We start from the raw sequence: 144,179 nt of genomic DNA on the forward strand, positions 1-144,179 counted from the left end.
CAACCAAGGAATTTAGCTCTAAGGTAATTGGTCGATCTTATAGCGTCAAGCATTTTTGTTCTTGTGCCTCAACCCATGTGGTATATTTACTGACTTGCCCTTGCGGGAAGCAATATGTCAGTAGAACTATACGAACATTTTATGGCTAGAGTTACTGAACATATCAATCTAATAAAACTTGGTAGTACTAAACATACAGTTCCTCGCCACTACCGACAACACCATGCACTTGACCCTAAAGGGACTCAATTTCTTATTATTGACAGATACATTGCCCCATGGAGGGGTGGAGCTAGGACGAGAGAGGTATCCTGATTAGAAACCTTCTGGATCTATGAATTACAGACCCACCATCCACAGGGAATGAACGTAGAGTGGGACATTAACTCCTTTTTAACCACTTTCAGACCGGACCATTTTGCTGGTAAATGACCAGAGGTCTTTTTACACTTTGGCACTGCGCTGCTTTAACTGGTAATTGCGCGGTCATGCAATGTTGTACCCAAACAAAATTTGCGTCCTTTTCTTCCCACAAATAGAGCTTTCTTTTGATGGTATTTGATTGCCTCTGCGATTTTTATTTTTTGCGATATAAACGTAAAAAGACCGCAAATTTTGAAAAAAAATGATATTTTCTACTTTTTGTTATTAGAAAAATCCAATAAACTCAATTTTAGTCATACATTTAGGACAAAATGTATTCAGCCACATGTCTTTGGTAAAAAAAAAGTCAATAATTGTATATTTATTGGTTTGCGCAAAAGTTGTCACATCTACAAACTAAGGTACGTTTTCTGGAATTTACGCAGCTTTTAGTTTACGACTGCCTATCTCATTTCTTGAGGTGCTAAAATGACAGGGCAGTACAAAACCCCCCCAAATGACCCCATTTTGGAAAGTAGACCCCCTAAGGAAATTGATAAGAGGCATGTTGAGCCCATTGAATATTTTATTTTTTTGCCTCAAGCGATTGAATAATGACAAAAAAAAAATTTTTTTTTTTTTTTTACACAAAGTTGTCACTAAATGATATATTGCTCACACATGCTATGGGCGTATGTGAAATGACACCCCAAAATAAATTCTGCTGCTTCTCCTGAGTACGGGGATACCACATATGTGGGACTTTTTGGGAGCCTAGCCGCGTACAGGGCCCCGAAAACCAAGCACCGCCTTCAGGCTTTCTAAGGGCGTAAATTTTTGATTTCACGCCTCACTACCTATTACAGTTTTGAAGGCCATAAAATGCCAAGATGGCACAAAACCCCCACAAATGACCCCATTTTAGAAAGTAGACACCCCAAGCTATTTGCTGAGAGGCATGTTGAGTCCATGGAATATTTTATATTTTGCCACAAGTTGCGGGAAAATTACAAACTTTTTTTTTTTTTTTTTTTTTTTTCACAAAGTTGTCACTAAATGATATATTGCTCATGCATGCCATGGGCATATGTGAAATGACACCCCAAAATAAATTCTGCTGCTTCTCCTGAGTACGGGGATACCACATATGTGGGACTTTTTGGGAGCCTAGCCGCGTACGGGGCCCCGAAAACCAAGCACCGCCTTCAGGCTTTCTAAGGGCGTAATTTTTTGAGTTCACTTCTCACTACCTATTACAGTTTTGAAGGCCATAAAATGCCAAGATGGCACAAAACCCCCACAAATGACCCCATTTTAGAAAGTAGACACCCCAAGCTATTTGCTGAGAGGCATGTTGAGTCCATGGAATATTTTATATTTTGCCACAAGTTGCGGGAAAATTACAAACTTTTTTTTTTTTTCACAAAGTTGTCACTAAATGATATATTGCTCACGCATGCCATGGGCATATGTGAAATGACACCCCAAAATAAATTCTGCTGCTTCTCCTGAGTACGGGGATACCACATATGTGGGACTTTTTGGGAGCCTAGCCGCGTACGGGGCCCCAAAAACCAAGCACCGCCTTCAGGCTTTCTAAGGGCGTTACAGTTTTGAAGGCCATAAAATGCCAAGATGGCACAAACCCCCCCCCCCAAATGACCCCATTTTAGAAAGTAGACACCCCTAAATTTAGGGGTACACTAGTGAGACTAGGTAATAAATGGCGGGTGCCCTGAAACTATAAAAAAATAACTAACCAACCAGCGTCACCTGTAACAGTTATATGGTGATCACTGGTGAAAGGGTTAACTAGGGGGCAATCAGGGGGCTTTATGCGGTAGTATATGGGGGTCCCTGGCGCTATAAAAAGCTGCGGCGAACCTAAATACCTACCTGCCTAACTAGCGTCACCTGTGACACTAATACAGCGATCAGAAAAACGATCGCTTATTAGGCTGGGTTCACACTGGAGCGATGCGGGAACGCCACGAATGCGCGGCGGGTTCCCGCATCGCATGCCTCCCGGCGGCAGTTCACACTGCCCTATGCGAACTGCTGGGAGTGTCAGTGAAATGTTAATGACACCCCCAGATCAGTTCGCATATCGCAGTGCGATCTGCAAACTTGGATCGCATGGTGTGAACACCCATGCGATCCGATTCTGCTGCGGACCAAAAAAAGGGTCCCGTGCGAGTTTGCGGCGGGTGCGGCGGGTGCGACACGAATTCAGCCATACTATCTGTATAGCTGAACTCGAATCGCACAGAGATCGGATGTGATTTGCACTGCAGTGCGGTGCGAATCACATCCGTTCTCATAAACCGCTGCAATGTGAACCCAGCCTTAGTGACACTGGCGACGGGGGGTGATCACGGGGTTAAACCTTTATTGGGGGGGTTAGGGGGGTACCTTAGAACTAAAGGGGGCTAACCCTAACTGCCCTAACAGTTATTAGTCACAAATGACACCTGCCGGGTGATCAGGGGGTTAAACCTTTATTAGGTAATAAATGGCGGGTGCCCTGAAACTATAAAAAAATAACTAACCAACCAGCGTCACCTGTAACAGTTATATGGTGATCACTGGTGAAAGGGTTAACTAGGGGGCAATCAGGGGGCTTTATGCGGTAGTATATGGGGGTCCCTAGCGCTATAAAAAGCTGCGGCGAACCTAAATACCTACCTGCCTAACTAGCGTCACCTGTGACACTAATACGGCGATCAGAAAAATGATCGCTTATTAGGCTGGGTTCACACTGGAGCGATGCGGAAACGCCGCGAATCCGCGGCGGGTTCCCGCATCGCATGCCTCCCGGCGGCAGTTCACACTGCCCTATGCGAACTGCTGGGAGTGTCAGTGAAATGTTACTGACACCCCCAGATCAGTTCGCATATCGCAGTGCGATCTGCAAACTCGGATCGCATGGTGTGAACACCCATGCGATCCGATTCTGCTGCGGGCCAAAAAAAGGGTCCCGTGCGAATTTGCGGCGGGTGCGGCGGGTGTGGCGGGTGCGGCGGGTGCGGCGAATGGCTGAACTCGAATCGCACAGAGATCGGATGTGATTTGCACTGCAGTGCGGTGCGAATCACATTCGTTCTCATAAACCGCTGCAATGTGAACCCAGCCTTAGTGACACTGGCGACGGGGGGTGATCACGGGGTTAAACCTTTATTGGGGGGGTTAGGGGGGTACATTAGAACTAAAGGGGGCTAACCCTAACTGCCCTAACAGTTATTACAGTCACAAATGACACCAATGCAAAAAAAAAAAAAAAAAATGACATTGGTGTCACTGTGACTGGGGGGCAGGGGTAATTGGGGGGGTGATCGGGGGGTAAAGGGGGGGTGTGAGTGTGCCTGGCATGTTCTACTGTGTGTGGGATGTGTTGGTGCAACTCACTGATCCGCTCTCCTCCGTGTCGGAACGAAAAATACCGACACGGAGGAGAGAATACATCACTTCCTCTCCTGTGTTTACATTACAGGAGAGGAAGTGATGTCACCGGGGATTTCCATTCGTCGGGAGCGATCGCGAGGGGGTGGCCATGAATGAATGGCCGTCCCCTCGTCCGGGATCGCTCCCGAACGAAAACCGACCGCCGCAGGCACCGGGCGGGGGCCCGATCGGGCCCCCGACCCGCGGGAGGCAAATCACGTACATGTACGTGCTTATGCCTGCCCGTGCCATTCTGCCGACGTACATCGGCGTGAGGCGGTCGGCAAGTGGTTAAATAGAGCTTAAGTGCCTACTTTTACTCTGAGATCACCTGGAAGCCCCCCCCTTATGAATCATATATATATATATATATATATATATATATATATTTTTTATTATTATTATTTGTGTATATGGGCTATTTCTAACACACTCTTTATTGTTGTCAACAATGTTATTTTTAAGTTTTTCATTTAATTCTTGGGGTAGGGTCTTTTTTGTCTATATTTGGTTTATATTTAGTTATCTGCATTTATTTTATTTGATTTGTGACCGCTGACCTGACATTGCTGCAGCTGCTGTTGAACTTCTATCCAATAGAACACCTTGATCCTCTAAGTTGGCTTTAGTATCAATAACTTAATCATGTGCACTTTCTTCATTCTGTGGGATGGGTGGACATTTTTTCTGTTATTGTGATTTACTGCTGATTGGCTTGGAATGGCATGCGATCGGTCCCTCTGTGTACACGGCGAGGCTTGGTTACTATGCTACCATGTTTATCTCACAAGTCACACGGAGGTTACTATACCAAGCCTCATTTTCACGACGAGGCTTGGTTTTCCATATTAAATGGACACCATCTAACCAAGCCTCGTTTTCATAGCTAGGCTTGTCTAGACTATTCGATGGCCATTACACATATTCTTAGCTCTAAAACCTTGTTTTCATAATGAGGCTTTGTCATATTGCATGACAGACATCACTAAACTAAGACTCGTTTTCATTACAAGGAAGTGTTGGTTTGACATAAGGACATGTTGTAATTGCAGGGCTGGGCACTGTACTTTATCCGCCTTTTATTTTATGTCATGTACATCATATACTATGGAGACATGCACATAATGTTGCCCTGAAATATCTAGGTATCCATTTCCTTCCGGGATCGCGACACAGGAACCGGAAATGATGTCATGTGGAGCCATTTCCGGCGTTTAGCAGGTTCTGGGGTCATTTTCACTTTATAAGTGATCTAGATCTGTATCAATCAATCAACCTTGGATTGTCACTGAATAGTGACTTGAAGGCTCCAATCATCGTGAGGAGGGTGGAAGGTAAATGCCAGGAGGGAAATATCATGCAATAAAAAGATGGGATACCGTATAAAAAGGCAATTTATTAAAAAAATTTAATAAAACACTCACATTTGGAAGAGTAGAAAAAAGCATGTATATAACAAAGAGCAATGATCCACCGACACGTTTCGACTTCACGGTCATCATCTGGGGTGTGGACCCCCTGCAACAATGTGCCGTAAATCAGGGGAGATCTGGGCATGCTCAGTGACTTCATTCTACAGAACAACAAGGATTACAATACTAAGCAAGTAAGGAGATATCTACAAGCAGTGTTCATTAGGGTTTTTTATGCTGATTTACATGGGACAAAGTTGTGGGGGAGGGTTTACAACCTCTTTAAGTCACATTTATATCATTTATTTATGCAAATTTGCTTTTTGCAACCTTAGCACTGCACTTATTTATTCACAGTATTTTCTTTTTGTCTACAAGCTGTGCTGGCTGCTAGGTTGCAGGTTCACAGCGCAGTATTCCTTAAAAAATGTTTTGTTCCACTACGCTGATCGCTGGCTTCTTGACTTTCTGGCTTGTCTGACTGTCCGTTCTGGTTAGCGATCTTTGGCTATGTTTTGACATTTGTTCTATTTACTTTTATTATTAAACAAGCGTGATTTAACTGTATACTTCTGTCTCAGTCTGACTGATGGTTTCTGACAAACTGCAGCTGTAGTCAAAGCCTTCCATGGGGCTGTCGTCCACTGTCCATGGGCACACTTGGGCTACATTCCAGTGTAGGGCTCTGTATCTCTCGTCCAACCGCATCTCTGCCCGGATCAGCCTGCTTAACTCAGCTGCCCACTCCTGGTTTGGTTGTTCCCCCCCAACAGCACTCGCACGTCATACTGTGACCAGTACCTTATGTGGATGCAGGAGAGAATTTTTCCCTGGTGGCGCTGCTCACGAGCTAGTGCTTCCTTCCAGAGTCCCCAGCTGACCGAATCATACCATCCCAGCAGGACCTGCTCTGATACTGTTCCCGTGCTGTATCTGCATCTCTCGCAACCTGCTTTCAAATTCCTCTTCCATGGTGGCTGGTATCTGTAGCTCTCCTATTCTCCTATCTGGACCTTGGATCCCGGTGATGGTTTGGATGTGATCACAGCAAGGAAGCACAATTCCACTGCTTGCCACCAAGAGTAGTATGTCCGCCATATAAGCTTCCCTTGCCCGGTACCAGCATGATCCAAGATCCCTTAGTCCACCCAGTCACTTGTCGAGACATCAGTGTAGAGTGGTAAAAAACATAAGACTGTTTATTCAAACACAGGCACTAAGAGATATACACTCAGGGGATAATTCCCCCTTCTTTGCACAATGACACAGGGTGGGGTAAACTACATTTAGTAACAAGAGACACACAGAGCCTTTAGGACGGGCTGCAGGAGAAATTCCCCCTCCCCTCTAGCAGTTAATCCACATACACATATACATCCAATAATAGGTTGCTCCCAAGGCAAACAAAATAAAACAATGGGATACAGCCACTTAACAAACCCCCACCCACTTAAAACTATCTAGTAAAAGGTATACAACAGTCTATGAGACCAAGCTCATAAAATATTCTAGCAGTCTGAAAGGTGGAATTCATTTATCTTCATATATTTCTTGAGGGAAATTGTCCCAAGTGAAAGAACCTTTTCATTCTTTTAACGCAAACCAGACATATACAACCCAAGATAACGGGTAAAACAAAATGCTGAGTCCGGAGTGGTTGTACTGGGAGTCTGGTGCAGACTCGACTTGGGTTCTCGGTCACCCTGTGCCCCTAATAGATATAGGATTACTTACATATACAGTGGGGCAGAAAAGTATTTAGTCAGCCACCAATTGTGCAAGTTCTCCCACTTAAAAAGATGAGAGAGGCCTGTAATTGTCATCATAGGTATACCTCAACTATGAGAGACAAAACGTGGAAACAAATCCAGACAATCACATTGTCTGATTTTTTTTAAAAATTTTAAATAATTTATTTGCAAATTATGGAGGTCACCTACAAACAAGCAAGATTTCTGACTCTCACAGTCCTGTATCTTCTTCAAGAGGCTCCTCTGTTCTCCACTCATTACCTGTATTAACGGCACCTGTTTGAACTTGTTATCAGTATAAAAGACACCTGTCCACAACCTCAGTCACACTCCAAACTCCACTATGGTGAAGACCAAAGAGCCGTCAATGGACACCAGAAACAAAATCGTAGACCTGCACCAGGCTGGGAAGACTGAATCTGCAATAGGCAAGCAGCTTGGAGTGAAGAAATCAACTGTGGGAGCAATAATTTAAAAAAATGGAACACATACAAGACCACTGATAATCTCCCTCGATCTGGGGCTCCACGCAAGATTTCACCCCGTGGAGTCAAAATGATCACAAGAATAGTGAGCAAAATCTCAGAACCACACGAGTGGACCTAGTGAATGACCTGCAGAGAGCTGGGACCAACATAACAAAGGCTACCATCAGTAACACACTACGCTGCCAGGGACTCAGATCCTGCAGTTCCATACGTGTCCCCCTGCTTAAGCCAGTACATGTCCGGGCCCATCTGAGGTTTGCTAGAAAGCATTCGGATGATCCAGAAGAGGATTGGGAGAATGTCATATGGTCAGATGAAACCAAAGTAGAATTGATTGGTAGAAACACAACTTGTCGTGTCTGGAGGAGAGAGAATGCGGAGTTGCAACCAAAGAACACCATACCTACTGTGAAGCATGGGGGTGGCAACATCATGCTTTGTGGCTGTTTCTCTGCAAAGGGAACAGGATGAGTGATCCGTGTACGTGAAAGAATGAATGGGGCCATGTATCGTGAGATTTTGAGTGCAAACCTCCTCCCATCAGCCAGGGCATTGAAGATGAAACGTGGCTGGGTATTTCAGCATGACAATGATCCCAAACACACCGCCCTGGCAATGAAGGAGTGGCTTCGTAAGAAGCATTTCAAGGTCCTGGAGTGGCCGAGCCAGTCTCCAGATCTCAACCCCATAGAAAACCTTTGGAGGGAGTTGAAAGTCTGTGTTGCCCAGCAACAGCCCCAAAACATCACTGCTCTAGAGGAGATATGCATGGAGGAATGGGCCAACATACCAGCAACAGTGTGTGAAAACCTTGTGAAGACTTACAGAAAACGTTTGACATCTGTCATTGCCAACAAAGGATATATAACAAAGTATTGAAATTAACTTTTGATATTGACAAAATACTTAGTTTCCACCATAATTTGCAAATAAATTATTTCCAAATCAGACAATGTGATTGTCTGGATTTGTTTCCACATTTTGTCTCTCATAGTTGAGGTATAGCTATGATGACAAAGACAGGCCTCTCTCATCTATTTAAGTGGGAGAATTGGTGGCTGACTAAATTCTTTTTTGCCCCACTGTAAGAGGTTTTGGGGGAGTTGGAAAGTGGGTTTCTGGGTTAAAGTAAGCTGGGTTACACAAGCCCCCCCCCCCCCCCCCCCCCCCACCCAAAGTGACTCCTGTCACAGTGTGTATGTAACATGAACATTTCTGGTGAGATATACTCTATTTAAATAAAGATTTTACTCAAATTTTGAAATGTGAAACATTTTTTCTTTGTATGTAATCTCTACTTAACAACACCTGCTTTGGATTTGTGGAGTGGAGTAAAGGTTGAACGAGGTTGTATGAAGTGCATAGTGCTTGTCTGTGAAATGACAAGCAATACCGTTTGGTAAGTGTTCTACCTTCACTGAGATAAGGAATTTTCACAGAGCTATCAATAAACACAAATATGTTCACGTATATGAATTTATATATTTCTAGAGTGTAAACACAGGACTGCCAGTAACTTATTTTCATTGGTTACTTTTTGTTTTTTGTATTAGGGATTATAAATCCCTCGGCGGTGGCAGTGGTGTAATCTCACTTTAACACATTTAATATTTTATTCTATTTTTTAAAACATTTTCTTTTGGTAACCTTACCACGGAGTAGGGGTTGTTGTTTTTTTTCAGTAATATATGTAACATATACAGTGCCTTGTGAAAGTATTCGGCCCCCTTGAACTTTTCAACCTTTTGCCACATTTCAGGCTTCAAACTAAGATATACATTTTTTTTTTTTTGTGAAGAATCACCAACAAGTGATACACACTTGTGAAAAAGGAACAAAATCTATTGGATAATTTAAACTTTTTAGCAAATAAAAAACTGAAAAGTGGTGCGTGCAAAATTATTCGGCCCCTTTACTTTCAGTGTAGCAAACTCACTCCAGAAGTTCAGCGAGGATCTCTGAATGATCCAATGTTGTCCTAAATGACTGATGGTGATAAATAGAATCCACCTGTAATCAAGTCTCTGTATAAATGTACCTGCTCTGTGATAGTCTCAGGGTTCTGTTGAAAGCGCAGAGAGCATCATGAAGACCAAGGAACACACCAGGCAGGTCTGTAATACTGTTGTGGAGAAGTTTAAAGCCGGATTTGGATACAAAAAGATTTCCCAGGCTTTAAACATCCCAAGGAGCCCTGTGCAAGTGATCATTTTGAAATGGAAGGAGTATCAGACCACTGCAAATCTACCAAGACCTGGCCGTCCCTCTAAACTTTCAGCTCAGACAAGGAGAAGACTGATCAGAGATGCAGCCAAGAGGTCAATGATCACACTGGATGAACTGCAGAGAACTACAGCTGAGGTGGGAGAGTCTGTCCATAGGACAACAATCAGTCCTACACTGCACAAATCTGGCCATTATGGAAGAGTGGCAAGAAGAAAGCCATTTCTCAAAGATATCCATAAAAAGTCTTGTCTAAAGGTTGCCACAAGCCACCTGGGAGACACACCAAACATGTGGAAGAAGGTGCTCTGGTCAGATGAAACCAAAATCTAACTTTTTGCCCACAATGCAAAATTATATGTTTGGCGTAAAAGCAACACAGCTCATCACTCTCAACACACCATCCCCACTGTCAAACATGGTGGTGGCAGCATCAGGGTTTGGGCCTGCAAGATGGTTAAAATTGAGGGGGAAGATGGATGCAGCCAAATACAGGACCATTTTGGATGAAAACCTGTTGGAGTCTGCAAAAGACCTGAAACTGGGACGGAGATTTATCTTCCAACAAGACAATGATCCCAAACATACAGCAAAATCTACAAAGGAATGGTTCACAAATAATCCAGGTGTTAGAATGGCCAAGTCAAAGTCCAGACCTGAATCCAATCGAGAATCGGTGGAAAGAGCTGAAAACTGCTGTTCACAAACGCTCTCCATCCAACCTCACTGAGCTCGAGCTGTTTTGCAAGGAAGAATGGGCAAGAATTTCAGTCTCTCGATGTGCAAAACTGATAGAGACATACCCCAAGCGACTTGCAGCTGTAATCGCAGCAAAAGGTGGCTCTACAAAGTATTAACGCAAGGGGGCCGAATAATTTTGCACGCCCCACTTTTCATTTTTTTATTAGTTAAAAAAGTTTCAAAAATCCAATAGATTTCATTCCACTTCACAATTGTGTCCCACTTGTTGGCGATTCTTCACAAAAAATAAAAATGTTATATCTTTATGTTTGAAGCCTGAAATGTGGCAAAAGGTTGAAAAGTTCAAGGGGGCCAAATACTTTCGCAAGGCACTGTACCTCCAGACTGACGTTGCAGCAAAGTTCAGTTGCAAGGGCCCCTGAGGATGATCACGATGTGGCATTCGATGATGTAATAATCTTTGCTTCTGGTCTGGATTAAACTTTTCCATAGCGCCTCCCTTTTTTTCTTCCTCCCTCTGGTGTTTTTGACTCAGCCACACAGAGACAGAAAGTAATGTACATAAATAACTCATTAAAGCAGAATTTCAACTCAAGTTCCCCTTAATTCCCCCCCCCCCCAACTTCTGTTCAGTTTGCATAGGTGATACAAGCGGAAGTTCACACCCCCCCCCCCCCCCACACTTCCTGACCGCTACCTCCTGATACGCATGACAAGGGTCCCAGAATGCTGCGAGTCCAGACACAAAGCACAATGCGACTCGCGTATACACAGTAGGGAGCTGGTGTGAAGCCGCAAGGAGTCACAGCCAGCAGTAAACGTGGTGGCGCCGGGGACTTGAAAACTGGGGAAGAACCAGCTCAGGTGAAGAAAGCCATAGATCCCTGGACACGTAAACACCTTTTTATTAAAAGTGAGCAGCTACAGTATTTAATTTATTTAATTTTTTAAACAGGCTGAAGCCAAAAACCACTTGCGACTGCAGACAGAAGGCAAATTCCTACAGATACTTAAATCTAGCTTGACAATATTATGGTCTCCTGCATTACACTGCACAGCAGCACTCAGGTGGGGCAGGATCCCAAACTAGCACTGATTTAGCACAAGTGTCTTTATCAAATGTGCTAATGCACTTTTACTATCTAGCAAAGGCAGTTCCGACACAAGATTATCCAGTAACCAGGGTGAAAACGCCAGACTGTGCCCCCTCCTTATTGTGAATTAGGCAGTGTCTTTTTAAGAAAGGAACATATTTCAAACATTATAAATGAAATAAAGTTTAATACATTCAAAACAGAATTTACTCACATATTTTAACAGTATTAAACTTAACAGTTCTAGTTATCCCAGTTTTCTCTTAAGCCTATTTTACTTGTGCAGATGCATAATACACTGTAAAATGTAATTCCTGCTGTAGTTTTCACCTAAAGGCACACTGAAGAGAAAGCAAGAGTAAAATAAGCCCATTGTTGCAGTAATAGTAACCCACAGCATTGATGCCAGTGGATACAATAATAACCCCCAGCATTGTGTCAGTAGCAGCAAAAATCCCAGTATTGGTGTCAGTTTTTGCAATAATAACCCCTAGGATTGGTACCAGTTTCCACAGTAATATTTCCTAGCATTGGTGCCAGTTTACACAATAACCCACAGCATTGGTGCCAGTTTACGCATTTATAAGCCCCAGCATTGGTGCCAGTGAATGCAATAATCACATCTTTATTGGTGGTCAGTGGTGTTCTACTATTTAACCACTTGCCTACCAGGCATGAACACCCCCTTCCTGCCCAAGCCATCTTTCAGCGCTGTCGCACTTTGAATGACAATTGCGAGGTCATACTATACTGTACCCAAACAAGTTTTTTATCATTTTCTTCACACAAATAAAGTTTTCTTTTGCTGGTATGTAATCGATGCTGGGTTTTTTATTTTTTACAAAAAAAAAAGTCCAAAAATTTTGAAAAAAAACGTTTTACTTTTTTTCTATCAGTAATTTTGTAACTAAGTAATTTTTCACCTTCACTGATTTGCGCTGATGAGGCAGCACTGTTGGGCACTGATAGGCTGACTTGGTGGGCACTGATGAGGTGACACTTCTGGGCACTGATGAGGTGGGACTGATGAGGAGGCACTAATATGCTGCACTTATGGGCACTGATAGGTGGCACTGATGGGTACTGTTAGGTGGCACTGGCGGGCACTGATGGGCATTGAAGGACAGCAGTGATGAGCGGCACTAATTGCTAGCACTGACTAGCATGGCTAATGGGCACTGATTTGTGGCACTTGTGGGCACTGATTGCTGCCACTGTTGGGCTCTGATCACTGGCACTGGTGGGCATGGTATTTTTACACTTTATATATTGTAATCAGTGCCCTGATTACTTCCCTAGCTGTCCCCCTGTGAGGAGATGCCGCTGATCAGCTCTCCTCTCCTCACACTCTGTCAGTGTGAGGCGAGGAGAGCCGACCAACGGCATTTCCGTGTTTACACGTGACCGGCTGTGATTGGACACAGCCGATTACATGGTTAAAGAGCCGTAGACATGGCTCTTTACACAGATCGGGGTCGCACCGCGTTCTAGCAACGCAGTGCAGCCGCGATCGCTTCGGGCACGTGAGAGCGGCCGTTCTGTGCCACCACCAACAAGATCTGCACCGCCCCACCATCATTTGATGGTGGGTGGACAGCAAGCGGTTAAAGTGTCAGTAAACCCAGACTATGGAAAACTCAATTAGATGCTATATAACAGAATGTTCATACTCTCAAAGCCACTAAACCATTAGTTTTGTGTAGAGTGGAATACACATCCTGCCTTCAACTGTCTCCCCCATCTTCTCTGTGCCCCCACTGCAGCCTGAGAATGTGTAGACCATCTGGTGTCCCCTACAGAGCATGCTCAAATTTCAGTTCCATTCTAAACTATTCCTGTTCTCCTTTTTCTTATCTGTGCAGCCCAAATGACTATAGAGTCACATATGTAGGCAGGCATATATACAGTGGTAAATGACAATCCTCCCTCCTCCTCCATGTCCTCCTATTGCTAAACACTATGGGGCGGGATATAGTATACTGATTTATAACATTCAAGAAACTCACCAAAACGTTTAGATTTAATATAAGTCAGTATTAAATATAATTTACTGTAATTGCTAATACCTGTAAAGTAAAAAAAGAACCCAGAGAGAAGCTCAGCTTCAAATAGCATTCTCAAAAGACACCTTTTTGCCTTATACGACCAAACTCTAGTCAAAGTCATAATATTCTGCGCATATGCACAGGACATTCTAAAGATTTGACTAATCACATTCTACATGGAGTCTATGCAGAACAGTAGGGCTGAGGGAAAGAGTTGTAATCTTACACAAAGAGCATTATTACCAGGAGAAAGTTCACTGTAGAGTTCAGCTTGACATAGTCTGGGGAACGGATAGGGAAGCAATAGCTGGATGCAAGGCTGGACCTGCAAGAGAAAGGGAAGATTTCAAAAGATCCTCCAAATGCCTATAAACTAAATCCTTAACGGGTTTGTGAACCCATTTGTATAAGTCTATGCCAGACCCTCCATTAGAGGCTTGCATAGCACACTGTGTAAAGCATTTTTAAAAATGAGCACTGTAAATACAGATTTTCAGCTGTCTTCAGGCCAGTTACGTGACTCACGGCCGCTTTCCAGCTCCGATGGATTGCTTCTGTGGGAGGGGGCCTGAGCTCCATCTGACGTCAGCTGACATTGCCGCTTGGCTCCACCTGCAGAAGCTCTGTTTCATAGCTGTAAAGCGGCCTCGAGTCACGTGACCGGCTTGAATACAGTTGAAAAAATCTGTATTTACAGAGCTCACGTTTAAAAATGCTTTATACTGTGTACTATGCCAGCCTCTAAATAGAGGGGCTGGCAGTAACAGCTATAGTTTTTTTTTTTTCCAATAATATCGGCGCGGGGGGGGGGGGGGTTGCAGGGCTTAGAGAGGGTATAGAGGAAGTGCATATTCGGGGTTTTTTTTTTTTTACAGTTTAGAGGGGGCAGATTACACAGCACAAGCACGGTGTTGTTTAATGTGCTTTAAGGGACCAGGATATGAATATTTTTGGGGGTTAAACGCTTTACGTGAGGGAATGCCCTCAATAGGCACAGTAGACTAATTATTTTTATTTAGTGTCAAAATAGTCAGGTTCATAGTGGGAATATTTAATCTCTTCATTAATTCCTCTTCCATAGAGTACCATGTAACAAACATGAAAGCTGTGCAGTACTGTGTGTATCTAGCCAGAGACTAGTACGCACTGCCTCAATGAGTCCACAGTAGTCAGTATATGGTAAGAAGCTGAAGAATTTTTTGTGATGGTGAATCTTCAGCATCCCCTTTACAAATGTACATGAACCAAACAATTCAGGTTCTAATGCTTGAATATAATCAGGTGGAAGAACTTTTTTTGGCTGTTGGCACTCAGCATCTCCAGAATGGGTGATAACCTCTGGAATAGATCATATATAAAGGCAGCGAATTCTGCTTTATTCAAAGTCTGCATGTTGCACATCTGTGAGGAAGCCTGATTCAGGGTGATGGAGGGTGTGTCCCCTGCTCTTCTAGGTGGAAGATGTGCATCATCGCCCAGGAGGCATCAGGAGCACTGCCCATCATTACATTCAGTAAATGAGGAGGGGTGGGGCCTAGCAGTGTGTCAGAGGCTGTGTCTAAATCCCAGAACATGAAAGCAAACATTACAGGCTGGCCCCACTGCTCAGATACAGTTCCAAAGGTATGCACTGAGGGTAACCAATCTGGAACCCTCTTATGAGCAATAAGCAGTCAAATCTTGAAAGAATTCACACAAAGAGGTTAAAAAAACAAAAATAAAAGCAAACATTTACAAACACTGCAGCATATCGATTCTTAGGTGTATCGGTTGCATTATTTTTCTTTTTTAGGCTCTTTCCTTTATTTTCTTGGGGTTGAGACAAACCATTTTGCCATTGACAGGGCTGTTTACAATGGTCAGACTTTATTTATATAAAACCTTTCTCCCAAAAGGAAAAAACTAAGCAGTTACAGCAACAAAGGATTAGCTGGAGTATGGCTTAATTTTGTTAGTGTATCTAAACCTGCTAATACATCTAACACTTTCCTCCTCCCAGATTAAACAATGCTGCTGTCCAAAAGTGTCTCTGTTGCTCCTTCATCCAGAGTGGGGGCAGATCCCCAAATGAAAAGGAGGACCGCTTTGAGGACACTAGCAATAAAAAAAACTGGAGCATTATGCAGGCTGATTCACATGTTGAAAAAACTTCAATTCACTTTTAAATGTACAATTCTCTTATATTCACCGACTGACACAGCTTCTCTCTTTAGACCATTGGGTTGTTATGCCACCTTCAGGAGAAGACTAGGCATTACATGTTAACATGTGATAAAACTAGAACTTTCTAGTTCGGCCCAAGGGGCGGTCCCTTAGGTAACAACCCCTCAGCATGCTACTGCAGCCTCAGTTTTATTTTGTCTAGTGAAGGAGAAGGACCTAGGAACCCTGACGGGCCCATCGGTCCATCTTTTTTTTCTGCAGAAGATTGGCTTTTTGCGCAAGATGATAGATTCTGTGATCTGCCCTTATCCTTGTAGTCACCCCAGCCTGGCCATTGAGCGCGTGCAGGTTGCAGCTCCGTGCTAGGCCGGCCATGATGAAACCTCAGCTCCAGAGATGGTCATGAGCTTTTATGCTCCGGGACACACATATGACCGGGCTACTGATGTCTGCGTCAGTGTGCCAAGGCCAGCAGCCACCCCGTACTGATCAGAGAGTGGGTCTGTAATGGAATGTCTCCAAGCTCTTCAGGACTGGTAAGTACAACTCTACCTGCCTCAGTGGGGCTGAGCAGCTGGTCATGCCCTGGGAGGTCGATTCGGGGGTCCCTTACCTCCCTCTCTTCTCTGCCCGTCCTTATCTTCCCTCCCCCTCCCTGTGGGGGATGCTGCATGTGGCTGCTGAGCAGTGTGTGTGTGTGTCTGTACAGGGGCTCTCACCTGTGGGGGGGGCTGCACTGGCTGGCTGTGTCCCAAGTCCTGTTTCTCACGTCCCTGGAGGTGTCTGTGTCCCTTGCAGCACTGATTAACGCCATCTGTTCAGCTCTGTCCCTCATGGTTTCAGGATCAGCGGCAAGGGAAAGCATGCTCTCCTGAGCTTCAGCGGCCATTTTCCCTGTGATTTGTCCTTATACTGCATGCCGGCGGACATTTTTTAGAAGCCTGAACACGTTTTTCAGCTTTCTCTAGCAGACAAATAAGAAAAAAAAGAGACTGCACTACGGTAAATATATGCACTATAAATGCAACATTAACTAAAACAGGCCTTCTATAAAGCCCTTTTGGAAGCTGCAACTTTGCTGTATAACAACTACAGTAAAAAATAAAAACGGTGAAAAAAAGAATTGCACTAAACCAGTAACACAAATTAATTGAATTAGGTGTAAATACCCAGAAACACACTAACCAGATAAAAAAGGCAGTGCGGCTTTGTGCAACAACAAATGTGTTAAAATATTAAACCACACACCTATGTATGTATATACTCTACAAATCATAAAAATGACAATTTAACAGTGACCTTGAAATTCCTCTAGCGGCAACAAGTGTCCCTGTGCTCTGGTGGCCATTTTCCCACTGTTTTATGTCCTTATACTGGACGCTGGGCGGCCATTTCCTTTGAGCCTGAGCACATTGCAGAGCGGTTTCAGCACCATTAGTAGCAGCTTCCACTGACACAGAGCGGATTCCTCTGCACTTGGGAGCCAGAGACCACAGGCACTACCTGCTGGATAGCGCAGAACCTTTCAGGGTGGTGAGTCTTGCAGGCCCCTCAGCCAGCAGCAGTAAGGAGGGTGGGACTGTCACTGTCCTAAGTTCCCTTCGGGTGGCAGACAGGGTAGGGTCAACATGGCTTCAGAAACTGGCGTTTCTTCCCCCGAAGTCCAGGCAATTGCAACTGGTTCGCCTGCAGAATGCGCAGTGCCCTTGGACACCTTGTCCTCAATTAGTTCATTGCCAGGATGGAGGTGGGCGCGAGGTGCTAAAAAGCGGACCCTGCCCCTATCCTCTGGGGAGAGCTCTGACGAAGACTCGGGCCCTGCTGAGGCTGGTGACCCCTGCACTGTAGTTTCAGATGACGCTGACCAGGACCGTTCGGAGGCAGAGGCAGTGGCTCATTCCTTGTTTAAAGTTGTGGGGTCAACCATGCGACCAGTACTGGCATACGCACTGTTGCACCGCGAGTTGGGAGAACAGCAGGCTTCTCCTGTCTGCGTGGAACTAGCAGATCAACTAGTGCATGTCCTTAAGTACGTTTGTGACGTGGCCCTGGATACCCTCCCCCTGTTATCCAGGGCTTCAGTGTCAGCAGTGGTGCTGAGGCGCCTGGTTTGGTTGAAATGCTGGTCTGCTGACCAGGCATCCAAAAAAGCCCTGATGGATCTTCCCTTCCTTGGCAACCGGCTCTTTGGATGACATTATTAAGAATGCCACAGGTGGTAAGAGTACACTACTCTCACAGGCCAGGAAGGCTAAAGGAGCCAGGCCATAGGCAAGGGCCCTCTTTTTCGGCTCACTACCGGCTTTTTCGTCCGCCCGGAGTTTTGGCTAATCATCCCCAGCCCGACAGGACGACCACAGAAGGGCAGAAACGTCCCTGGAACTGCAAGCCTAACAAGCCTGTGAACAAAAGTGCTACCGCATGAAGGTTTGCCCCCACCCATGACTCGGGTGGTGGTGGGGGGGGGGGGTCGCTTCGGGAGTTTGCAGCCAGGTGGTCCTCTCGACTGTCCGATCAATGGGTCTGTGATCTGATTTCCTACAGCTAAAAGATAGATTTCTTCCCTTGGCCGCAAAACAGATTCTTCCCCTCCAGCATACCCGTTCTCCCGGCTCGCCGGGAGAACCCTCTTGGGGGCAGTAGGGGACCTGCTGAATCGCAGGGTGATTGTACCTGTTCCGGAATTGGAACGTTTCCAGGGGTTCTACTCAAACCTGTTTGTAGTTCCCAAGAAGGAAAGGGGTACGTCCAATTTTGGATCTAAAAGCCCTCAATCATTTTGTGAAAAGTGCAGAGATTCAGAACGGAATCAGTTCGCTCAGTAGCTGCACTCCATCAAGGGGACTCCCCTGGCGTCCTTAGACATCCGGGATGCATCAATCATTTTGTGAAAAGTGCAGAGATTCAGAACGGAATCAGTTCGCTCAGTAGCTGCACTCCATCAAGGGGACTCCCCTGGCGTCCTTAGACATCCGGGATGCATACCTGCACATACCCATATGCCTCCGGCATCAAAAGTTTCTGCAATTACAGTTGGGGAAGCCCACTACCAGTTTGTGGCTCTCCCTTTTGGTTTGGTATCAGCCCCCCGAGTCTTTACCAAGGTATTGGCTCCTGTGTTGGCGTTGCTACGGCAATGCGGGGTCGTGTTCGTGGGTTACCTAGACAATCTCCTCCTGAAAGCTTCTTCCACCTCAGAGTTAGAAGAGGATGTGGCGATCACCATGCAGACCATGCAAGAATTTGGGGGGCTGTTAAAACTAGAAAAGTCGGTGATAGTACCGTCTGTGGAGTACCTAGGCTTGCTGCTGGACTCCAGGGAAGCGAGAGTTTCTCTCCCTTCAGACAAGCTGCAGGCTTTCAGAGCCGCAGTAAAACTGCTGATGAACCGCAAGTGGCCATTGCTGTGCATCTGCATGCGAGTCCTGGGACTCATGGTGGCCTCCTTTGAGGCAGTACCATATGCCTAGTTCCACACCAAAGTCCTGCAGAAGGTGATCTTGACAAAGTGGGACAGATCTCCATTGTCCCTGGATCAACAGATCCAGGTGAGCCAGTTAGTCAGGGGTTCCCTGATCTGGTGGCTGAGGTCCCTGGTGATTCAGTCCAAGAAGTAGTTCCTACCTCTGAAATGGCCGGTGATTGCAACAGACGCCAGCCTATTGGGCTGGGGTGGAGTGATGTGAGTTCAGTCGACTCAGGGCCTCTGGTCAACAGAGGAATCAAAGTTGCCAATCAATCTGCTCGAACTGAGAGCGATCAGGTTATGCCTCCCCACATGGTCAATGAGACTGCAAGGGCACCCGATCAGGATCCAGTCAAACAACGCCACTGCTGTGGCATACGTCAATCACCAAGGAGGAACAAGAAGCTCGGCCGCCGCACGGGAGGTCGCTCACATACTACGGTGGGCAGAGCGACATGTACCGGCCCTGTCGGTCATTTGCCGGACAACTGGCAGGCGGACTAAGTCATCGGATGCTGGACCCAGGAGCATGGGCGTTGCATCCGGAGGTGTTCAGGCTACTGTGCCTGTGGTGGGGCACACCAGACATGGATCTTCAGGCCTCACGTCTCAATCGGAAAGTGCCAAGATTTGTGTCCAAGACAAGAGATCCATGGGCAGACTCGCCAGAAAGGCTGGTGGCTCCATGGGATCAGTACCAGCTGATCTAGGCCTTTCCTCCACTGAAACCATTACCACGTCTGCTTTGCAGAGTGGAAGCCGAGGGGATCCCAGTAATACTGGTTGCCCCAGATTGACATCAGTGTCCTTGGTACGCAGACCTAGTGTGCCTGGTGGCAGACGCTCCCTGGCAACAGCCGTTGTGAGAGGACCTTCTGTCTCAAGGTCCGAATCTCCATTCTGCATTACCGTTGCTGGCTTTAACGGCATGGCTATTAAGAGTCAGGTGTTGAGGAACCGGGGTCTGGCGGACTCGGTGATCCCAACTATGTTAAGAGCACAGAAATCTTCTTCTCAGAAGATATATCTTCGTACCTGGAAGGCCTGCATGTGTGAGGAGAAAGGATGGCATCCGCGCTCCTTTTCTATATCCAGGATCCTGCTGTTTCTTCAGCAAGGGGTGGACCAGAAATTGGCATTAAGCACCATTTAAGGACAAATATCAGCTTTGGCTGTCCCTTTTCAGTGACCCCCGGCGTCTCACTCTATAGTGAGTACTTTTGCTCAAGGAGTGCGACATGTAGTCCCTCCGGCGCGTCCGCCGCTACCCCCGTGGGATCTAAACCTGGTATTATCGGCGCTTCAGAAACCGCCATTGGAAAATATCAGTTTCCCCTGTTGACTCTTTCTAGTGGCCATAACATCGGCCAGGAAGGTAGTCTCGGTGTTTCACATCATCAATGAGGACATTGTGTTACCATCTCTGTGTTTTAAGCAGACACATCCTAAGGAGGTGGCCCTTCATGATCTGGACGTGATTCGGGCTCTGAAGGTGTATTTGTCTGCCATGGTTCCCTTCCGGTAGTCAGACTCACTGTTTGTTTCGGTGGCTGGTCCAAAGAAAGGCATGGCGGTCCCGTCGGCCACCATTTCCAGGTGGATCAGATAGATTGTAGTACAAGCCTACGCCTTGAACATGCAGGTGCCCCCCTTTCCGGTCACGGCCCACTCCACGAGGGCAATCAGAGCGTCTTGGACCTTCCAACAGCAAGCGTCTATCGTCCACGCGTTTACAAAGTTCTACACGGTAGATGTCAGTGCTTCGGGTGATGCCTGTTTTGGCCGCGAAGTGTTGCAGGCGGCTGTACAGTTGCAATTGCATATGCAATTTTTTTCCTGGTTTTTTTGGGCAAAAACACAGTTTTTGGTGCGGTTTGAGGGTAGTGCTTCTCTGTTGAGGAGCACCCTGTTTTTTGTGGGTAAAGTTTGTACTGGCTCCCACATTCCAAGGTGGATGAAGTTTTATGCTGTTTTCCCACCCCTCGTTTTGGCACTGTTTGGAGACATCCCAATGGTCTAAAGAGAGAAGCTGTGTCAGTCGGTGAATATAAGAGGAAATAGGATTTTTGTACTCACCGTACACCCGCCCATCATATTTTTCTTTACGTTATACTGCTTGTTGACGTACTGAGGCTGCAGTAGCATGCAGAGGGGTTGTTACCCAAGGGACTGCCCCTTGGGCGGAACTAGAAAATGACCAGTTACACTTACCGGTAACAGCTTTTCTAGGAAATCTTCCAGGACGGCACACCTGAGAGAGAGATGACTGGTCCACCTGACAGGAAACACAATCAACAACAAGTTTAAAAGTTCCCACCCCTCCCTCAGACCCTCAGTTATGGTAAAGAAAAGCCCACACCGGTGTCAGAGGGAACATTCTGTGAGGAATACATATACCACACCAATAAAACAAGGGTAGGGAAGTAGGCCTGCCGTCCTGGAAGATTTCCTAGAAAAGCCGTTACCGGTAAGTGTAACTGGTCATTTTCTCCAGTCATCTTCCAGGACGGCACACCTGAGACGATAAGCAAGAAGTTCAGGCCTACCTTTAGGGCGGGACAACCGCTTGTAGGACCTTCCTGCCAAATGCCAAATCCTGAGGGGACAACAGCTCCACTCTGTAGTGCCTCAGAAATGTTCTATGGCTCGTCCATGTTGCTGCTGTGCAGATCTGGTCGATTGAGGCGCCTGCCCTTTCTGCCCAGGAGGTCGCCAGGGATCTGGTTGAATGCGCCTTAAGGCGGGTTGGCACTGGTTTACCTGCCTGCCTATAAGCAATAGATACGGTTTGTCTGACCCATCTAGCTATCGTTGTCTTAGAAGCTTGTAGACCCTTTCTCTTCCCTGAGAAGGTGATCAATAAGTGACTGGATCTCCTAAAGTCTTTTACTCTTTCCAAATAGACTAGGAGACAGCGCCTGACATCTAAGAAATGGAATCTTTCCTCTTCCTTATTCTTGGGATTCTGGCAAAAGGACGGGAGAATAATCTCCTGTGAAATAGTGAAGCCACCTTTGGCAAATAAAGAGGATCCTGAGTGAGGATTACCCTATCCTCTAGGATACGCAAAAACGGCTCTTTAATCGAAAGGGCCTGTATATCACCCACCCTTCTGGCTGTAGTGATAGCCAGAAGGAAGGCCAACTTAAATGATAAAAGTTTAACAGAAATTTGAGCCACCGGCTCAAAAGGCCCCCTTGTTAGGGCATCTAATACCAGGGACAGGTCCCATGGAGGGCAACTGACCGTCCTGACTGGAACTACCCTTTCCCTGGCCAACAAAAATCTTTTTATCAGTGGCTCCTGTCCTAGCTTCCTATCAAAAAACACGGACAGGGCTGCCACCTGGACTTTGAGGGTGCTGACTGCCAAACCCTGGTCCACCCCCTCTTGAAGAAAGTCTAGGATGTTAGGTATCATCTGGAGAGCCCCCTCCCTAGACTGCAGCCAATGGGAGAAAACTTTCCAGACTTTTGCATAAATTTTTCTGGTGACGCCTTTCCTACTGAGGAGAAGTGTCTATCACTCTCTCCGAACAGCCCCTGTCACGGAGTATTTCCCTCTCAATAGCCATGCTGTCAGAGAGAGACGTCCCGGGTCGGGGTGAAAGACTGGACCCTGACTGAGCAGGTCTCGTTGCACCGGCAGATGCAGCGGGGGAGCTACCGAGAGACTCTGAATGGTGGGAAACCAAACCCTCTTGGGCCACCAGGGTTCTATCAGCACCAGGTCTGTCCTTGAGTAGGTTAACTTCTGTAGGACTCTGGGAAGGAGTACCAGTGGGGGAAAGGCATAAGCCAGCCTGAAATCCCACACCTGTACAAGAGCGTCTATCCCTTCTGCTTCTTGATCCTTGTAAAGGGAGAAAAACCTGAGGACCTTCGCATTCCTCCAGGAAACGAACAAATCTATTTCTGGCTTGCCAAAATGTCTGCACACCGGGAAGAAGATTTCTTTGCTCAATCCCCATTCCCCCTGAAGGATGGGCTGTCTGCTTAGAAAATCTGCCTGCAGATTGAGTGAGCCTTTTATATGAATCGCTGACAGTGAAAGGACCTTCCTTTCTGCTTCCCCAAGGATTTGCTGTGCTAACTTGCCTTAGTTTGCCTGACCTTGTCCCCCCTTGGTGGTTTAGGTATGCAACCGTGACCAGGTTGTCTGAGAGGACCTGAACCTCTCTGTCCTGCAGCTGCTCTTGGAAATAGTCTAGGGCTCTGCCTACTGCCAGAAGCTCCCTGAAATTGGAAGATTCCCTGGCTTGGCTGCGGTTCCAGGACCCCTGGGTATATCGGTCTCCCAGATGAGCCCCCCAACCCCAAGCGCTGGCGTCCGTGGTCAAGACCAATGGGTTTACCTGGGACCAGGGGCGACCTTTCAACAAATTGTGTGGGTCGAGCCACCACCGCAGAGAGAGAGGTATAGTTTGGACTGAGATGGTGTCAGTGAGGACTTCTCCCGACTGACCATCCAGCCCAAAGTCTCCAGAGTCTCTAACACGATGTCTCTGTCTATCACTGCTTGCCTCTGATCCACACTGTAGATCAGTAAGTCGTCCAGGTAGGGTATTAACCCTATCCTCTGCAGGAGTAGGTATGCTACGACTTCGGCCATCACCTTTGTGAATACCCTTGGGCTTGCCGCCAGCCCAAAGGGAAGAGCTCTGAACTGCCAGTGTTGTACCTTCTGCTGTATGCAAACTGCGAAGCGTAGGTACTTCTGGTGTTCGGGAGCAATGGGTACGTGTAGATATGCGTCTTTTAGGTTCAGAGTGACCATAAAAACTCCTGCCTGAAGATGTTTTCTTACTGAGTAAATACTCTCCATCCTGAACCTCTTGTGAAGTAATGGTTGAGTCCTCTCAAATTTATGATTAACCGAAACTTGCCCGAGGGTTTTGGAACCACAAATACGTGTGAGTAAAAACCCTGGGCTAACTGACTGGCTGGTACTGGAGCAATAACCTCTTGCTCTGCCAGCTCCTTTAAACTTCTCAGTAACCCCTCTGCCTTGGCTGGGTCCCTGGGAGGAAAGGTAATCAGAAATTTCTGTGGGGGAAGACTTTGAAATTCCAGTCTGTACCCCACTTCTAAGAGATTTAAAATATATGGACTCTGCGTAATCCTTTCCCACTGGGGAAGGAAGTCACCGAGTCTTGCGCCTACCTTTACGGTGGCGTAATTTGCCTTCTTTCTGAGAGGCTCCGGAACTGGAGAAAAGAATTGCACTTTTTTCTTTTCCAAGGTTCCACTTCTTCCTCTGTTCAACTTTCCCTTTATGATGAGTCTTTGAGTAGGGGCCTCGAAAAAATTTCTTACCCCTTTCCCTCTTGGGCCTCACCGGGAACTTCTTTCCCTTTTCAGTAGATCGGGACAAAACCTGATCTAGGCCTGACCCAAACAGCAGGGAACCCTCAAAGGGAATGCCGCATAAGCGAGACTTGGAAGTGAAATCTCCATCCCAGGTTTTTACCCATAGGGCCCTCCTGGCAGAGTTTAAAAGTGCTGCTGCCTTATCTGTGGTCCTAACAGTCTCCACCGCTGCATCTGCCACATATGCTACCGCTCGACTGATTACCTCCAGTGAGTCTACAATTTCTTTAGTCTCCCTACCCCGGGAGACGTGATCTATTAATTTGCCAAGCCAGGTGTCTGCATTCCTGGCTACACAGGCGGAAGCTAGAGCCGGCGCCATTGCCGCCGCATTCGCCTCCCAGGCCCTTTTGAGTAATGTCTCAGACTTTCTATCCATCTGATCCTGGATATTTCCAGAATCTTCGAAGGATAAATCGGACCTCTTAGACACCTGCGCTAGGGCTGCATCCAAACGAGGAGTTTTAAAAAATGTCTCCTCCTCCTTATCCTTAAAGGGACACCTTCTCTTCCAAGCTTTCAGTTTGAGGAGCTTACGTTCAGGTTCTTTCCATTCTCTGAGGACTATATCCTTCAGAGATTGGTGGATGGGAAAGGTTCTGGCCTGCAACCTTCCTAGGCCCCTATACACTCTGTCCTGTGCTGAAACCTGAGCAGAGGGGACCTGGATATCTTCCGAGGTGTAAATGGCCTTTAATAGGCCTTCCATGTCCTCACTCGAGAACAGAAAACCCCCAAGTTTAACCTCCCCCTGGCTATCCTGGTCTGAATCCTCCTCCCCAGAACTAAATTCTGGGACCTGACCTTCCTCCATCTCAGGTAACAGGGAGACCTGGCCCTGGGAACTCTCCGCATAAGATGTGGAAAAAATTAGAGTTACGCTTACCGGTAACGTCTTTTCCAGTAGTCTTTCAGGACAGCCACTATGAGAGATAGACTCCTCCTCTTCCTCTGGAAACACTGCGCCAGCCCATAAATTCTTACTTCCCCTGCCGGACCTCAGTTATATCGAGAATACCTCCGGCCAGCTGGGGAGACACAAGAACACGTTAATAACATATTTATCAAATACTATTATCTTGCTGCGCTCTGGTCTTTGTAAGACTCCCCCCAATTTTCGGGTGGGAACTAGGGCTGTCCTGAAAGACTACTGGAAAAGACGTTACCGGTAAGCGTAACTCTAATTTTCCCTAATCGTCTTTCAGGACAGCCACTATGAGAGGATAAGCGAGCACTTACCAGTTAGGGTGGGACTACAGCTTGCAAAACCTTTCGCCCAAAGGTTTGCTCACCTGCCGATACCAGATCCACTCTGTAGTGTTTAACGAAAGTGGAATAGCTGGACCAAGTTGCTGCTTTGCAAATCTGTTCTGGCGTAGCTCCTGCTTTTTCTGCTTGGGAGGCTGCCATAGCTCTAGTGGAGTGTGCTTTAATACCCACTGGGATTTCTTTCCCTGCTGCTGAATAAGCCTGCTCAATGGCTACTCTGAGCCACCTAGCAATAGTGCGCCGGGACGCTTTACAACCTTTCCTGGCCCCGGAAAACAAAACAAATAAAGAATCTGACCTTCTGAATGCCTTGGTCAGTTCCAGATAGTGTAGGATACATCTCCTAACATCTAAATAATGAAATCTTAATTCCTTCTCACCGGAGGGATTGGGACAAAAAGAGGGCAAAACTATTTCCTGGCTTCTATGAAAGCTGGATGCCACTTTCGGCAAAAAGGCTGGATCGGTCTTTAAAACTATCCGATCCGGAAAAATAACACAAAAGGGAGCCCTGACTGAGAAGGCCTCCATCTCACTGACCCTCCTGGCAGTTGTTACTGCTACCAGGAACACTGTCTTCAGAGTAAGCTCTCTCAGAGAACACTCCTTCAAAGGTTCGAAGGGGGTTCCAGTTAAACTCTGCAAAACTAAAGATAAATCCCATCTGGGAAATGATAGACCCTGGACCGGTCTCTGTCTGGACAGGGCCCTAAAGAATCTGACTACCCACGGGTTGGTAGCCAAATGATCCTCCAAAAAAACACTAAGGGCTGATACTTGACCTCTAAGGGTACTGATGGATAACCCCTTATCTGCCCCACGTTGTAAAAATTCCAATACTGCGGAGGAGCTTCGTACAGAGAAAGAGCTCTCTGCGCACCACTTGTTGAAACGCAACCAGACCCTTTCATAGATCTGGCGAGTTTCCTTCTTCCTACTATCCAGAAGGGTAGAAACTAGCCTCTCTGAGAAACCTTTAGATTTTAACAAACCCTCCTCAGTAGCCAGGCCGCTAACTTCCACTGGTGTACCTGTGGGCATAGGACTGGCCCCTGAGAGAGGAGATCGTCCTGAAGGGGCAAGAGCAAGGGAGGTTCTATCGCCAACCGTTTTAGTACCGAGAACCATGCTCTCTTTGGCCAATGTGGAGCCACCAGAATCAGAGAAGTGTTTTCCATCTGAAACTTCCTCAGAACTGCTGGCAACAACACTGGAGGTGGGAAGGCATAGCAAGTTCCGAAATTCCAATCCTGGCTCAAGGCATCCACCCCTAGAGCTCCCTCTCCCCTTTTTAGGGAGAAAAAACAGGGGGTTTTTGCATTGTTTTTGGACGCGAACAGGTCCACCTCCGGAGACCCCCATCTCTTTACTATGAGATTGAAGACCTCCTGGTTGAGAACCCAATCGCCCTCCCCCAGCTTCTTTCGGCTGAGAAAATCTGCTACTACGTTTTTCTCTCCTCTCAGGAAAACGGCTGAGAGCGAAAGGGTGTGGGTCTCGGCCCAGGACAGAATCTCTGTTGCTAAGGACAATAGGGTTCCGCTTCTGGTGCCACCTTGTTTGTTCAGGTAGGCCACTACGGACGAGTTGTCCGACCGCACCTGAATATGGTGACCCTGAAGCTCCTTTTTGAAGAATCTGAGGGCTAGTCCCACTGCCCTCAATTCTTTCCAATTGGACGATCGAGTCAACTCGTCGTCTTCCCAAGTGCCCTGGGCTAGAAGGGAACCCAGATGTGCCCCCCAACCTTTTCCACTTGCATCTGTGGTTACTACCCGAGAAACCGGGATGAGCCACAGACGACCCTGCGACAGATTTGTCACTTTCCTCCACCACCAGAGGGATCTTTTTACCTGGAGGGGAATATGTACCAGGGTGTCTAGCGCCTCCTGACTGTGGTCCCACACCCCTAGGATGAAGGTCTGTAGGGGACGAAAGTGTAGCCCTGCCCACTGTACTGCTGGAAGGGTGGATGTAAGGAGACCTAGTACTGACATCAGAACCCTTATGGAAACCAGCTGGTTGCTTTGAAGAGAGGCCACCGCACTGTCCAGTTTTTGTACCTTTTCTTTTGGCAGAAAAACTCTCAACAGTGTTGAGTCCAACAGAAAACCTAGATAGGAGATCTGTTGTGAGGGGATCAGGCTGGATTTTTCCAAGTTCAGAAGCCACCCCAGGTCTGTAAGGACCCTTTTGGTTAGATTGAGATCCTTGACCAACTGAGTTGGGGATGCTGCAAACAGAAGCAGGTCGTCCAGGTAGGCAATTACACATACCCCCTGGAGCCGAAGAAAGGCCATGGCTTCTGCCAGGACCTTGGTAAAAATGCGGGGTGCAGAGGATAGCCCGAATGGCAGGGCCTGAAACTGAAAGTGTATTGTTTCTCCGCCCAGATCTATGGCAAGGCGTAGAAACTTCTGCGAGGCCTCCGCTATGGGGATGTGCAGATACGCGTCCCTTAGGTCCAGAGACACCATGAAACAGTTGTGGGGCAGGAGCGCTTTTACTGAAAAGATCGATTCCATGCGGAATCTCTTGTATGTCACTGAAGCGTTTAGAGGCTTTAGGTTCAGAATCAGCCTGAACTTCCCTGAGGGTTTTTTTACTATGAAGACGTGGGAATAAAACCCCCTTCCCTCTTCTGCTCTCGGGACCTTGCGAATAACGTCCTGATTCTCTAACTCCCTCAGAGCTTCTAGCAAGGCCTCGGCCTTTACCCTGCACCTGGGTAGATGCGTGACAAGGAGCCTTTGAGGGGGTGGTCTTAGGAATTCCAAGAGGTACCCCCTTCTTATTACCCCTAAAATAAATTGATTGGGGGATATTGCTTCCCACTGTGGAAGAAAGGCCCCCAGTCTTCCTCCCACTGTAGTTGGACTGTCACTGGGTTTTACTGGGCTGGATAGGAGGGCGAAAAATCGCCCCTCCTCTGCCCCTGCCTTTTTGGGGCCAGGTTTTCTTTTTTGACTCTGGTTTAGGGGTTTCCCTACGCCCCTGCGGACGAAATCCCTTCTTTGTTGGTACAGGGATTTTCCGTTTGAGAGGAAAGGACTTTTTCCTGTCCGCTGTCCGGTCTAGAACCGTCTCTAGCCCTGGGCCAAAAAGGAGGTCCCCCGTGAGGGGAATCCCACAAAGTTTTATTTTGGAGGCATTATCCCCTGGCCATGTTTTTAGCCAGAGGGCCCTTCTGGCCGAGTTGGCTAGAGCCGCCGTTCTGCCTGACATGCGGACGGACTCAGCAGAGGCATCTGCTATATAAGAGATTCCTCGCAGCATAGTAGGGAAGGATGACAGAATGGTTTCCTTATCTGTGCCTGCCTCAATATGTTGCTGGATCTGAGAGAGCCAGTGCTCTAAATTGCGAGCCACAACTGTGACTGCCATTTCAGGCTTAAGATTGCCAATGGCCGAGTCCCACGTCTTTTTAAGCAGGGAGTCAATCCTTTTATCCATGACATCTGCCAAGGCCCCCATGTCTTCAAATGCCAAGTCTGTGTGTCTGGAGACCTGGGAGAAAGCGGCATCCAACTTGGGACTTTTATTCCAAAGGCATGCCGGGTCCTCTGAAAATGGGAACCTTCTTTTGAGGGATCTGGATAAAAAGGGTTTTCTCTCCGGATCCTGCCACTCCTTTTTAACTGTTTCCATTAACACATCGTGTACTGGAAACACCCTTCTTTTTGGCTCGCCCAACCCAGAATACATTTGGTCATGCAGGGTAAGGGGCTTTTTATCCGTCTGGATACCGAGGGTTGTATAAATTGCCTTTAAGAGGTCCTCTACCTCATCAAGGGATAACTTATATCTAGAGGCTTTCCTGGACCCATCCTGGTCCTCCCCCTCTGAACCCTCCTCAGAATCAGAAGAGGAACTGTCTGGAAGTTCCCTATCTGTCCCTGAAGGGCCTGCAACCTCCGCCCCCCCTGTACTAGGGGGTTGGACTGGAGCAGAACTCTGTGCTAGAGGTGGGGTTGTATCCTGGGGAGATGGACCCGTGGGAAGCTGGAATTTTTCAAAAAGGGACCTAAAAGAGGAGAAGGTGGACGAGAGCTCTTTAACTGAAGCTGCTAGTCCTGACTCCTGTTCAGATTCCCTTTCCCTAACAAGGGAGTCAATACAGCTTTTGCACAACACCTTGGTCCAAGAATCCCCTAAAATGTCCCTACAGGAGGCACACTTCCTTCTAGAGCTATGCGTAGACCTAGTTTTTTCCGCCGCTTTCTAAAAGAAAGGAAAAAAGAAAAAACAGAAAAAACAGAGTCAAACGAACGCTCGGGATACAACCCTGGGAGTGCACTAGACCCTTATTATAAACGAAGGGATCTGAGCCTCCCCACCCCCCCTGGCCACCCAGGGGGGTCTGCCCCCCCACCCATGATAGAACCATACATTGGGGTGGGGGGATCCTAGATAGAGAGAACCCCTCCCCAGGGCGCTCTTACCTTAGGAATGCTGGAGATAGAGTCGGTCGTTTGAGCCTCGGCTTCCGACATGACTGCAGGTGGCTGCTTAACACCGAGTTCCACGCTGCCTGTGCGCGTTCTGAACTCATCTCCCGCCTGTGCCCGGCCCTCCTATCAGCTCCACGACCCGGAACCGGAAGTCGATCGAGGTCAAGCCTTCGTTTTCCGCCGGATACGACGTCGCCCGTCGTTCGGCCCACTCGGTTCAAGAAAAAAAGGAGGCGGACTGTACCCCCGTACAGGGAAATCATCCGAACGGCTTGCCAGCTGCGTCCCTGTAGACGCGATAGGAGTCCCCCACGACCTGAAGCCGCGCTCGACTTGGAAGGGGTGGCAGTACCTGGTGAAGGTAAGTAAACCGTTCGACCCGTCCGACACACGTTGGGTGCGAACGGTTTGAACCCGGCTTTCAAAACGAAGCCCCTGCTTCTATCCACCGGGCTCTTCAACGTCAAAAAATGGCCACAGCCTCCCCGACTGAACGGCCTGGTTCCTTGCACAGTGTCTCCCCGCCGGAGGAAACACTAATAACTGAGGTCCGGCAGGGGAAGTAAGAATTTATGGGCTGGCGCAGTGTTTCCAGAGGAAGAGGAGGAGTCTATCTCTCATAGTGGCTGTCCTGAAAGACGATTAGGGAAATTCTCTTGTGGATGAGGAGTCTCTCTCACAGAAGGACCCTCATCCAGACTCTTCACTAGAGTAGTTTGAAAAGATTGAAGGGTGGCTAACATTTCTGACTGTAAAGCCCTACATTCCTTCACGACCTGGGCGGTCTCCTTGCCTGCGAGCTTAAAGAAACATCTATCGCAGAAAGGCTTGCTGTGGTCTTGTGCTAACTTAGAATTACAATAACCACGACGCCTGGACTTTGAAGTAGCCTTTCCTTTAGACCTACAGGCTGACCCCTGGGCAGAGCCTTCAGTCCCTGGAAATAGTAACAAAATAGACAATTAGCTACTCATGTCCTAAAAGGGCAAAGGGGGGTCTGCCTCAGAGTACCCTGCCCCTAAAACACAGCTGGATCACTCACCCCCTGTGGCGACCTCAATGGCTGTCTGCTCAGACGGAGCTTCCAGTTCCATGGCGATTTAGCTGCCCTGCAGGATCGCTGGATCAAGGTGTAGTCTTGAGCGTTCCCCTGGAGATGCTGCAAGTACAAAGCGCTTCACCAGAAGTAGCCTGGGTGCTTTCCACCGCACCCTCTGCTGTTTAAATATACCGCCGATCGGCACCATCTTTGAGAGGTCCGTCGCCCGGAAATGACGTACGCCCCTTTTCCGGTCCTGCGCCGTGATGCTGGAACGCACGCCGGTGCGTCCAGACATCACAGTACCAACAAGGTCTCCACCTGGAAACTCGATGCCCGGAAGTGACGCCTCCGAACTTCCGGACATGCGCCATAGTGCTGGAACGCAAGCCATCCGCGTTCAGCACTCCTGGAAGGATGCAGCTCACCTCACTCCACCAACGAACCAAGTTCAAGGTAGGCACCAGTACAAATGGGGAGCAGCACTTCTAGGACAACTCCCCTGTCCCACGAGGCTGAGAACAAGGCTCTCTAAATGAGAGACCTTGAGTGAGGACTATCTCCCCCAGGTGTCTCTGGGGGATACAAGAGGCTATCGCAGACCCTGCCTGCTAAGCCCCAGGGAAAGATAATCCTCTCCAGGAAAAAACGAGGTCCCAGACCCCTCAACAAAAATAAAAAAGGAGAAACTTGGTTTCGCTGCCATCCTGTGGGAAACACAATCAAGAACTGAGGGTCTGAGGGAGGGGTGGGAACTTTTAAACTTGTTGTTGATTGATTGTGTTTCCTGTCAGGTGGACCAGTCATCTCTCTCTCAGGTGTGCCGTCCTGGAAGATGACTGGAGAAAGTTCTAGTTTTATTATCACATGTTAACATGTAATGCCTAGTCCTCTCCTTAAGGTGGCATAACAACCTAATGGTCTAAAGAGAGAAGCTGTGTCAGTCGGTGAATTGCAGAGAAAAGGATTTTACGGTGGGTACAAAAAAATCCTATTTTTTCAGTTGTTAATCACTTCAGCCAAAGTGTGGTTTTAAAACAAAGATGTAGTAGTAGCGGTCAGTCATTTTTTTGTTTAGGCAATGTATAGACTTTTCAATGTATTTGTTTTTTTCCTGTGTAAAAACCATAAAAATTTGCCTGATGTAAATATCATCAATGTGGTTACATTTTTTGAAAACCTTGTTCTGCATAGTATATTATATATGCACAAACCATACTTTCCAATAACAATGCAGATTCTGTTTTTTAAAATGTTTTAAACCCACGATCTATGTGTTTTGGCATGTTTGGCATTATGCCTTGCTGCATAAACTTTCCTTAAGAGCCGGTTCACACAAGGGCAACACGACTTCCAACGTGACTTTCGGAGGCAACTTGGACACGACTTGTCAACACAACTTGGGGCGACTTACAACACGACTTTAAGTCGCCCCAGGCCAGGCGACTTTAGCCGTGGCCAATCAGAAAATTAGCTCTTAGGTCTGGTATGGATTTTAAGGGGAACCCCCCCTACGCCGAAAAAAACAGTCCAAACCAGACCCTTATCCGAGCACGAAGCCTGGCCGGTCAGGAAGGGGGTGGGGACGAGCGAGTGCCCCCCCCCCCCCCCCCCCCCAAGACCGTACCAGGCCGCATGCCCTCAACATGTGGGGGTTGGTGCTTTGGGGAGGGGGGGCGCCCTGCGGCCCCCCACCCCAAAGCACCTTTTTCCCATGTTGAGGACAAGGGCCTCTTCCCAACAACCCTGGCCGTTGGTTGTCGGGTCTGCGGGCGGGGGGCTTATCGGAATCCAGGAGCACCCTTTAATAAGGGGGCCCCCACCCTATGTGAATGAGTAAGGGGTACATCGTACCCCTACCCATTCACCTGGGGAAAAAAAGTGTTAATACAAAACACAACACAAGTTTTAAAAGTAATTTATCAGCTTCGGGGGTCTTCTTCCGACTTCTACCGGTGTCCGGCCTCTTCTACCGCTCTCTGGCGTCTTCTCCCAGGCTCCTCCGCTGTCTTCTTGGAGCTCTTTTACTAGCAGAGGAGCCCGGTCAGAAGAAGACCCCCGGAGCCGATTAATAAATTACTTTTAAAACTTGTGTTTTTTTTTTGACACTTATTAAAAGGTGGCTCCCGGATTCCAATAAGCCCCCCACCCGCAGACCCTGACAACCAACGGCCAGGGTTGCCGGGAAGAGGCCCTTATCAACATGGGGACAAGGTGCTTTGAGGTGGGGGGGGCCGCAGGGTGCCCCCCTTCCCCAAAGCACCAACCCCCATGTTGAGGGCACGCAGCCTGGTACGGTCGGGGGGGTGGTGGTCGCTCGTCCCCACCCCCTTCCTGACCGACCAGGCTTCGTGTTCGGATAAGGGTGTGGTATGGACCTTGGGGGGGACCTCCACACCATTTTTTCAGCGTAGGGGGGTTCCCCTAAAAATCCATACCAGACCTAAGGGCCTGGTATGTTCCCGGAGAGGGAACCCACGCCAGATTTTTTTTTTTTTATAAATTTGGCAGAGAGTTCCCTCTCGAGAGCTGATTATTCTGTGAGAGGCGACATTGTCGCCTCAATATAGATGGAGACCTGACTTGCAGGCGACTTCCATTGAAATCAATGGGTACCAGTCGCCTAGAAGTCAGATAGAAGTAGTACAGGAACCTTTTCTGAAGTCGGAGCGACTTCAGTAGTGTGCATTAAGACAGCTCTCATTCACTTACATTGATTTTTACATGTAGCGCGACTTGAGGCGACTAGGGGCTCTAAGGCTGCTTTCACACAGGCGCTTTGCAGGCACTAAAGTGCTAAAAATAGCGCCTGCAAAGCGCCCTGAAACAGCCACTGCTGTGTCTCCAGTGTGAAAGCCCCGAGGGCTTTCACACTGGAGCGGTGCGCTTGCAGGGCGGTCAAAAAAGTCCTGCAAGCCGAATCTTTGGAGCGCTGTAAGAACGGTGTATGTACCGCTCCAAAAGCACCCCTTCGCCGTTGAAAATAGAGCAGTGCTGCAAAACTGCCTGCAGCGGCACTTTGCAGGTGGTTTTAACCCTTTTTCACCCACTAGCGGTGGTTAAAACTGCCCCGCTAGCGGCCGAATAGCGCCGCTTTACCGCCAGCGGCCAAATAGCGCCGCTAAATATAGCGCCGCTTGACCGCCAGCACCCGCAACACCCTAGTGTGAAAGTAGCCTAAAGCCAAGCTGGCCCAAACAAACTAGTTCCATTACTAAATACAAAAAGAAGAACAAACATATATGAGACTAGACAGACACACACACACACACACACACACACACACACACACACTAAAACCTTAGTTTGAGAACGTTTTTGCAAGACGAGCAACATTTTTTTTTTTTTTTATAAATTTTGATTTGATATACAAATAGCATGTCACAACCGAGTATAAAAGAGAAGAGACTCACCTCTAAGTGTAGCAATATGGTTACATTTAACCTCTTCAGCCCCAGAAGATTTTAACCCCTTCCTGACCAGAGCACTTTTTGCGATTCTGGCATTGTGTCACTTTAACTGACAATTGCACGGTTATGCAACGTTGCAAACAAAAACAAAACTGATGGCCTTTTTTTCCCCACAAATAGAGCTTTCTTTTGGTGGTATTTGATCATCTCTGCGGTTTTTATTTTTTGCGCTATAAAAAAAATAAAAATAAAAAGAAACGCATTTTTTTTTTACTTTTTGCTATAATAAATATCCCCCAAAAATATATATATTTTTTTCCTCAGTTTAGGCCGATATGTATTCTTCTACATATTTTTTTAATGACATTGAATTGATGAGCAAGTTTGGGATGGAGGAACTTGACTGGCCTGCGCAGAGTCCGGACCTCAACTCGATAGAACATCTTTAGGATGGATTAGAGCAAAGCCTTCGAGCCAGGCTCTCTCATCCACATCAGTGCCTGATGTCACAAATGCGCTTCTGGAAGAATGGTAAAACATTCACATAGACACTCCTAAACCTTGTGAACAGCCTTCCCAGAAGAGTTGAAGCTGTTATAGCTGCAAAGGGTGGGCTAACCTAATATTGAACCCTACAGACTAAGACTGGGATGCCATTAAAGTGTGTGTGTGTGTGTGTGTGTGTGTATATATATATATATATATATATATATATATATATAGATATAAAAAGGCAGGTGCTCCAATAATTTTGGTAATTTAGTGCATATATTCTCATCCAGCTGATTCCATTGAGCCACTGAGATCACCCTCTAGTGAATAATCTAAAAAAAATAAAAGAAATACCAATCATCTAAAATGAAGAGGGGACATTAAACATTTTTGACGGAAGCACTGATTGATGTGTAGTTAATACTGAAGGGCATATATAAAGTCTGATATGTATTCACAGAAAGCCTTTTGTTTTTATTTAACCATTTAAGGACCAGCCGCAGTTATACTTGGTTCCCCTAGGTGAATTGCCATAACTGTACGTCGGCCGCTGTAAAAGCTGTAGGGGGCGCATGTCCCACTAAAAATCACAGATTACTGCCATTACTAGTAAAATAAATGGCATAAATCTATCCCCTATTTTGTAGATGCAATAACTTTTGCGCAAACCAATCAATATACCCTTTTTTGCGATTTTTTTTTTTACCAAAAATATGTAGACGAAGAATATAGATTGGCCTAAACTGAGGAAGAAATTAGCTTTTTTATAAAAAAAAATTTGGGGGGGGGGGGATATAGCAAAAAAACAAAAAATAAAAAAATGCAGGAGGTGATCAAATACCACCAATAGAAAGCTCACAACACAACACAATTTTGTTTGGGTACAGCGTTGCACGACCGCGCAGTTGTCAGTTAAAGCAAAAAAATGGCCTGGTCTTTAAGGGGGCAAATCCTTCTGGTCTTTAAGTGGTTACTAGATTCAAAAGGAGAAGAAAAAATAAGAAGGAAGAAGAAACATTAAAGAAATAGGAGAATATGTTTGACCAGAATAATGCAGATCACAATAAGTATAGAATAAAAATATATGAACTGGAATGGGGGAAAAAAAAAAAAAGGAAGGAAGGACGGACTAATGTATGAGCTGCTTTAATGTGAGTGGAACCATTGTTTTACAATTAAAACAAAGGTTTTTTTTTTTTTGGTCTGAGCAGTGACTTCTAGAACGATTGATGCCATTTCCTAGATTTCCAACTATTGTGGGAGAATCTTTGAGTGCAATCATCATGATCATGTATTTAATTTCTTTGTCACACATAATGCACTAGGGTCTGCCTGACATCGTTCATTTTTGTCTCCTATGCTGTGCAGTGTATCCCTACTATCATAAAATTGGTGCTGTCAAACTGGTGATTTATACCAAATAATTTGATATCCCCTTTTATTACTGAAAACACTATAGCTTTAACGCAGAAAGGGAAGAAAAGAAAATGACATACAGAGGACACACATTCCAAGTGATGAGAACAAAGAAACACAACCACAATAGCCTTATCATACGATCATATATTTATATCTGAATACTTTGGTTTGTTTATTACTGTAAGATAACATATTAGACCACATGGTCATGTAACACCAATACCTAGTGCTTACAAATACAAGATATGTTATATACTGTAACATGGGGAAAAAAAGCTGCTGCTTTTTGTTTTCTGTGTTTGTTCTCTAATTGTGTTAAATTATCTGATAAAAAAAATAAAAGGAAACACTATACCTGGTATCTTAACTAAATCGATCTTAAAACAGAAATTTTTTACATTAAAACTGTTTAAATCAAACACACCATTGGGAAAATGTATTTATAATACTCACCATTGGTGACTATGTTGCATTCCATCTTGCAAAGCAAAAATTGATTGCAACTGAGGCACTAACTGCTTACTGAAATTTAATTTTTCAATAATGCGTTTAATAAGTTTTAGTCAAAGTAATGACAGTGTCTCTTAGAGGCAGGGAGATTCCATTTAGAGCTCCCTCTAGTGATTAATCTAAAAAATAACAAAGAAAGAAAAAAAAAAAAAAAGGAACAATCAGGTAAAATGAAGAGAAACATTTTGAAGGAAGCAATGCATCATGGACTCAAATTTGCGCTTACTGAAAATACAAATTTTTTAAGGCTACGTTCTAGATTGGTCAGATGGCTGTTGGTGATAATCTGCATTCAGCACTATATAGTACTGCAGACCAGTCTATAAGAGTTCCCTGTAGTACAAATGTAACTATAATGCATCTATAATGTCAGTTGTATTTCTTAACACCGACAGTTAGCCTTTCCTTTTCTCAGGCACAAGAGTAGTTGAGGTTCTAAAGAATTTCTACAAGTTATTCGATTTCAATAGGTTTTATTTTATTCAACAATTCCTTACAAAGGAAAAAAAAAAAAAGAAAAAAAGGAAATCAGGTTCACTAAATCCCTTGCAACGTTCCACGGAACCAAATTAATGCTCTATACATCCAGTCAAAGTCAATAAATTAAAATAATTTACAGGAGCAAGACACAGGCCTTTCACAGTGACGGGCAGAACAGAAGATAATAGTCCAAGACAAAGCATTTGTGGCATACAGCAGGACTGTGCATTGATTGGTCCTGTCCACTTACAGCATTTTGAGAGACTTCCCTTAGAGGGAAAAAATAAAAATTTAAAATAAGTAAACTGAGGTTGGTAGTTAATGCACTTCACACCCGAACCTCTATGAACTCCAGTTTGGCAAGGCCCTCTTCTCTGGCACAAATTCCCTCCTGTTGTGCACACATGCGAGGTGGAGGGCTTTCATGGCGTTGTTCAGGGGGAGATGGTGGGAGAAGGTGGGGAGAATCGTACTCCTCTGATGCCAGGTCTGGTACATCATCAGACTGGGCGTCGGAGCTTTCCAGATCACTGCGGATGCTCTCTGGCTGTGCCAATGTGATGTCACAAGCAGTTACTTGACCTCTGCAAGCATCATCTTCCTCTCCCTCCACAAGAGGGGCAGAGGCATGTAAAGATTCCTCAGTGCTGCTCTCACTCATCAGCTGGTATCGAGAAGGTTTGGCCTCAATGTGAACTTGAATCTCCAAGTTATTGACCTCCCTGCACAGAAAATATTGATGCAATATGTCATTAAACAACTTCATTATACATTGCATTAAGGGCTTGTTCACACTAGTTTGTAAGCTAAAACAATCAGTCCGTTTTGTACGGGCAATTGGGGACAGTGCCCTGTGTTTTTACAATGCAGGACAAGGTTTAGGCTGGGTTCACATATGTGCGAACTGGATGCGAAATTCGCATGAGATGTGAGTGTGACCGGCTCTTAACCACTTCGCGCCCAGGCCAATTCTGACATTTCTCTCCTACATGTAAAATTCCTAATTTTTTTGCTAGAAAATTACATAGAACCCCCAAACATTATATATGTTTTTTTAGCAAAGACCCTAGAGAATACAATGGCGGTCGTTGCAACTTTTTTTTATCTCGCACGATATTTGCGCAGCAATTTTTCGAACACGTTTTTTTTTCTAAAAAGTTTCATGCTAAAAAAAAACAAAAAAAAAAAAAACCAGTAAAGTTATCCCAATTTTTCTGCATAATGTGAAAGAGGAGGATATGCCGAGTAAATAGATACCCAACATGTCATGCTTCAAAATTGCACACGCTCGTGGAATGGCGCCAAACTTTGGTATTTAAAAATCCCTTTAGGCGACGCTTTAAATTATTTTACTGGTTACATGTTTTGGGTTACAGAGGAGGTCTAGAGCTAGAATTATTGCTCTCGCTCTAACGTTCGCGGCGATACCTCACATGTGTGGTTTCAACACAGTTTTCATATGTGGGCGGGACTTACGTATGCGTTCGCTTCTGTGTACGAGCTCACGGGGACAGGGGCGCTTTACATTTTTTTTTTTATTGTTAATTTAAATTTAAATTTTTTTAGTTTGACACTTAAAATAAATAAATAAAAAATTGATGACTTTTATTCCTATTACAAGGAATGTAAACATCCCTTGTAATAGGAATATGGCACGATCAGACATATTTACAGTGATATATGGGGTCAATAAGACCCCCATATATCACCTCTAGGCTGGGAAGAATAAAATAATAAAAAAAAAAAAAAAAAACGATCCTGGCTTCCTAGCCAAATCGGCGCCATTAATTTGAATACCGAGGCCGGCCGTGACGTCATAACATCGCACCGGCCTCCGAACGATCATAGAGACTCCGGGGACGATCTGGTCCGCCGGAAATCTCTATGGTAACTTGTGGGGGCCGGCGGATCCTGTGACCGACTCACCGATGGAAGTGGTGAGTCGGTACAAGCACTGGAGGGCGGCAGGAGGGGGGCGTCCCCTCCTGCCGCCCGTAAGAATGATCAAGCTGCGGAACAGCCGCTATGATCGTTCTCATGGTGCAGGGAATCGCCGGCTGAAAACGCCGATATCTGAATGATGTCTGTGGCCTCAGGCATCATTCAGATATAACCACCGAAAGCCCATGACGTCAATAGACGTAGTATGGGCGCCAAGTGGTTAATGGTGCTGGTTCACACATGTCTGGAGCGGCTGCGGTGCGAATTCCAAAAGGGTCCTGTGCGTTTTTGGGTCGGTGTCAGGTGCAAATTCAGGCAAAATTTTTTGGACCTGAATCGCACCTGAACTGGTGCACCAGACCCTATGCTGGGACCTGCAGCCGCACATATGTGACCCCGGGCTAATGTTTTGTTTTTTTTCTCCTAATTTCATTAAAATGTCACAAATCATCATTTCATTCTTTTCTTAGAATTGCAGACAAGCTGTGGTGCATAGAAATGGATGAACAGATGAAGACTTCAGGTGGGATCATGCTCTTAGCCCTAAAAGCCCTTTCCGTAAGACAGAATGATCTCTTTAGCAAGACAGGCAAGATTCATCTATACATGTAGCAGAAAACATAGAAAACAACTCTTTCTCAGTTCTAAAACATAAAATGCAAAGTGCTCCAACCTTCACTCTTCAAAACGTTTAGGCCCCTTTCACACATGCAGACAGTATGTCCATATTTCATCCATCCATTTGCGGATGAAATACGGACATACATGCATCCCTATGGGATAGTGGGTGTCTGCGGATGAACATCTGCAGACACCCGCTATTGTCCGCCTCCGCTACTGTCCGATTCTGCAGACGGAGGAAAATCCTATTTTTCTATCCGTCTGCAGAGCGGATCGGATGAACACGGACAGATGGGCCGTGTTCATCCTATCCCCATAGAGAATGGAGAGCTGACAGGGCGGTCCCTGCACAGTGTGCGGAGACCGCCCTGTCCGCCGCCGGCTCAGCGGGGACAACGGAGCGATCCCCGCTGAGCAAGCGGATCATCACGGGGAAGATCATTACTGATCCGCCCCGTGTGAAAGGGGTCTTACTATGAATACTACGAATAATCGAATGCCTTACACATTCATCATAAGTACGTAGGCTTATCTCACAGCGAGAAGCAATGTGATAGATACTCTTTAAAAGCACAACACCGGGTCCAGGTGCAACTATTTTTATTTTGAGGATTGCGGCAGATAAAAATTAAAGAGTCCAATGTTTTTCTTAACTATTTTTTGGCATCTTTTTTCCACACGCATGACATTGGCATTTTTGGCCTAAAGATGACTTAAAATGCAGAAAGCCTTATATATTTTCCAAGAGTAGAGAATATGAAAAATAAAGATTTTTTTTGTTGTTGCACAATATTTACAATCATTTATCAGACCAATATTTTCAGTAAAATATGCATCATTTTAGTGCACAAAAACGCAGTAGGGGGGTGGAACATGTAACCTGTCTCAGTGCTGCTGGCACCGCCCGCTGCCCCCTCCCTGTGGAAACAGTATGGGGAGAAGTTCCCTGTACTAGCTGCCAAAGTTTGAAAGACAGCACGGCCCCCGTGGAGCTCCGCCCACACCGTTGCGTCATTCAGACACACAGCTTTAGGTATCTGAATGAACAAAAAGCCTTGACATCCTTAGCAGCTATTGGCTTGTAGGTCTCAATAGTTCATTAAGTCTTCCTGTCAGTGTGCACGAGACCTGCATGGCATCAGTGATCTGCAAATCGCTGGTGCAATGTTTTTCAGGCACTTGCAACAAAAATAAAATGCACTTTTTTTTACCTGAAAGAAACACGCACTTATTTTTATTTTATTTTTTTAAAGTAAATTTATGCTTTAATGATCAGATACCTACAAAATTCTCGAATAAGACGCTTGCAAAACCCTATACATGTCTAACAGCAGAGGGAAGGTGGAATTCTGCAGTCACTCTGGGTTAGGCGGTAGAACCAGGCAATTATTGCTAATGGCTATAACAGCCGCTAGCTATAATCGCATGAAAAATCTGAGAGGCTGGTTGTACCCGAGTTGATCGATCAGCAGGATTTGAACAGTCTATGGCCAGCTTAAAAGAAGTGGTGTTTTCTGCAGCACTGGAATGGGTATGGTTGCTTTCAGGTGGTTATAACTGGGAATCAATTGGGGTTGGGGACAGCTAACTATCAAAAGTAAGGACGTACCTCTCCTGTGGGTTATATGAACTGATAATGGAACCAGCCATTGCTCTCGTGCTGGCGCTGTCACTCACAGCTCCCAAGCTTACAGAATCTTTCTGACACGTGTCTTTCTGCACATCAGCCTGAACTTCCAGTCTGTATATTGGAAATATTAGTAATATAAATATGATTAGGTACCTTTAACTAGGCATTAAAAATGCAAACAGGTTGTTCACAAACAACTCCAAAACCTACTGTCTATACATTATTTATCTCTAGTGTACACAAATACAGATCAGTACATATATAAGGCTGGCAAAAATAATTTTCTTTTAAAAATCTGATTAAATAATTACTGTACCTGTATACATTGTCATGTTATATTGCCATATTACAAACCCTGCATTTCATGCAGCATCATATTAAAAGAGCCACTTGTTGCCAATTTGGATAAACAACATTTTTTTATATTAAAAAATGCTAACATAGTACTGAGTAGCAGCTGATCGCAATACCAGGTAATCGTTTCAAGGATGTGTAGGACATAGATCAGTCATAAATAACCTAACAGTAATGACTAATTATAGATCAAATAGAGACAATACCTGCAGTACTTGGCTCTCCCTCCACTTAGCATACCACCAGTTAATGTGCCTCCAGTTAAGGTTCCTCCAGAAAGAGCAGCAAAGCTGGCCGTTTCACTGTAGTTTCCCTGTAAAACGCTTAACCCATCTGTGGGGCTCCCACTTGTACTTAGCACACTGGTAAGACCCTCCATGCTGCTCTCCCCAATACTTGGGTTTTTCAGTGCACGCCATGCATCTGCCACTAAATGTGGAACAAATTAAAGTGCAAAAATTATAGCTTTGAAAAATATCTAGCATGGAAGCACTTCAGGTTTTCTATACAAAATTTTGGCAGCTCATATGCCGACTTTCCACAATACATTTAACACGTCATTACCTGTAATTGGTCCATCCTCTTCAAAGTCAATTTTTACTCCTTTGCCATTTGCTGTGCTCACACCACAACCACCTCCACGGCATAGAGACACTGGCACAACTCCATACACATAAGCTAGCATGATAGGAACGCCAATGCCTGATATAAAAAAAAAAAGATAGGAAAGGAAAAGAAATAAATGAAAAGAAAAAAAAAAAAAAAAAACATCAGAACAAAGAAGGCAGTGACAATAACCTGTTTGAATATATTTTAACACGTACCAACACTGACTGCTGCCACAACAGGAGATGCAATTACAGACAAAATAACCCCTCCTGTCACAGCCAAATTCTTCTTGTGTTTAGAAGTTTTTTTGTTCTCCAAACGGCCATGAATCTGCAGACAAAAACCTAATATTGTAAACTATCCTAACACTAATCAGTGTATACGGATAATATAAATACAATGTATCAACAGATTCGAAGAATGAAAAAAATATTACCAATGCCATGGGATAAAACTAACCTTTCTGCCCACATAAACTGGGATTCCAATGACCATAGCAGGAATAGCAATACCAGCGATCAGAGATATGCCAACAGGAGCACCAATTAGAGTGCCCAACTGCCAAATAATTTTCTTCTTCTTGCTCCATGGCTTTTTTCCCCAGAATGTACACCCTGAGGGGCTGTAAGACATAAAAGGGATAACAGAGTAATAAAACTGGGTTTACGTAAATCATTTGTAAAGGACTTTTTTTTCCATAATTTATTTGAATTTATCAAAAGAGAACATAGTGTACAGAAGGGAGGAGGGGCGACCTTGGGAGTAACATAGCGAGATATATATACATGCGGCAAGATGGAACTAGTACATAACTAGAATTGAAAATCAAAGTATGTGCGTAGAAGATCCATATTTAGATCTCAAGAATCCCCAATCTTATCGAAGTGCATCAACACACTGTTGCCAGATGCAGTGAGGTATTCTATTCTCTGAATTTCAAATATGGAATTTATAAGCATATGAATGGATGGGGGTTCTACTAACAGCCAGCTCATTGGAATAATTCTTCTTGCAGCTAATAAAATGCAGGCAAGCAGCTGTTTAACTGGCTTTTTTAGCCCAGGAAAAGGAAGGCCCGACAAGTAATGTAATGGATCGCCAAGGATAGGATAGATCAGACACTGAATTAGAGCCATGACATTGATCCAGAAGGGTTGTATCAACTGATATTGCCAAAAGATATGGAAGTGTGAGCCAGTATCTAGGCCACATCACCAACAGAGCGGTGAAGACGGATGGATCGTGTCGATGGATTATTTCAGGGGTTCTATACCAAAACATTAGTACCTTCATAGCAGTCTCCTTCTGCACCACACACCTAGATGACTTGGAAATAGTCATCCACATCTTCTCCCAACAAGGAAGAGGTATGAACCTATGTAGGATACGAGACCATTTCTACATATAGGAGTGAAGGTCTATGGTAAGGGGGGCTGCTTCACGCAGTATTTTATAGATGGTGAAGATCAAATGGAGCTGGTAGGGTCCCTTAGCACAAGTGTATTCAAATTTGGTAGGTTTGTCCAAGGTGAGGGTTGCAGACATAGATGAGAAAAAAAAAGGTCTAATTTAAAAGGTATGAGTAATAAAGACGTTTGGGAATATGGTATTTAGACTGCAGTTCTGTAAAGGAAAGCAATTTGCATGTAACGGTGTTGACAAGCTGGCACTTGAAACAAGGTAGCTTGGGTCCAGGGAGCCATACAACTATAGGAAATACTGGGATAAACAGATTGAAGAGGACATTAGATTGGGGGGTGCATGATGAGGAGAGAGAATACTTTTTGTAGGTGGTCCTCCAGACCTGCAAAGTGAACATCATAGGACCTAAAACAGAAATGCTTCAATACTAGGTCAGTTTGGAGAGGGGGAGCCCATACCAAGGAGCAGGGGTGAACAGGATATAGAGAACCTATTTAACTTTCTGACCATCTATTAGGAGCATATTGGCTCGACCATGACACTATGGTGCATAGCGTAGAAGTACTTCACAATATCAGGGGCCCCCCAGACCACCTTGAATACAAACAGAGAGACCTACTGAACTTGCATTATGGTGAGCCCTATTGTGCCAAATAAAGTTAAAGAACCAACATTGGAAGAGTCAGAGGGATAGAAACAGGTAGTGTCTCGAAGAGGTATAGGAGCTTGGGAAGTATAGACAAATTTCAAAACGTTTATTCTACCCAATGGGAGATAGGATAAATATCCCATTAATTCAGTAGGCTCTGGATTTCCTTAAATAGAGGAGAATAATTAGCAGTAAAATAGAGAATACATAGAGGTCAGCTGTATGCCTAAATATTTTAGGGAAGAAGAGCACGATCTGTAGGGGTAAGCCTGTTGTAGAGTGGATAGAAGATCGGGAGGGAGGAGAACTGGAAGGGTCTCGGTTTTAGACGTATTCACTTTATAACCTGAAAAGGAGCCATAAGCAGACAGCAAGTCGCGTAAAGATGGGAGTGATAAGAGGGGATTGGTTAAGGTCAGGAGGATGTCTCCAAAGAGTGAAAGTTTATATTCCCTCTGTCGCATCAAAACTCCTTTAATGTCCGGGTGGGTGCGAATGGCCACAGCCAGGGGTTCCAGGACAAAGAATAGGAGATAAAAAGGGCATCCCTGCCTGGTGCCATTGGACATCGGAAAGAATACGACTGAAAGGCTGACATCTGGACTTGGGAAGTAGAGAGGGATTATAGAGCCCTCAATGCGTCTAGAAAGGGTCTTCGGAAACCTATAGAGCCAGGACAACCTGCCAAAGGCCTTCTGTGCATCGAGGCTTCATACGAGCGCCGGCCGATTAAATTTGTTAATTAGATCAATAAGGTCAATAGTACACCTAGTGTTATCCCCAGTGTGTCTAGCAGGGAGGAACCTCAACTGGTCTTTATTCATTCGTTTGGGAAGAAGTTGGGTCAAATGGTTGGCTAGAATTTTCATAAAAATTGTATAGCCAAGAGTCTAAATGAGCAATAGGCCTATAATTGTCAGGGGGGGGGGGGTCCTTGCCTCGTTGTGGTATAACCGTTATGAAGTAGTGTAGAAATTGGTATTGTGGGACCTTACCCTTGAAAAGAGTTACATAGTGCTAACATGTGCAGGGCTAAGATGTGGGAAAAATACTTATAGTAGGAGTAGGGATGACCATCCGGCCCTGGAGATTTGTGAGAAGGAAGGTGCTTAAGGACTTGTGTAAATTTTTCCAGGGAAATTGCTGAATTTAGCATTTATAAGTTAGTGAGGGATAATTTTGAAAGCTTAAAAACAGTTTCAACCAAAAAAATAAATAAATAATAATTTAAAAAAGTCAGCAGCTACAGATACTGCAGCTGCTGACTTTTAATAATCGAACATTTACCTGTCGCAGGGTCCAGCGATGCGGGGGAACGAAGCCCTGCTCGTCTCCCCCTCCTCTCTGCGGCGCTGGCATGTAGCTTCACAGCCGGGCATGCACTGCGCATGCGTGAGCCACGCTGCATGCTGTAACTGGCTGGGCAAACATCTGGGACCTGTGATTGATGTGTCCCAGATGATTGCCGGGGGGGGCGGTTTGGGGACAGGTTGACCGATTCCGGCTCCACGTTGCCCCGGGAGGAAGTGGGAGCTGGCTGGTGAAGGGGGATCCCTACTGTAATGGGCATCTCCCCCACTGCAATATCCACGTCATCTCCCCCACTGTAATGGACATCTCCCCCACTGTAATATTGGTTGAGCATGGCTGGGTACGGCTTAGCGTGGCTGGGTATCACCGGTATAGCAGGGTATTGCAGAGTATTAGCAGGGGAGAGAGGAACCGGTGTCATGATATGACGCCAGTTTGTTTACAAGTGATCGCTCCATCATTTGACAGGGCGATCTTATTGTAAATTGCCGCCGGGGTGTACCAAGATGGCTGCCGCTCTGGAGCTAAGCCGAAGCAGCGGAGCGCTCTACGGATCGCGGGGTGTGCCGATCCGAACAGGGTGACCCAGTGGGGATCACGGATCAGTGACGATCCGATGCCCCCCTAATGGGCAGTGACAATATCAAGGCTCCTGGGTCCATATTCTCTCCCTCCCTCACTCAGGCTCAGCTCAGTGTCCAATGTGCGTTAGTTGTCAGCGCTGACATTTCCCATCCTTCCTCTAGCTAGCTCCTCTCCTGCTCAGGACTCAGATTTGGCACCACAAATTCAGCTTCTCTGGAGCCAATGAGAGACGAGGGGTGTGGATTGCAGGCAGAAAGCCGCCTCCCCCCCAATTAGAGAACAGCGAGTGATTCTCTCTCTCTTCTATTTACACACAGCCACAGCACCCGATAAGAGACTCGGGGCTATGGATCCCAGATTCTGTGCTTTTCACAGGCTCCCTACTGGCTGCGGGCCCTCATTCGGTGTCCAAATGACCGAACGGTCAGTCCGCCCCTGCTCATGGCTGTATTAGATCAGGGTGCTTCTACTAAATACTGAGCAAAGGGTCTGAATACTTAGGACCATGATATTTCAGTTTATCTTTTTAAATAAATCTTGTGAGCTTCTCACAGAGTGGACATCTCCTAGACAGAATCTTGATTAAGTTGAAAAAACTCCAAGGCTTGGGTAAGCTGAATATTGGTAGTATCATAGTGTAAAATAAAATCAGACGCCAATGACATTGTTTGAAAGAGGCAGCAGACATTGTGAGATCCAAGGGTGGGTGATCTGACCACGTGAGCAGACCAATGTCAGAGGACACTACATTTGTCAGAAGAGGGGCAGGAATGGAATTTTTTTTATTTTTTTTTAAACAAACATGCCAGACTTACCTGCTCTTTGCAATAGTTTTGCACACAGCAGCCCCAATCCTCCTTTTCTCTGGTCCCCTGCCAGTACTCTGGGCCCCACCCCCTTGTCGAGTGTTTCCATAGCAAGCGGCTTGCTATGGGGTCACTTGTGCGTGTTCGCTCCCGATTTTGCTCTGTGTTTTATTTCTCAGCACCTCCCCCGCCTCACTGGCTGTGATTGACAGCAGCAGGAGCCAATGCCTCCTGCATCTCTACCAATGAGGAGACCTGGAAGAGCCTTGGCACTTGTGCATATCGCTAGATTAAGATCTGGCTTAGGTAAATATTAACGAGGACAATACTGAAGTTTTTTTACCTTCAGCTTTTAGAACCACTTTAAGGCCCAAGCAAGGCATAATTCTTAGACTTACCTGAGGTAATGGAGGTCAGAGATTTCCTTCATACACAGCCAGCAGAATTCACAGCCACACACAGCACAGGTCATGTGATTACAACTCCCATCATTCATCTTGATAATGTAGGCACTGCACCGAGGGCAGGATTTCATATCATCAGCTGGAGAAAAGTAAAAAAAAAAAAAAAAAAAATACTTTAGATCAACATTTCGCATTCAATTTGTTCAACATAGAATTCTTTAACAACCTCAACAGAGGGCACTTTCACCCCCCTCCTGCCCAGGCCATTTTTCAGCCCGGTCACTCTCAATGACAATAGTGCGGTCATGCAACACTGTACCCAAATAAAATTTTTATCATTTTGTTCACACAAATGGAGCTTTCTTTTGGTGGTATTTGATCACTGATGGGTTTTTTTCTTTTTAAAAAAACAAACAAAAAAAAAAAAGGAAGAAGGTTTCTTAGTTTCTGTCAGTGAATTTTGTAAATAAGTAATTTTTCTCCTTCACTGATGTGCACCGTTAAGGTGGCAGTGATGAGGAGGCACCAATATGCCACACTAATGGGCACTGATAAGCACCGATCGTTTCCTGGCTGATCGCCTGTCAAGAGGCTCGGACGGCTGGATCGAGCAGAGCATTTAACAGTGTAATTTCATGAGCTAATTTACAAGGACGTAATTAAGGGCAGACTTAGGGGAGGGACAGGGTAGAGGTTGGGTGGGGTAACTGGTGGTGAGTAACTTGGCTAGTGGTTCGGGACTTAAATTTTGAGCCCTGGAGTACAGTACAGGACACAGGCATAATATTCATCAGAGCCCCTTACAGGCTGGTACCTTTAGGTGATTAGACACTGGCAAAGCTTTTGAGGACATGCCCACTAGGCACCTCCCTTATAACACTACCAAACTCTGGGCCCTCGGTTTTGTAGCAAGCAATGCAGGGTAACCAAGGAATGTAAGGGACAGTAGCCTGTGTAGCCTATTGTACTCCAAAATATGGAATTTACTGGCAAGTCAAAATTCTTATGCTAATCATACAGTACAAGACACAAAGTAGTCATAGACCCTGGGACATCTCCAAGCAGTGAATGAGAAGTGTGGGCAACAACTAGGCAAACAAAATGGACCCAACAGGAACTTTAGAGAACTGCTTCAAGAAATTGTGGCCGAAAACTGCATCATCAGAAGATTGGACATACACGTGGTAAAACTTTGAACCCTGCTTGGTAAAGCAACCACCTGGTTCTCTCTTCATACTTTTTCAAAGGCCTGGTGGTGAAATGCCCAGGAAACTCCCACCAATCTGGAGGAATGGGCATATAAAAAGCACAGAAGGAGATTTGTCCTCAAGAGTGTAAGGTCTAGCGATCAGATTTGTTATCCATCTCCCAATGGTGGACTTGGAAGTGAGGTCCTGATTGCAGGACAAAATGGTTAATCCATCTGTCTGGCTGAAGCTGTAGCTCTGAGGTAGACTAATGTCTCAGGTTATGTCCAGGCAATTGAGAGATTTCCTTTTGATGCACTGCAGCAGGGCATAGGGGTGGTAGGATTATGTCCTCATTGAGGAGGAAGACTGATGCCACCTTGAGAAGAAAGGATGGTCTTGGGCATACATGAAATATGAGCAACAGCTCCTTACAAGGGAACCGAGAACAATCAAGTCAGACACATCCAACAGATATGGTAGCAACTAGGGTTGTCCTGATACTGAGCATTTGCCCAAGTACTTGTACTCGGGCAAATGCTCCGATGCTTCACCCGATACCTGGACAGCTGCTCCCCCCCGGCTTTCAGCTGCTTTAGTGAAATCTATACAGGGCGATTGGCGCTTGTAACTGTCCCCACTGAACTGATCACTGCTGACTATACCTGTATCCTCCTCCAGCCCCCCCTCTGTGTCCCCCTCGGTTCTGCTGTTGTCCCCCTCGTTATCCTTCATGCCCCCCTCCGCCCCCTCTGTCCTCGATCTGTCAGGATGGTCTCTGTTCATCCTTTTCCGAATGAACAGAGTCAGTGATCACTGACTTTGTCCATTCACATAACTGAAACATTGTAACCTGTGTTTACGATGTCTCCGTTTATGAATGGAGAGGAGCTGCTGTCTCCTCTCCATTCATTTTCAGTGCAGCGAAGACTGCAGAGAAAGGGACTGGGCAATGATATACAAGACGTTCTCCGAATGATATGGAGAGGAGGGTTGGTGACATCACAAGCTCTACCTAATCAGAGAATGCCTTGTTTTAATTGACAGAGTGAACGACCCAGTGGTCATTGTGCAGAAGGAAGCTGGTCATAGACAATCTGAGCAGGACGTGGAAGTAGGGCTGACTACTACAATGCTTGTCACTTTTCCCAGTGGTCCTTGGATATACACATGCAAGTATACAATAACTCTCACAACCTGAATTTCATGCATTAAAAATTTATGTTTTAGGGTTGGCATCTTCAACAAATATTTACCTGAACCAGATTCCTGACCATAGCTGATCCCAGAAGGGTGCTTCCTTCGCATGCCGAACAATGGCGCACGCTGTTGACGTGCCATGTCACATGTCTGGTTAGGGTGCCATACTTGCTTGCAGTGGTAACAGAATTCCGTTTGGCAGCCCTCCCTTTCACAAGTAAGTCTCGGACAGCTAGCACAGCCATAGGCGATGACGGCATAACTAAAATCATAAAAACAAACACATCAGTATAACACATAAAAATGTATCCATGGGTGGCAAGCAGAGGGTTATGTAATAAAATCACTAGAAGAGCAAAGCCGTATGCTAATCCAAATCATCCTATAACAGACTTGGTTTTATTTTCAGCCTAATGTATTGAGAATAATGACAGGCGATTTATGATCGCTAATTGCACATCACTACCCTAATGTTATTATACTGACTAATTACAAAGCAACAGGTTTGCTTGATAGCCCACTATCCCAGAAGTCTCACACTTCTTCACAGTGCAGCCCTAAAAAATATGCATTCAACCCCTTCCTCTGACAAAGCAGAACCTGGTACTCTTGCAGTCAATCACAAGGCCTGAGTGCTAGCAAGTTTTGGTGGAATGGGGTCCTAAGTAAACTCAAACCAAGATGAACTGGAACTAGCACAGGCCTATTTCTTTGGGGCTCCAGCAGACAAATGGGGAAGCAGGGTAGTATGGGGAAGACATACCATCAGCAAAAGGAGAGATATGGCCATTCGCTAAACCTGTTCCTTATCACTGAATGAGCAAAGAACAAGTTCCCAATAAATAACTTTATGAAGTGAAATTTGTGTGCATTTAACTGTATGCAAAAAATATACCAAGATACCACATCAAAAACATGTATGAATACATTACGAACCTGTTCTGAAAGAAATATAGGTTAGACATTACTGGAGTCCTTTTTTTAAATGCTAAATGTTATGTTGACCCACCAATTTAATATTTTGAGTCACAAACCTGGACACGTATGCAGGTTGGAAATGTCACAGTGTCAGAGATCCTAATCTGTGTACTTGCTATGGGTGAGAGACATTAAAGCGGGAATGCTTTCACATGGCAGCCAAGTGACTAGCACTTTCAGAAGCAGAAGACAGCAACCACAGCCTTCATGTCTCCCTTAACAAGTTTCCTTTAAAAGAGAAGTGTGGGAATGGAAAACCAAAAAAAAACCCACATACATACTCACCAGCTCCTCACTGAGAGCTGAGCAAAGACCACTGCTCGCTCAGTTCTTGGCTCTGCTTTGAGCACAGAGTGGTGGCTGTCAGTAACCGGCTCTGTCCCACAAGTGCTCACTGAAGCGCCGGGCTGTGGAGGGGCAGCTGATCCAAACATTATCAAGATCCCTATAGAGTCTGGGCTGGCTCTGAGATGTCAGCCGACAGCAGACTTTAGCCTGCCATCGGCTGAATCTGGGTCATCAGAGTGCAGAAATAAGTGCACTCCTGTAACCCACAGGAAAGATTGAGACAAAAGAGCGTTGGCCATAGTTCTTTAAAGGCTTCCTGACTGCTAGACTTGATTGACTTACTCTTGAACTGTATATACTTCTGCATTTTCTTCCTGGGGTAATTAGATGGCAATGAACCAGAAGTTGCTAAGACAAATTAAAGATGCACGACCTATGTGGCTCTTCTTCCTATTCTGGCTTAGTTGGGCCATTATTTAGAGCAATGGTCTCGAATCTGTGGCCCACAGATTGGAGACAACTGTTGTAGCCCTTTGCTTGTCTTTATCTGGCCCTCGGGGCACCATTCCTCCCAACGACACCCAACGGTGGGGCACCATTCCACCCAACGACACCCTACGGTGGGGCACCATTCCACCCAACGACACCCTACGGTGGGGCACCATTCCACCCAACGGTGGGGAACCATTCCACCCAACGACACCCTACGGTGGGGAACCATTCCACCCAACGATGGGGCACCATTCCTCCCAACAACACCCAGCGATGGGGCACCATTCCTCCAATACCAATGACAGGACACTATTCGCAGTCCTACTGACCAAATGTCTTTTTTTATTTTATTTTTTGCCCTTTTACTCTGATCGAACACAAAATTTAGAGACATGGTTTAGTCCCACCGGGCCACTTTCTGGTCACCCCAGCATCTGAAGGACAATAAACTGGCCCTAGAGTTATACATATGATACGGATATGCAAAGGATTACTCTTTAGAGCATCCATATAGCTATTCAAATCTGTGCAACTCTTTACATCGTATGTGTGTTTAGCAAATGCCCATATGTCAAATGTAATATAGAAGAGGATGAAAATGACTGTGCACATAACAGCATCACCACTGGGGGACATTTGGCAGGTCTTTGCCTTTGAGTGGTCTATAATGATGTGCACAGACATCTTCCATCTAGGGCTGCAACTAACAATTATTTTCATAATCGATTAGTTGGCTGATTATTGTTTAGATGAATCGATTAATAAACTCAAAAAAAAAAAAAAAGTGGGTCAAATTGACATTCATTTTCAACCACAGTGACGGGAAAATTTGGAAATAGAAAACTTCTTGGTCAAAGGAATTTTCAGACAGATGTATGTGGTTTTTGTTCAGAAATGAAGTGAAAATTTCAAACAAAATTCTTTCATTCAGCGAATGTACAAAGATTTTTCATCTGAATATTCTCACCTGAAAATTGATCCGTGAGGCCAGCATAAGGCTCCTTACACACCTATGCAGTTTTTGCTTTTGATCGGTTTCTGCAGTGCTTTTTGCTGTGCGTTTTGATTTTTGTGCACGTGATTTTACTGCAATTTGCGTTTTTTTTCATATTTTTTTGGGGCAGATAAAAAAATAAAAAAAATAAAAATAAAACACAAATTGCTGCAAAAACGCATTACATTCTTTTCTGCAGCTTCTCCATTGAAGTCTATTGAACCAAAAAAGTTCCATTTTGCGTTAAAAGCCCCTGACCCTTTCCAAATATGCAGCGGCTGAAAAAAAGCACAGATATGAACATGTCTCATAGAAAACCATGTAAATGAACTGTTGCGTTTCTGCAAAAAGCACCAATAAACATATAGATGTGAACCAGGTCTAAGACGTTTAGTAACATAATGGGGTTAAAAAAACTAAAATTAGTCCTTTATAGTACAAAAAAAGCAGATAATCACTACTGGAAGGGGTTAATTTTTTTACTGTAGAACTGTGAAAGTAATATTTACAGTAGTGATTACATTTTTGTACCATAAAGGGCTCATTTTTTTTTTTTTTTAACCCCATTATGTTCCTGGCCGATTAATCGTTTATGAAAATAGTAATCGATTCATTTTATAATCGGCAACAGATCAAAAAACTCACGGATCAGATCGTTCGGATCGGATCAGATCAGATCCTTCCTCAGATCATTTTTCGGATCAGCAAATAATAAATGAATTTGCAAAAACCTGTGAAAATTCCACCACCATATAGTCCCCACTGTAATATCCACAATCTCCCCCACTGTAATATTGGCTGAGCATGGCTGGGTATGGCAGGGTATGTAATTGACATTGACCTGTCTAGTTTTAGTTTTTAAAATAAATGTGAAACTATACTTTTAACCCCAGCATCCCTTTAAAAAGTTCTGCCAGGGGGAGGGGGGTCACACACACACACCTATTATAAATAACCTCTCTCCCCCACCCCCCCTTCTTTTTACAAGTGATCACACTCCCTCTGTTCTCAGCTGCATAAGAGCTGGAGTAGGAGAAGCAGCAGTACACTGAGCTTCCCAGTGAATGGCTGTGCGGGGGGGGGGGGGGGGGTGTCAGGATAAGGCTGATCATTGGAGAAGAGCACACAGTTCCCAGCACAGCTAGAGAACTGACCACGGTGTGCTCTTCCGCTTAGTGTGGTCAATTTTTGATACCAAAGCAAGGGGATTAGCAGGAACACCAGGGATTTCACACAAAGGAAGCAACACAAAGAACAGGATACCTTCTCATACAAGTACATGGTACAGCAGGTACATATCAGGAATGTGAAGCGTTGGGGGTAACAACCGCTTTAATGAAAATTATAAACAATCCTCTCAAGGTCAATTATATAATCTGGAAGTTTAACAAATTCTATTGCTTAGGTTTACATGCTTCTACTGAGGTGGCTATTCAAGTACATTTCCTTATACTAAGGGTAGTAGGGATGCTATGTGGGAGGATATCACGTTGTAGAGTAGAAAATGCAAATTTACACCATCTCTCATAATAGAACCCATATTAAAACGGGTTTTTAAATGCACTGCACGAAATCCAAAAATTCAGCTTGTCAAATCAACGCAAAATCATTTGAAGCTTAACTGTCCACATTTAGCAGCTTTGGTATGCACCAGGCAACTTGACATTAGGACTTCTTGCACACTGAGGCGCTTTTAATTTAAGGACACGCGACTCTTCTCCAAAAAACATTTTTAGGAGCTTCTGAAATCGCTTTTCAGGCACTTCCCATTCATTTCAATGGAGAAAGGAGTTTTTGAGGTGCTTTTAGCTCTCCAAAAGATGCTGCAAGCTGGATTTTTTCACCCCACTGCCAGTGCACCATCCCAGTGTAAAAGTATTCAATTTAATGGGAAACCTTTTTTGTGAGCTTTTCAGGCATTTTTTTGTAAACGCCAAGGCGCTTGAAAAACTGAGTTTACACTGTAGCGAACACAGACACGGCATGCGATTCGCACCTGCGCTGCCGATCACATGCGATGTCTGCGCAATGCGAGTATGGCTGAACGTGCATTGGATTCACACAAAAAAATCCTGCTGTAGATCACTCCAATTCAGATGTGGAGGTCAAGTCCTCAATGAAAACAAAGGCTCTGCCAATATCAGCACCCACAAAAAAGCACAGCTGTTGGGGGGGGAATCACTTGTACCCAAAGTCCAGGTATGAGCTAGAACATGGTAGAACCTACTGTTCCCAGCCAACAGGTTTTGAACACCCCAATCCTGCCTCCATGTTTCCCCACTATTTTACTAAAGTGCAACAAACTACGCCTGTACATTCCCTTTAAAGCATCAATTTAAAGTTATTTTCAGGGCTACTTTTTTACCGTGGTCTTGTACTCCAATTCATCCCAGCAAGACTGTCAGCATATTTTTTTAGTCAGATGGAAAGAGTAACAGAAAGGGCTAAAATTCTTACCTTGCCTGGAGAAAATGCTGTTCCAAGCTCCATCCAGCCCAGCTTTTATTCGGATCCTTTGCATCAATAGGGATCTGATACCTAATCTGTAGGTTATGCAAGCAGTGCTGAAGGTAGCCTGGAGCAGATTCCCCCCCCCCCCCCCCCCAAAAAAATTGCATCTCAGTTCAGCTATTACTTTTATCCATGCCAACAAAAATGCCATTGTAGGTTTATCTAAACAGTAGAGTGCATGTCCATTTTAGGATCTATTTTCCAAATAACCCCATGGGTTAACAAGCTAGCACTTTAGATAAGTAGTAAGTACTCTCATGACAATTGTTTCTGTGGAGCAGTTGTCAGAGCTGAGTTCTCCCAAACGGCAACATTTGACTGTATTTATGTATCTGTTTATTCTGTGTTTAGGGCCAAAGGGAGAGGAGGCTTGCAGAAAGAACATTGCTCCATAAAGCAATCTAGATTTCCCCCGTTTCAGAAACAACCAGGATCCAACAATTTCCAAAACCCTACAATTATTTTCTATATAAAATTTGACATTACAAATCAGATAAAAAAAAAAAAAAAAACACACACACACACACCTTATAAACTCTTCTGTTCCAAGCCTACCAGGATGATGTCTGCAGCTATAGGCAACATCCTGGTATCTTTTCTCAGCCAGCGATTCCTTGTCATGTAAAATCCATCCTAGTGGCTGATTAGCCACTAAATTGCTTTTATGGCACAACCCCTCCCACTGCCTCCCTGGACTCTTCTGTGCGATTGGGGGGCCCAGTATTCGTTCTGGTGGTGCCGCTGGGTTACCATAGAGCTGGCCATGGACCGGATGGTCCTCGGCCAGCTCTATGGTCTTGAGAGGCTGGAAGTGACATCATGACATCACTTCCAGATGTAAACGCTTCCTTTTTGTTTTCTGGAAAGCAGAGATCAATGTTTTTGTTTTTTTTTGCTTTTTTGATCTCATGCTTTCTAGGGTAGAGGTAGAGGAGAGCTTTGGGGTCATCTAGACCCCAGATGCCTCCGTAAAGAGGACCTGTCATGCCTTATTTCTATCAAAAGGGATGTTTACATTTCTTGTGATAGAAATAAAAGTGATCAAATAATTAAAAGAGGTTAAAAATAATAGAGCCACCGCCCGCCCCCCCAGCAGTGGTAAATGCACACGCAAGTCCTGTGTATATGTATGCGGATATGTAGAAAGAACAATAATTCCAGCGCTAGACCTCCTTTGTAGCGATCAACTGGTAACCTGTACATATTTTTAACCACTTGCTTACTAGGCACTTAAACCCTCCTCCTGCCCAGACCAATTTTCAGCTTTCAGCGCTGATGCACTTTGAATGAATGACAATTGCGTGGCCATGCAACACTGTACCCAAATGAAATTTTTATCATTTTTTTCCCCACAAATAGTGCTTTCTTTTGGTGGTATTTAATTACAACTGGGAGTTATTTTTTGCTAAACAAACAAACAAAAAAAATGAAAAAAATCATGTTTAATAGTTTGTTATAAAATTTTGCAAACAGGTAATTTTTCTCCTTCATTGAAATGCGCTGATGAGGCGGCCCTGGTGGACAGATAAGGTGGCACAGATAGGTACCACTGATAGATGGCACTGATAGGTGGCACTGCTGGGCACTGGTACATGACACTGATGGCCACGGATATGTGGCACTGAGGTGCAGCACTTTGTGTGCGAGGCAGATTGTGGGCACTGATGGGTGGCACTTTTTGCTATATTTTAGGTGGCACTGGCATGGGGCAGGTGGGTACTGATGAGCTGTCCCCAGCTCGCCGTGATCGGGACTGATGTCCCGATCACGGCCTCCGGTGATCGGGACTGATGTCCCGATCACGGCCTCCGGTGATCGGGACTGATGTCCCGATCACGGCCTCCGGTGATCGGCCTTTTTTTTCTCCTCGCGCTGTCAGCCGGCTCTGTTGTGGTCACATGATCAGCTGTCATTGGCTGACAGCTGATCACGTGGTAAGGGTTCGGAATCGACCCCTTGCTCCAATCCGTGATCAGGCGAGTCTCAGACTCGCTGATCACAGAGCGCGCAGGCCTCTCGTGCACGGGACGACATCAATAGACGTTGTCCCGGCAAAGCAGGTCCGTGCTGTAGCCGCCATTTGGCTATAGTGCGGATCTCAAGAAGTTAAAAGTATCGCCTATGGAGATTTTTAAGTATTGCAGCTTGGCCCCATTCCATGAGTATGTGCAATTTTAAAGCTTGGTATGTTGGGTATCTATTTACTCGGCTTGACATCTTTTATATTTTTCCAAAAATTTCGGGGTTTTTTTGCATTAAAATTCATTAAAGTGTATTATTTCTCAAAAAAATAAAAATAAAAAAATCGTATTGTAATAATTGTTGTGCAAATACAGTACGACATTAAAAAAAATTGCAAAACCCACCATTTTATTCTCTAGGGCCTCTGATTAAAAGATATATATGCTTTGGGGTTCTAAGTAAGTTTTGACTACCTATTTTTATTTAATATATAGGTTTTTTTTTTGTAAATCATACATGCAAGTGAACTGATTGGAGGTTTTTTTTGTTTAACAAATGTTTAAATGTAAGAAATTTTCTGCATCACTTATGAAGGCTGCTTTCACACTGGGACGGGCAGGCGTTGATGGTAAAACGCTGCTAGTTTTAGGGGCGCTTTACCATCATTTTAGTGGTGCTATTCGGCTGCTAGTGGGGCGTTTATAACCCAGCTAGTGGCCGAGGAAGAGGTTAAATGCGCCCGTGAAGCACCGCTGCCAAATCGCATTGCATGCGCTTCAGCAGTGGTGCCCATTCATATCAATGGGCAGGAGTGGTGGAGGAGCGGTATACATCACTCCAAACGTGCTGCTTGCAGGACTTTTTTCTAACATCCTGCCAGCGCATCACCTCCGTGTGAAAGCACTGTCTCGGTATCATATATCGGCCGCCATGATTTCTAAATATTGGCATCGGCGCGCATATATATATATATATATATATATATATATATATATATATATATATATATATATATATATATATATATATATATATACACATACACACACATACACACACACACACACACACACACTTTTTACATGTAGGAGAGAAATGTCAGAATTGGCCTGGAAGTAGTTAAGTTATGCTACATGAACATGTACCAAATGTAATAAGATTGTGATTATTCTAATGTGGCTGCGAATGTGGAAATACACTTTGTGCGTTAATGAAAAGGCTACTTCACATTTTACAGTAAGCGCTTATTATCAAGAGGAAGTATAATGCCCCATATACACGATCAGAAATTCTGCCAACAAAAAGTCGGATGTGAGCTTTTGGTCAGAAATTCCGACTGTGTGAATGCTCCAGACTTTTGCTGGCAGAATTCCAGCCAGCAAAAGATGGAGAGCAGGTTCTCTATTTTTCGGTCGGAAAAAGTTCTGATCGGAAATTCTGATTGTCTGTACAAATTCCTACGCATGCTCGGAAGCATTGAACTTTATTTTCTCGGCTTGTCATAGTGTTGTACGTCACCACCCTCTTGGCAGTCGAAAGTTCAGAGAACTTGTGTGACCGTGTGTGTGCAAGCCAAGCTTCGGCAGAATTCCATCGGAAAAAACATCCAATTTTTTTTCCGATGGAAAATCCGCTCATGTGTACGGGGCATTAGTCAGGGACCCAGAAATACAGAGAACTTGGGCATCTTGGCCATACTATCACGTCACTTTCTGTTGTGACAACAAACTTATTATACTATTCCTCATGAATATAAAGAGGCATTTTTATTCTCAATTTTTACTATACATGTGCTATTGAGGAGATTTCTGTAAAGAGGACCTTCACTCACTATGCATCACTGCCCTCCTCCCTGGCTCAGCCATCCAAAATTTCCCAAAACTGTTTAGCTCATTCTTTTTTTCCCTGTTGGTCCAGCCTACCTCTTTTTCTGCTTAGGCGGGAAAGACATGCCTAAAACCTCCTGTAATATGCACATCACATATCGGTATGCTTCAGGTTCCATGCAGTGGGCAGACCTGATGGTGCATCATCATAAGCTGCCTGAACTAGGAAGAGACAGCCAACTCCTGAAGAAATGAAGACGGCAGCATAGACAGCAATGTAGTGAATAATAGCAGGTAATGCTGGATTCTGTGGGTATGTGAATTGTGTACAACACCAGCCAAAAACAAATAAAAAGGTAAGAAGAAAAGAACATAAGGGCGATTTTTATTTTATTTATTTTTTTAAAGCAGTATGAAACCCAAGAACAAAACTGTAATATATTCCAGCTTATCAGCCCTTATTGCCCGTACACACGATCCGAATATCATACGACAGATCATATGACCTTTTTTCGCTTAATAGTCACAAGTAGAAATTGAATAAATAAAGTCACGAAAATTCTTGTACGACAGAAAAAAAAATAAAAATCAGAAGCGATGCAATATGTTGTAATGTATATGTATTGTATTTTCAGACGACAACTATACTGACTAAAAACTGTATGATCTGTAATCGTACGAAGAAAATCTTTGTGCATGTCCGATCTAATAATATTGGATGAACTGTCGTGATCGGCCGTCAAAAGTAGTGTACACACAATCTGAAAACCGTACGATTCTTCCTCAGACTACAGTTTTCGTACGATATTCGGATCGTGTGTATGGGCCGTTAGATGTGGTGACTGCATTCATTTTCTTTTTTGGCCCCTTTATTTTACGTGGTGACCCAGCCAGCAACACACATCCTGTCTAAAGCCTTGTGCACACGATCGGATTGTTGGCCTACAAAACCGCTGGCCCAAACTTGTCTTGCATACACACAGCACACAGTTGTTGGCCAACAATCACGAACATAGTGATGTACTACCTGGTTATTCATATTTCTTTGGCTCCACCCTTTGGGATTTTTTTTGATTGAATAATGATTTGATTTGGTATATTTTCTATATTTTTGGATGCATAGAATGCACTTTTTGGTTAAATTCTATTGGCAGATAGCATGTCTAAATTTTTAATTTGATCTAAATTTAATATTTTTATTGTGCATTAAAAAAAGTAGTGTAGAATAATACTTGGCCATGTGTTTTACTTCAAATGGCATTTTGGGAGTAGGCAGTTACATTTAAAAATACAATGCAATAATAACAAGGGACACCAACATAGTTGTATCTTTGATCTTAAAAACTACGGGATAATGGTGTTATGGTAACTTGCCCAGAAATAAAAAATAAAAATAAATAATATTATTCTTGATATCACTAGAAAAAAAAAGCCCTTTGAAAATTCATAGCTCCATCAGTATCACCAGCAAAGCAGCTTCTTTATTATCCCATTAAAGCAGGGCTCGACAAACCCCGGTCGCCAGGTCGCATTTGCGCCTAGATTTTGTGTCCTGGCGACTGGGGCAACGCTGCTGGGGTATCCTGTCTCCATTTGGACCCCGAACTCCGCCGCGCAATTCCATCGAGCCGCGCCGGCCAGTAATTGAGGCCGCGGCTTTCTAAAATCTTTCGGTAGTCTGGCGCCATCTTGTGGTGGATGTAGAAATTACACCCTATTCCAATAATGCTAATTCCTAATGGAGTGAAGCTCCCCTGCCTGTTTTTTGCCCAACGGTGAGTGTGGTGGCTGGTAAATGGCTTCTCATTATATATATATATATATATATATATATATATATATATATATATATATATATATATATATATATATATATATATATATATATATATAATTTTTTTTTTTTTTTTTTTTTGCAAAAAAGTAAAAAAAAAAAATATTTTAATTAAGGAAAAAAAAAAATATTTGTAATCCTCCCTGCTTGACCCCTTTCACAAGGGCTGTCTGATCAGGTTCACCTGTCAGTTTTTCAGGCGGACCTGATCGAACCCTTAGCAGGGAAATGGCAGTAAATGAGCGGGAATATGTCGGAAATAATAGTCACATTCTTTTGTTAACCACTTCGTGCCCGCGCTATAGACGAAAGATGTCTACAGCGTGGACACCAATTGCCGGGAGGGCGTCCCTAGACATCCTCCTGTTTACTTCCCCGATGCTCGCCCATGGCCGTGGATACAGCCAATCACAGATCATGCTAAATGACCAATCACAGCGGCCATTTAGCACTCGAGCGGTGTGTCCAATGAGAGGTGATCTCATATGTGGGGGGCTGGGGGCTATCTTCCCCTCACTCGTCTCCATGTCAGGCCAGGGACAGGTCCAGATCGCCGTCACAGACCTGGCTCCTAACTTTTTTAGCTGGCTCCTAGATTCCAAGCAAATTTGTCAACCCCTGCATTAAAGAAGAGAATTGTGTGCTGTATTTCGAGATTTCATAAATTGCCACGTCGCGAATGTTCATTCTCCATTATGAACGTTAGTTTACAAGACCGACTGCTTCTGGCTTGTCCTAGCTTCCGAGCATGCGTTTTTGTACTTTGGACTTTTGTACACACGCTCGGAAAAACCGACAGACATTTGTCCGTGGAAACTTTTAAAACCTGCTATCCAACATTTGTCCACGGAAAATCAGACAATTGTCCGATGGAGCGTACACACGGTCGGATTTTCCGCCAACAGCCTGTCATCACACATTTCCCGTCAGAAAATCCGATTGTGTTTACGAGGCATTAGAGTGACTTCAGTTTGGATGGAGTAACAACAAACACCTTTGGACAGCAGCACAGAGTTTGGGAGAGAGTAGTGGTAGAATAGAAGATTTAGATGAACAAAATTAAGCTGAACTCCAGCTAACACTTCATAAAGAGTTACGCCAACAGTTTTTCCCTTTTGGAATAAAAGCTGATCATTTCAGGCACTCCTGTCAGGAGTAAATGGTTAGTCTTTACCCTCGAACTGCCATTTTTGCTGAACAATTTGGTCTGTTAAAGGAAGTTTAAAAATACCAGACTTACTGGTCGGCTCACAGTGTAAAAAAGGGGGAACAAAAGAAAACAAATGCAGATATCACATATAATAAAAAAAATTGATGAGCTACATTGTAATACATTTTTGTTTTTGGGTTTAATATATCTTGAAAGTGGATGTAAACCCTTAAATATACCCAGTAAGATGACTGGTCTGAGATGATAAACAGAGATGAATAAAATCCTCCTACATAAGTTGTACCTTTTTAACTGCAGTCTTCTCTACATCCAATATCCAAACTTTATGCAGCTTGTCTGAGCTGTCAGAAATCAGGGGGTGGGGAGCTGCAGTTACACACTGCTGATGTCAGCGAGAGCTCATTGGAGGGAAGGGACACACCCCCTTCACCCAGCAAAATAGCTCAGGCTGTCAATTATAGTGTGCTGGAGATCCCACCCATCAACATTTTTCTCTTGGTGTCAGGAAAACTTGTCAGAAGGAACTCATGCTGATACCAGAGAAACAAGGGAGCAGAGAGAAAAATTGACACTTACTGCTCTGGATTGAGACAAGTAAACACTATGAGGGTTATGTTTTGTACATATTTCATGGCTGAGGTTTACAACCACCAAGTTCCTGCCTTGGTGACAGAATAGGAAGTGAAAGAAAACTTTCCAAAGCAAGGCAATTCCCCTCTTAGGGCCTGTTCACATTTGTAGCAGGTCGGTAAAAATAAGGAATTGAGCTGTGGCTTTTTAGGCCTCCCTTAAAGCAAAGCTTAAGGGATTTTAAAAAATACATCCTTGTAGTGAGCCCCAGCAGTGACAGCTGTCGCTGAGCACATGTCCCTATTGGAAGATTTCCCCTCTGTTTAGTAACATTTAGGCTTCTTTCACACTGGTGGACTGCGCCAGCGGACCCCCCTGCTCAGCAGGGGATCTGTTTGCCTAGCAGGTGTTCTGACGAGAAAGGTCCCCCTTTGGATAATGTCCACCCTATACTGCGCAGCGCATGCGCAGTATGGAGGAAAAAGGAGACGCCGAAAATCTCTGATGATGAACAGCTGATTATCAGCTCTACACGGTGCCTGCACACTTAATAGTACATTTTGTCAGACACTGCCGATGTTGTAAGCACTTTGTAAGAGGGCCCGTCACAGGCTCGCTACACTTGGCATATTTATATTCTAACTCTATGTCCACTTGGATGGTGGGGCTTAAACCTGGACTCAGGGCAGAATGTAGTGTGCAGGCGCCTTGTAGAGCTGAAGATCAGATGTTCATTTTCAGAGACTTTCGGGCTCTCCTTTGTCCTCCGTACTGCGCAAACGCAGTATAGGGAGGACACTATACGATGGGGGACAGTTCTCGACAGGACAACGGCAGATGACAGGTCTGTGTCCACTATACAGAGTGGACATAGCTCGCTGTTCTCTTTCACACAGGCGCCTCTGAGGGACCCGGGTTCCTCAGAAGGGGATCGCTCCATGGATCCCCACTGAGCAGGCGGGTGACAGTCTTGCTCTCCTCTATGAGGAAAATCAGATGAAAACGGACCACCTGTCCGTTTTCATCAAATCCGCCAGATGGATGTAAAATAAATAGGACCACCATCCGTCTGGATTTTGTGGGCAGGATCAGATGTCAGCAGATATGTCACCACTGGAATCCGCCGCTCCATAAGGGGTGAGTGGAGGCTCTGATCAGGTCAGATCACAGTCAGGTGGACCAGAACAGACAGCCTGTATGAAAAGGGCCTATGGGCTATCAGATGGAAACAGTCGGATGGGGAGACAGATCCCCATCCAGCTGTTTTTAGCAGACAGGAACATTGACATGAGGCAATGGATGGTCCGACATGTAGTCCCAATCGAACCCTTGGTGTGAAAGGAGCCTTAGGGTTCACTTGGGAAAGGGTGGTGTCACCCCTGTATGAGACTAAGTTGTCAGTGAGCCCACATCCCTAATAGAAAAAGAATCACTCAAGGAGAGTGTATATCCTCTAATGGGAATTTAAATAGGGCTACTGCAAATATGTAATAGCGTAGAGGTGGAAAGAGTAGCATTTGTTAAAATTGATATTTATTAGAAAAATATAAAATAAATGGCAATGACATAAACCAACATATGATATTTACAATGGATACATATTCATGAATGTGGAGACAAAAGAGAGGACATAAACCTATTCTGTTGAGACATAATAGTATACAATAGATATAACCCAACGTTTCGAGGTGTTGATAAGTAAGGTTAGGTTTACTTAACACCTCAAAACATCAGGTTAGGCTCCATGCACACGAGACACCGGTGCAAACTCTGCTGAACACGTTTTTAAAAGTTGAAACAGCCGTTTAGATACACCTGTTTTGCTGCCATTTAGCTGCGTTTTACCACGTTTTCATCTAGAAGCGTTTAGTTAAGAGAACATCACAGACCCTCCCCAAGCTCAAAAAAACAGTATTATTAAAGCGGAGGTCCACCCTAAAGTGGACCTTCCGCTCATCGGAACCCTCCCCCCCTCCGGCGCCACAATTGGCACCTTTCAGGGGGGAGGGGGGTGCAGATACCTGTACAGTACAGGTATCTGCAACCACTTCCGGGATAGCTCTCTGTGGAAAGGGGCGTAGATTACGCCCCTTTCCGCAAGTGCCCGCCCCTTTCCGCAAGTGCCCCGCTGCCTGCTGGGAAACACACAGATCCCAGAGGCAGCGGGGACCGTCCTTATTGCGCAGTGTGACTCGCGCATGCGCAGTAGGGAACCGGGAAATGAAGCCGAAAGGCTCCATTTCCTGATTCCCATACCCAAGATGGCGGCGGCAGCACCCGAGAGACGATCTAGAGATCGGCTTCGGGTGCCGACATCGCGGGCGCGCTGGACAGGTAAGTGTCACTATTTTAAAAGTCAGCAGCTGCAGTATTTGTAGCTGCTGGCTTTTAAAAAAATAAAAATAAAAAAACGCGGAGCAGCAGTGTACTTGTATTTAGTGTGTCAATTGCCACAAGTTGTGGATTGTTCACTTGCAATATATATATATATATATATATATATATATATATATATATATATATATATATACATATACATATACATATACACATACACACACACACACACACACACACACACATACAATGTTTTTTTTTTTTTTTTAATCATTTGCCATAATTTGAGATTTTTAATGTAAAAAAAAAAAAATAAATAGGGCACCCTTAAAAACGCTTAAAAAACAAATACGCGGCAAAACACCTGTACCGGTTTGGTGTCTAAAACGTTTGCGTCTGAACCCATTTTTTTGCTTCTGGAAAAACGAGGTTAAATGCAACTGCATAAAAACGGCAAAAAATGAGACTGGGTACATGGACACATAGGATAACATTGAATGAGTTCAGGGGCAGTTGAAAAAAAAAAAAAAAGTGTCCGACTGACTCTGAACGCGTGTTTAACAGCGTCTCGTGTGCATGGGGCCTTATAATTAGGGATGAGCTCAGGCGTGTTTGCATGGAACACGTGCAGAGCCCGCCAGGAAGTTGGTGCAGCGCTAATCACAGGCAGTGAGACATTGTCCAATCTCTGCAGCCGCACATCGGGGCAATGTCTCACTGCCTGTGATTAGCGCAGCGCTGTGCCGACTTTGTGGAAGGCTCTGCATGTGTTCCATGCGAACACGCCTGAGCTCATCCCTACTTATAAGTAAACCTAACCTTACTTATCAACGCCTCGAAACATTGGGTTATATCTATTGTTTACCATTATGTCTCAATAGAATAGGTTTATGTCCTCTCTTTTGTCTCCACATCCATGAATACGTATCCATTGTAAATATCTCATGTTGGTTTATGTCATTGCCATTTATTTTATATTTTTCTAATAAATATCAATTATAACAAATACTACTCTTCCCACCTCTATAGTATTACCTATTTGCAGTAGTCCTATTTAAATGCCCATTAGAGGATATACACTGTCCTTGTGTGATTCTTTTCTGAGGTTCACTTGTAGACCCGGAGACCCTGGCCATCAGGACAAACGTCTATCAATGACAATGTGCCAGGTGGGAAGCCCTGCGCACGGTGTGTTTTCTCACCCGCAGTCCGGGGCCGGGCACCACCTGCAGTCCGGGTCGGCGGCCAGGCAGCGGCGCAGTAGGAACTCCTCATACTTGCGGGTGAGCTGGGGGTCCCTCAGGATGGCCCGGACATGTTGGGGACTGAGGCGCTCGGCACATTCAGGACAGCGGAGGTTCACTCTGCTCTCGGTGATCTCGATCCTCAGGTACTGGCGGAGGCAGCGCAGGCAGGAGCGGTGTCGGCAGCTCAGCAGTTCGGGCAGCTCTTCGGGCGGCTGACGGACCAGACATAGCGGACATTCTAAGAGCGAGTCCTGACCGCCGGGGGAGGAGGGCGGCGGGGGAACCGAGGCCGGTACTACGGGAGGAGGAGGAGGGGACGGAGGAGGAGATGGGATGGATGGCTCTGGTACTGAGCGGCTTCTTCCAGGGAACACATTGGGGAGGGAAAGGAGAAGCCGGCGACGTCGGGCCCCGGGGCAAGGAGGGGGCTCCGCAGAGCCTTCAGTCATCTTACGAACCCCGACACTTCTAAACCAGGAAGTGATCAGAGTCCAAATCCACACTGCGCAGAAGCCTGATCTACGGCTCTACACTTCTCCACCCTGGTGACAGGAATGCACATGCGCGAATAGAAGCTATCCTGAGGGCCGATGTAACGACATATTCGGCGACCCATCGCAGTTTGCTACGGAAGTGACGTTCCGTCGCCGCCATCTTGCTACACCCCACACTCGTCCACTCCAGTTACTAGGGTGTAGTGTCACAGTTTGATGCCTATCACAGGATGGTGCGGAAGTGACGTTGTTGCGTACTGCGCATGCGCGATGCGCTCCAAACGCTCGCGCCGTGCGTTCCAACATAGTTTCGGCAATACAGTTCAGCGAAACCATCACATAATGTTACGGAAGTGATGTTACACACAACACAAACACGGGCCACGTTGTTGCGTACTGCGCATGCGCGATGCGTTCCAAACACTTGCGCCGTGCGTTCCAACATAGTTTCGGCAATACAGTTCAGCGAAACCATCACATAATGTTACGGAAGTGAAGTTACACACAACACAAACACTGGGCCGTTCGTTACAACACTAATACTTCCCTTGTTACCTAGTAGGTTTTGCATTGCTGGGACTTGTAGTGCCTATCCTGAGCTACATGCTTCAATGTTCAGTGTCCTCATCCCTATCCCCATGCTTCAATGTTCAGTGTCCATCCTTATCCCCGTGCTTCAATGTTCAGTGTCCTCATCCTTATCCCCGAGCTTCAATGTTCAGTGTCCATCCTTATCCCCGTGCTTCAATGTTCAGTGTCCTCATCCCTATCCGCGAGCTTCAATGTTCAGTGTCCTCATCCTTATCCCTGTGCTTCAATGTTCAGTGTCCTCATCCCTATCCCCATGCTTCAATGTTCAGTGTCCTCATCCCTATCCGCGAGCTTCAATGTTCAGTGTCCTCATCCTTATCCCCATGCTTCGATGTTCAGTGTCCTCATCGAAGCAGGGGGATAAGGATGAGGACACTGAACATTGAAGCTCGCGGATAGGGATGAGGACACTGAACATTGAAGCAGGGGGATAGGGATGAGGACACTGAACATTAAAGCTCGGGGATAAGGATGAGGACCCTGAACATTGAAGCAGGGGGATAAGGATGAGGACACTGAACATTGAAGCTCGCGGATAGGGATGAGGACACTGAACATTGAAGCAGGGGGATAGGGATGAGGACACTGAACATTAAAGCTCGGGGATAAGGATGAGGACCCTGAACATTGAAGCAGGGGGATAAGGATGAGGACACTGAACATTGAAGCTCGCGGATAGGGATGAGGACACTGAACATTGAAGCAGGGGGATAGGGATGAGGACACTGAACATTGAAGCTCGGGGATAAGGATGAGGACCCTGAACATTGAAGCAGGGGGATAAGGATGAGGACCCTGAACATTGAAGCAGGGGGATAAGGATGAGGACACTGAACATTGAAGCTCGCGGATAGGGATGAGGACACTGAACATTGAAGCAGGGGGATAGGGATGAGGACACTGAACATTGAAGCATGGGGATAGGGATGAGGACACTGAACATTGAAGCACAGGGATAAGGATGAGGACACTGAACATTGAAGCTCGCGGATAGGGATGAGGACACTGAACATTGAAGCATGGGGATAGGGATGAGGACACTGAACATTGAAGCACAGGGATAAGGATGAGGACACTGAACATTGAAGCTCGCGGATAGGGATGAGGACACTGAACATTGAAGCACGGGGATAAGGATGGACACTGAACATTGAAGCTCGGGGATAAGGATGAGGACACTGAACATTGAAGCACGGGGATAAGGATGGACACTGAACATTGAAGCATGGGGATAGGGATGAGGACACTGAACATTGAAGCATGTAGCTCAGGATAGGCACTACAAGTCCCAGCAATGCAAAACCTACTAGGTAACAAGGGAAGTATTAGTGTTGTAACGAACGGCCCAGTGTTTGTGTTGTGTGTAACTTCACTTCCGTAACATTATGTGATGGTTTCGCTGAACTGTATTGCCGAAACTATGTTGGAACGCACGGCGCAAGTGTTTGGAACGCATCGCGCATGCGCAGTACGCAACAACGTGGCCCGTGTTTGTGTTGTGTGTAACATCACTTCCGTAACATTATGTGATGGTTTCGCTGAACTGTATTGCCGAAACTATGTTGGAACGCACGGCGCGAGCGTTTGGAGCGCATCGCGCATGCGCAGTACGCAACAACGTCACTTCCGCACCATCCTGTGATAGGCATCAAACTGTGACACTACAAGGGCAACCAGTAACATTAAAGAGGCATTTCACCTACAACAAAAATATTAAAAGCCAGCAGCTATAAATACTACAGCTGCTGACTTTTAATAAATGGACACTCACCTGTCCCAGGGTCCAATGATGTCGGCGGCCGAGACCAATCAATCACTCAGCTCTCGGCTGCTGCCACCGCCATTCTCGGTGAGGGAATCAGGAAGTGAAGCGTTGCGGCTTCACTTCCAGGTTTCCTACTGCAGATGCGCGAGTCACGCAGCGCAATGGGAATGGTCTGCACTGTAACTGGGACCCGTGTGTGTCCCAGCAGACAGTGCAGTGGGACAGGGAGAGGCATAGACTCCCGTGGGAGTCTATGCCCGGAAGTGGGTGCAAATACCTGTCTTTGACGGGTATCTGCACCCCCCTGAAAGGTGTCAACTGTGACACTGGAGGGGGGGAGGGTTCCAATGAGCGGAAGTTCCACTTTAGGGTGGAACCCCACTTTAACGACATATTCGGCGACCCATCGCAGTTTGCTATGGAAGTGACATTCTGTCACCGCCATCTTGCTACACCCCACACTCGTCCACTCCAGTTACTAGGGCAACCAGTAACATAGAAAGAGATCTGACTCTTCCATAGCTCCCAACTGTCCCTGATTTTGAGGGACTGTCCCTGATTTGGAACAAAGTCCCTCTGTCGCTCATTGCTCCTATCTATATAATTGTATCTATCGAAAAGTATTTTCCAGCGCTAAACTTTTCATCTGATTTCTAAATTGCTGCATTTGTAAATTCCAAAAGCCAATATAAAAGGAATAGTAGTGGTAAGAAAAATCCCTTGTGGGTTTAACCAATCTTGTTTTTTTCTGTACAATTCTCTTTTTAAGGGGGCGTGGCAGGGGGTGTGTCCTATAACTGCATACTTTTGCTGATAGCTGTCCTTCATTCATTCCCATTTCAAAAAGTTGGGAGGTATGCTCTTCTGTTTTGTGATTGGTTGGACGGACCGTTACTTCTCAGCACAGGCTGGCTGATTGGCAGATGGACTGCGATTGGTTGGAAGGACCGTTAGCACTTAGTAACAGGGCCTCTCATGGGCTCGCTTCGTTCGCCACGCTGCGGGCACAGCCTCACTTCGCTCTGCAATATTTTATTCTAACTCTATGTCCACTCGGATGGTGGGGCTTGAACCTGGACTCAGTGCACAGGCGCCATTCATCTTCAGAGACTTTTGGCGTCTCCTTGTCTTCCATACTGCGCAAGCGCAGTACAGGGTGGACACTATCCAACGGGGGACAGTATTCGGCACAACACCGGCACCATGTCACATCACTCTGCATAGTGTTGGGGCGTAATAGCAGAATTGGGGGACATCGGGGATGGGAGCTCCATGATTGGCTGAGCACAATGTCGTATATCCACAGCCGAATAGGAACAGATCCTGCAGGAAGCCAGCCAAGGTAAGAGAAACGCTGATAGGGGGTGTGGGGGGGGGATTCTGAGGATGCTCTGTGTTGTGTGAGGTGATTGGGAGTCAGGGCTGGTGCCAACATAAGAAGACACAGTGCTCTGCACTCGAGGGAGAATAGTGTCCACTCCACGTGTCCTCCTTATGTCACACTGCCCCCCCATGTTACTCTGAACCCCTCCTGTCACACTGTCCCCCCCCATGTTACTCTGACCCCCTCCTGTCACACTGTCCCCCCCATGTTACTCTGATCCCCTCCTGTCACACTGTCCCCCCCTCATGTTACTCAGTGGCGGCCTGTGCATAGAGACATGTTTAAATCATTTTTTTTTAATTGACATGTTTAAATAAAAAAATTAAAAAAAGGTCCTTATGTGCACTGTGTCCGGGCGCCGGGCCCCGGGCCCAGTGCAATATCGGAAGCATCAATTCAATCATGAGATTGTAGACGAGGTGCTTCATTTGCCCCAAAAAAAAATCGATTCCGTAGTGCAGTTGATCGCGCCACAGCTTCTGGCGCGAGGGACTACATGGGAGGCACTTCCGACCTCAGTGAAGGAAGTGCAATGTCCCGCCTGAGAGACAGGCCTTTAGACGTGATGATTTAATTTATTTCTTGGTGGTCGGCGGCAGCACCCCTGTCCCCCCTCCCTTTACAACTTGTGGCGATTGGCCTTTTGTGGTGGTCGGCGGCAGCACCCCCCCCCCCCCTTAACATTAACAACTTGTTTAAACTTTTGTTGTGGTTGGAGGCAGCACCCCCCCCCCCCCCCCGCTGAACAACTTGTTTTCACATTTTCGGTGGTCGGCAGCAGCACACCTGTCCTTTTGGGGGTTGGCGGCAGCACCCACACCCCTCCTATCAACTTTATTAAAATTTCGGTGGTCAGCAACAGCAACCCCCCATCAACTTTATGAGTGATTCACAGGTTGCAGATATGTGCGATTCACAGGTTGCAGAATGCAGTTATGTGCGATGTGCAGCCTGGTATATGATGTGCAGAGCCCGGTGTATAATGTGCAGCCTGGTATATGATGTACAGAGCCCTGTGTATAATGTGAAGCCCGGTACATGATATGCAGAGCCGTGTGTATAATGTGCAGCCTGGTATATGATGTGCAGAGCCCGGCGTATAATGCGCAGCCTGGTATATGATGTGCAGAGCCCTGTGTATAATGTGCAGCCTGGTATATGATGTGGATTCTATAAGGGGTGTGGATTATGAGAAGTGGAAGGGGCCAAACATGGAGGGGCGGGGTCTTGTACGAACTGGGAGATGCTGATGTAAACACAGCATCTCCCCATTCTGCCTAGTGACAGGACACTGATCGTCTGCTCCCTGTCATCGGGAGCAGAGATCAGTGTCATGTCACTGCTAGCCTATCCCCCAGACAGTTAGAATCACTTCCCAGGACACACTTAACCCCTCCCCGCCCCCTAGTGGTTAACCCCATTCACTGCCAGTGAAATTTTTTACAGTAATCACTGCAATTTTATAGCATTGATTACTGTATTAATGCCAATGGTCGCAAAAATCAAATCAATTATCAAAATTGTCCGATGTGTCCGCAATAATGTTGCAGTCATGATAAAAATCGCTGATAGCCACCATTACTAGTAAAAAAAAATATATATTAATAAAAAAATGCCATAAATCTATCCCCTATTTTGTAGACGCTATAACTTTTGCACAAATCAATCGATAATCGCTTATTGCGATTTTACCAAAAATATGTAGAAGAATACGTATCGGCCTAAACTGAGGGGAAAAAAATTATATATTTTTTGGGGATATTTATTATAGCAAAGAGTAAAAAAAAAATTGTTTTTTTCAGAATTGTTGCTCTTTTTATGTTTGTAGCGCAAAAAATAAAAACCGCAGAGGTGATAAAATACCAACAAAAGCTCTATTTGTGGGGGATAAAGGACGTCAATTTTGTTTGGGAGCCGTGTCGCACGACCGTGCAATTGTCAGTTAAAGCGACGCAGTGCCGAATTGCAAAAAGTGCTCTGGTCTTTGGCCAGCAACATGATCCAGGGCTTAAGTGGTTAAACATTGAAATTTTTGCAATACTTCTAAATGGGTCAAAAACAAAATCTCCCATTGGACCAATACATTTACAATGCAGATGTGTCATACATGCCCCTTCGATGATATTTTACAATACGGTATGATTTTGCTGTGAAATGCTGCGTTAAGCCTCATCAAGTTTTTTTTTTTAACATGTCAAAATCAATGGTTCCCTATTAGAGCCCATTAATTTGATTTTGTTTCCATTATCCATTATCGTTTTTCTCTTTTGGCAAACTGGTGAAAAGGGCATTTTCGCACGACATGTTTTGGCAGCCGAAATTTCGGTGCATCCCTAAACTAGACTAAAACTAAAACAATTCAGATGACTAAAATATGACTAAAATGAAATGGCATTTTAGTCAAAACTAACACCAGATCAAAATTTGCAGACAAAATTTAGCCCTTGTACACACGGTCGGAGAATCCGTTGGAATGTGTACTATCGGACCGTGTTGTCGGATAATCCGACTGTGTGTGATATGCATCGAACTGATTCCGTCGGAATATCCGTCAGACCAAGTTTTCCAACTTGCTGGAAATATTTTCCGACAAACTGGTCCAATCGGACATACTCCGATCATGTGTAGCGTACTCCGACGGACAAGGTGCCAAGCATGCTCACATTCAAATTCCGACACGGAAGCGTTCGTTCAGGTAAAACTACTGCTCGTAAGCGATATAGCACATTCGTCATGCTGCAATGTTAAAAATTCTTTCATGAAGGGCATTCTCTTGTTCTTTACAATGCTGCAAGAAGGAACTTCTTTTGATGCTCATAGTCACACACACTTCTCCCGAACGTATTTCATTACTCTTTTTTAACCATTTCAGCAATACAATTTTAGTTTGCGTCACATCTACACAATTTTAGATTTTGTTTATTCTTTTTTGGATGGTTTTTTTTTGGATTCCCTAAAAATCTCCTTTAAAGACAATTTGCTAATTTCTCCTTTTTTTGGGGTGTTTTGTGTGTGTAAACTTACTACAACATTATTGTATTTTTGATATTTTGTTTTTATTTTTTAATCTACAGGAGGTTGTTTAGTGTTGGTACCCCTTGTTATTCATTTCACTTATTTTTTGGAAATGTACCTGCCTGCTCACAAATAAGCTGGCCTTTTGGAAGGAAAACACACACACAAGTATTTCATCAATCAAAAAAACCTTTATTTTGGTTGCAATAAACTAAAAAGAGGAACGCAGCGCTGGAGAAACTTGTTACTTTGGTGCAGCATTTGGCCCCCAGGGCAGACATGAACAAATTAGAATATAAAAAATTGGTGGCCCGAGGAGTACATATCTCAGGGAGAGAAGTCTGGTCCCGAAGTCCTAGAGAACAGGAAATTCAGATGCCATTTATGTCCCCAGGATGTGGATCTTCAGGAGGCTGCATCTTCTGGCAGACCAGACTGAACCCAGGCCATCACTCACTCGTCTTCCTTAGGCACTTCCCTCCAGGCATCCTTTGAGGCTGTGGCTGTGCTCCTGTAGTTGGGGCAGGAGGAGGAGAAGGAGGGCGTTGGTAGACCTCCTGGCTGTCACTTGCCACAGCCTCCCCCCGAGGTCTTCCTGTGTATGAAAAGGGGACATAGTTTTAGTTTTTTGATCATCAATCACACCATTTTGTGCTCCTGGCTTTTGATAATTGAATGTTACCAAATAGAACAGACTATCATTTTTGGTCACTACTCTCTCTTGAGATGTAAACCACTTTGATAAATCACAACTTACAGATCAATAAGAACATCTATTTAACATCATTCAATGTAACACAAGAAATATGTTCAACAATGCAATACCTGTCTCAAGCTGGGCCCCACCACATGTTGCTGCCTGGAAGGCCCAGGTTGGACGTTGGAAGCCTCAGCTGGGGGTGAAGGATGCCTTGAAGGAAGACTGGAGAGTGGTGGCCTGAGTGGTGGCCTGAGTACCCCCTGGTCTACCAGAAAATGCAGCCTGTCAAAGTGAACCATCCTGGGGTAATAAACGGCATCTGTATCTCCTGCTCTCAAGGACTCCAGGTACTTCTTTCTCTCCCTGAAATATGTAATCCTCATGGCCCCAATTTTCCTATTCAGATAGGCCATGTCTGCCGTGGGGACCATGATCCGCACCAAAGAAAGCAGTTTCTCCAGCGCTGCGTTCCTCTTTGTTATGTCGGCATAAAACTCGTTGTGGAACTGCCACAGGCAGGGCATCTCCTTGTAGAGTTCTAGGAATACCCCTATAAAATTTTGATTTTGGAATGGATCCATATTGTCTGCAAGACACAAAACAAGACAAACCCTCAAATACTAATAATGCCATTAAAAACCCTCCTAATCTTGTCTCAACATTGGCCTATATAGAAGCAGTCTAGTCTAGTGAAGCACCAAGTTAAAAATGTTACCTTCGTTTGGACGTTCGTTACGTCCACGCCTCACTCTCTTCCCAGATCGTACGGACGATACACGCGTGTTGCGTTTTATATACAGTGCGCATGCGTGAAACTCCGCACGCCCCTGACGTTCTTTCTAGACTATTCCCTGCCCCTTCGCTTCCGGCGCAGTGGGGAGAGCACATGGCGAAGAGAACGCAGGTGCGCACTAATAATAGTTCCACTAACGAGGAGGAGGGTGAGGAAAGCCCGGAGCCTGAAACTTCCTGATCCAGGAAGACAAGATTTAAGGCCTCAAATATGTCTTTTGGAGAGATGTTGGAGATGGTCAACATATTGAACAGGACCGACTATGATGGGAAGTATGGACCTTACCCAAACCCAAATATCAGAAAGGCTAAGATCATGTCTAAAGTTGTGAAGAGTCTTCATAAGAATTTTGGGGTACACCGATCCAAGGATCAACTGAGAAAACGCTGGTCAGACCTGAAACTGAGGGAGCACGAGCAGTACCTAAGGATCAAGCGTGTTCTTAAAAAAAGTAAGTAGTTGTCGTGTGTTCATATGATTATTCTTGATTGCATACTGCTCCATGTGCTTTGATTTCATGTTGTGTAGTTTAAAATGGCCACTTTCAAGTTCATGGTTTCATTAGTTCGTAAGAAACATTGTTCTGCAGGTAAATATTCCAGCTTAACAAAGTGTCCCCAATAATGTTCTCACCTTGGAACTCGGCTAAAAAACACAATTGTACAACACTTCCAAGCAATGTTTCATATTCCTATTTCTGCCCTCTGTGTGCTAATTATTCTTTGTTTGTTTACATTCTCATAGGGGAGAGAAAATTCGGCAAGTATGAGGACACAAGGGACCACACCCCTCCCAAAGAAGGCCAACTTCCAAAAGCACAAACAGAGGAGCAGGAGTAGGGGGAGGAGGAGGAAGAAGGAGAGATCGTGGAGGTTGGGCAAATTGTCACCACAACAGGTGAGTGTCGGAGAACACAGCTTCCGGTAAGCTCAGCAATGTATGTCACCTTTTTTTATTACATGGTGTGTTTTTTTGCTTTGTTTTGTAGGTGATGTGGAAGAAGATTCCCGTTTTACCAGTGAAAGCGCCCAGATCCTGATTGGGGAGATAATGGGGTGCAATCGGGATTTGGAAAATATACAGCAAAACATCAATGATGTTAAAAATAAAATGAAGAACATCATTGATGTTTTGGGGAGAGTGTGAAACAACAAAAACTATATAGGGTTTTATATTTGCTATTTTAAAAACAAAATGTTGTATTTATAGAAATTACAAATTTGGAAGATGCACAGAGTGTGTAAACATGCGCTATCTCCCTTCATGGGGGATCAATGTACGTGTTTTGTGTAAAGTGTCTGAGATGAAGGGGTTGCAGCCCCAAAGCATGTACATTGATCCCCCATGATGGGAGAAAGCACATGTTGACACACTGTGTGCATCTTCCAAATTTGTTTTTTTCAGGGGTCACACCCCATGTGATGAAGGCAATATCAGCCCAGTTTGTACATACTCATGTCTGATATTGTCTTCACTTTTCAAAGTTGAACTTTGTAAGTTCCTGTGTTCTGTATTTTACGGTTTGATACATGCCTGTTTACACAAAAACAACAAGTAAACAAAATTCTGATTAAACTCTGTTTTGGATACACACAATTTCTTGGTTTGTTGTAACAACCTTTTCGAAACGCACATGTGAATGTGCTGGTATTAAAAAGTTTAATTATCAACAATGTGTGGCTTCCTTTTTCATTGCTTCAAAAATGTATTTGTAGTAAAATTTTAGTTTGTGCTGAGAAGGAGTGTGATTTACTAAAGGAAACTCCACTTTGCACTCCAAGTGCAGTTTCAGGTGTACTTTTGCAGTGCACTTGTAGTGCATAGTGGATGTGCCTTTAGTAAAAAGCACCCACAGTGAGGTGTAAATTTGGACAATCATGCCATTTTCCTGCCATGGTGCTGAAAGTGAGCACGATTTTGGTCAATAATGCACTACATACATTAGTTACAAAAAGGAGGTGTGTGTGTAGCAGACCCACAACATAATAACATTATCTGAAGAAGAGACTGTCCCTTCATCTCGCTCTGAATTTGGGTTTGCACTGTTGGTGAAAAAGGCACAACTTGAAAAAAACTGGCAAATTGGGAGGCCACAGTCTGCCATTCCTGTGGCGTTGAAGGACACTGTGTAGTGAAACAAGAACAAAAATTAGTAATTTGACAAATCAACATTGCAAGCAGATTAGACACCCACATTTTTGGTCAAAATTAGTATAACATTTTTGGAACTGAGTATTTAAAGCCTAAGGTATAAGGTCCCCTTATGAGAGTCATCACCCCCCCCCCCATCCCCCCCCCCCCATCTGATGGGCCCTTGCTAAAAAACGAGGGGGGATGTTTAGGACAGGTAACCCTCTCCACTTGATTGAGAGCTGAATGCCTAAATAATATGTGATACTTTGTGAAGCCCCTCCTTAGTTACACTATTGGCAGCCCACGGGACAGGTAAGAAGTGTCATAATACCAAAAAGAAAACAAAATGGAAGCACATTTTGACATTCTGCTATTATATATCAAGAAAATGAATATGTTAAAAAAAAAATAGCATTTGAAAGTATTGAGGCAGGCCCTTGCACTACATGCTTAGGTGAACTCGTCCATAAATGTGATCATCAAAAAGGTAGGTATAGTGTGTATTGGGTTTGGTCAAGTCATCAGATAGAGGATTGCTATCAGCTGAGCTAGCAGTTGGGGGGAGGGGGGTTCCTAATGAGTTTGGCACAACCCCAAAAATTTAAAAAATGTCACTCTGCATGAATTGAAGCACACACATCACATGTGTAGACATTTTAGGGGGTGTTTAGGGGAAAACAATACTATGGAGCTGACAAAAAACATTGGTAAGTGACTAGACTATAGTTTTACGGGCCAAGAAGAGCATGGTGGAGAAGTTAGTGAGGCAAATATGCATGAGGACAAAGGGGCAGAGCATATGAATTAGAGCATATTGCAATGATGGTAATTAGGGAATGAGGAAAGAAATGCAAGACATTAGCAATCATGAAATATATAGAATGTAATGTTTAAGGATAAAACTTAGCTTCATATAGTCCTTCTGCAGGACCTGAATGATGGCAGAATAGGTCTCTGGAATAATGATCCCCAGAGCCTGGGGGGAAATGCCTGTAGAGAACATGAGGTCCTGAAGGCTTCTCCCAGTAGCCAAGTAGCGCAACGTGGCGATGAGCCTCTGCTCCGGAGTGATGGCTTGCCGCATGCAGGTATCCTGCCTGGTGATATAAGGGGTCAGCAAAGCCAGCAGACGGTGAAAAACGGGGTCCGTCATCCGGAGATAATTCCGGAAATCATCAGGATTATTCTCGTGGATCTCACGGAGCAAAGGCATGTGCGAGAACTGGTCACGCTGGCGCAACCAATTCTTGGTCCACAAACGCCTCCCCTCCCTGTTCATGGACCGGGCTTGTGTCAAAGTAAGAACCCCAACACGAAGCCCCTGCACAGCACAAACTCTACGACGAGTACGTAGACGAAACATGGTTTGAAAACGGTCGGCTCGTCAGAACGGACACCAGAAAGCACCGATAAACAGCAAGGCCTGAAAGAACGACCTGAATAGCAGAAGCAAGCAGACAATAAAAAATGCCTTTCAAAGCGTACTATAACAAAATATAGTCCACAATGATCAACAAATACTTAATGACTGCACCCACTGATTATCAGATACGCAAAGACAAGCACAAACCGAAGAGCAGTAGCGATCTGAATCACAAATCTAAAAAGCGCAAATCGTCTCTCCCCAAACTTCTACTAACACGAGATCAGCAGAAGGAGCCCAAAGGGTGCCGGACATTGGGCTGAACTTCCCTTTTCTAGTCCCGCCGTACACGGCTTACGTCACCGCGTTCTTGGCAACCGCAAATTCCGACAACTTGGTCCGATGTGTATGCAACAGTTTCGGACACAATCCATCGGACAAAATCCAACGGATTTGGTTGGCAGAATGTCCGACCGTGTGTACAGGGGCTAACACTGGTATTGAAAAATGTAAAAAAAATTATTAAACAAAAGGCAAGAAAAACAAAGGGTAACCTTTTTTGTAGCAGTAAATGAGACAATTCTACAGAAATTCAACAGACAGAATAAGTTCAGCAACATCATCCCTGAACAATCCACTCCCTGTTTAGGGGGGGCATAAAACCTTTAGACTTTTGTTGCTCCAATGGGAGATTTTATTTATACCTTTTGAAAAGTGTTGCTTTTATAACCAATGGGTTGGTATTTGGGGCTCTGTATCTTTAACTACTTAATGACTTAATCTGGTCACCTTATTCTACACCCCTCATATTATCTACAAGAAGCTTCCTGCCTATTCTACCTGAATTTCCATAGGAAAATCATACTGTATTGTAAGATATCATAGAGGGGGGTGTGTATGACACATCTGCATTGTAAACGTATTGGTCCAATGGGAGATTTTATTTCTGACTCATTTTTGAAGTATTGCGAAAATGTCAGTTTGTAGCCAATGGGTTGGTATTTGAGGCTGTGTATCTTTAACCACTTAATGACTTAATCTGGTCACCTTATTCTACACCCCTAATATTATCTACAAGGAGCTTCCTGCCTATTCTACCTGAATGTGAGTGTCTGCAATTTTTTTTTTTATTATTTCCAAAACCATTCTTTACATTAAAGTAATAATAATACAGTAAAACCTTGGTTTTAGAGTAACTTAGTTTGAGAGCGTTTTGTAAGACCAGCAACATTTTTTAAAACATTTTGACAAGTGATGTCTTGCTATAAAAGTAGCGTCATGTCACAACTGAGCATAAAATAGAAGAGAGACGCTTCTAAGTGTAGCAACATGGTTACATTTAATGAAGGTACAACATTTAGCAACTCACATGGTTGATGATTAAAATGGCACATCTAAGGCCGCGTACACACGAGCGGACTGTTTGCCCAACCTTGTTCGTCAAACAGTTTCGGCAAACAGTCCGCTCAAAATTTGCATGAGCGGACTTGCCCACACACGAGCGGACTGTTTCAGCGAACTGTTTGCCAAACAGTTCGCTCAACTTTTGAAATGAACGGACTCGCCCACGTAAGGAGGAGGCAAATCCGCCCATTTCGAGCGCGTGTACAGGTAGGCGGGGCCCGCGAAGGAGACGTCGCGGGCTCCGCCGCCTGGAATGGGCTTAAAGGGGAACCCCAACGCCGAAAAAAATCGGCGTGGGGGTTCCCCCAAAGTCCACACCAGACCCTTGTCCGAGCACGCTACCCGGCCGGCCAGGAAAGGGGGGCGAGCGAGCACGCCCCCCCTCCTGAGCCGTACCAGGCCGCGTGCCCTCAACATGGGGGGGTGCCTTGGGGAAGGGGGGGCCGCGCGGCCCCCCCACCCCAAAGCACCTTGTCCCCATGTTGATGAGGACAAGGGCCTCTTCCCGACAACCCTGGCCGTTGGTTGTCGGGGTCTGCGGGCGGGGGGCTTATCGGAATCCGGGAGCCCCCTTTAAGAAGGGGGCCCCTGGATACCGGCCCCCCACCCTATGTGAATGAGTATGGGGTACAATGTACCCCTACCCATTCACCTGTGAAATAAAGTACAAAAAAAAACACAACACAGGGAAAAAATATTTTATTGCACAGCTCCGGGGGTCTTCCGTCTTCGGGGGTCTTCTCGCCGGACTCCTCCGCTATCTGTGTGTAGCTCTTTTACTAGCGGAGGAGTCCGGCTTTCTTCCTCCCCGCCGCCGGCCTCTTCTCCCGACTTCAGGGGTCTTGTCCCCCTCTTCGGTTCTTCTGCCGGGCCACCGCGCCTTCTTGTAGCTCTTTTGCAGGCGGTGGCCCGGTCTTCTGTCGCCGCTGCCTTCCGTTCTTCTGTCGCCGCCTTCGGTTCTTCTGCCGGGCCACCGCGCCTTCTTGTAGCTCTTTTACAGGCGGTGGCCCGGTCTTCTGTCGCCGCTGTCGTCACCGCTGTCGCCGCCGTCGCCTTCCGTTCTTGTTCTTCTTCTTGTTCTTCTTCTTCTTCTCCTGGAGATGTTGACTCGACGAGCTCTCCGGCCGGAATGCCAGGGACACGCTCCGCTGCCACTTATATAGTGACAATGGGGCGGTGTCACATGGTATATGTCACATGGGTTGGTCACATGGTGACCCCGCCCCCTTACGATATCATAGTCCCCATGTGACATCAACCCATGTGACCAACCCATGTGACATATACCATGTGACACCGCCCCATTGTCACTATATAAGTGACCGCACAGCGCGGCTCTGGCATTCCGGCCGGAGAGCTCGTCGAGTCAACATCTCCAGGAGAAGAAGAAGAACAACAAGAAGAAGAACAAGAACGGAAGGCGGCGGCGGCGGCGGCGGCGACGACAGCGGCGACGACAGCGGCGACAGAAGACCGGGCCACCGCCTGTAAAAGAGCTACAAGAAGGCGCGGTGGCCCGGCAGAAGAACCGAAGGCGGCGACAGAAGAACGGAAGGCAGCGGCGACAGAAGACCGGGCCACCGCCTGCAAAAGAGCTACAAGAAGGCGCGGTGGCCCGGCAGAAGAACCGAAGAGGGGGACAAGACCCCTGAAGTCGGGAGAAGAGGCCGGCGGCGGGGAGGAAGAAAGCCGGACTCCTCCGCTAGTAAAAGAGCTACACACAGATAGCGGAGGAGTCCGGCGAGAAGACCCCCGAAGACGGAAGACCCCCGGAGCTGTGCAATAAAATATTTTTTCCCTGTGTTGTGTTTTTTTTGTACTTTATTTCACAGGTGAATGGGTAGGGGTACATTGTACCCCATACTCATTCACATAGGGTGGGGGGCCGGTATCCGGGGGCCCCCTTCTTAAAGGGGGCTCCCGGATTCCGATAAGCCCCCCGCCCGCAGACCCCGACAACCAACGGCCAGGGTTGTCGGGAAGAGGCCCTTGTCCTCATCAACATGGGGACAAGGTGCTTTGGGGTGGGGGGGCCGCGCGGCCCCCCCTTCCCCAATGCACCCCCCCATGTTGAGGGCACGCGGCCTGGTATGGCTCAGGAGGGGGGGCGCGCTCGCTCGCCCCCCTTTCCTGGCCGGCCGGGTAGCGTGCTCGGACAAGGGTCTGGTGTGGACTTTGGGGGAACCCCCACGCCGATTTTTTTCGGCGTTGGGGTTCCCCTTTAAGCCCATTCCAGGCGGCGGAGCCCGCGACGTCTCCCTCGCGGGCCCCGCCTACCTGTACACGCGCTCGAAATGGGCGGACTTTCCGAGCGGGAACAGTTTGCTCATTTCGAAAGTAGCCTACACACGGGCGGACTGTTCGCTCAAACACAGTTTCAGCGGACAGTTTTTCGGAATTTCCGAAAGACTTTGTCCGTCCAACTGTCCGCTGAAAGCCCACACACGGGCGGACTGTCCGCCCAAACACTGTTCAGCGGACAAGGTTGGGCGAACAGTCCGCCCGTGTGTACGCGGCCTTAGTATGCAGGCATACAGGGTAAAGCTGTCCACAAAGACCATCCTCTGCACCACCATTGATGTCATCCCTTCCACAAACGGTTCAAGCCTCACTTTCAGATCGCTCTACTGCAGGGTAGTCTTCCCAGAAATATATATAGTATATAGCATTCACTATCCTATTGTCCCCTATATAGGGTAGTCTTCCCGTTCACAATTGCACACTGACAGTAGTGAGAGCTGGCGGTGAGGAGGACGGTCTATGTGGATCGCTTTTACCCCGGATCCCTGCATACTTGGATGTGCCTCTTTTAATCAACCATGTGAGTTGCTAAATGTTGTACCTTCATTAACCACTTACAGACCAGACCACTTTTTGCGATTCGGCACTGCGTCGCTTTAACTGACAATTGTGTGGTCGTGCGACGTGGCTCCCAAACAAAATTGACGTCCATTTTTTCCCACAAATAGAGCTTTCTTTTGGTGGTATTTGATCACCTCTGCGGTTTTTATTTTTTGCGCTATAAACAAAAATAGAGCGACAATTTTGAAAAAAACGCATTATTTTTTACTTTATGTTATAATAAATATCCCCCAAAAATATATAAAAAAAAAATTTTTTCCCTCAGTTTAGGCCGATACATATTCTTCTACATATTTTTGGTAAAAAAAATCGCAATAAGCGATTATTGATTGGTTTGCGCAAAAGTTATAGCGTTTACAAAATAGGGGATAGTTTTATGGCATTTTTATAAAAAAAAAAAAATTTCTAGTAATGGCGGCGATCAGCGATTTTTATTGTGACTGTGACATTATGGCGGACATATCAGACATTTTTGACACATTTTTGGGACCATTGTCATTTATACCACAATCACTGCTATATAAATGCACGGATTCCTGTGTAAATGACACTGGCAGTGAAGGGGGTTAACCAGTGAGTGGCAGTGTAGGGGTTAAAGAGGAAGTAAACCCTAATGGGTTTACTTCCTCTTTTTTTCCCTGCAAAGGTAAAGCATAATGGACTACTATGCATCGCATAGTAGCTCATTATGTGTCACTTACCTGACACAGGAGCCAGCGAAGTCGCCGCTATCCCCTGTAGTCCGCCGCATCCATCTTGCTGGTGGCGTCTCGCAGCTCCGACGAATCACAGCGGCGAAGCCGCGATGACGTCACTCCCGCGCATGCGCACTGGAGTCGTGTCTCGTAGCTCCGCTGCTGCCATTCGGCGAAGCCGCGATGACGTCACTCCCGCGCATGCGCACGGGAGTCGACAAATTAGGCAAATCCATTCTTGGACTTGCCGCATTTAGTGCGCCTGCGCGCCGCTGTCTACGGCGCATGCGCCGTAGACAGCGGTGCCCATTTTCGGGCAAATATCTCCTAAACCATATAGGTTTAGGAGATATTGCTTGGACCTACAGGTAAGCCTTAATCTAGGCTTACCTGTAGGTCAAAGTGGTTTGAAAGGGTTTACTTCCTCTTTAAGTGTTCCTAGGGATGTGTTACTAACTGTTGGGGGCTGGGCTTTAATTTAGTGAACACTGATCTCTGCTCCAATCACATGGAGCAGAGATCAGCGTCACTAGTTGCTAGGCAGAATGGAGAAATGCTGTTTACAACGGAATTTCTTCATTCGGCCGCTCCGTGAGACGATTGCGGGTATGCCCGCAGCGATCGAGTCCGCGGGTCCTGCGACCGGACTCACGGGGGTCCCGACCAGCGCGGGAGCGCACCGGCGGCGGCGCGCTCCCGATGGCAGGGCGGCAAATTTAAAGGGACGTACAGGTACGCCCATTTGCCTGCCCGTGCCATTCTGCCGACGTACATTGGCGTGCGCTGGTCGGCAACTGGTTAAATGTAACCATATTGCTACACTTGGAGATGCCTCTCTTCTCTTTTATGCCCCTTTCACACTGTCGGACTGTTCAGGTCCGCCTGTCAGTTTTGATGGTGGACCTGAACGGGCACTTCATGCTGGTCTATGGAACGACAGATGTCAGCAGTGACATGTCCGCTGACATTTGACCCGCCAAAAGCAGACGGATGGCCCTACGTCCGGATCCGTGGCTATCAGATCGGGTAAGATCTGATGAAAACGGACATGCTGTCCGTTTTCATCCGATCTCTCCATAGAAACCATCGGCGCTCGACAAGCCCTTCCCCGCTCAGTGAGCAGAGAAGGACCTGTCATCCGCCGGCTCAGTGGAGATCAACAGAGAGATCTCCCACTGAGCCGGTGGACAGAGGCGGACTCCGTGGAAGTGGATCCGCCTCATGGGAATGAGGCCTTATATTCTATAGCCCCTGCTGGATTTAGCTTCTAATCCCCTTTGGGAGGCTTCCATTTGTGGATGGACATTTTATGGTTACACAACTTTATCACATTGCTATAATCTTTTTATATGGACTATAGACTAAAGGCCTTATGAATAAATGGTTGTGGAGCAAATCATTTGAGTTTCCATTATTTCTTATGGGAAAATTTGCTTTGATATACAAGTGCTTTGGATTACAAGCATGCTGCCGTAAAGAATTATGCTTGCAATCAAAGGTTTTACTGTATATAATAATAATAATATTACAGCTCTACGCATATACCTGAACCGTGACACTTGTCATCCTTTTTGCAGTTTTTTTTTGGTCCAGAATTGCGTGTGCTACATACTCTAAGTATGGAAAGGAGTACTGGGGTTGTACACACAGCCTGGCCACTGCAGCGGCTTAACACTTGTCATCTATTTGTTTTTCAGGCGTGTGTTGGACCGGCTATGAGGGGAGGTTGGAGGCCGGTATTTTTTAATATGTATGCCTACAGACACTTGCAATCCTTTATTTTTATTTTATTCTTGTACAGGATTGAGATTGCTACACACCCTAAGTCTTTAAAGAAGTACTTGAGTTGTACACACAGCCTGGCCACCGCAGCCGCTCGACACTTGTCATAGTCATGTAGAGTCAATACGTTTAATATGTATCGAGGTAAAGCCATGATTTAATTCTCCTTCCCATTCTCTAATGTAAGGCATTATATTTTTTCTAGTCCCAAGGACTAATGTGTACATTTGAGACAGTAGGTGTCTGGCCATTGTCATCTTCACGCACTTAGTTTCAAAGATAGTGAGTGAGTTCAAAGGCCTTATCAGAGCTTTCAACTTATTGAAGAAGCACACCAATTGGTGATACTTCCACTCAGCCATTGGCACTGTTCCCAGCTTCCACACCAGTTCTGGTAGGGGTATTAATGTTCCATGTGGGGCAAATTTACCACGTGTCCCCATCTTTCCCCCAAACCCCCATAGATCCCACTTCTACTCCTGGTGGAAACCACGGAAACCCCTCCAGCGGGGTCAGGGGGAATATCTGGGGGGCATAATCTCCTAGTTGATTAACTTCATCCCAAATCTTTAAAGTGTTCTGGATTAGGGGTGACGTCCATTTTGAGAGCCCCAATCTACACTCGGAATCCAAAGGTTCCTGCCAGCTTCCTTCCTGCCATTGTTTGTTCTAACGATACCCATATTTTATTTGATTGGTCATGATTCCAGTTTAAGATAAGTACTAAGGCCATTTCCCTATAATATAGCATTACATCTGGTAGCCGCATGCCTCCTTATGACTTCCCTCTGCGTAAAATATCATGGGCAAGTCTGGGGCGTTTATCATTCCACACAAAAGATATAAAGGCCCTCTGTAGGTTTTTTTAAAAACTCGGCGGGAGTGAAATTGGCACAGTATATAAAATGTAAATTATTTTAGGTAGTATACTCATCTTTATTGCAGACTCTAACCATGTTAATCGCTGACCCTTCCATTTCTGCAGCTCCTCTATTACCCCCTCTATTAAGGCACTATAATTCAGATCGTACAAGAGTTTTGGGTCCAGCGTAATATGCGTCCCTAAATAGACCAAGGATTTTTTATTCCATACAAAAGAGTAGTAGTTTTGCAGGGTCTTGGCCATATCTGGGGAAACATGACAGGGCAAAATTACAAATTTCTCACAGTTGATCTTGAAATTGGATAAAACTCCAAATTTGGATACTTCTTGCATCAAAGCCCGTAGTGAGGTCCATGGTGAGGACAGATAGAATAACAGGACATCCGCATACGCCAAGATCTTATGTTCGTACGGTCCAATACACGTCCCTTGAATTTCAATGTTTCTTCTTACTTTACAAAGAAAGGGTTCTAATATCATGGAAAACAGTAAATAGAGACAAAGGACACCCTTGTCTCATGCCATTGTATATTTGAAAATAATTTGACAAAGTACCATTCCCTTTCACTCTCGGAGCTGCATATAATGCCGATACCCATCCCATCATGCAATCTCCCCCTTCATCCTCCTTAGAACCTCAGTCATGAATACCTAATTCACCTTGTCAAATGCCTTATTAAATGTGGCTAAATTACTAATACCTAGATTATGGAAACAGACTAAACACCCAACTCTATTTGACTGTAAGAGAGAAGTTAATTTAATAATGGAGGCTGAAAGATATATACATATGGTTAAAAATAGAAAGGACACGTTTATGGAAATTTGGACAGAATAGGAACACTGTTCAGTAGAGATTGAATAACCTATAGAGTTGCAAGGATTTTAGATAAAATGCCCATGGGGGGAACAAAAAGGGGGGAGGCTTTAATTTTTTTGTTCTCTTTCGTTCATTGACTGACAGCTCCAGTAATCTTGACCGTAGGGTTATTACGCCACCTTTAGGAAAGGACGAGGCAGAACATGTAATACATGTGAAAGACAACAGAACTTTACAGTTCCGCCCAGGGGGCGGTCCCTCTGGTAATAACCCCTCACCCTGCCTCCTGCAGCCTAGTGAAGGAGAACGGCCTAGGCTCCCTCTGAGACCATTGGTCCTGGGAATTTTTCTGGATTTTTTGCCTTTTGCACAAGCTTTAAGATCCTGTGATCTGCTATCAAAAGCCGGCTGGGTGACAGGATGGATAATCTAGATCCTTGTAGTCTCCCCAGCCTGGTCATTGAGCGTGTGCAGACCCTAGCTACGCGCTGGATCGGCCACGACATGCCCCTCAGGCTCCAGGGGGGCCAGTGAGCGCAACTCTCCGGGGCACACATATGACCGGATTACGGATGTCTTTGTCACAGTGTGCTGTGGCCAGCAGCCACCCCATACTACTATGCGCTGGTTGTCCGTGAGCTCTCCACTGGTGGCTGTGCGTGATACCCTGAAAATTCAGGATACAGGATCCTCTGCTGAAGTAGCAGTCCCTTTTGGGTCCCGTAAGCCAGCCCGTACACCTAAGATGTTTCCGTATCTGACTTATTTCGATAAGTTCATATACAAGGAATGGGGAAGCCCACAACGAACCTTCTTGGTCCCTAAAAGAATGGGGGTACGCTACCCCTTTGGGGAGAGCCTTCTTAAAAAATGGTCAGCTCCTCCGGTCGTGGACCCCCCAGTATCCAGGTTAAACAAAGTAACCACAATCCTGGTAGAGCAGACTCCTGCATTTAAGGACCCTACGGACAGGAAGGCCAGGGCAGTGGCCCGTTCCTTGTTTACGGTGGTTGGGTCAGTGATACAACCAGTACTAGCCACAGCACTAGTGTCACAGACCTTTACTGAATGGGCAAAACTTTTTTACCGTGAATTGGAGGAGCAGCAGGCTACTCCTGTCTGCGTGGAACTAGCAGACCTGTTAGTGCACGGCCTTAAGTACGTTTGTGATGCGGCCCTGGATACGCTTCCCTTGCTCGCCAGGGCTTCAGTGTCAGCAGTGATGCTGCGGTGCCTGATTTGGCTAAAATGCTGGTCTGCGGACCAGGCATCCAAAAAAGCCTTGACGGATCTACCCTTCCTTGGTGAGCGGCTATTTGGAGCCTCGTTGGATGACATTATTAAGAATGTAACAGGTGGGAAGAGCACCTCCCACAGTCCAGGAAGAGTAAGGAACCACACCGCAGGCAAGGGCCCTCATTTTCCACTCAAAAGAGACTTTTTCGACTTCAGCTAAACGCTCCCAGTCCAACAGGGGGACTACTGAGGGACAGAAGCGTCCCCGGACTCACAAACCTAACAGGCCAGCGAGCAAAAATGCTTCCACATAAAGGTTTGCCCCCGCCCGTCACTCGGGTGGAGAGTCGCCTTCGGGAGTTTGCAGCCCGGTGGGCCTCTCGGCTGTTGGACCAATGGGTCTGTGAACTGATTTCATCAGGCTACAAGATAGACTTTCTCTTGGCCACCAAACAGATTCTTCCCCTCCAGCATACCCTTACTCATGGCTCGCCGGGAGGCCCTGTCAGGGGCAGTGAGGGACCTGCTAAGCATGGGGTGATAGTGCCTGTTTCGGAATCGGAAAGGTTTCAGAGGTTCTACTCCAATCTGTTTGTAGTCCCCAAAAAGGAAGGGGTAGGTCCAATCTTGCCCTCAATTGCTTTGTAAAAGTACAGAGGTTCAGAATGCAATCAGTTCTCTCAGTTGTTGCTGCACTCCATCAGGGGGACTCCCTGGTGTCTTTGGACATCCAGAATGTGTACCTGCACATACTCATATGCCTCAGGCATCAGAAGTTTCTGCGATTTGCAGTAGGGAAAGCCACTACCAGTTTGTGGCTCTCCCCTTTTGGCTTGGCTTCAGCACCCCAACTCTTTACCAAGGTATTGGCTCCAATTTTGGAGTTGTTGCGAAAATGCAGGATTGCAATCATGGGTTACCTAGACGATCTCCTCCTGAGAGCAGCTTCCGCCTCAGAATTAAAGGAGGATGTGGCAATCACCATGCAAACCCTGCAGGAATTTGGGTGGCTGTTGAACCTCAAAAAGTCGGTGCTTATACCGACTCAGCATCTGGAGTACCTAGGCTTACTGCTGGACTCCGTGGAAGCAAAAGTGTTTCTCCCTTCAGATAAACTGCAGACTCTCAGAGCCGAGGTGAAGCTGTTGATGAACCGCATGTGGTCGTCCCTGTGCTTCTGCATGTGAGTCCTGGGTCTCATAGTGGCCGCCTTCAAGGCAGTACCGTACACCCAGTTTCACACCAGAGTCTTGCAGAAGGAGATATTGACAAAATGGGACAAATCTCGTTATCCCTGCATCAGCAAATTCGGGTGAGCCAGTCAGTTAGGGACTCCCTGCTTGGGTGGCTGAGATCCTCGGCACTTCGGTCCGGGAAGTTGTTCCTACCTCTACATTGGACAGTGATCACAACGGACGCCAGCCTGACCAGGGCCCCTGGTTGGGGGAGGAATCCAAGTTGCTGATCAATGTGCTCGAGCTCCGAGCGATCAGGCTATGCCTCTCCGCATAGTTGATGAGACTAAGAGGGCATCCGATCAACCATCAAGGAGGAACAGGAAGCTCAGCTGCAGCACGGGAGGTCGCTCACATCCTTCGGAGGGCAGAGCAACATGTTCTGGCCCTATCGGCCATATACATCCCAGGAGTAGAAAACTAGTAGGCGGACTATCTAAGTCGCCAGATGCTGGACCCAGGAGAGTGGTCATTGCATCCGGAGGTGTTCAGGCTCTGTGCCTGCGGTGGGGTGCACCTTTCCTCCGCTAAAACTGTTACCACGTCTGCTCCGCAGACATCAGCACCAATCAACTAGCCCCCAACAACGGCCGGGCTGAAGTGAGTGCAAGCATGGTTGATATCGGTATGGATGCCAAGATGGCCCAACCTGAAAACACAAACTAGAGAAATGACAGATGACCAGACATGAGAATTCCAACGCCCCTCTGTGCCTACCTAAGAATGAGAACATGAGCAGAAATGTCAAGATCACTGCACGTAAATGAACTTGACGGAAACCCCCCCACCCTATTGTAAGTGGTAAGTGATCCTAAGTAACCTGCAGCACAGAGACAGGTAACTAACTGAAAACTCAGGGCTAGTGTACCCATAGACCATGATGGGTAGTTGTATAGGTGTGGCAAATGAATATGCATGCATATGACGTATGGTATCCGGGCGAGAAGATTGTGGACAACAATCAATTAACAAACGAAACTTCAACCCGTATGGATCTGTAGACATGACAGATCCTGACATGCGAACCCTAACTAACTGACCCAGGTACAAACATGAACACAGATACAATGAGACATGACAATCAACGAAGACGAAAACTACCAGAGTATGCCATAAGTGAACAACGCCCCTCTGAAACTCTGAGGCTGAACACCGAGGCTGGAATGCTATGACAGAAATGCTATGACAAACACTAAGACAGAAACACTAAGACAGAAATGTGAAACTGAATGCTGGGGCAGAAACGTAATGACAGAAACTTGATGCTGATGCAGAAATCCAGGGGCAGAAATGCAATGACAGTGACACAAAGCCTGAAACGCTGAGGCAGAAATGCAATGACAGAAATCCTGGGGCAGAAATGCTATGACAGAAAAGCTGAGACAGCAATGTAACAGCAGAAATCCTGGGGGAGAAATGCTATGACAGAACGCTGAGGCAGAAATGCCATGTCAGAAAACCTGACCAGAAATGCAATGACAGAAACACGCTGGGACTGAATGATGAGACAGAAATGCAATCACAAAAATCCTGGGGCAGAAACGCTATGACAGAAATGCTAAGACTGAACGCTGAGCCAGAAATACTGAGACTGAACGGCGAGCCAGAAATACTGAGACTGAACGGCGAGCCAGAAAATGCTGGGGCAGAACACTATGACAGAAATTCACGCAATGCCAGAAATGTTGGGGCAGAACGCTATGACAGAAAAAGCTGGCGCAGACGCGATGACAGAAATGCTGGGGCAGAGACGCAATGACAGAAATGCTGGGGCAGAGACACAATGACAGCAATGCCGGGGCTGAACGCAAAGACAGACATGCCGAGACAGAAATGCCAGGGCTGAACGCTTATGATGGAAATGCTGGGGCAGAATTCTATGGCAGAAATCCCTATGAATGAAAACCTGGGGCAGAACGCTATGACAGACATGCTGGGCAGAATGCTGACAGACATGTCGGGGCAGAATGCTATGACAGAAATCCAGGGGCAGAAACGCTATGACAGACATGCTGGGCAGCATGCTATGACTGAAATGCTGGACAGAAATGCTATGACAGAAATGCTGGACAGAAACGCTATGACAGAAATACTGGACCGAACGCTATGACAGAAATGCTGGACAGAAACGCTATGGCAGAAATGCTGGACAGAAACGCTATGGCAGAAATGCTGGACAGAAATGCTATGACAGAAATGCTGGACAGAACGCTATGACAGAAATGCTGGACAGAAACACTACGACCAAAATGCTGGACAGAAAGCTATGACAGACATATTGAACAGAAAAGCTATGACAGAAATGCTGAACAGAACGCTACGACAAAACTGCTGGACAAAATGCTACGACAGAAATGCTGGACAGAACGCTACAACCGGAATGCTGGACAGAACGCTATGACCGAAATGATGGACAGAATGCTATGACTGAAATGCTGGACAGAACACTATGACAGAAATGCTGGACAGAACGCTATGACAGAAATGCTGGACAGAAACACTATGACCAAAATGCTGGACAGAAAGCTATGACAGACATATTGAACAGAAAAGCTATGACAGAAATGCTGAACAGAACGCTACGACAAAACTGCTGGACAAAATGCTACGACAGAAATGCTGGACAGAACGCTACAACCGGAATGCTGGACAGAACGCTATGACCGAAATGATGGACAGAATGCTACGACTGAAATGCTGGACAGAACGCTATGACAGAAAATGCTGGACAAAACGCTATGACAGCAAATGCTGGACAGAAAATGCTATGACAGAAAAAAAACTGAACAGAACGCTATGACAGAAAATGCTGGAAACAACGCTGGCTGCAATAGAAACACTGACCAAAGAAAGTAAAAACAACAAGTAAAAGCAGCAAACCTGGCAGACCTGTCACCTCACGTCTGGCCATTGCCATGACTGCTGTCGGTGGTCTGACATCCTCTGTCACAGCTACAGAGATGTCAGTTTTGTGGGGAGGAAAGGTGCGACGGGCAGGTAATCACCCACCCCCCCCCCCCCCCCCCCCCGTGAGCACCTGGTGAAACCGGCGGCACCCCCCCCTGTGGAGCCAGAGGAGAGGAACAGGTGAGCGGCAGATCACTAACCCCCCCACCAGGTGTGCGGCTCTCTCTTGGGGATAGATGTGCATGGGTAGCTGAGCCGGCCGCTACCGGGGACTGCCCCCCCACGAGCACCGGGAAAAACTGGGCGATGCTGGAACATGGGCTTCAAGGGGGGACGGGCAGGGTAGATTCCACAAAGCCGGTGGAACCCAGGGATGACAGGGGGGCCATTGCTATGGCCGACTGCCTCTCTGAAAGGTAGCCGGGAGTGACATGCATCCCCCCAGAAACACCGACAACACTGGCCCCGACAGAGGATTAAATAGCCCTCGCAGGCTTCTCCCACAAATACAGGCTGGCTTCCGGCCAGCCTTTACACCAGTGTGAGCCATGGGGTCTCTCTCCTCTCCTGGGAGGTCCCTTTTCAGGTTTATGCAGCTCTGCCTTGGGCTTAGGGTTGCACAGCCGCCGCCGAATACATTAATTCCCCTTCCTAAGTCTGTCGTTCCTTGGCACTGTGCAGGGGGGTCGTGTCTGGCCCTCCCTTCAGATCAGTGGAGCCGAATTTCCTTCCCTCCTGGGCTGTGGTTCTCTTACTTGCACTCCCAGAGACCATGCTCTGCACCATAATGTATGCTCTGAGCCCATTCGCCTGGCTCTTTTCCCCACCGCTGAGCGGGAGTGCAGCTGTGCGGCAGTGTGTAGACATGCTGTAACTGGTCAGGAACCTGCTGAACCACTGCTGCCCGTCTTCCTGGAGCCCTGGGATCACGGAGCAGCACACTCAGTCAGGGTGTCTGTTCATGCCACGCCCTCCGAAAAACGTAATGTTTTGTTACTGTGTTTTAGGTTAACCATTGTTTGCTTTGCAGATGCACCATTTTACTGTACTGTACACTATTATATTGTAATGTTTTATTGTTAACCATGTTTTGCTTTACAGGTACGCCATTCAGTTGCAACACTGATTTATTTATTTTGACAGCAACAGGGTTTGCTCCTACAATACGTAAATCAGCGACTCCAGCGATCTAGGAGGTGATTTCACCACCAGTTTAAAAAAAAAGAACATATTTGGTGAAGCATAGGGGCTGGGGTAGACATAGGAGCGGATCGCCCCTATGCTTCAGCATATATTTTAGTGACTTTCCTCGGCAGAGATTTCTTCATCCACATCGATCAATAGGAATCTGTTTCTTTTTTCCGTTATGCCCAAAAGAGCATTACAAGTGGGTGGATGCAAGGCAGTATTCTAATGGTGGGCATACCATCGATCAATCGATGTGAATGGAGGAATTTCTTAGGTTTTCTTTTCTGTTCAGCCCATGGGCTGCATAAAAAATAGAACATTCCAATATACAGTATCTAACAAATGTGAGTACACCCCCTCCCATTTATGAAAACATTTTATTATATCTTTTCATGTGACAACACTTTGCTACAATGTAAAGTAGTGAGTGTGCAGCTTGTATAACAATGTAAATTTGCTGTCTCCTCAAAATAACTCAACACACAGCCATATATATATATATATATATATATATATATATATAAAAATAATTGTTGCTCTACATAAAAAATGGCCTAGGCCAGGGGTCTTCAAACTATGGCCCTTCAGTTGTTCAGAAACTACAAGTCCCATCATGCCTAATCATGTCTGTGAATGTCAGAGTTTTACAATGCCTCGGGAGATGTGTAGTTCAGCAACAGCTGGAGGGCCGTAGTTTGAAGATTCCAGGCCTAGACTATAAGATTACCAAGACCCTGAAACTGAGCTACTGTACGGTGGCCAAGACCATACAGCGGCTTAACAGCACAGGTTCCACTCAGACCAGCCCTCACCCTGGTTGACCAAAGAAGTTGAGTGCACGTGCTCAGCGTCATGTCCAGAGGTTGTCTTTGGGGTTTGTTCTTCCCTGCCATTTTAGCACCTCAAGAAATGATAGGCAGTGATAAACTAAAAGCTGTGTAAATTCCAATAAATATACCAGTTTGTAGACGCTATAACTTTTCTGGAAACCAATAAATAATATATGCTTATTTTTTCGGAACAAAAATTAGAAAATATATTTTTTTTTCAAAATGTTCAGGTCTTTTTTTTTTTACTTTTATATCGCAAAAAATAAAAATCTCAGGTGATCAAATGCCACAAAAAGAAAGCTCTATTTGTGGGGAAAAAGGGACACAAATTTAGCTTGGGTATAGTTTTGCATGAACGCGCAATTACCAGTTAAAGCTGTGCAGTATCAAATTGCAAAAAGTTCTCTGGTCATGAAAGGGGTAAAACCTTCCGGGGCTGAAGTGGTTAAAATGGTACATTTTTTTCAGTGATGTTTTCGATTGTGATAAACATTTGAGAAGTTTTCTATTGTGAATAAAAATTCCAGTGCAATTCACTCCCCTTTTTTTCCCCCTCAGGAGCAACCCAGCGACTCATCCCTGCTACCAGCAGCAGAAACCATTCATCCTGGCTGTCAGCAGGAATGTAAACAAGAGTCAGCATTAAAATAAATAAAATATTGTGGAGGTCTCTTCCCAATCCACACCAGACCCTTCAGTCTGGTAAGAATTTTAAGGGGAACTCCACAGCAAAAACAAAAAATGGCATGGGGGTCCCCCCTAAAATCTATACCAAACCATTAGCCAGGCATGGAGCACAGCAGGCCATTAATGTTATGGAGCACCCCCGAACCATAGCAAGCAGACCACATGTCCTCAACCTGGTAAAGCACCTTGTCCCCATGTTGATGAGGACCACCACTCATTCACCCAAAAAAATTCATAACAAAAACAGTTTTTGACACTGAACCACACAAACAAACAAAAAATCTGCTGCCCACCCACCGCTAAGTGAACAAAGGGGCAGGGTCACCCACCCCATGGCATCACAATGGGCATGGTCAGTTGCCACAGATGATCAGCATTGTTTTAAGCCATCAGGTGCTAATCTAAGGTGACAGAACTCTCATTAAGATCTGTTAACATTTCCAAACTGGAGATGTAGGGTGTTTAAAGTGGTTCTGAAGGCTATTTACTTAAAAAAATAAAAATCCTGCTCTTTGCAGCTCCCCCTCCAAATACTTCGCTGCGCCTGGTCCCAATCCAGCTATGTGCACAAGAGCAGTGGATTTCCCAGCTCTCTGCCTCCTCATTGACTCAGAGCCATTTGCTCCTGCTGCTGTTAATCAGTCAGTGAGGAGAGAGCGGGGGCTGGACTAAGCTGTGCTATGTGCCTTATGGACACACAGAGTGGGGCTCTGGAGCAAGTAAGCACAAGTGTTCCAATAGCAAGAGGCTTGTTATGGGTGCTCCACAGGGGGGAACCCTAGAAGAGGATCGGGGCTGCTTTGTGCAAAACTAGGCAAGTAGAACATGTTTCATTACAAAAGGTAGATTTTTTTTTTTTTTTTTTAGCACTTTAAAGAGGAAGTAAAGGCAAAAAATAAAAAAAACACACCCTGTAAGGCAAAGGCATAATGAGCTAGCTCATTATGAACGAAGCCCCCCCCCCCCCCCCCGAAGCAGTCCTCAGTCTTCCTCTTCACCGCTGCCATGTATTTTGGAGCGACTTCCGGGTCTCGCTGCTCCAGCGCTGTGATTTGTCGGAGCTGCGATGGCGTCACTCTGGCACATGCGCATGGGAGCCAACACTCGCAGAATATCGCCACGATCTGCGGCCTGCCCCCCGCATGCGCCGTAGACAGCGGTGGCTGTCTTCCGGTAAATATCTCCTAAACCGTATAGTTTAGGAGATATTTCTTGAACCTACATGTAAGCCTTAATTTAGGCTTACCTGTAGGTCAAAATGGTTTGTAAGGGTTTACAGCCACTTTAAAGGATTTATGAAAACGTCAAAAGCTTGCTGTATACTGCTCTTGTACATGCTGAAACCTTGTGAATCATAAAGCTGAGCTCTAGGAAGTTATAAAAGACACTTGGGCCTAAGTTGTCAGTAACGATTTTTAAAGGGGCTGTAAAAACTGATCTCTAGCAGTCTCGTGTAACATGTTTCCCATCCCTGGCTGTGTCCTACAGCCCATATATTAAAGCATTTTCTTTCATTCAACGAACTAGTTGAACAAAATAAAATGCGCAGATTCCCACATTAACTTAGAATGAAGGAATCCATCTTGCTGTGGTATTGTATTTTGAAAGCAGAAGCGCTCCTAGGATTATGCACATTACATATCCTGGGAGGCACTTTGGTGATTCACCTAGGTAAGAAGGGAAGATAGGGGGAGAAATAAACACTGCTTTATGTAGGGGGGGGGGGGGGGGGTGGAGAATACAAAAATGTATGGAGCTGGGTAGGGTTGGAGCTAATTTCTCAATCTGAATGTCTAGTTTATTATTTCGTGTATCCTTTAATTGACTATTCATTTTTAATAATGTCTGGAATTCTTTAAATGGAACCTTTTCAGAGCCACAAACCTGCCATGCTCTTTTATGAAGATGCAAGCTGACTTGCTGTTGTAATGATTCTCTGGCTTCAGCCCTGCCCTAGTCACTCATCTGGAATAAGTGTTCTTAATTTGCATACTAGTTTGAGGGTTACATAAGTAGTCTGGTTGAAAAAAGAAAAGTTCAACCAATAGAAGGGAAACAGTTAATTAAAATGGTTCTAAAGCCTTAATTTTTTTTTTTTTTGTGTGATTGCCATTTAAAAAAAAAAAATCTACAAACAGTTCATATGTACCGGCTGTTATGCACAAAGCTGCTCCAACCTTCCACTTCTGGGGTCCTCTCTCCCACAGAGTGCCCCCTTCATTGGGGGCACTCACTTCATAGCAGGGCTCAGCCTATCCCACTGGCTGTGATTGACAGCAGCAAGATTAAGCTCATTTAAAGTATAAGGAGGTAGCTGCATACTGAAGGTTTTTTTTTTTTACCTTAATGCAGAGTACATTAAAGTAAAAAAAAAAGAAAGAAAACTTCAGCATTTAAAACCACTTTACTGCATTCAAGGTTAAAATAAAAAAGTATTTGCATTGGCTCCTGCTGCTGTCAAAGCCAGTGAGCAGGGCTGAGCTCATGGTTTGTATGAACAGACAGAGGTGTCCCCTATAGCAAGCATCTTGCTCTGGGGGCACACAAGGGAGCTAAAAGCACCAGTAGGGGACCCAAGAAGGGGAGGTTTAGGGCTTCTCTGTGCAAAGCTATTACACAAAGCAGGCAGTATAGCAAGTTTTTTTCAATCGCCTTTACAAACGCTTTCCGACAGCAGACTGAGCCAGGCAACCAAGTTAGCAATGCATCCATCTTCCTCTCTGTAATTATTGCTTTTGAAGACATCAAAGTTATAGGCTTTCCATAATTGTATGCAACAAAGAGCCTAATATACATATACACACACTTTATATTCTCTCTTAGTAGCAGGGGGCCCAATACCTCAAACCACCCTACATGTAAATTTAAATAGCAGTGTATGGTAAAAGGCTTCAAGACTCCAATAAAAGCTGTCAGGCATGGCTGTATCATGTTCTGTTGGCTAAAGTGATACTCTACCTCAACATATGTCTCAAGCAAAAAAGTTGCAGGGGTGGGGAGACATTTGCCTTTTCCTGCATTCATTGCCAAAGCTCCAGGACACACCATAATCTATTCCGGCAGGGTTGATGAGTGCATCCGTTTTAAACAAGGTGAAAAACAACTTTTTTTTTTGGGCAAAAAAAAGGATTGAAAGATGCGCAAAGAGAAATTTCCCACAATATTGAAGAGGGCTATGCTTTGTTTTTTATAGTTAACAAATGCTTCTAGTCTTTAGCTCCTGAATATGACAACTGGTTATACAGTCTAGGTGAATGTCTATGCTACTGCGCTATAAGAACCAGATTGGTTCTTTTTTTATTATTATATGAACACACTTTATAATACAAGCCAACAAAACATGTTCTATGGCTATACATTTTTTTGGGGAAACCAGTTTTACAGAAAGGATCAATCACTGGAAGACATCGGTCTGTGACTGTATCAATTTGTCCAGCACAGGGTCACAACTGAGCACAGGCTGGCCTGCAGAAAGACATCGAGCCTGTCTTTACAACTTCTGCTTACCATAGACATGTGATGTTTCCTTCTGCATATGGTTACAAATTATGAAGGGTGATGTACAGGAATCCCATGTATATGAACACTAATGGGTATGTGACTATAGTTGATGCACATTTTGCTGGATGTGTTGGCTTTATGGATATTCTAGCAAGCTAGACGTGTAGCAACTGGTTTCTTAGTTAAAAAAAAATAAAAATAAAAGCTCTGAACTCCGATACAGAGCTCCATAAACATGCAATGGTGGAACAGCCCAAGGGCACTATGGAAAAGTATGTTTGTGCATCTTTACACTTTCACATATATCCCAAGTTTCATGGCACTGTTAACAGTAATACATATAAGCATCAGGAATTCTAGCCTAAATGCATTTGTTTGTTAAATAAAAATACAATTAATTCACACCTGCACACATTTTATTGCTTCTGCAATTACACAAGGCACTGGCTGTTAATCTCCAAGTAAAAGACAAGTGATTGAGAATAATAAAAAAAAAAAAAAAAAAAAAAAAAAAAAAAAAAAAAAAAAAAACTTAGTCACACACTCTGCATCCAATGTTAGCAATACTGTGGGATTGTCATAAATCACACTACAAAAGGAGCCCTTTATACTGCACTCATGGCAATTGTGCACCAATACTACAGCTGACAGGAAACCATCTAATACACAGACAAGTGCAAAACATTCATAATTTTTAATATAAATATTTGGTTTTAATGTCCAAATCTCCTTTTGAAATCAGACTTGAACTATATGTACCCAAGTGATAAAGCAGGCATTCTGTATGGATAAGAGATTCAGTCACACATACCTCAACAATGAGGTTAAAACACACTGTAGCTTCTACCACAGAAGAAGCTTTAAGACTTATGATGATGAATGCATTGGTGGGGTATTTAAGAGAATGGAGGAGCACCACAAACAGCGATACAACAGCAGTAGAGTTGATAAGGGTACTCAATCATCAGTCAACCGTACAGTGCCCTAGTGCACAGGGTGTGGGAACTGCAGACAACATACTTCAGGGATGACAGGTAATCAGTGCGCTGGAATGAATAAAAGAAAAAAAAAGTAACTTAAAATATAAAAATTAACAAAAAATTCATACCCACAAAAATCAAGACAAAGAAGGATGAACATTTTTTAAATTAGAAAAATATAAAATTATTCAGTTTGCCAGCACTTTTATTGGAGGGATGACAGCAAAAGCTGCTTGCCAATAGTTATACGTGTGCACAGAGGTTTAACATTCCTTTGTAAACAAGACATCCCTTTAGAATAGACAGCCTCAAGGAGTTTATTAAATGTTCTGAAAAGTTGATGAAATCATTATTTGCACTCAAGAAGATTTACAAAAATATAACAAGGTCTTTACTGCGAGCTCTGGAGAAAGCTGCCAGGATGCTTGCGAACACCACATCTGGAGACTGTGAAGCATCTACTGCTTTATGGATTCCATGGCGTTGGTAATATTCAACAAGTGGTGAAGTCATAGTGTGATAGGCCTCCAGTCGGGACTTCAGGGTAACTTCATTATCATCAGAACGTCTCACCAAAGGCTCACCAGTCACCTGCAACAGCAGTTAGTCTCTATAAATGATAAGCCCTGGTATAGGTCACACAGAACTTTATGGATGGAAAATAAATAAATATCACTGAGGCAGAAGCTTCTGCCAATAGATGCCCAGCAAAAGCCACAACGTATCAAACTAAGCAATTACATTAAGCACTATTTGCATTCTGTTCAGAATATAAAAAAAACTTTCATGCAATATTATAGTACAGCCCCTTATATGGGCCAAATAAATGTTCCCCGTTTTCTGATGCTCATGCCTCTAACAATGAGTGACATGCTGAAGGGTGTGTGGCTCTCTTTAGCATACTTTGCTTGAGCTGGTCTGGAAACCAGGAGATAGAAAAGGTAACATAATATATAGAGTGGGTATAGAAAAGAATCACAAACCTTTAAAAATAATCACTTTGTTGCCTTGCAGCCTGAAATGAAAGCAGACAGTTTGTTTTATCCAGCTGTATTTACAGGGACTGAAATGCTCCAGGAAAGGTTTTTATGCTGAGCTATTCAAAATGACCACAGTTGAGTCAATGCCTTTGTGTGTCATTGAGCAGGTGATTAGCTATACCTGGTTGGGTTTACAAGTCATTTTTAGGAGGGTGTGATCCTTTTCTCCAGCTCAGTGATTTTATTTATTTATTTTTATGACATGGTGCCATCTTTCACTTGGATGTTATAAGTTGCGGGGAAGGACAGTTTGTTTTAATATCGGGCTGCAAAAGTAAGCCACTACAAGCACCAGAGGGCAGAGACGTCACCTGTAAAAGCTGCTATAATTGCTTTTACGTTCAGGGGAATCACTGGATGAAAAAAATAAAAATAAAATTATAATTGCAGGCATCAGTTATCACCACTTAAAGTCCAGGAGGTCATATGACTTCCACCTAAAGATAAGTGGTTAAAGAGGATAATTTTCTATATCCACTGTATATTATAATATTCTTAAGTTCAATGTCTGTCATCATTACCCTTTGTTAAACAAGTGAACGACTACTTTGGAAAAAGTATTTTCATTTTAGGCTTCGATACACAGATTCCTGTGCCAGTTCGTTGACTAGACTAGTAATGAACAAAAAGGAGGGTGATATTCCTAAAGCTTGTAGCTCTTTACACACACACTTATGTCAGCTCCCTTATGACTACTTTAATGCTGACAGGTTCATTTAAAATTTTTAGTCCTACAATGCAGTGAAAGCTTTTCCCGATTTGGTCTTAAAGGTATCCTGTAAAAAACATCATTAAAAATAGGAAGCGCCAACCTGAGTAGTATTATAATGTACAATTTATGCAAATGATAAAAACATTCACACAAAGTGCAAAAAAGGCTCATCTGGTGTGTGGGAGAGCCCCTCCAATACATCGGGCTGCGTTCAGGGACCACAGATGTAGTTGCTGTGTGTGGGCTGGATGGACAGCCAGATCCAATCCAAGTCAGCCAATCCCTTTGACCGCTTCCTGGCCGTCTTAGTCTCGGGTGACGTCACATCCGCTTTGCGGTTCACTGTGGTCTCCCCCCCCTCCCTCAACATTTCCTGGGACGCCAGTCAGTCCACAGAAAAACTATACATCTGCGATCCCTGAAAGCAGTGCGATGTCCACAAGATGGATTGAAGGGGCTCTTCCAAAACTTATGGTTTTGTATTCAATTTTATTTTACAGAGTTGCCTCAGAGGATGGCTGCCACTATTAGACCCCTTTCACACTTGTGCGACTTGTCCTCATGACTGCAAAGTCACATGACAAGTCATTCCCCATGACAACCATTTATATTAGCACGACTTCAAAGTAGTCCATGCACTACTTTGGTCCGACTTTGATCCTACTTCAGCCCATTGAATATCACTGAAGTCAGATCAAAGTCGGATCGCCATCTTAACTGAACCGACCTTGGCATGCGATTTGTGCTCTTCATGATCCTGCAGGTGAACTCCACATCCAGTTTTATTTTTTATTATTTTTTTTTAAACACCCACACAAAACCCCCAGCATGGGTTCCCCCTCCAAGAGCATAAAAGGCCCTTCAGTCTGGTATGGATTTTAAAAGGGAACCCCCATGCCAAAAAACTGAGTGTCCCCCCCCCCCCCCCCCCCACCAAAATCCATACCAGACCATTATCCGAGCACACAGCCCGGCAGGTCATAAAGGGGAATAGGGACGAGCCGATATGCTCCCTGCCCTCAGACCCTGACCAACGGCCAGGGTTGCCCCAAAAGGCCCAATGGCCGTGCCCCCCCCAAACCGTACAAGGTTGCATGCCCTGGTGGGTGCTTTGGGACAGGGGGGCATTAAGCCTTTTGGGGTAACCCTGGCCGGTGGTCAGGGAGCTTATCGGTACTTTGTGCCCTACCCATTTACAAAAAAAAATAAATAAAAATAAAATAAAAAAAAAATAAAATTTAAGGCAGCTCTAGGGTCTCTTCAGATTTCTTCTTCCTCTGCCAGGTCTCCCGATGTTGACTCAGCGCTCGCTCCCACTCTAATGCTGGGTGTGAGGTGTGCCACTACTTATATTGGCATGGGGTGGGGTCACTAGAGGCCTGCCCCTTATGGGGCATGACTGGCAGTGACGTCATAAGGAACAGGCCTCTGGTGACCCCATCTCAATTTAAGTAGCGACACACCGCACCCCCAGTATTAGAGCGGAAGGTAGCGTTGATTCAACATCGGAAAAACAAAGCGACAAGTCAGCGGAAAAGACCCAGCAGAGGCAGAAGACAGCGGGAGAAGTTGGAAGAGAGGCCGGAGCTGCCTTAATAAATATTACTTTTAAAACTTGTGTACGGTTTTATTTTTGACTTTTTTTGTGAATGTAAGCCTACCCAACGTACCCGATATTCACATAGGGTGGAGGGCCAGGATCAGGCCCCCCCCCCCCATGCTGGGGGCATGCGGCCTGGTATTTTATTTTTTCGCCGTGTGGGTTCCCCTTAAAATCCATACTAGACCCAGGGGCCTGGTATGTTCTTGGAGGGGGAACCCATTGTTTTTTTTTTTTACATTATGTGTGGAGATCCCCCTAAAGAAGATTCATATCAGACAATGCCTGGTATCGTTTAGGATCAAAGTCAGATCCCTGTTGATTGACCCCGTTCATTGAAGTCAGACTTCAAGTCACAGGGCAAAGTCGGATCCAAAGTGTCGTACCAGTGTGAAAGGGGCCTTAGTTTAACTTTTTCCATTGGACTTACATTATACTGATGCCACAACCTTAAATGATTTCTGGTGCTGGGCTGATTAGCCTCATATGATCTTATCTTTTAAAAAAGGAGAAGTGTGGGATCCCCCCCCCCCCAAATCATACTTACCTAGGTATCTGTCCCCTGCTAGCTCCAACACTGAGAACCAAGCAATCCAACACCGATTGCTTGTTTCTCAGAGCTCCCTCAGCAGAGAGCTTGTGACTGACCGCTTTCTGCTCAGCCCTCCCCTCGCTCACTGGAGCACTGGGCTGTGGAGCTTCCAGCTCAGGTTTTAAAGCAGCTCGCCGAGAGGCTGAGCCAGGTACCGGGTCCAGGCATGTGGGCAGATCTAGACTTTATCGTCATGATTTCCCAAGCCGGGACTGGCTCTGATGTCAGCAGACAGCAGGCTTAAGCCATGTCTGCTGAAAGCCGGTCACAGCAGTACAGAATGAAATGCACTCCTGTGATCCATAGGAGAAGTGTAGCCAAACGAGATTTGGCTGTACTGATCGGTTAACACCACATTACATTTCTCTATTGACCGGAGTTGTTCTTTAAATTATCCACGAACAGTTAGTATATTATACATTAAAGTGGTTGTAAACCCTTACACCACACTTTGACCTACAGGTAAGCCTAGATTAAGGCTTACCTGTAGGTCCAAGAAATATCTCCTAAACCTATACGGTTTAGGAGATATTTGCCCGAAGACAGGCACCGCTGTCTACGGTGCAGGCGCACTGAGCGCGGCATCGTCAACGACGAAGATGCCGCGCAGAGCTGCGAGACCCCACCGAGAAGATGGATCAGGTAAGTGACATAATGGGCTACTATGTGATGCATAGTAGTCCATTACGCTTTGCAGGGAATGAAAGAGGAAATAAACCCATCAGGGTTTACTTCCTCGTAAGTTTTTTTTTTTTTTTAAACCTGGTTAATGTTCCCATTTTATGTGATGAGGGTCTACAAGGTCCTGTTTTCAGGAACTAATAGTTTATGTATTCTAGCACACCACAGAATCATGTGTGAAATATAGTGTGGTTCCTGTGAGCTCCTGTCAAAGTCTAGAAAGCATGACTTGCTACTGGTATGCAAGGACTAGCAAAATGTTGGTGTAGTGCACTGCAAACTCACATCATCTTTCATGTGTTCTTTAGGAGGATTGAACTCTTCGTGGTATGATCGTCCACTCGGTTGGTGTATCAACCTACAGCAACAGATAAGGATGTAGTTGACATAAAAGTAAAATACAATCCAAAATACCACAGGAGGCCAGGATTGAATGAATCAGATATTTTGCTGCCGTTACCTGCCACAGATCCTTCTTACAAGTAAAGAATCATCTACACTAAATTCGATGACTGAATCAAGTTTTTCTTGGCGCTTTTCAAGAAGTTCATCAAGCTAAAATACAAGAATGAGATCAGATTACAACATAGGAAATACAGCTTTATTTGCTGCTCTAGCTGCAAGACTATTAGACTGCATTCACACCTGAACGTGCTGTTTGAGCTTTTTGGATGTTGATACTTTTTTTAGCCAGTAGAGAAAAAATGTTTGTCAGCTTTTTCAACCGCTTTTTTTTTTTTTTATTCATAAAAAAATAAAAAATAAAAAAAAAGCACCTTTAACCACTTGTCTACAGGGCACTTTCACCTTGTTCAGGCCAATTTTGAGCTTTCAGCACTGTCACACTTTGAATGGCAGTTGTCCTGCTACACTAACCATGTGATAATTTTTCCCAGTATCATTTTATTCACAAATTAGAGCTCTTTTGGGTGATATTTAATCACTGCTGTGTTTTTTTTTCTTTTGCAAAAAGAGGCCAAACATTTTTAAATAAAGTTTGTCAGTTAACTTTGCAAAGCAGTAATTTCTCCACTGGTGAGGGCGCACCAATATGCAACAAATTAAAGGCAGCACTGACTGGCATCACTGACTGGCATCACTAGTGTCACTGATTTCTTGCACTGGTGGCATGTTACTGTAATCAGGGCACTGATGATCAGTGCCCAGATTACATGTCTTGATGTCCTCTGAGGAGATGCTGCTGATCGGCTCTCACCACACACTGTCAGTGAGGCAATGAGAGCTGATTAGCGGCATCTCCGGGTTTACATGTGACCGGCTGACTGGACACAGCCAAATCACATGGTTAAAGACCCGGGGTAGCGCAGTGTCCTAGCAACATGGCGCCGCTGTGATCCCCAAATGCGAGTGGCCCTTCTGGGACATCATTCCAGAACGAGAGCCGCACTGCCCCTCTGTCATTTTACGGTGGGCGGCAATCAGTTAAGGGTTTTTATTTTATTACTTATGTATTTACTTTGTTAGGTTAGGGCTTCCCAACCTTTCAGTCAAGGCACTCTAAAATTCCACACAATCGTAAGGCACCCTTTTCTAAAATTTGCATAATGTAGCAAAATCCACATGCATAGGACACCCAACATTAGCAGCGATTTATTGTTCCAAAGCAAAAACACACTGCATTTCATATTTCTCTTCTACCTCCGTTTCTCTCCCACACTCAGCTAATGTGAAATGTGCTGAAGGATGCTGTGCAGGTGCTCGACATCCTCCTTATCAACTGATGAGGTCATTGGTTGTTAGGACACTGGCCGCTAGAAGGTTGCAATGTTACACAAGTCTGGGTTAGGGGTCAATATTAGCATTCGGATTAGAGATATCTATCTATACACTCACTCCAGCGTTTGAGCTTCGGATTCAAGAAAAAAAAAAAAAAAAAAAAAAAAACCCACACACTGAGGTGTGACTGGGGCCATTAAGCTGAACTTTAGTCAGATATAAAAAGTTATCACAGCTTTGTTGCCATCATTACATTTTTTAAAGAAAACTGTTAAATACTGGCATTTGACCTGTTCTAAGACCCCTTGCTGTTCCTGTACAGCAGCACTGGATTGAGAGAGGAGGAAACCGTATAAAGCAGTGGTCATCAACCCTGTCCTCAGGGCCCACTAACAGGCCAGGTTATATGTATTACCTTGGAGAGATTCAGACTAGAATACTGCAATCACTGAGCAGCAAATTATATCACCTGTGATGCATTTCAGTTATCTTGCAACCTGGCCTGTTAGTGGGCCCTGAGGACAGGGTTGATGACCACTGGTATAAATAGCCAATTAGTTCTGGCTATTGCTGACAAGAAGCATGAATAGAGGAATAAAAAGACAAGTGACAGAAAGATTATCACTGTGCTGCTTCCAATTTCCCTGTTCAGTCAGAGTGGGGGTGGACAGGATAATCTAGGCTCAAAGGAAGTGTTTAAAAATGGCGCTGGCCATTGGACTGAGGACACCTCAAATAAAAAATAAAATAAAAATTGTGGGGGAAACTCTGGTCTGAAAGGTACGCAAAGCTGGTTTTGTTCATTTTTTAATGGGCTATAAATTTCTAAAAGATTTTCTATGGCTGAAGTTCTTCGTAATGTATTGTTTTTACTATTGAAACGAAAGATAAGCAGCGAGAGGTCAGCCAGTCTCAACTTAGCCAAAATGGGAATGTTTGCGCCAAGAAGTTCTATTTCTTAAAGTAGAACTATAGTCAAAATAGAGTGAGGGAGGGTTATAAATAGTCAGATTTTTTTTTTTTTTTTTTTGCCATCCATGTCCCATTGCAGAGATTTTGCCCTTCCTGCCTGTCCTATAGCCAAACAGGAAGGGAGAGGAAATCCCTGCAAATTAAAAGCAGATGCAAACCCTCATACACCCAGTGAAGTGAACAGCCTCAGATGATACAGAGATTAAAAAAACCCTTCTACATAAGTTTTACATGTTTATCCGCTGTCTTCAATTATAAAATATATATATATATATATATATATCCTTTAGAAAGTACACATTAGATTTCCTCTCCCTGATCAGCAGGAGTGGATTCTTGGCATACAGCTGATTGGAGGAAAGGTGCACACACCCCCACTGCACATTGGCAAAAGGAAGGAAGTAATGTGCAGAGCTGTGTTGTGACCAGACAAGCTCTCTGCTAATTTAATTTAGTTAATAGAGAATTTGTCAGAAGTTATCAGGATAACAGAGCTACCGAACAGAAGAAACAGGACATAGTGCTTTGCAGAGAGAAGAAAACACTAGATATATGTGCCCAGCTCATTTTATGAATCAGGTTTCCATCCACTTTAACCACTTAAGGCCAGAGCCTCTGAGATTTGTTGTTTACAAGTTAAAATAATTTTTTTTTGCTTGAGAAATTACTTCGAACCCTCAAAACATACATATATACACACACACACACACACACACACACACACACACACACACACTTTTTTCCCCCCTCAGACACCCTAGAGACTAAAATGACTGATGCAATACTATGTCACATCGTATTTGCACAGCGGTCTTACAAACGCTTTTTTGGGAGGGAAAAAAATAAAAATAAAAAAAGTGTAAGATCAGTAAAGTTAGTCCAATTTATTTCCTATATTGTGAAAGTAAATGTTATGCTGAGTAAATTGACACCAAACATGCCACACTTCAAAAATTGTGCTTGCTCGTGGAATGGCCACAAAAACTTTGCCACTTAAATATATCCATTGGCGACGGTTAAATATTTCTACAGGTTACCAGTTGAGTTACAGAGAAAGTCTAGTGCTAGAATTAATGCTCTTATGCTAACGGTTGGTGATGGCTTGCGTATGTGTTCGGTTCTGCGTGAGATCAGCAGGACAGGCTAGCTATATACATACATATTTTTTGTCAGAGACCATATAGAATAAAATGGTGGCGTTACATATTTGCGCAGTTTTTAAAACGCAATTATCTTGGGGAAAAAAAAAAAAAAAAAAAAATACACAATCTCTCTCCCTCTCTATGACCCTCGTGCGATGTTATGTCACATCCGGGCCAGCAGAAGTAAATGCTGGAGACACGGCTGGAAAGGCTGAGAACATTTTGTTTTTTATACTGGTCTTTCCAGCCTGAAGGAGAGATGTGGGATCCATAGACCCCACATCTCTCCATAAAGAGGACCTGTCACGCACCATTCCTATTACAAGGAACGTTTACAATCCTTGTAATAGAAAAGTAATAACTTTTTTTACAAAGTAAAAAGGAAAGAATTTTGAATGCGTCGCCTATGGAGATTAAGTACCGAAGTTTAGTGCCATTCCACAAGTGTGCACAATTTTAAAGCGCGACATGTTAGGAATCTATTTGCTGGGCGTAACATCTCTCACATTAACACACAAACTTTGGTACTTAAAAATCCCCATAGGCGACGCTGTAAAAAACTTTGTGCGGGTATATCTCAATGATGCCTGTAGCTGCAGGCATCATTGAAATATACCCGCACACAGTCAAAGACATCATATGTCGGCCAGCGGTTAAACTTAAACAAAAGTTCCAGAAAAGGCCTGGTATGGGAGTGCTTAAACATGTGCAAAAAGACCAAAATAAGTTCTGGCAACAAAAGGTTTAAAAGCAGAAATAAATTCCTACTTGCAGCGAGCAGGCAGGCTCTTTATTGTAGAAGAGACATGCAATGTCTTGGCTGCAATAAAATACACCTACCTGCTTGCTCTCAGTGGTCTCCAGCATGTAGACTGTGCTGTGAATGCGAAGCTTACAGCGCAGCCCCAAACCTTGTGTGCTGAAATACAGTATGGCTTTTACACTGACCATAGATGCACTTAAACAAAAAAAGCTCACAGGAATCCAACATTTATGTATGTTACAAATCTGTCTGTGCCAGCCCAAACTGCTCCTCCTCCCTCTAGATTACTAGCTAGCCTAAATATAAAACTTGGAAAATCAACGAGGCTGCCCCTGCTTACTTTTTCCTGAAAATGTTATTAGCCAGCTTGTTATGCGGTCTTTCGGGCTTCAATACTTTGAGTGACTGACCTGGAACAAGTACGCAAATAAGACTGTCGGACGTTGCATAAAATATAGCCCAAAAGGCTCTGGTAGAGGGACTAAAAAAAAATAAAATAAAAAAAAAAGCTCTACAATGAACCAGTGAGTAGCACTATAAACCCCCCCCCCCCCCCCACACCTTGTTTTCCACAAATGGCTAACTGTTCTAGAAAGGGTTCAATGGATACATTTTTGGTTCCTTTAGGCCATCCTCACCATAACCTTCTGAGTTAGGCTACTTTGACTGCTGGTCATGGATGCATGCAGTTTGCTTCCACCAACTTCCCCCAAAGGTGTGCTCTCCCTTCAGGGTTTGACCCTCACTAGAAAAGGTCAAAGATGCAATACTATGGGCTGCTTGCATCAGATTCCTGTGTTGGTGGTATCCAGGTTCTCATATCGCAGCGGTTCATGTCCATACAACAAGGTTTGTACCATTCAAGTGTATATTAGTTCTGCGGCAGGTTGGCGCGGCTGCACAAATCGCCATAGGTATACATCGCTCCTTTAAGACGATCTAGCAGACACACACACACAGCATGTCCACGAAGCCAATGAACGTGCCTGGTGGGCACAATGTTCTTAGGACACCCACGGTTGCTTGTGACAGAGCAGGAAAGTGGATGCGTGTAAAACACATCCACGTCCTGACAGGGGAGTAGTGAGATCCTCCCCTATTCAGTCCCATTCACCCCACAGTTAGAACACACCTAGAGAATACAGTTAACCCCTTGAACACCCCCCTAGTGTTAACCCCTTCCCTGCCACTGACATTTATACAGTAATTAGCAGCCATTTTTTAGCTCTGATTGCTGTATAAAAATGTCAGATCTGTCCGTCGCAGTCCTGATAAATAAAACCACAGGTCGCCGCCATTACTAGTAATATAAAAAAAAAAAATGCAATATATAATATTTTGGCAGAGACCCTATAGAATAAACTGGTGGGCGTTGCATATTTTTATGTCAGTATTTGCGCAGTGGTTTTTCAAACGCAATTATCTTGGAGGGGAAGAAAAAAACCCACACACTCCTGCATTAAGAACAAAATGTTTTTGTATAATGTGAAAGATGTTACGCCAAGTAAATGGATACCCAACATCTCATGCTTTAAAACCATGTCTCCCCATAGAATGGCGGCAAACTAGGAGGTTTAAAGATTCTCCATAAGCAACGCTTTAAACACCTTTACAGGTTACCAGTTTAGAGTTGCACATAAGGTCTAATGCCAGAATTAGTACCCTCACTGACATTACCTCACGTGTGGTGTGAAAAACCGCTTACATATGCGTGCAGAAGTAACGTATACGTTTGCACGGTGGAACGGAGCCACAAAAAAATAAACTTAATTTTTTTGTACTAACTTTATTTCTATCACAAGGGATGAAGAACATACCTGGTGACAGCATGGGCATGCAACAGGTCCCCTTTATTGAGAGATTTGGGGTCTATTAGACCAGACACAGGTGTCCGATTGGCTGCCTGATAAAGGGGCAGAACTGGAAGTGACAAACCATTCGTCACTCCTGGTGTCAGGGGTTACGGAACGAACATTGTTCCTCTCTCCATACAGGGCAGCCATCACCCCCAGGCTCCGCGCTGGGGCAGGAGAGCCCGGGAACAGAGGTGGCGACACCGGCTTCCGCCACCTGCAGAAGTGATTGAGTGGCTAATTAGCCACGTGGATCACCTTTGTATTACTCAGAATCGCTGCCTATAAAGATTGTATGTGCAGGCATCATCCCAGTATAACCACTGAAACCCAAGGACGTCCTACGGGCGGGAAGTAGTTTAAAATTCAATGAGCACTGTGTGTCAGTCCCCTCCCCCCCGCCCCCCTTGAATTTTACTGCACGTGGCTCCTATGCAATTATAGTCACTGCCGGCTGGGCTCATTGAGGTTTTCCCTGTTCAGTACTACCTTTGAAACTCATCCAGGAGTGCCAGTTTTGACCCTGGGAACCTGACCCCATTTTGAATAACTTAGCACATTACTATTTAGAGTTTATTACTTTAGTGTCACACACACACACACAGTGCTTGCAGCTGTTGTGAGACCGTTGCACACATTTTTCACTATATTCAAAGTAAAAAGTTTGCAGAATGAAAAGTCAATATCAACCTTGCACTTTTCTTACCAAAGGTTTTCTTTAAAAGATACAAATCTGCGTCAAAGTTATGTAGAAGTGAAATTTTGGATGCATTTTCCAATCTTCAAAAAAGGTTCTCTTTTTGTGAATGCACATTTGTCTACATACACTCAAAACAAGAGTTTAAACAAGATTCAAAACTTTCAGGCCCATTTCATTCAGCAGGAGTTACCATTTCTGCTTGCTTGACAGTACGAGGAAATCCATCCAACAGGAATCCCTTCTTACATGGAGGTGTATCCAGGTTATTTTCAATCAGTTCTACAACCATTTCATCACTGACCTAAAGAGAACAAATCAATCATGTTGGACCGTGTTAAAACAAAAGTGAATTCTAGCAGGGGATTATTAGTATACATTATTATAGAGTATTTATACAGTGCCAGCAGTTTTACGCAGTGCAACAAACACCAACCAGTTTTCCTGCATCCATTGTAGCTTTCAGACGTTTTCCCAGCTCTGATCCTGATGCAACCATAGCTCTCAACATATCGCCTGTGGCAAGGTGACAAACGCAGTATTTCTCTGCTAGTTTCGGGGCCTGAAATAAATGGAAAGATCTTAAATGATTGTTTTTACATGTACCTTCAATATTGCATGCCTTACACATAACTTTTGAATAGTTTTTTCCATCAATGAAGATGTGTGCAATTCTAGCTAGACCATTTGCTGGCAAAGTACACCTTTAATTAGCAGAAGACAATAGCCAGGGTGTACTATGCCATCTGTTTCCCCAGTAGGCATCCCTAATCCCAACTCCACCATGAGAAACATTGGTGAAATAAACCTCATAGCTCCTTACTTTGGAGTGCATTCTACAAAAACACTTCTATGGAATAATAAATGTTGGTCTTGAGCCAATGCAATCAGTCAATGCATGAACACAGGTTAGTCATTTTTTACATGGTGCTAGATTACATCTGTGTGATGGGTTTGCGTGTGTTCTAAGGCCTATTAACAGCAAAGGAATTGCATGTAACCATGAACAGCAATGTGTAAAACCAACTTTAAAAAGTGTGTGGCTCATGTTATATTTCCACAGTACTCTGAGTAATGACATCATTCACATGGATTACACACAAGGTCGGATATACACAAAATTATTGAACAAACTTTTAAAGCTGACGTTTAGCAAAAAAAAAAAAAAAAAAAAAAATAAAAAAAACCTTCTCTATAGCTTTAGTGAGCTAACTTACCTGAAACACAAGTAGGTCCTACATTGTGGGGAAGGCTGGATCCTGTGGAAATCATCTGTGCAGGTCCCTTTTCTTTTCATGAGCTTACAGCGCTCCACCAGGAAAAGCCATTTTATAATGTACACTGCATGCAACAATCTGCTAGTGATGGAGAAAATCCTGACTAACCAGACTGCCACATTCACAGATTCAACATAAAAAAATAAAATAAAAAAAATAAAAATAAATCAGTCTGTATATGCAGTAAAGCATGCTCATTATACTCACTGAGGAACCTCAGGGGTTAATCCTCTGCATTGTGTATAAAGGCTGTGTGATCTTGTCTCTCTGATCCTTCACCTTTAACCGACTCAAACCCATCGCATGATAGAACAGCCTTTGGAGTCAGGCTACACAATTTGGTACGTATTGCTAGAAAGTTTTTTTTTTTTTTTTTCTTCTTGAGAGCGCATGGGATCAGGGGAGACCCAGGGCCGGTGTTCTGCCGTATAGTGTCCGGCCCATATTGCGCATGCGCAGTACGGAGCAGACGAAGCTTCGGAAAATCTCCGAAGCTGAATGGCGCCTGCGCCAAGCGGACATAGGGTTGTGAATATTAGAGAGCCCCTCGCGGGCGAGCTTCGCTCGCCACGCTTCAGGCTCGGCCTCTGTGCTCGGCTCTTTTTTTATTCCTACTCCATGTCCCCATGGATAGTGGGGATAGAACCTGGACTCATGGCGCAGGCGCCATTCATCCTCTGCAATTTTCGGAATCTGTGTTGCTGTGTACTGCGCATGCGCAGTACGCAGCGGACACTATCGGATGGAGGACGTTATATGACAAGACACCGGCCCTACCATGGGTCCTGGTGGGTCAAATGGTTCCAGGCAGAAAACTAGGAGCCGTGGCAACAGGGGCAGACTATCACTTTGTCCTGCAGAGCAAAGTGTAAACAATCAAGATCACTACTCTGCCACCTGTTTGGGGGTGGGGGGGGCCCACATCATTAATGACAACTCCCTCTAGCATGGCATCATCCTTGCATGTCATCCTGCTGGTGGGTGGAGCAGGGCGGGCAGGAGGGTAATGTGGAAAGAGTGAGCAGTTTGCTGGGCACAACTTTGCTCAGCACAGTAGATAGAGAGTGGCTTTGTCCCAGCATGTAGATATAGATTGTAACACACACCCCCAGCCTGCACAGTACTACTAGTCCCTCAGCAAGAGTAGAGTTGAACAGGCAGAGCACATAAGGTTGGGAAGGCATTGGCCATTAGTGCTCTCCCAAGTTATTCTAGCTGCATACAACTTTCTTGCTCCTATGCTTGCCTTCTCTGTCCACTCTCCATTCATCTCCAACACTCCTGCTTTCACCTTCAGTGTCCCAATGTCTGTATGACATTATCAGCCCTGCCCACTAGCCACCTGTTTTTTCTCTCCCTGCTCTGGAAAATCTCCGTGCCCATTCCATGTCTGTGCACCCTCCTCCTGTGCCCTTTCCCTCAGACCCCCTCCTCTCCAGCCCTACTGCCAAGATGAGTGGTGTTCTCTCCACTGTCTCTGTGCTGCTGAGGATGGCACTAACTACGTGGCTAACACATTTTCAGACTTTAGATCACTGATACAGCTGTGGAGACAACTGTTATTTCAGATTCTATTCTTGGTACATGCACATTCACAAGAGGTGCAAACATACGGGAGATTTATTAAAACTGGAGAATGCAATATCTGTTGCAGCTTTGCATAGAAACCAATCAACTTCCAGGTTTTATTGTCAAAGCTTAATTGAAGAAGCTGAAGTTAGAAGCCGATTGGCTACTGTGCACAGCTACCCCAGACTCGGTGCTCATGTTTTACTAAATCTTCCCCAATGTATCCATGCAGCCTGCCTTTGATCAGCACCCAATATATATCTACTGGGATATGAGGCTGCATGGACACAGCCACTGTATTCTAACATGACAACTTTTTTTTCTTTTTTCAAAAAACACCCCATCGATGGGTTTACTTCCGTTTTAAAGCAGAATTAACTACTTGCTGACCAGTTCACGCACATATGCGGTTGCAGGATGGTTCGTTCCGGTGAATTGCCATAACTAAGGGCAACAGCAGGCGTGCGCTCGCTGCACACCGGGGAACCTGATGGACGTGGCTGGCGGCTGCAAAGTCCGCCAGCCACCCTCAATCATGGGCATGAGAGCCAGAACAGGGATCTGTAACTAAATACACAAATCCCTGGTTCTGACAAGGGAGGAGAAACAGATCTGATGTTCCTATTAATTAGGAACAGCGATATGTCTCCTCCTCCAGTCAGTCCCACCCCCCCCACAGAAACACTTATGAAAAAGCACATTTAACCCCTTGATTTCCCCCTAGTGTTAACCCCTTTCCTGCCAGTGACATTTATACAGTAATCAGTGGTTATTTTTAGTTCTGATCACTGTATAAATGTCAATGGTCCTAAAAGTGTCAATTGTCCGAGCTGTCTGCCACAATGTCACAGTTTGGCTAAAAAGTGCTGATCACCGCCATTGCTAGATAATAAATAATATTTTATTACTATTAATAATGCCATAAATTATCCCATATTTGTGTATATTATATAGACGCTATAACTTTTGCGCAAACCAATCAATATACGCTTATTGCGATTTTTTTACACCAAAAATTATGTACAATACATATTGGCCTAAACTGATGAAGAAATTTGTTCTAATTTGGTATATTTTTTTTTTTTGCTATAAAGTTTTCCCTAAAATGGTCGGTCTTTGTTTATAGCACAAAAAATAAAAAACGCAGAGTGATCAAATACCACCAAAAGAAAGCCCCATGGGGGGGGGGGGGGATGTAAATTTTATTTGGGTACAGTGTCGCACAACTGCATAAATGTCAGTTTTGCGACCCAGTACCGTATCGCAAAAAAATGGCCTGGCCATTAACCACTTAAGGACCAGCCTCGTTTTGAGATTTTGGCTTTTACAAGTTTAAAACAGTTTTTTTTTTTTTGCTAGAAAATTACTTAGAACCCCCAAACATTATATATTTTCCTAACACCCTAGAGAAAAAAAAATAGCAGTCATTGCAATACTTGTTTTCACACTATTTGCGCAGCGGTTCTACAAGCGCACTTTTGGAAAAGCGTGAAAGGTGTCTTACAGCCAAGAAAGCTGCTTCTGTTTGATCTGAAACTACCATGGAGATTCACGTGTGACCAGTTATGACACCAGCCATTTGATAGTTTGACAGTTTGGTTGAGGACACAAGCAAATGTGACAGTTAGCAATCCTGGCATTCCAAGAACAGATATGTTTTATGAAACCATTAAAATTGATGGGTTTAGTTCAACTGTAATTCTTAAATAAAAAGATAATGAATAGGGTTTAAAGTGGTTGTAAACCCTTACAACACACTTAGGCTTACCTGTAGGGCCAAAAAAAAATCTCCTAAACCTACACGGCTTAGGAGATATTTGCCGAAAGACAGGCACCGCTGCCTACGGCGCACGCGCCATAGACAGCAGCGCGCAGGCACACTGAGCACACTGCTGTCAGCGGCGATATGCCGCACGTGGCGGCTCCCATGTGCAGGAGTGACGTCATCGCAGCTTCACCGAATGACAGTGGCGGAACGGCGAGACCCACCCAGAAGATGGATGCCCTGGACTACAGGGGACAGCGGTGACTTCGCTGGCTCCTGTGTCAGGTAAGTGACACATAATGGACTACTATGCAATGCATAGTAGTCCATTAAGCTTTACCTTTGCAGGGAATGAAAAAGTAAACTCATCTGGGTTTACTTCCTCTTTAAAGTGGAAGTAGTCCCTAACACTAAAATCTATAAATCTACAGGCATCCACGATCGAAGACTAACCATGTAAAGAAGAAATTGGTATACATACTTTTTTTATAAAACGCCACACCAATCCGGTCTCCAGCTGCGGAAGCTCTGCAGAAGATACGGCCAACAATGGCTGTGAAATGAATGGGAAGTGACCCATAGAGTTACCATAGGGCTTCCATTGTCAGCTGCCTCCTCTGTAACTGCCTCCACAGCGAAGCCACTGCTGACAGCTCAGCGTGGGACCTGACTCAAAAAAAGGTATGTATAGGAATTATTTTTCTTTACAGGGCTAGACAGGTTAGTCTTCGTCTGTGGATGCCTGTAGGGATTTTAGTTTTAGGATGGACTTCAATTTTAAGGTCACCCGCAAGAGATTCACTTAAAGGAGTTGTATAGCCACAACATACACTTTCATTTTATAACATGCAAACAGTAGTACCGTATTTTTCTCTCCATAAGACGCACCTGACAATAAGACGCACCTAGGTTTTAGAGCAGGGATATGCAATTAGCGGACCTCCAGTTGTTGCAAAACTACAAGTCCCATCATGCCTCTGCGTGTCATGCTTGTGGCTGTCAGTCTTGCAATGCCTCATGGGACTTGTGGTTCTGCAACAGCTGAAAGAGGAAGTAAACCCTGATGGGTTTACTTCCTCTTTCATTCCCTGCAAAGGCAAAGCATAATGGGTATCGCATAGTAGCCCATTATGTGTCACTTACCTGACACAGGAGCCAGCGATGTCACCGCTGTCCCCTGTAGTCCGGCGCATCCATCTATGGCGCATGCAGCATAGACAGCGGTGCCTGTCTTCAGGCAAATATCTCCTAAACCGTATAGGTTTAGAAGATATTTCTTGGACCTAAAGGTAAGCCTTAATCTAGGCTTACCTGTAGGTCAAAGTGTGTTGTAAGGGTTTACAACCACTTGAAAGTCCACTAATTGTATATCCCTATTTTAGAGGTTGAAAAGAAGAAAAAAAAATATTCTGAACCAAATGGTATACTAAAATATTTTCCAGTGCCCTTGAAATGCAGAGTGACCATTACCATAGAAAGTATTGGCAGGGTATCGCAGAGTATTGAGGGATGGCTGTGACTGCACTTGTCACAGAGCAGTGCTGTGGGCACTACAGATGCAGCCCACAGTGCTGCTGCCATCCGATCTCTCCCATCCACTGTACAGATCTGTACACAGAGGGGAGAGAGGAACCGACGTCATCATGACGCCAGTTTGTTTACAAGTGATCGCTCCATCATTTCACGGAGCGATCACATTGCAAATGGCGGGTGCCCCAAGATGGCCGCCGCTCCAGAGCTATGAGCGCTCCGGAGTGCGGTGCCAAGCGTATTTTAGCACCATAAGATGCAGGCACATTTTCCCCCATATTTCTGGGGGGAAAACGTGCGTCTTATGGTCCGGAAAATACGGTAATTTTTGACAATTCAGTATAATCTTACTAGAAAAATCTGCTTTCGTGTTGTGGGTTCTGCCTGCGAGTTGGCCATCATTCCACAACTTCCTTGATTCCCTGTGCGCTTTGCATCTTCTCCCCTGTTTATGCTCAATATCTAAGAACTATATATCCCATGGTCCATTGCTGCCTTAGCATAGATCCCTGTACCGAATACTGAAATTCCTCTCAACACCTCTGTAGTTCAGAAGGCAGGCTCTGTGAAATGTGTGACAGCAGTGCCAACTTACAGGACATAGTGAATGTGTCACAGAATCCAAGGAAGTAAGTGTGAGGAATCTTCACAAACTTAAAAGATCATTCATATCAATAGTGGGTTAGAAATAATTGAAATGCAATGTAGAACTGAATACATATGATTTTGAATGCAAAACTAAATTTTTGAATAAAGCTGCTTATCACCCCATCTACACATATAAAACATTTTTAATTCATGCACTGACAGCTTAAAGGATAAGCTCACCTTTAACCATTTGCTGACTGCGCTAAAGCTGAAAGATGACTACGACAAATTTCCTCCCAGAACCCAACCCACGTGCCGCCTGCGGCACACATGGGGCGCGCTCTATGACAGCTGATCACTGACCGGGGTAAAGGGCCAATCACAGCAGTTGTCCTTTAAAAGGTGATCAGCTGTGTGCAATCACATGTAAACAGACTTGCTAGTTATCGGCAGCTCTTTCCTGCCACGCTGCGCCTGTCAAACCATTTACACTGATAATCAGGTCACTGATCATTAAGACCCCTTTCACACTGAATACCACCCCACGCTAGCGGCAAAGCACCACTCATTTTAAAAGCGCCCAAAAAGCACCGCTGCTAAAGTGCTTTGCAGGTGCTAGGGCAACACTGCCCATTGATTTCAATGGCAGGGGTGGTTTAGAAGCGGAGTATACACCATTCCAGCATCACCCCAAAGACGCTGCTTGCGGAAGGATTTACGCCCTTCCTGAGCAGGCCATTTTTTGCAAAATAGCACTGCGTCGTTTTAACCAATGTACCCAAACAAAATTTTCCCCCACAAATAGAGCTTTTTTGGTGGTATTTGATCACCTCTGCGGTTATTTTTTGAGATATAAAATTCTCAATAAGCGTATATTGATTGGTTTGCGCAAAATGTTATAGAGTCTACAAGACAGGGGAAAGATTTTGGGACATTTTTTTTTTTTTACTGGTAATGACAGCGATCTGCAATTTTTAGCAGGACTGCGGCAGACAAATCTGACCCCAAGTGACAATATTTGGGGACCAGTGACACCAATACACTGATCACCTGTATAAATGCCTCTGGCAGGGAATAGGTTAACACTAGGGGCGATCAAGGGGTTGTGTTCCCTGGGAGGTGTTTCTAACTGGATGGGGGGTGGGCTGCATGGGAAGAGAGCGAGAGATTGCTGTTCCTGATCACCAGGAACAGCTGATCTCCCTCTCCACCCCTGTCAGAATGGGGGATCTGTTTGTTTACATTTCCCTGTTCTGGCCCTCTATTCCGCGGGTGGCTGGACCCATGGGAGCAAAAGCCAGTGCATGAACCAACGTACCAGTACATTGATTCACGCAGCCAAGCCAATTTGCTGCCATATAACTATGGCGGCTGGTTGGCAACTGGTTAAACACCGCCAAAAGAAATCTTTATGTGTGTGAACAAAAGGATACACGCCTGCTTCACGGCATAATCCTCACTTAAAGTACGACAGCGCTGAAAAAAAAAAAAAAAAACTGGCCTGGGCAGGAAGGGAGTGAAAGTGCCTAGTAGGCAAGAAGTCAAGAAATATATGCACATATATTTACAAAAAAAAAAAAAAAAAAAAAAAAAAAAAAAAAAAAAAAAAAGCGCATTCATTTTATTAGGAGTCTGCAGAGCATTGCACCTGCAATCAGCAGATCATGGGTGCAATCTCAGTCACAGATTACTGGGAGCAAATGACGTGGTTCAGAAGGTGGACCCTTGCACAGACACACTTTCTAAACTGTGGCCGGGGGTGTCGCAATAAGATCTATCCACCCGTTGTCGCAGTGGTGCTGCCTAGTAACAGGTTACACCCTAAGGTTGCTTTCACACGGCGGTGCTTTACAGGCGCTATAATCACTAAAAATAGCACCTGTAAAGAGCCTCTCTTCTCACACCAGAGTGAAAGTTTGAGCGCTTTCACAATGAAGCGGTGCGCTTGCAGGACAGTAAAAAAAGACCTGCAAGCAGCATATTTGCAGCGCTGTAGGAGCGGTGTAGACACCCACTTCTAAAGCACCCTGTCCATTGAAATCAACTACACGGTAGCAGCCAAAAACCTCCACAAAAATAACGGTAAAGCACCGCTAAGAATCTCAGCGATTTACCACCGACCCCCCCCCACGTGAAAGTAGCCTAAATAACTTGTTACTAAAGGTGAACTTTATCTTTACTATTCAGCTGTGCAGTGTTAGACCCCTTTCACACTGAGGTGCTACGGCATTAAAAATAGCACCTGAAAAAAAGCCTCAGCCGCAAACTCAGTGTGAAATCCAGAGTGCTATCACACTGAAAAAAAGTCCTGCCAAAAGCTTCTTTGCAGTGGCGCATACACCCCACCTCCCCATTGAAAGCAACAGGGCAGCGCTGCTACACCACCGGCAAAGCACCTCTGAAGCAGCATTTAGCGGGCAGATTTAACCCCTTTTTCATGTGGGGTTAAAAATCACCCAGCTATCGGCTGATGGCTCCACTAAAACACCAGGAAATCGGCGCTAAAAATAGCACCGCACAGGGAGGCTCAGTGTGAAAGGGGTCCTAATGTGGATGTATTTATCCAGTTCTGGGTGGCATGATAGATGTAATACAGGCAATTGTCTGTGACCACACAGCAATATACACATCCATTCAGCCTGTCACTGATTTGGACAATTGACTGAATGGCGATTATATAGTTGCTCTGCCAACATTCAGGGAATGTAGTCAGTGTATGACTGAATGATGATAGGCGATCACAGTTCATAGCCAGTAGCTATAGCAATTGCCTGACAGTGTGAAATACACCATTCCTCCACTAAGCGGCCTATCATCATAGCGTATTGTGGGATAGGCTGCCCAATCACAGGATGACACGTCACCACACACGGCCCCTATACCCAGGCGTTCGTAGTAGTTAGCATAAGATATGCCGAGCTTCAGACGTTGTGCAAGTATATAGTGACCGCACACAATGCCGTGCTATTTACCTGAGTCCCCTTGCCGGCTCCGGGCGGCCCCAGTAGGATGGCTCTGATCCCGTCCATGACGGAGCCGCGCTCGGTGCTATCTCTAGGAGCCATGTTTCATCCAAAACAGCCGCCGTCAGCGTTCCCAACCACCTTCGCACTCTCAAAGGCCAGCCCACCAACGTGCAACGTGAATGGCCAAGTTGCCTGCGTGACCTTTCAAACGAGACCCCTATTGGATAGAAAGCGTGTCAATCAACAACTATATTTGGCCAACATAAAGGTCATTGGACGGTTGCGAGGCTGTGGGTTGTACGGTAAAGGCGGGAAGCGGAACATAGCCAAGGTGTCCTGATGGTAGGGGAACGCGTGGCTTTCAAGGGGCGTGGCTTGTTCGTCAAAATGTCACCTTGTGAACTAGTGTGTATGAATGTGATCTGATATAGAGATGATAGGGTAGGCCATGGAATGTCATTATCAATGGGACACAGTCACAGATAGATAAACACTATCTGTAGGCTGCAAACGGTTGTAGCTGTTCACCTTGTGAAGCTATTTTTACATTAGCTTATGTTGCAATTCTGATTTGAATTTTCTGCCGGTGTGTGCTGTGCTTAAAGCTGATACTTTACCCATAACAACTTGATAAAACATAATGATCTCTGCCAAGGAACATACATGTCATATTAAAGCGGAGGTCCACCCTAAAATGGACCTCCGCTCATCGGAATCCCCCCCCCTCCGGCGCCACAATTGGCACCTTTCAGGGGGGAGGGGGGGGTGCAGTTACCTGGATAATCCAGGTAACTGCACCCACTTCCGGGATAGCTGTCTGCGGAAAGGGGTGTAGATTACGCCCCTTTCCGCAACTGCCCGCCCCTTTGTGCAAGTGCCCCGCTGCCTGCTGGGAAACACACAGTTCCCAGAGGCAGCGGGGACCGTCCGGATTGCGGCTCGCGCATGCGCAGTAGGGAACCGGGAAATGAAGCCGAAAGGCTCCATTTCCTGATTCCCATACCCAAGATGGCGGCGGCAGGACCCGACAGACGACCTAGCGATCGGCTTCGGGTGCCGACATCGCGGGCGCGCTGGACAGGTAAGTGTCACTATTTTAAAAGTCAGCAACTGCAGTATTTGTAGCTGCTGGCTTTTAAAAAAAAAAAAAAAACGCGGAGTCCCGGTGGACTCTCGCTTTAATAATTATGCTACAAAAATGAGTGTGTGCTGTAAATTGGCTCCAGTTTCTTCTTGCTGGAGGCTGCCATCTTGCTGAAGCTCAGAGCCCCTGAACAGCAGTAAATTATAAGGCTTGGTTCACATCTAAGTGGCATGTGGCTCACAGCAGGGGTCTGGTGCATGCCTGTTTTCCGATTCAGGTATAAATCGGGGCCAATTTCTTGCCTGACCAGAAATGGAGCCAAAGACGCACAGGACCTTTGTCCTCCACAGCTGTCCCGGAGATGTGTGACTGAGTCCATTGAGAGCCTGCCACAAGTTCCTGTAATGTGAATTGGATGCAGGAAATCCACATCCTAGTCATATAAGTGTGAACCCAGCCTGAAGCAGAACTAAACCCATCGATTTATTGGTTTAAAAAAACAGTTATATTCCTGGAACGCTGGGATTGCTAATTGTCACATTTTCTGATGTAGCACTCTGATGTTTAGGCATGTTCGCTCCTAAATTTACCTGCCAGGTGTAGCTACCTTGGCACATTGTTAGGGGATCAATTGGTTTCACCCTAAGTCTAGAATTGCTGTACTTCTCTCTTCTGTCACTCGATGGCCGTGTACCTGGTGACATTAGATAAGACAAGTGCAAAGCAAGGACATAGCGCCCATCTGTCCCTAATTTCGAGGGACTGTCTCTGATTTGGAGCAATGTCCCTCTGTCCCTCATTCCACCTAATTTGTCCCTCATTTTGGTCTGATCTATATAGTTGTATATAAAATGCACTTTTTATTTTTCAAAATGCGTTTTTAGAGCTAAACCTTTCATCTGATTTCTAATTTGCTGCATTTGTAAATTCCAAAAGCCAATATAAAGGAATAGTTGTGGTAAAAAAAGCACTTGTGTGTTAAACCAATCTTGTTTTTTTTCTACAATTCTCCTTTAAGGGGGCGTGGCAGGGGATGTGTCCTATGCCTGCTAACTTTTGCTGATCGGTGTCCCTCATTCCCATCTCAAAAAGTTGGGAGGTATGCAAGGACAGATTATGAGTATATGGGGTATCTCAGCCAATGAGCAGGGGTTTTCTTGAATCCCTTGGCCTGCAGGGAGGACCTATATATTCAGGTGATCTGTGTTCTGTGCCACCTGGACAGCTGTCTGGGGGGACGTGTGGTATATTGCCCAGGTTGCTAGGCCAGAGATGGGGCCTATCCCGGGGACATTTGGCTGCTAGGCTGTCTGAGGGCTTATCCAGAAGCAAGAGAGAGCAGCGCAGGGTTGGGACTGTGGCTTGCAGTCCAACCAAAAGTGACGATTCTGCCGGCCAGCAAACCTGTCATGGCTGGAGGTAGAGGGGAAGCTGTCGCCACTAAGGGGCAGGCCAGCTTATTACCAGGGACCACAGTGAGTAGCTGAAGCAAGTACTGGAGCAGTATTCTCACCAACCGGGAACGGTGAAGAATTTGCAAACTTCAGCAGGTGTCAAGCCAGGGACCCAGCCAGTGGGGCGATGCTTGGGACCCAGCAGGGAAGTGGGGGTGATGCTTGAGGAGGATACTAAAGTAAGAAGATTGGAAGAGCTCATAGGATTCAGTGGCAGTGAATCAGCAAGTCTAGTGAGAGATGCAGGGAGTTCAGTGGTCTTAGAGTCTACAAGAAGTGACTGCTTAAAGTGGTTGTAAACCCTTACAACACACTTTGACCTACAGGTAAGCCTAGATTAAGGCTTACCTGTAGGTCCAAGAAATATCTCCTAAACCTATACGGTTTAGGAGATATTTGCCTGAAGACGGCGCACTGAGCACGGCATCGTCAACGACGAAGATGCCGCGCGTGTCGGCTCCCGTGCGCATGCACCAAGAAGATGGATGCGCCGGACTACAGGGGACAGCGGTGACTTCGTTGGCTCCTGTGTCAGGTAAGTGACACATAATGGACTACTATAGTAGCATAGTAGTCCATTATGCTTTGCCTTTGCAGGGAGTGAAAGAGGAAGTAAACCCATCGGGGTTTACTTCCTCTTTAAAAGTAAACAGAGTTTGTTAGAACTTATGTTAGGAACTAATAGGCAATAGAGAAAATACTATGCTAAAGTGCATAGGTGAATAAATAAGCTGCTACTGAAACTATGAAATACACATAGATCAAATACCATCAACTAAAACAGCAGCGCTACCAAAAAAATAATAATGAATTAATGAATGAATAGATATGCAAATTTAAAGTCCAAAACTATAATGCCCCGTACACACGAGCGGACTTAAGTCCGACAGACTTCCAAAGGAGTTCCGTCGGAGTTCTGCTGGAATTCCGACGGAGTTCTGACAGACTTTTCGGCCGAACGGACTTGGCCACACACAATCACACTAAACTCCGACGGATTCGAACGTGATGACGTACGACCCGACTCGAATAAGGAAGTTCATAGCCAGTAGCCAATAGCTGCCCTAGCGTCGGTTTTAGTCCGTCGGAGTAGCATACACACGAGCGGAGTTTTCGAAGGGGACCGGGTCCGGCGGAGTTCCTTCGGGAAAATTTGAAGCATGTTCCATATTCTAAAGTCCGTCAGACTTTGGTGAATCAAAAGTCCGTTGCAGCCCACACACGATCGGATAGTCTGACGGACTCGGTCCTTCGGACTTTGGATGTTGAAAAGTCCGCTCGTGTGTACGCGGCATAAGAAGTATCCAACGTGAATAGTTGAATAAGACTGTTATAATGTTGAGAGCACATTCCAAACCAACATGTGTACAAGTGCTGACAAAGACCACCTTGTGTCAACAGTGCACTGCCACCACATCTATATATAAATGCACTTACCAGAGGCAAGCTAAGGGAAGCCTGCGGCTAATACCCAGTCAGGGCCTTTTCCATAGGGAGTTGAGTCACACCACGGGTAAAAGAGAGGCCTGAACCACACTTCAATATGGCTCAAAGATCACTGATCCCTGAGACAACGTCTTTTAATGACTAAACGCGCGTAAGGAGGTGGACGTACTGACGTCATCGTGGTTTCTCAGTGACACGTGTTCGCTTGTTGGCCAACTGTTTTCTATTATGTCTGTTTTTATCTTCACAAATGAAAGTGTATTACCTTTTTTACATTAAATTAATTGTGGTTCAGTCTACACTATGGAGTCCCTGGCTGTTATTTGATCTTTGAGCCATATTGAAGTGTGGTCCAGGCCTCTCTTTTACCAGTGGTGTGACTCAACTCCCTATGGAAAAGGCCCTGGCTGGGTATTAGCCGCAGGCTTCCCTTAGGTTGCCTCTGGTAAGCGCATTTATATATATATGTGGTGGCGGTGCACTGTTGATATAAGGTGGTCTTCGTCAGCACTTGTACACATGTTGGTTTTGTGGCAGCACGCAGGTAAAGTCACCTGGTTGTATCCAGGATGGGAAATATGTGTGCCCTAGATTCAGGCTTTATGCAGACTTGTACAACTAGAGGGGAAGAGTTAATGAGCCCAGCTGAAGTAAGTGGGCTCATTAAGACCTCTACAAAAAACCCCAGCATGCTTAGGGAGATGCTCCATCCTGGAACAAGTTTTGTGTGTATAGACTGGGGAGTGTGACACCTGTTCTGTGCAGTGAGTTAACGCCTGTGTGGCAAACCTCTACAACAGAGACAGGGACTGGTGCAACACAAGGCTGCACTCAGTTGTTAGACAGGGAAACTAAGTGTGTAATTAGAGGTCAAGCTGACCAGGATTTATTTTCATGTTTTTCTTTTGTTTTGGCTGTTATATTTTTTACTGCATGTAGCATGAATAAACCGCACCTTTTGTTTTTTCCACTTACAACGCTGTCTGCTGTGCCTGATTTTGTGTTGTGAACCCATCCAGGGGGGTCACACACACCCGCTGCCGAGCTAACCCCTCACAGTTGGTGGAGAATTTTGGCATTTTTTTTTCTATTTTTTTTTTAAGGCCAGCATGGAGGAGATACTGAGACAGCTGGCTCTAGCAAATGCAAATCAGCAGCAAACAAATGCGGGTTTACAAAGGAGCCTTGCAGCCCAGCAGCAGACAAATGCAACTTTGCAGCAGAGTCTGGAAGCTCAGCAGAAGGCTCACCAGCAGAGTCTGGAAGCTCAGCAACAAGCCCAGCAGCAGACAAATGCAACTTTGCAGCAGAGTCTGGAAGCTCAGCAACAAGCCCAGCAGCAATCTGAAGCCCGCTTCATAGACCTGTTGCAGAAGCAAGAGCAGAGTTTTCAACAGCAAATAGAGACATTGATACAGCAACGTCCGCAGACCAATGAAGCAAGTGGTTACAATAATACCGCATCCTTTGGTGTGACCCGTTTACTGACAAAAATGACTGGAGAGGATGATCCGGAGGTGTTTTTGACCACATTTGAAAGGACTGCTGAAAGGGAAAAGTGGCCTAAGGAGCAATGGGCTGGACTGGTGGCCCCTTTGTTAACTGGGGAATCGCAGAAAGCTTATTATGACCTAGAGCCTGACCAAGCAAAAGACTATGTGGTACTAAAAACAGAAATATTGGCACGGCTGGGTGTCACCCTGGCCGTCCGGGCTCAGCGTGTGCATAATTGGACTTTTCAGGTTGGAAAACCTCCCAGGTCTCAAATGTATGATCTCATTCACCTGAGCAGGAAGTGGCTGCAGCCAGAGACTTTGACCGCACCAAACATTGTGGAACGTGTTGTCATGGATCGTTTCCTGAGAGCTCTTCCTACTGCCATCCAAAAATGGGTAAGCCATGGAGACCCAGAAAATGCAGATAAACTTGTGGATCTGGTTGAGAGGTACTTGGCTACAGAGAACCTGACCACCTCTTCCAGGGACTCACGGACTTTCTACCCTAAGACCAGATCATCCCCAGTGGCGGGTAAGATGACTCCAAGGGGTGAGGGTGGAGAGAGTGAGAGGGTGGGAGTTCTACCTTAGGTCTGGCGGGAGCAGCCCAGGAAGCCCATGCTGCAAGAGGCAGCGAAAAAGATTATTTGCTACCGCTGCCGGCAAGAGGGACATATTGCAGCCAATTGCCCAGTTGTGGATGAGCCTATGCAATGTGACTTTATAAGGGAGAGACGTCAGTCGCTGTTTGCGACAGTTGCATGCACTGCCATTCGGGGACCTGAGAAACATTTATGTAAAATGTGTATTAATGGTAGAAATGTTGATGTGTTGTCAGGTAGCCTGGTAACGTTGATAAAAGCTGAATTAGTTACTACAAAGGTCTCTGGGAAGAACAAGGTGGCTGTTATTTGTGTGCATGGGGACACCCGAGAGTATCCTGTAACTTCAGTGTTTTTTGAGACCCCCCAAAGGTAACCTCTCTCATCAGGTGGGGTTAGTGTCTCACTTACCACATGATGCTATTGTGGGAAGGGATTTTCCAAAATTCTGGGAACTCTGGGATTGTCCTGAGCCCCCCACTGGTGCCCCTATAGACCAGGAAGATGACCAGAATTCCTCTGGGAGTGGTGAGGACTCTCCTGAATTTCCCTTGACGGTATTGGCGGGGGAAACTCGAGAAACTGGGGAGGAGCCAACATCCTCAGATGAAAACATGCCGTCTGTGGAGTTTTCAGATCTTGAGGTTCACAGGGAAAATTTTGCCACAGAACAGTTAAAAGATCCCACCCTAATAAAGGCACGGGAAAATGTGGTGAAAATAGATGGCGAGTTAGTGAACCCAGATAAGACTTGCACTTATCCGTACTTCACTATGGAAAGGGACCTGCTGTATCGAGTGGCTCAAAGGGCAGAAGAAACCATTGAGCAACTTGTGGTGCCCAAACCTTACAGAAAGTTGGTGTTAGAATTGGCCCATGGGCACATTCTGGGAGGTCATCTGGGGACCGAGAAAACCAGAGAGAGGGTACTGCAGAGATTCTTTTGGCCTGGGGTCATGAAGGAAACAGAAAGTTATTGTTCCTCCTGCCCTGTGTGTCAGAAGTCGGCACCTATGCCACATTTCCGAAAACCCGCTGGTACCTCTTCCTATCATTGAGGTCCCCTTTGAGAGGATCGCAATGGATTTGGTAGGTCCGATAATGAAGTCTGCTAGGGGGCATCAGTACATTTTGGTTATATTGGACTATGCTACCCGTTATCTGGAAGCAATTCCTCTTCGAAATACCTCGGCCAAAACCATAGCCAAAGAGCTATCTCTTGTTTTTAGCCGCGTGGGTATTTGTAAGGAACTGCTCACGGACCAAGGTACACCCTTTATGTCCAGGGTTATGAAAGAACTATGCAAGTTGTACAAAGTGACACAATTGCGTACATCTGTGTATCACCCCCAAACAGATGGGTTGGTTGAAAGATTCAACAAAACCCTAAAACAAATGTTAAAGAAGGTGGTGGATAGAGATGGGAAGAATTGGGACTGTCTAATACCCTATCTGATGTTTGCCATTAGGGAGGTACCCCAATCCTCTACGGGTTTCTCACCCTTCGAGTTGCTCTATGGGAGACACCCAAGAGGGCTGCTGGATATCGCCAAGGAAACTTGGGAAAATGAGAGTTCTCCTCACAGGAGTGTGATTGAGTATGTCGCCCTAATGCAAGATAGAATTGCACAGGTAATGCCAATCGTAAAGGAACATTTGACCCAAGCGCAGTTAGCACAGCAGAGAGTGTACAACCGTGGGGCCAAGACCCGTACTTTTCCCCCGGGGGATAGGGTCTTGGTGCTAGTCCCTACGGTTGAAAGCAAATTTCTGGCCAAATGGCAAGGTCCATACGAAGTAATTGAAAAAATTTGTGAGGTGAACTACAGGGTTAGACAGCCAGGAAGGCGAAAGCCGGAGCAGATCTATCACGTCAATCTGCTGAAAGCCTGGAGGGATAGGGAATCCTTAGTCGCAGAGACTTTGTCACAAGCACAGCCTGATTGCTTAGTTCCTGAGGTTGGAATAGCAGACACCTTATCGAAAGCCCAACAACAGGAGGTTAAAGAGTTTGTACTTCGTAACAAAGAGATTTTCTCTGAGCTGCCGGGACAAACATCTGGCGTAGAGCATGACATTATCACCCCGCCAGGAGAAAGGGTAAAACTGAAACCTTATAGAATACCAGAGGCCCGACGGGAGGCAATACGTGGGGAGGTTCAAAGGATGTTGGAATTGGGTGTGATAGAGGAGTCCCAGAGTGACTGGTCCAGTCCTATCGTACTAGTGCCCAAACCTGATGGGAGCTGGCGGTTTTGTAACGATTTTCGACAATTGAATAAAGTTACAAAATTTGACACCTACCCCATGCCGCGTATAGATGAGTTGATTGACCGGCTGGGAACAGCCCGATATATGACAACTCTTGATCTCACCAAAGGGTATTGGCAAATTCCCCTGGCCGAGTCGGCCAAGGAGAAAACTGCGTTTGTAACCCCAGATGGGGCATTCCAATATAAGAGAATGCCGTTTGGGTTACAGAATGCACCGGCAACATTCCAGCGGAAAATGGATAAGATTCTGAGGCCCCATCAGAAATATGCTGCAGCTTACCTGGATGATGTGATTATCCATAGCACAGACTGGGTCTCACATTTGCCAAAAGTACAAGCAGTCCTAGACTCTATCCGGGAAGCTGGGTTTACAGCCAATCCAAAGAAGTGTACCATTGGACAGGAGGAGGCCAAATATCTTGGGTACACTATTGGGAGGGGGGTGATAAAACCCCAAGTCAATAAAGTCGAGGCCATACAGAGTTGGCCACGTCCCAACAGCAAGAAACAGGTACGAGCCTTTCTGGGAATCGCTGGCTATTATCGACGATTCATTCCCCATTTTGCTTCTCAGGCTGTGCCCCTCACCAACCTGACAAAAGGGAAAGAGTCGGTCATGGTTAAATGGTCCCCAGAAGCTGAAGAAGCATTTCAGTCCTTAAAAACAGCCTTATGTAGCCAGCCAGTGTTGTACTCACCAGACTTCTCTAAGGACTTTGTTGTACAAACTGATGCATCAGACGTTGGGTTAGGAGCAGTGTTATCCCAGGTCTGGAACGGGAAAGAGCACCCAGTCATTTACCTCAGCAGGAAGTTGAAGTCCCATGAGGTAAATTACTCCACGATTGAGAAGGAATGTTTAGCAGTGAAGTGGGCTCTAGATTCCCTTCGGTACTATCTGCTAGGTAGGCACTTTGACCTAGTGACTGATCACGCTCCTTTAAAGTGGATGGCTCAGAACAAGGAGACCAATAGAAGGGTAAATAGGTGGTTCCTGGCCCTACAGGAATTTAACTTTACAGTTAAGCATCGCCCTGGTGTTAAAATGGGGAATGTGGATGCTTTGTCTCGGATACATGCGTGTCTGACTGCTTGTGTTACAACCCCAAGGTTGAAACAAGAGGGGGGGGGGGTATGTGGCAGCACGCAGGTAAAGTCACCTGGTTGTATCCAGGATGGGAAATATGTGTGCCCTAGATTCAGGCTTTATGCAGACTTGTACAACTAGAGGGGAAGAGTTAATGAGCCCAGCTGAAGTAAGTGGGCTCATTAAGACCTCTACAAAAAACCCCAGCATGCTTAGGAAGATGCTCCATCCTGGAACCAGTTTTGTGTGTATAGACTGGGGAGTGTGACACCTGTTCTGTGCGGTGAGTTAACGCCTGTGTGGCAAACCTCTACAACAGAGACAGGGACTGGTGCAACACAAGGCTGCACTCAGTTGTTAGACAGGGAAACTAAGTGTGTAATTAGAGGTCAAGCTGACCAGGATTTATTTTCATGTTTTTCTTTTGTTTTGGCTGTTATATTTTTTACTGCCTGTAGCATGAATAAACCGCACCTTTTGTTTTTTCCACTTACAACGCTGTCTGCTGTGCCTGATTTTGTGTTGTGAACCCATCCAGGGGGTCACACACACCCGCTGCCGAGCTAACCCCTCACAGTTTGGATTGTGCTCTCAACATTATAACAGTCTTATTCAACTATTCGCCTTGGATACTTCTTATTGTTTTGGACTTTAATTGTGAATATCTATTTATAATTTTTTTTTTTTTGTGGCAGCGCTGCTGTTTTAGTTATGTTAGGAACTGTTCCAAGACTGTTGACATAGGAGACAGCGCTCCTACACATGCAGATGTGGTGTCTGGCTGGATGCCTTTCCCTGCATGGCTATCTACCTGTAGAAATCTCAGTCTGCTAATTAGCATTGCATCTACCTAAGGGCGTCCTGGCCCTAAACCCTCTCCTATGGTTCTGTTCAAGAGAAAATAAATCTCTTTGCAATGAATCTAACTTGCATTACACCCACTATGCCTTGCAACCCACTCTATATAGAAGGATGTCAGCTGGCTCTGGAGGTTCTCATTAGACTAAAGGAGGAATGGGATCTTGCTACACTTTTGTCCTCAACCAAACTCTCAAACCATAAAATGGCTGGTGTCATAACTGATCACATGTGCAGCACCATGGCAGTTACAGATCAAACAGAAGAAGCTTCCTTGACTGTAAAGGATAGGAGGGTTTAATTCTGTTTTAAAGTGGGACTTTAGTCAGAAAATGAAGTCCTGCTATATCCCTTCAGGCTGGCCCCTTTTGCAGGTACAGCTATGTAAACCATTAAAAATAAGTGCCTATACTGTTTAACCACTTCAGCCCTGGACCATTTGGCTAGCCAAAGACCAGAGCGTTTTTTGTGATTTGCAACTGCATCGCTTTAACTGACAATTGCACGGTTGTGCGAAGTGGCTCCCAAACAAAATTGTTGTGTTTTTTTCCCCACAAATAGAGTTTTTTTTTTGGTGGAATTTGATCACCTCTGCAGTTTCTATAAACAAAAAAAGAGCGACAATTTTGAAAATTGCTATAATAAATATCCCCAGAAAATATATAAAAAAACTTTTTTTTTTTCCTCAGTTTAGGCTGATACATATTCTTCTACATATTTTTGGTAAAAAAATAAAAATCGCAATAAGCGTTTATTGATTGGTTTGCGCAAAAGTTATAGTGTCTACAAAATAGGGGATAGTTTTATGGCATTTTTATTAATGATTTTTTTTTTTTTACTAGTAATGGCGACGATCTGCATATTTTTATCGTGACTGCAACATTATGGTGGGCAGCAGACGAAAAACAAGCTCTGGACTGCGGCACTCTTCAGAAGACCACTTTCTTTTATTGGAAAAGCACATCACAGCTCAACAAACACAGCGAACAAGGAAAAATTGCTGATTTTTCCTTGTTCGCTGTGTTTGTTGAGCTGTGATGTGCTTTTCCAATAAAAGAAAGTGGTCTTCTGAAGAGTGCCGCAGTCCAGAGCTTGTTTTTCGTCTGTTGCTAGTGGTAATAGCCAGCACCTGTGGCTTCCCAGCCGAAGAGACAGTTTACAGCCTGCATGTGTGCTCCTGGAGCGGTGAGATCCCTTCTCCTTCATTATGGTGGACAGATCGGATACTTTTAGCGCTAGTTTGGGACCATTCACATTTATACAGTGATCAGTGCGATTAAAAATGCACTGATTACTGTGTAAATGTTACATAGTTACATAGTAGGTGAGGTTGGAAAAAGACACAGGTCCAACCTATGTGTGTGATTATATGTCAGTATTATATTGTATATCCCTGTATGTTGCAGTCATTCAGGTGCTTATCTAATAGTTTCTTGAAACTATCAACGCCCCTCGCTGAGACCACCGCCTGTGGAAGGGAATTCCACATTCTTGCCGATCTTTCAGTAGAACCCTCTACGTAGTTTAAGGTTAAACCTCTTTTCTTCTAATTTTAATGAGTGGCCACAAGTCTTGTTAAACTCCCTTTTGCAAAAAAGTTTTATCCCTATTGAGGGGGATCACCAGTATGGTATTTGTGTATTGAAATCATTACCCCTCTCAAGAGTCTCTTCTCCAGAGAGAAGAAGTTCAGTGCTCGCAACCTTTCCTCATAAATAATATCCTCTAGACCCTTTATTACCTTTGTTGCCCTTTATACTCGCTCCATTTCCAGTACATCCTTCCTGAGGACTGGTGCCCAAAACTGGACAGCATACTCCAGGTGCGGCCGGACCAGAGTCTTGTAGAGCGGGAGACTTATTGTTTTATCTCTGAAGTTGATCCCCTTTTTAATGCATGCCAATATTATGTCTGCTTTGTTAGCAGCAGCTTGGCATTGCATGCCATTGCTGAGCCTATCATCTACTAGGACCCCCAGGTCCTTTTCCATCCTAGATTCCCCCAGAGGTTCTCCCACCAGTGTATAGATTGCATTCCTATTTTTGCCACCCAAATGCATTATTTTACATTTTTCTACACTGAACCTCATTTGCCATGTAGTTGCCCACCCCATTAATTTGTTCAGACCTTTTTGCAAGGTTTCCACATCCTGCGGAGAAGTTATTGCCCTGCTTAGCTTAGTACCGTCCGTAAATACAGGGATTAAATTGTTTACTCCACCCTCCATGTCGTTTATGAACAAATTAAATAGGATTGGTCCCAGCACAGAACCCTAGGGGGACCCCACTACCCACCCCTGACCATTCCGAGTGCTCCTCATTTATCACCACCCTCTGAACTGCCAATGGACCTTATTTTATACAGTAAACGTTTATGGGGAATTGTGTCAAATGCTTTTGCAAAATCCAGATACACCACGTCTACGGGCCTTCCTTGATCTAGCTGGAAACTCACCTCCTCCCCTAGAAGATTAGTAGGTCTTTAATTCCCAGGGATGTATTTTGGGCCCTTTTCTAAATATTGGTGCAACATTGGCTTTTCTCCAATTAGCTGGTACCATTTTCCAGTCAGTAGACTATCAGTAAAAATGAGGAACAATGGTCTGGCAATTACTTGACTGAGTCCCCTAAGTACCCTCGGGTGCAAGCCATCTGGTCTTGGTGATTTATTAATGTTACGTTTCCCAAGTCTAATTTTACTTCTGTCCTCTGTTAACCATGGAGGTGCTTCCTGTGATGTGTTTTGAGGATAAACACTGCAGTTTTGGTTACTGAAGCCCCCTGATTCCCTCGTGAAGACTGAGGAGCAGAATAAATTCAATACCTTTGCCATCTCCCCATCCTTTCTAACCACATGTCCTTCCTAGTTCTTTATGGGGCCAATATGGTCTGTCCTCCCCTTTTTTACTGTTTACATACTTATAGAATTTCTTGGGATTTTTTTTGGTCTCCTCCGCTATGTGTCTTTCATGTTCTATCTTATCCATCCTTATTGCGCCCTTACATTTCTTGTTGCATCCTTTATAAAGTCTGAATGCTGATGATGATCCCTCAACCTTGTATTTTTTGAAGGCCTTCTCCTTTGCTTTTATATTAATTTTTACATTGGAGTTAAGTGATCCAGGACTTTTGTTCGCTCTTTTAAATTTATTACCCAATGAGATGCATTGGCTAATGCCCTTATTTAATATGCTCTTAGAGCAAACCTATCTCTCCTCCGCGTTCTTTGTTCCTAAGATTTTATCCAAATTTATGCCTTATAGTAAGGTTCATAGTTTAGGGAAGTTGGCTCTTTTGAAATTAATTTTTTTTTGTATTCCCCTTATGTTTCCTATTTGTGTGATTTATATGGAAGCCAATTGAACTGTGATCGCTGTTCCTTAAATTGCCCTATATTTTCGCATCCGTGATCAGGTCTGTATTGTTGGTAATCAGTAGATCCAGTAACGCTTTATTTTTAGTTGGTGCATCTACCATCTGACTCTGAATCTGGTGCATCTACCATCCCTCCGCCCAGTCTATGTCTGGATAATTAAAATCCCCCTTTATGATAACACTTTCCATCCTTGCTGCTAATCAAAATTGTGATAGCAGATCAGTCTCCCCTTCCTCCCTCAGGTTAGGGGGCCTATAGCATACTCCCAGTATTATTTTCCCCTTAGCTTCATCCCTTTGGAGTTCTACCCATAAGGATTCCATCTCCTCCCTAGCTCCCTTAGTGATGTCACTTCTAAAATTCACTTGTACATTATTCTTGATATATACTCCTCCCCCTTTTTTACCCTCTCTATCCTTGCGATAAAGGGTATACCCTTGAATGTTTGCCAGCCAATCATGAGAGCTGTTGAACCAGGTCTTTGAAATTCCCACAAAATCCAAATCCTCCTCATACAATAGTATCTCTAGTTCACCCATCTTGTCCGCCAGGCTCCTGGCATTGGTGAGCATGCCACGTAGTTTAGACCAGTCGCATATTATCCTCTTATTGGGTATTCCGAGATTGCAACTAGGACTTGCTACTATACTTTTTTGAATTAATGCTTTTTATTATTATTTTTCATACAAAAGTTTAGAGCATATAACATATTGGGTTAACTTATTATTTCACATAGTACAAAAACATTATTAATTTTATATAGCCCCCCACCCTCCCTCCCTCTCAACCTATTCCCACCCCCATACCACACAACATCCAATCATTGTCTACACGTGTCTTCTTACCTATTGTCTATTTGTATAGACAAAGAGATCGAGAGGATCCACTTTATAGGAAAATAGACAGCATAGAAGAGAGGCCTCAGAGGGAAGAGAAGGGGGGGGGGGGGCGAGGACATGCTGGTAAGCGGAAGTGTATTCACCTCAGCTCCCCCCCATCTCCCTCCACAGGGCTCCTCACCCCCTTCAGCCAAGGTCTCCACTTTCTCTCAAACTTTTTAAGGTTATTTTGTCTAATATATGTCACTCTCTCACTCCAAACCAATGAGTTCATGGTTTCAGTCCATTTATCTAGTCTGCGCCTGCCATTTCTGTGCAATTAATTTTCTTGCTCGGAACAGGCATCTTAACACTACCTCAGTGGTACCGGACAAGACTCTATCTTCCTCTAAGCTTCATAATAAGCATGTCTTGGCCTCAGGGTCCAGTGAGCTCCCAAAGATTTTATTTATCCTATCAATTATTTCCACCCAATATCTAAAAAGCTGTGGACACCTCCACATCATGTGGATAAGGTCTCCTGTCGCTTTACACCTGGGACACTTGTCATTTTGCGTCCATCCAAGTTTAAAAAAAATTTGTGGGGTATAATAGACTCTGTGGAATAGGAACAAGTGCAAAACCTTCTGCGAAGGGGAGATCGAGACCAAGGGGCCTTGTTCAAATATCTTGTCCCATTGTTCCATAGTTATTGGCCCTACATCTCTCTCTCCCACCCCTCTCTACTCTTAAGAGGTCTCACTCCACTTTTAATTCTCCCAGACTAGCATACAGCTTAGAAATTAGTCGCTTAGTTGAAGCCGTGTCCTTGACTCCTGTCTGGTGCAGACCCTGCTTGGGTTTTAGCTTGTATCACTGGCTGCTGGTGGCCCCCCCTTAGTGGGTGACAGAAAGGTTATATGAGCAAAACGCTCCAATTTATCTGCTGTGGTGGCTGCAGTTACTGCCACCTGGTTCCCTTTTTCCTTCTCCAGGAAGGGATGCAGATGACGCAGATTGCGTCATCTGCGTCCCTTCTTGGGGTGGCTACTCGTTAACTACTCGTTTTTTAGACATATTAGAGATCGACTTTACAACTGGCCAGGGATTATTAGATGTTTTTAAATATTTATTGGAGCCTATTGCTGCAGAGAGGGGAGGTGTGAGTCTCCTAGCGGGAGACTCCCCCTCAGTGCAGACCCCCCTCAGTAGTGCAGACCTTCCTCCACCCACGTCACTCCCCCCTAGCACGGCAGCATTAGTGTGCTCTGAACTTGCTACTGGTCAACCTACCACTAATGCCCCCAGTACTACCCTCTGGAATATGTTCTGCGTTGACTATCTCTATCTCTGGTCCCCCCCATCGCCTAGTTTAAAAACCCCTCTAACTTTTTGGCCATCTTCATTCCCAGCTGATCTGCACCCTCCTCATTTAGGTGCAGTCCGTCCCTTCTATAGTACCGGTTATCGACTAGTCGTCCAGTTTTCCAGGAGCCCAAACCCCTCCTTACTACACCAGCTCTTCAGCCATTTGTTTACTTCCCTAATCTCCCTCTGCCTGTCTGGTGTGGCTCGATATACCAGTAGTATTCCTGACAATACTACTTTGGAGGTCCTTTTCTTCAATTTAGCTCCTAAGTCCCTAAAATCGTTCTTTAGGACCCTCCATCTGCCTCTGACTTTGTCATTGGTGCCAACGTGCAGCCCCTCCCAGTAATCTGTCCACCAGATCCATGATGTGCCGAACCCGAGCGCCCGGTAGACAACATATTGTTCGGCACTTCAGGTCTTTGTTACAGATTGGCCTTTCTGTCCTTCTAAGAATTGAGTCCCCTACCACCAGAATCTGTCTTTCCTTTCCCTTCGCTTCCCCTCCACTCTCACTGGAGAAGTCATTCTCCTGGCAGCTAGAGTCCCTCAGCTCCACTAGTGCTGGTCCCTGACTGGGATCACCAGTGTCACTCAATGGAGCGTACTTATTGGGATGCTCCAGCCCTGGATCGGCCTCCCTGGCACCTCCCCCTCTACCCTTCCTGACTGTCACCCATCTACTCTTTGCTAGTGCCTGCACCTCTTTGTCTTTAATAAGAAGGCCCCCAGATAACAGCCCCCCACCCTATGTGAATGAGTATGGGGTACGTTGTACCCCTACCCATTCACCTGGTGAAAAAAAGTGTAAATAAAAAAAAACACACGTTTTTAAAATAATTTATTAGGCAGCTCCGGTGGTCTTCTCCTTTTCCGTCTTGGGGGGTCTTCTTGCCGGACTCCTCCGCTATCTTCTGCTAGCTCTTTTACTAGTGGAGGAGCCCAGCTTTCTTCGTCACCGCCGTCCGGGGGTCTTCTTCTGACTTCGGGATCTTGTCCCGCTCTTCTGGGGTCTTGTCCCGCTCTTCGGTTCTTCTGCCGGGCCTCCACTATCTTCTTATAGCTCTTTTACTAGCGTTGGCCCGGTCTTCTGTCGTCGCCGCCTTCTTCTCTTCTTCTCCTTCTTCCTTGCGATGTTGACACAACGCTCTCTCTGGCTGTAATGGCAGGGACGCATTGTACGGCAACTTATATAAGGGCAAGGGGCAGGGTCACCGGGTGATGTCACATGGTGACCCCGCCCCTTATGATGTCACAATCCCAGCATTCTCCAGGGCTGTGACATCATAAAGGGAGGGGTCACCACCTGACATCACCCCGTGACCCCGCCCCTTGTCCCTATATAAGTCACCACACAACACACCCCCGCCATTGCGGCCAGAGAGAGCTTTGTATCAACATCGCAAGGAAGAAGAGAACAAGGCAGTGGCGACAGAAGACCGAGCCAGTGCTAGTAAAAGAGCTATAAGAAGATAGCGGAGGCCCGGCAGAAGAACCGAAGAGTGGGACAATACCACAGAAGAGTGGGACAAGACCCCCGAAGTCAGAAGAAGACCCCCGGATGGCGGCGGCTATGACGAAGAAGAAATCCGGGCTCCTCCACTATTAGGAGGAGTCTGCCGAGAAGACCCCCCAAGACGGAAGATGAGGAGACCACCGGAGCTGTCTAATAAATTATTTAAAAAACCTGTGTTGTTTTTTTATTTACACTTTTTTTCACCAGGTGAATGGGTAGGGGTACATCGTACCCCATACTCATTCACATAGGGTGGGGGCCGGTATCTGGGGGCCCCCTTATTAAAGGGGGCTCCCGGATTCCCATAATCCCCCACCTGCAGACCCTGACAACCAACGGCCAGGGTTGTCGGGAAGAGACCCTTGTCCTCATCAACATGGCCCCCCACCCCAAAGCACCCCCCCATGTTGAGGGCATGCGGCTTGGTGCAGCTCGGGGGGGTGCTCACTCGTCCCCACCTTCTTCCCTGACCGGCCGGGCTGTGTGCTCGGATAAGGGTCTGCTATGGACTTTGGGGGGACCCCCACGTCATTTTTTCAGCATAGGGCTTCCCCTTTAAATCCATACCAGGCGACGGGGCCAGTGAGCTGTCAATCTCGCCGATGGGGGCAGCGTCATTCACTTCCTTCGCCAGTTCCATCTACCTGGAGCCACGTTCAAAATAAATGGACTTTTCTCAGTGTGGGAAAGTCCGTTCATTTCAAAAGTCCGGTGAACTAGCAAACAGACAGGCGGACAATTTTGAATCAAAACTGCTTTCTAAGTCCGCCGGACTTTTGGAAAGAAAAAGTCCGCCGGAACCCACATGGGCGGATAGAGTCCGCCGGACTTTTGGAAAGAAAAAGTCCGCTGGAGCCCACACACGGGCAGATTGTCCAGTGCACTCTGTTTTTGTGGGTGCCTAGTTTTGAGAGGGACTTCCTGTCCCACTTCCTGCTTCCAACTTCAGGCCACCTAGGCAACTCCTCCTCTCCCCCTAGGTGGCCCCTCCCTCTCGGCAATCTTCTGGGACACATCACAGGTCCCAGAAAATTGCCTGTCCACTCAGAGCGCAGTACGACTCATGCATGCACAGTGAGCGCCTGGCCGTGAAGCTGCAAGCTGTCATGGCCGGATGCCCACAGTATCTATGGCAGCACCACAGAGAGGAGGGGGAGAGGAACGAGGCTTTGTGTGCCCGCATCGCTGGACCCTGGGACAGGTGAGTCTCTATTTACTAACTACAATTTTTATAGCTGCTGATATGAATAAACGAAAAAAAGCCTGAAACTCCACTTTAACCACTTCTGGACCGACACACGCCGATATACATCCTAACTTTGAAGAGGGATATCTTTGTCATGGCAGCAGCTAGCTATTTTTTTTTTACTAGTAATGGTGGCGATCAGCGATTTTTTGTTGGACTGCGACATTGTGGGGAACAGATCGGACACTTCTGACACTTTTTGTGTTACTATTGACATTTTTTACAGGTATCCGAGAGAAAAAGGAAGGGGTTAACACTAGGGGTCCATCAAGGGATTAATTGTGTTCCCTCGGGAGGTGTTTTCTATTTGTGGGGGGAGTGTAGTGACTAGAGGAGGAGAGAGATCGCTGTTCCTAATCAATAGGAACAGACAATCTCTCTCTACTCCCCTGTCAGAATGGGATCTGTCTGTTAACATTGACAGATCGCCGTCTTGACTCTGAGGAGCGATAGCGGGTAGCCAAGCTGGCCATGCGCATCGGCCCCAAAGTTGTGCCACAGGTGTGCACACACCCCCTATAGCACAGCTAAGGCGATCCGCACAGGGGAGCCAACATGCCGCTGTATAGCAACAGCGGCTCGTCGGCAACTAGTTAAAATCCAGTAATACACTGTCTCACCCTGCTCTGCACATTTTTAGACACTGCCAAGTTTGTAGAGGCCAATCTGCTGACAGCTTTAAAGGAGTTATAAAAAAAGAAATTTGCAGCTTGTGTGCAGCAGACCCCAAATACTTACCTGAACCAGAGCTTCCTTCAGCAATGTTGCACGAATGCCTGAGCTGTCCGGGACTCTCCCCCTGGTTGGCTAAGACTCAGCAACCACGCCATTGGCTGTCAAAGTCAGTTAGCCAATCAGGAGGGAGAGGGGTGGGGCCAAACCATGGCTCCATGTCTGAATTGACCCACAATGCTGCGGCTGAGCTTAGGTGCCCCCATAGCTACTTGCTTTGGGGGCACTCGACAGGAGGGAGGGGCCAAGAGAAGCAGTCAGGGACCCGAGAAGAGGAGGATCTGGGCTGCTTTGTGCAAAACCACTGCACAGAACAGTTAAGTATGACGTGTGTTATAAAAGGAAAAAAAAAAGGGACTTGTTCACACTTTTGGAATGGAAATGCATTTCCATGCATTTAACAGCCTATTGAAATGAATGGGTTGTTGGGAACATACAAACAACCACAATATGGTGTGAACTGGCCTTAACCACTTTAGTACTGCGCTATAACCAAAGGACGGCTACAGCACCATACTATAGTTATGGGAGGGCGTCTGTAGACTTCGTCCGAAAAACCCTGCCTCCTGCGGAATGCTCTGTGACCGATGAATGCTTCAGGCACAGCTGATCACAGGTCAGGGTAAAGGGCCAATCACAGTGGCCCTTTACCATGTGATCATCTGTGTCCAATCACAGCCGATCACATGTACCTAGAGAGAAGGATTCAAACATCGGTCATCTTTTTTTTTTTTTTGCTGTCTGTGACCCCATTCGTGCGATTCACTCCCCTCTATTTGTCGAGTTTACCATGATCGTCCTAAGAAAATCATAAATTTTGGGTCAATATGAGAACAGGAATAGAATGTGATCCCTGACCCTGACTCCTGAACCCTGTGCCCTGTACCTGAATCTGCCCCTCCTGTTACCTTTACCTTTGCCCTGCAGCTTGATCTGTCGATCCTTTATTGGGCTGCAGTACTACATCCACCAGCAGGTGTTTCCCAGCAGTGTGGAGCCAAGATTATCTCCTCCGATCAAGCGTCACCTGAGCCTGATTGCAGGAGATGTGTATTAATACCCAGCAAACACAAACACTTGCCTTGGTATCGTCCTTGCATCCTAACCTGAACCTGTGATCCCTGACCCTGACCCCATCTGCTGATCTCCTGTTCATGGGCCTGTCTACGTTTATGATTCCGGTATTCCCCATTTATTGTATATACCTGTCTGACTGTTATTTGTGGGTCTCTGTCTGGTAGTTGGTTTATTGTATACACTGTGTTGTATTGGAGGGGTTTGTATTTATATTTCACTTACTTTAATAAATTACTCTATTTTCACATTTTCATGCGTTTGGTTTCCTCTGTTGCTGTCCAAGCAGTTCTGGTCACACCTGAGTCTTGACAGTATACCAAGGCCATCCCTGACCAGAAGTGGCCGCACAGAGGAACCATCTTGCTTCTGTTTGCTTTGCTGAAATGAATTCTGATGAGATTGTTTATTATGCTCTGCTGGAGTCAGAGGCCGCGTACACACGGGCGGACTGTTCGCCCAACCTTGTTCGGCAAACAGTTTCATCAAACAGTCCGCTCAAAATTTGCATGAGCGGACTTGCCCACACACGAGCGGACTGTTTGACGAACAAGGTTGGGCAAACAGTTCGCTCAACTTTTGAAATGAACGGACTCGCCCACGTAAGGCGGAGGCAAATCCGCCCATTTCGAGCGCGTGTACAGGTAGGCGGGGCCCGCGAAGGAGACGTCGCGGGCTCCGCCGCCTGGAATGGGCTTAAAGGGGAACCCCAACGCCGAAAAAAATCGGCGTGGGGGTTCCCCCCAAGTCCACACCAGACCCTTGTCCGAGCACGCTACCCGGCCGGCCAGGAAAGGGGGGCGAGCGAGCGCGCCCCCCCTTCTGAGCCGTACCAGGCCGCGTGCCCTCAACATGGGGGGTGCCTTGGGGAAGGGGGGGCCGCGCGGCCCCCCCACCCCAAAGCACCTTGTCCCCATGTTGATGAGGACAAGGGCCTCTTCCCGACAACCCTGGCCGTTGGTTGTCGGGGTCTGCGGGCGGGGGGCTTATCGGAATCCGGGAGCCCCCTTTAAGAAGGGGGCCCCGGATACCGGCCTCCCACCCTATGTGAATGAGTATGGGGTACAATGTACCCCTACCCATTCACCTGTGAACTAAAGTACAATAAAAAACACAACACAGAGAAAAAATATTTTATTGCACAGCTCCGGGGGTCTTCTCGCCGGACTCCTCCGCTATGTGTGTGTAGCTCTTTTGCTAGCGGAGGAGTCCGGCTTTCTTCCTCCCCGCCGCCGGCCTCTTCTCCTGACTTCGGGGGTCTTGTCCCCATCTTCGGTTCTTCTGCCGGGCCACCGCGCCTGGTCCGGTGGCCCGGTCTTCTGTCGCCGTCTTCCGTTCTTCTGTCGCCGCCTTCGGTTCTTCTGCCGGGCCACCGCGCCTTCTTGTAGCTCTTTTACAGGCGGTGGCCCGGTCTTCTGTCGCTGCTGTCGTCGCCGCCGCCGCCGCCTTCCGTTCTTGTTCTTCTTCTTGTTCTTCTTCTTCTCCTGGAGATGTTGACTCGACGAGCTCTCCGGCCGGAATGCCAGAGCCGCGCTGTGCGGTCACTTATATAGTGACAATGGGGCGGTGTCACATGGTATATGTCACATGGGTTGGTCACATGGTGACCCCGCCCCCTTACGATGTCATAGTCCCCATGTGACATCAACCCATGTGACCAACCCATGTGACATATACCATGTGACACCGCCCCATTGTCACTATATAAGTGGCAGCGGAGCGTGTCCCTGGCATTCCGGCCGGAGAGCTCGTCGAGTCAACATCTCCAGGAGAAGAAGAAGAAGAACAAGAAGAAGAACAAGAACGGAAGGCGGCGGCGGCGGCGACGACAGCGGCGACAGAAGACCGGGCCACCGCCTGTAAAAGAGCTACAAGAAGGCGCGGTGGCCCGGCAGAAGAACCGAAGGCGGCGACAGAAGAACGGAAGACGGCGACAGAAGACCGGGCCACCGGACCAGGCGCGGTGGCCCGGCAGAAGAACCGAAGAGGGGGACAAGACCCCCGAAGTCGGGAGAAGAGGCCGGCGGCGGGGAGGAAGAAAGCCGGACTCCTCCGCTAGCAAAAGAGCTACACACACATAGCGGAGGAGTCCGGCGAGAAGACCCCCGGAGCTGTGCAATAAAATATTTTTTCTCTGTGTTGTGTTTTTTATTGTACTTTAGTTCACAGGTGAATGGGTAGGGGTACATTGTACCCCATACTCATTCACATAGGGTGGGAGGCCGGTATCCGGGGCCCCCTTCTTAAAGGGGGCTCCCGGATTCCGATAAGCCCCCCGCCCGCAGACCCCGACAACCAACGGCCAGGGTTGTCGGGAAGAGGCCCTTGTCCTCATCAACATGGGGACAAGGTGCTTTGGGGTGGGGGGGCCGCGCGGCCCCCCCTTCCCCAAGGCACCCCCCATGTTGAGGGCACGCGGCCTGGTACGGCTCAGGAGGGGGGGCGCGCTCGCTCGCCCCCCTTTCCTGGCCGGCCGGGTAGCGTGCTCGGACAAGGGTCTGG

At 45.5% G+C, this 144,179-nt stretch overlaps 2 protein-coding genes and 1 long non-coding RNA gene across 4 annotated transcripts; all 3 read right to left on the reverse strand.

Annotated features, from left to right (window-relative positions):
• Nucleotides 1–11,641: 11,641 nt before the first annotated feature.
• On the reverse strand, nucleotides 11,642–21,843 carry LOC143982912 (uncharacterized). The gene is made up of 2 exons (XR_013274533.1): nucleotides 16,402–21,843; nucleotides 11,642–13,844 (listed from the first exon to the last, which is right to left on the reverse strand). It is a non-coding gene; the product is annotated as an uncharacterized LOC143982912 (long non-coding RNA).
• A 14,878-nt stretch (nucleotides 21,844–36,721) lies between these two features.
• RNF19B (ring finger protein 19B) lies at nucleotides 36,722–67,035 on the reverse strand. Its single transcript, XM_077482034.1, has 9 exons — nucleotides 66,472–67,035; nucleotides 50,363–50,568; nucleotides 47,914–48,058; nucleotides 43,202–43,364; nucleotides 42,958–43,072; nucleotides 42,698–42,835; nucleotides 42,340–42,562; nucleotides 41,759–41,890; nucleotides 36,722–38,309 (listed from the first exon to the last, which is right to left on the reverse strand). Exons 1-9 carry the CDS (start codon nucleotides 66,963–66,965, stop codon nucleotides 37,916–37,918), a joined length of 2,010 nt encoding a protein of 669 aa, XP_077338160.1. The 5' UTR covers nucleotides 66,966–67,035; the 3' UTR covers nucleotides 36,722–37,915.
• A 32,147-nt stretch (nucleotides 67,036–99,182) lies between these two features.
• AK2 (adenylate kinase 2) lies at nucleotides 99,183–121,422 on the reverse strand. 2 transcript variants are annotated; one of them, XM_077482036.1, is made up of 7 exons: nucleotides 121,255–121,422; nucleotides 111,990–112,115; nucleotides 111,747–111,857; nucleotides 104,850–104,944; nucleotides 104,675–104,747; nucleotides 100,160–100,355; nucleotides 99,183–99,830 (listed from the first exon to the last, which is right to left on the reverse strand). In XM_077482036.1, exons 1-7 carry the CDS (start codon nucleotides 121,345–121,347, stop codon nucleotides 99,823–99,825), a joined length of 702 nt encoding a protein of 233 aa, XP_077338162.1. In that variant the 5' UTR covers nucleotides 121,348–121,422; the 3' UTR covers nucleotides 99,183–99,822. The 2 variants fall into 2 exon arrangements, with proteins under 2 accessions (XP_077338162.1, XP_077338161.1); XM_077482035.1 differs by lacking the exon at nucleotides 99,183–99,830 and having other exon boundaries at nucleotides 99,949–100,355.
• Nucleotides 121,423–144,179: the final 22,757 nt, after the last annotated feature.

The sequence above is a fragment of the Lithobates pipiens genome, unplaced genomic scaffold (genome assembly GCF_037356315.1).
Source record: "Lithobates pipiens isolate NorthernLeopardFrog02 unplaced genomic scaffold, aLitPip1_a1.2 Scaffold_16, whole genome shotgun sequence".
NCBI lineage: Eukaryota > Metazoa > Chordata > Amphibia > Anura > Ranidae > Lithobates > Lithobates pipiens.

Bases quoted from the DNA above. Each gene is read 5' to 3' on its own strand.
- RNF19B (XM_077482034.1), bottom strand. From the start codon at position 66,965: ATGACTGAAGGCTCTGCGGAGCCCCCTCCTTGCCCCGGGGCCCGACGT. The intron at 48,059-50,362 runs GTAAATATTTGT...ACTTTTCTCCAG, and splicing joins TGGTCAGGAATCTGGTTCAG to CTGATGATATGAAATCCTGC. The intron at 42,836-42,957 runs GTACGTGTTAAA...TTTTTATATCAG, and splicing joins TGTGGCAGCAGTCAGTGTTG to GCATTGGCGTTCCTATCATG.
- AK2 (XM_077482035.1), bottom strand. From the start codon at position 121,347: ATGGCTCCTAGAGATAGCACCGAGCGCGGCTCCGTCATGGACGGGATC. The intron at 112,116-121,254 runs GTAAATAGCACG...CATTTATTTCAG, and splicing joins GAGCCGGCAAGGGGACTCAG to GCCCCGAAACTAGCAGAGAA. The intron at 111,858-111,989 runs GTTGGTGTTTGT...TGTTCTCTTTAG, and splicing joins CAATGGATGCAGGAAAACTG to GTCAGTGATGAAATGGTTGT.